Genomic DNA, 133,059 nt, shown 5'->3' with positions numbered 1-133,059 from the left:
TATTCTTTATCCCATATTTTCCTGGCCCCCTTATTGACCACGAACCGAGACCATTGCAGTCATTTTATGTACAAGAAATCCAAGAAACTTTCAATCGGCGGATGAATATTAAAGCATTTTTAACAAAATATGAACTTTATTTATCTATCCGTCTGTTGTCCTGTCGATTGTCCGAATGTTCCTCAACTTGAATCGAAGTAAAATTTGTTTCATTTTCTGTATATATGAATTCCCGATATATTCATTTTTATGCTAATGCACTGTACTGGGATCATGTAAATAACACATTTTTAAAACATGAAACAACTAACAAATTTGCATATTTAATTCATTTTTCCCTATTTTAGTTTATATTAAAAGCTACACGTTCCAAAACTTTTAGTAAATTGTTCAAAACAGTTTTAAGATTTTCCGTAAACTTTTCTCAAATATTGCGTTATTAATAAACGGAAACTAGTTCATTTTCTGTATATATTTACTACGGATAAATTGATTATAATGCTAATGGACTGTACTGGGATCATGTAAATACCCGACATATAAGTCATAACCATAACGAATATACATGTTTATACAACACCTAATTATATTCCGGCCATTTGATTGGTCAATTGCTCGTCGATTGCATGCAAAATCCGCTCTACTGCACGCTATGATGATAGAACCATGCGTTATACTTTTTTGATAGCACTTTTTTCAATGGTAAGAGAGCAGAGAAACCTGTCTGTTCAAAACAATCTGTTGCATGAGTGCATTTTACATCCAATTATATCCAAATTTTAAGGTGTTGTATAAAACAAATAATGAATGGTTTCCATTCGTGCAAAGTGCAAATATTTCATTCGTTGAAAGATGTAATTTGTTCCATTCAACTCGGCTGCGCCTCGTTGAATGGAACGTTCCATCTTTCAACTCATGAAATATTTGCACTATTGCACTCATAACCATTCATTATTTGTATAATATATCACATTTACGGGCTCTCAGGGCGCAGGAGGGCCCGAGAACGTAACCCGCCGGCCCTCTTTTTGAAGCCTGCATATTTTCTCATGTATATTATGTAACGCTAGGCATTATTCTTTATCCCAACATTTCTTGGCCTCCTTATTGACCACGGGCCCGAAACCTCCTTTTTCTATTTTCATTTTATGTACAATAAGTCAAAGAAAGTTTAAATCGACGGATGAATATTAAAGTATTCTTAACAAAATATCCATTATATCTATCTGTCAGTCTGTTGTTCTGTTATAATGTTAGCTGTTTGGATTCTAGATTGTCCGACAGCTCTCTTATGCTACTGTGTTTTAAGCTTTTTCGTCATTTTGTCTCAAATATTGCATTTGACTAAACGGCAATAACTTCAATTTTCTGTATATATCTTACTATTGATAATTAATTATTATGCTATGTATTGTACTGGGATCATGTAATCATATTTTCATGAAATGAAACAACAAACAAATGTAAATTTCTTAATTCAATTTTTATTAAAAGTTACAAGTTCCAAAACTTTTAACATGACGTTCAAAAAAGCTAAGTTGTAATCCACAGTTTTAATTTTCGTATCATGATCATAATGTTAAGAAGTACGTTGTGTGTAATACGTGACTTCTTTTCGTGCATGTAACAGAACCACCAGAACCGCCACGATACTTGGTACGTGTTGTACATTATGTTGCTTTGTAGAAAGCTGATATTAGGAGAAATATAGTAAAGGCCTACTATCTTTTCCCTGTATTACTTACTACGCTTTCCATATTTGGGAATGATCACATACCCAAACTGTTTGACATTTGGTCGCAAATGGGCAGGGATTGTACCGGGGTTACAGGGGGATGTGTGTTCACCATCCCCTTCACTCTTGTGACAAACTGAAAAGTCACATTTTTACTTTTTGGTAAATTACATATGCTAGTTTTTACTCGGAATAAATACGTGGTTTGCTGAGAGGGCCGTTTCGGTAAGGTTTGAGATGGAGTTTGGAGATTTGACAATCAACTTTACAATTCTTCAAATTTGGTAGAATTCAATTGAGTCATATAATCCTCAGCAAAGCATTACATTGTCTATTAGAACAATATATTTTGAGATGTTTTACTTATGTTTGTGTTCCTTTTGATATTCATGTAGTAAGCTATGATAGTTTCAATGCACTTGTTAAAACAAATAACTTTAAGTTCCGTTCGACTTCAGATATACTTTTTCGGTTAAACTGTGCTTCACTACTGTTTATTATATTTCATTCATAATTCTGAAGTTACATGGTAATAAAAGAGTGAATCACAAAAACTTGAGTTATCTTGTGTTTATTTCTCTGTGTGCCCGTTTCATTGTGTAAAGCAAAGGAGGACCCAGGCCGACAATATCATGGTACCTATAATATTATCGTGGAAGATATGAAAACAGTTGGAGCGTTCAAATATAGGGTCAATTCCTGAACCTCTGGCTGAAAGGGAAAGAAGCAAGTGGGGGGGGGGGGAGGGGTCCAATGGTAAAGGGATGAGTGAAAAGCTCTTGTAATTATAAAATGGGCGTTGTATAGGGTTGTCACAAAACCGGAAGAGTGGTAGAAATTTATAATAAGCTATTTCTTGGAAGAGTAAATTTCGTAACAACCTGTGTTACAATCAAGGGACTGCATTAACTACTCATTAGCATATAGACAACAACATAACCCGGTAAAATAATCTTATGTTTTATTAGGTGTTATCACGGTGATAGATCATTTCTTTAATGTCATTTCATTTATTCAAAGAGCGCCACCGCTTAAAATTCTATTCCAGTAGAGGACATTGTGACAATCACATGAAAAAACACATGACTTGACCCTCCCTCCCCAACCTCCGCCCCACTCATCCCCTACATCAAATTCTTGATAATGTTTCCATCTCTGGATATGGTTCTTTTAATGTACGTCTTTTTTAACACAAACGGCGTCCCTTATTCCCAGAAGCGATTGCATGTGGTCTGTGAACATAAGTTATTTAATATTGTTACTGAAGTTTGTATTATATAATGTTTGCTTGGTTCTCATTGCTCTCGCCATAATAATTTCTTTCGGTGCGCAAACATATATGCTGTGTGATGTCTTCATTAAATTTGGAAACTTTGTGTCCCCAATTATTTTTTTTAAATATAGGTATAATGAGTCAATATTACTTCAGGAGTAAATGAAATGGATCATTACCAAATATGGCGATAATTTAAAGGATTCGTATAACCTGAGTGATGAGGCGATAATTTGAACACTTCGTATGACCTGAGTAATGAGGCGATAATTTAAAGGCTTCGTATAACCTGAGTGATGCGGCGATAATTTCTAGGCTTCTTATAACCTTAGTGATTAGGCGATACTTTAAAAGCTTCGTATAACCTGAGTGATGAGGCGATAATTTAAAGACTTCGTATGACCTAAGTGATGAGGTGATAATTTTATAGGCTTCGTAAACCCAAGTGATGAGGTGATAATTTCTGCATTTCGCATAACCTAAGTGAAGGCGATACATTAAAGGCTTCGTATAACCTGAGTGATGAGGCGATAATTTCTAGGCTGCGTATAACCTAAGTGATGATGCCATAATTTTCTAGCTGCGTATTACCTGAGTGATGAGGCGATACATATAGGCTTCGTATAACCTAAGTGAGGAGGCGATAATTTTTAGGCTTCGTATAACCTGAGTGATGAGGCGATCATTTAAAGGCTTCGTATTTCTCTACAGTTATTTGTTTCTTCAAATCCAGAGGAATAAAATACCGGTGGCCGATTACCAAGAAGACGAAGACCTTTTTTTTTGGAAAGGGAATTAGAAAGCCCTGAAGCTAGCGCTTTGTGAAAGTTGCACTATTTACTCTGATAATACCATTAAATTTTAACAACTTAAGTGATTTAAAATGTGCACTGGCGTCTTAACGTGGAGCAGAATTTGTAATGTGTCTGATAGCTCTTTTTCTGGAAAACAAATAACTTTCTTAAAGCGGTATTACTAGTGCCACATAACCTCAGTGATGAGGCGATAATTTAAAGGCCTAACAATAATAATAATAACCAATTATTAGTATTATCTAAAGACCTATAACCTAACTTTTAATCAGCAGGGATAGATTTGTATCGCTACACCTGACCTACCGGGGTATTTATCCCATTTTCTAGCAACTCACCAACCTAGTTTATCCCACGCCTACGGCCTTACCTCCATCACCCCCATCCCATCCGCCCCTCAAGCATTTCGTCTCTGACTCGGCGGCTGACTCATCAGTGGTACATTTGTGTATATACGGCTGTACAATATGAGCATCCCTTCTAGAATTACATATTAATCTCCGATTCCTCACACCTCTTCTTGGAAGTATCCGAACAGAATTATACCCTGCAGGGCCCCGTCAAAAGTGTGTAATCATTGTTCGTTTTTTTCCGTCCCTCTCTTCTCTGCCCTTCGCCATAAATACAAAATTGTGGTTTGACATTGCGATACTGCAATTACTAGCAATGTAGTGTGACATTCGTATTCAGCGGTGGGATATCCCTTTGTTAAAGATTACACTGTATAGTTTATGTCACCAACTATCAACTAGTTTTCCATGAACATAATAATAATAGATGAGACCGTCCCAATATAGGGTGCATTCCTTTACCCAGGGACTGGAAGCAGATAGAAGGGCACGATCGTAAATAGGCAATTGAAAGAGTGCGAAAGGGGCTCTTGCGATTTGTGAAAAGGGCGTTATACAGGGTTTCCACAAAGTTTGAGTTTAATTTATTTCAATATAATATAAATAAATTGTGAATACCTAAATTTCAAGGTGGTGGAGGAGGACTGAAGAAGCAGAGCTTTTACGAGCAGTCCCTATTTACGAAAACAATAAACGAAAGAATACAAAGGATAGGTAAGAGGAAGAAGAAAAGAGAAAAGAACCAAAAACAAAGAGCAAAGATCAAAGAAAAAGCAAGAAAGAAAGCATCACTGCTTAATGATAATAATCGTTCAGTATTAGCCTTGAACACCTTTGGATGTGTTTATTTTGTTGTCTAAACTTTTCCAGATTGTAACTCCAGAATTGATAAAAGTCGATTAGTCCTCTTGGAAGTTATCAAGTTGTAAGGAAGTTTTGACAAAAGCGTGTCGAGAAAGGGAGTGGCTGAAATATAGCCAGAATTTCAAGTTGTTTGTGAGGACAATAGTTTTGTAAAACTTCATTTTCTCTTTTAAAGAAATACCTTTCTCATGCTCAGTTGCCATAATGACGTTACCAACCCTGCTGCTGTGCTATTAATTCACAATATTTTAACAATATGTGTCTCCACAATGCAAAGAAATATAAGTGACCCGAGTCATGACTTGTTACAACACTTCGTAAGTAAACAAAGATAGTGTAAACACATTGGAAATCAAGTAAGCGATGCACTTGACCATTTCTGAAAAATGCATGTGATCAATTAATAATCATATACGCATATTTGGCTACTTCATGACAATTTTGATGACAAAGTTAAAACACTGAACACTTAAGTGGAAATACGTTGCATAGTGTACTGAATATTTTGCTATGTTACTGCAATGCTGAATATGCTAATCAGTTTACAAATACTGCCACCACAACATTCAGGGAGAGTCGGACTATTTCATTCAGATAAAGAAAGCAAAGACAATGCATTAAAGTCTAGAGGGAGAGTCAAACAATGTCATTCAGATAACGAACCCAAAGACAGGTCCGATGACGGAGCCACTCAAACCCGTTTGGAGTTGGTGCATGTATCTACAACAGCACCGGGGATGAAACAAAACATAACATACCAAACCAAAACAATTTTTAATATAAAATAAAGAACATTTCATCAATCCATTTTATTTACTTTCCTGATATAACGAGGTATTAAATAAATATAAAAATGTAAAAACAAAACACAGTAGTATCGTGTGAACACATAAACATTTTCACCTGCAACATTCGTGCTTCACAAGAAAAAATAAAAATTTCCTTATTTATTGTGAGATATTAATACTGATAAAACTAGCTAACATCTTATAGGTGTATTATTTTATCATTTTACAGTTTCCACAATGTATTATGAGACCTGTATGCTTTAACATAACACAAAAGAGCATTCAGTTTGTGTTTCATTAAATTTGAGTGATTATTTTGGCAGAAACATACAAATTTGGACTCGTATTTACAAATCATTGAAATTGTAATTAATTTGTTTTTGAAGTTCCTTGTACCGTGGGTTTCTTTAATATTTGTAGATTATATTCGTACACAACTCATTGTAGTTGTGAGCAGCTAGGGAACACTTTTCTTGAAATATTTATTATGAAGAAAATAAAATTTTCAATAATGTATTTATAACGTATTGCTCTATTTTATTTTATTTAATATGATGTTTTATTGTACATATTATTAGTCAGAGCTATTTGAGATATTGTAATTATAAAAAACTCAAATTATTACCATTAGACAGACATATAACCATAAACCTATAAACAGTAAGGTAGAAAAGGTTGCTTTCACGTCCATCATTGGACGTTCTAAAAGACATCTGAGCTGGGTTTGAAATTTCACGCCTACCATGTTTACTTACCAGGAACTCATACTGTAATATAGGCTGGGGAAAATTCGTTGCTATACCTTTTGCGTAATATTTTGTTAAGTCATGCGATTCCATTCTTTTATTACCATATCTTTTACATTTCGTTTTGATGCATCGTTGCACATTAGTGAAGCTCCATTGTGATACTGCTATTAAGCCTTTGCGCTGTATGTATACACAGTGGTTACACACGTATAGGCTTTACATAAACCGTTTGTCATATCCAAAAGAGATGTGAATCAGCAATACACGGTTAAAGAAATCCTAAAGTGCGTCTCACGGGAATCATATTTTTAATGCGAAAACACACCAATAATGTCATCAGTCAAAGCAGTTTATCCGAAAAACTGCTGAATATTTCTGTGTGGTATATATTACTTTTAAAGTGGCAGTAAAATGCTTGCTAAAGTTTGAGTATGGGTGACAGTTTCTTTGGTATACTAAGAAGACAATATACGAAACAAAGCTATTATCTGAGTCTTGCGCATCTATACCATAGTATCACAATATGCCACTTGACAAGGATAAAGCCTCAAATCTCGTAACTCATGAATCTTTGATAAGGTGAAAATCAGGATATGTGGTTACAAACAGATATGTTCATATCAGCTAAGTTAGAACGATAAATTTACAGTTGAGGAAATACTGACAAACTTCTCACATTGAAACTGAAGCACACGTTGTTGTAAAATATTTACGTGGCCTTTTCTAACAACGGTTTAAAAATGTTTGGCAGAATTTAATAGAAATTACTCATTTCTGTAAGTCTCTATCAGTTGTGTCATATCAGGAATACTAATATTAATGGAAGTCTATATTTTGATATTTCGAGATTTCCTTTATTCACTTTCGCCTTTCATTCTAAACTATGCGTCTTAAGTTTTACTTGCTACTATTGAATCTCCAAATTTCGGAATATTTGGAATCAGTTATGCTCATGAGGATTCCATTCTCTGCGAGTTACATTCCAATTAGTATACTGTTTAAACTTCTTGAGACAAATTGGTCTTCAAAAATAATTGACAATTTATATATTTGTAATCAATATCAATATGTTCACAATTTGCTAGTTATGAACAAAGAAATTAATCAATTAAAAGCACTTTCTGTCTGTGACGTATTGATCCGACCTCAAATTTTGTTAAAATAAACCAAGCATCATCCGCTTAAGGAGAAATTATGATAAAATTGTTAGCTACATTTATTTAACATCATTTCAATATCATGTAACAATATCATACGTTTCGTGGGGTTGATTAATTTGAAATATCCAACAAGCTCCTTGGAGTTTATATTGACAAATATCTCTCTTGGAAAGATCACAATATGTATATCTCCATTAAAATTTCAAATTGTGTTGGAATTATAAATCGCCTTTTTTACCTGCTACCTAGGAATATTCTTATTGTCCTTTACAGAACTTTTATTCTACCTTGCCTATCGTATTTAAATATTATTTGGGGCAGTACATATGCTTCTAAAATCCAACATATTTTTATCCTCCAAAAAGGGCCATTCGTTCTGTTTTAAGTAAAAAATATGTTAATCATCCAACTATGGTTTGTTTTTGTTTAAATGAACACCCTTTCAGTATGTGATATTAATCGTTACCACACTGGTGTTTTTATTTAAAACTGTTACAAGCTACTCTTCTATCCATGTTAATAGTTTCTTTAATGTATGTAATGACAGACACGTATTCGTATCCTACCCGTATACATGTAATTTTATATCGATTCCACGTTTTAGACTCACTTCCTTGCAACACAGTGTTCGTGTCCAAGGACTTATATCTGGAATTCACTCCACGATAATGTTATTAAATGTCTCCCAAATATTACTTTCAAAAGTGCCCTTAGTACCAAAAAGCTGTGTTTAACAATTTCTTGGTTCTGTGTTATAACATTTTACCGCTTAAATAGCTGTGATCCTTTCCTTTGTGTTTTTTTTCACTCGCTCTTGTTTTATTGTTTCATATTGAGACGTATTTTATTTTGTAAAGGGGTGTTCACGTTTATAAGCTTCTCCAAGCTTAAATAGCTGTGATCCTTTCCTTTGTGTTTTTTTTCACTCGCTCTTGTTTTATTGTTTCATATTGAGACGTATTTTATTTTGTAAAGGGGTGTTCACGTTTATAAGCTTCTCCAAGCTTCTTGTGGGTACATGTCAGTCTCTTTCTCTTTAAAATCGCTATGTTCTATGCATTCTTATGTTGTTTATTTCAAAAGGGACAGAAATAAAGTTTTATGAATAAAGATGAATGAACAGGTACTTGCTACTAATTCATAAAATCTCCATATCATTGTTAAAGTTTGAAAAATATGAGTTTTGCTTGTCCCCGTCTTCAACGCCTTCTGAGTTCTCTACTGGAAAGCTGTTGCTTGAACATTCGATCTTTGCCATACTAATTGCGAAATAATCTTATAAAGCCATAGAAAAGATTTTGAACTAATTACGGCATCAACAAGCATTTGTTGGTTCACAAACGAGGCATCGAACTAAACATTTCACAATTTTCTAACATTTCCAACATAAAGCATCACTCATGCTTGATCATTTAAGTATATCCTTTTAAGACTCATTCATCATGTTTGCATGATACAGTTTTACCGAGATAAACGTTCGAAAACATTAAATGACCTGTGACGCCACACGTTATCATGAATGACATTCAAGACCGATTGGTTCTCAGAATTTGAATATCCTGTTTACTGTTACAATATCGATCTATATGATCTTAAAATTTATACCAGTAAATCTCATAATACTGTTGTCTCTTCTGTTCATGAACCAATACCAGTTATATTCATGTTGTGACCATTATACTTAAGTCTATCCAAATATGGTAACATGGTTTTAGCTCTCTATAACAAATTGTAAACAGAAATATCTCTTCATGTTGTTAAAAAAAACTTTACAGTAACAAACCCGTAGTGACAAAGTAGCATCCAAATACAATCCCAAAGTGAAAATTACCGGTGCCGTCATCTAAATTAGCCACACTTTATTTAAATTTGTGGATATTTCCTAATAAAAAACTACAAATATACGATACATAAGATTTAAAGTAGTCAAAGCAAAATGGAAAAATATGTCAATCGATCATATAAATTAAACTAATATAAACAAGTTAAAGACAAAAAACAAGATCAGTCATGATAAAAAATGAGTCTTTAGTTGGGACGTAAAAATATCAGAAGTTATTAAAATAAGTACCGGCAGCAGGGCGTTCCTATATAACGCCAAAACCGACAAATATGCCGAAACATTATGCAAACCTAAGTCATTATGTGAATCATTTTAATTTACAAATAGGCATGTTAGCCATGTATAAAGGAAGAGAATATATTATTATTATAACAGATTTAAATGTCACAAATTTCTGCCTTTTTTGCCAAATTTTAACCAAATTTAAGACACAACATTGTCATGGTAGATATCTTTAGGTTTCATTTAGTGTAGATGGATAGTGGCAACACAATAATAACATTAAATTTGACATGAGGATCACAGTAGCGTGACAAATGCCCTATGAATTATCATAAGTACAAAGTTATTTCCACTTAATGACCAAGAACAATTTAAGTCCTTATGTGGCACTATAATAGCTCCTCCACATACTGTCCAAGAACATTTTATTTATCATAACGACTAACGAACTGCGTAAGTCCTTATGTGGATACTCGCAAATTGCTACATAAGGACTAACGAACTGCGTTAGTCCTTAATGGGGATTTGCATATCGCCACATAAAGAATAACACAGTTCGTTAGTCCTTGTGTGGCGATAAACATAGGGAATTGTGAATATTGTCGGTATTGACGGTCATATGTGGCAGTGTAATGATCGCATGATAAATAAAATGTTCCTGGTCGCTATGTGGAGGAGCTATTAAGGTGCCACATAAGGACTTAAATTGTTCTTGGTCATTATGTGGCGATAACTTTGTATTCACATAGTGACTTAGGTTTACATATTTTTTTTCGGTTTTGGCGTTCCATATTGTACAGACGTGGTGCACAAATATGAAACGCCCCATCATGATAAACCTCTGATTTACACATGGCTAGTGCAGTGCTGGGGTTTTCGAGCGAAAAATGCGCCCGCTTTAACGGCAAGTTAACAGTTCATCAAGTGTGGGTCGGCGCATTGCCATATATAGTTTCAAAACAGAGCATAACATTCTTTAAATGATTCGCTGCCTCGGATTGGCAGCCAAGCAAGAATGATCAGTGCTGCAGCTTTTATTGTGCAGGCAAGATTTTCACTGTTTTGTGGAGATGGCAATAATGCATAGAGCACAATTTGGACGATAGTAGACACATTGTTACAGACTTTTTCATCCATTAAATTATTTAACAGCCGGTTCGTTACATTGTGACAAATAAGATTTGATGAATCGTGTCGATTGTTTACTCTTGCGTTTTGAACTTTTGTTGTATACGTATAACAAATATGTTGAACTTGTATAACTGCACACACATATATAGGCTACACCGTGGACTGTTCGGTGTACTTTGCAATAAGGTGTTGTTTAACTTAGCATGCTTAATGACTATTGAACCAATGGTGGTATTATAAGGTAGTGCTTACAAATCTGACAGAAGAAATATCACTATCCATCGAATATGTCTAAAAAATCGTGGTGAGTTTAGCTGGATTTTCTTTTCTGGGCGTTCCTACATAGCAACGATTGTTTAATTTGAATAACTCTGATCTTATGATAGTGATCCGTTGATATTACTGTAAGGAAGATATGGCTTGTAATCAAACCGAGAAACGATCCATTAATATGTAGAAGTTTCCATAAACGTGGACGCAGGTTGCGAATATTGCAACTTGGAAAAGAAATTTTGAAGCCTTTAAAATACGTTATGGTAGTTAAACTTCGGGACATAGATTTGTTTGTATCACGTCATGAGACCTCAGATCGCCATTTTGTTTTCGTAATACTGTGTCACGGAGGATTGCTTTGCGGGGTATGATGTTTAGCTGCTATACATTGCGTATTAGCAACGTCCAATTGAAAAAGGGAAACATGTAATGGGATTTTGTTTTGTTGACAATTTGAGCGCCACTGAATAGTGCGACCTCATTATTTTTCGGTTGTTTTAGTTGTACATCACCGGACTAATGGAGTCACATTTGTAAACAAAGAATTGTGCAATGATTGTTTCGTCGATTTGCCAGTTCGTCATAACGTCTTCATGTAATACATAAGCTAATAGGAACTGCGGATTCGATTAACATAAATATTGAACATATAATCTGGTTTACTATAGAGTCTAATTAATGAAATGGTGACCATATTCTCTTCCAACTCTTATTGTTCAATCTGTGACAGTTTGGTATAGTTTAATGCTCGTTTATGACTTTTACAAAATGTCTACGAATAAATGCATAGTTTAAGAAAAAATTAAACGCTAATGATTATTTTGGCACCGAATGCGTTCATGGGTACAAACACTATGTAGTTTTGATAGTCGGGTTTGGTACTGTAATAGCACGTCCTAACATGAAACAATCTTCCCTCTGCAGTTGACGCTACACTGGAGTAATCTACACAATCCGTGAAAGGAAGATGGATGCAGAAGAACCGAGTGGAAGTCAACCTGCGAAGCGTCGAAAGACGTTTCACGAAGAGAACAGTATGTTATATAAACATATTTATAATCGGATGCATATAACATTGTGGTTTACCGCTAAGGTTTCAATCACTGTTGTGTTTATATTTCTTTTCTTTATTCCTTTATTAAGGTCCCGTACAAACAAATGTCATGAATCTCCTTTCACTTGTTGTTCTCACTGCTTGTTGACGTCAGTTTGCTTTACTAAATACACTATAAAGTATTCGATCTTGCCTTTTCTAACGTTATCGGATATTTTACTACTAGAATGTTTCCTAAACTCTGTGATTATCTCTTTCTATGAAGATATGATGTTGAGTAATTTACAATTGGTTTCTGCTCACAAATTAATATAGCTTAATCCACTACCCATTAAATATTTTTTTAAGTCAACCAGGTAAAGTGACGATATTTCTTTTGAAAGTAATAGTCTCGAGTTATCAACCATTAAGAACTTAATTTTTTAGATCACGAATATTTCCCTGATAGTATAGACTTTACACATACGCAACCAGTCGCTTTTAGTTGCCGGACCTTGCCAAAATTGAGTAATTATCAACTCTTCGATCAACATACTATAAAAAATTAATATCTATCGCAGATGAAAATTGAAAATTATATAACGGGGTTGGTAAATCATATTTGATCCCTATTTTGAGCTATTTGGCGATTGATAGAACGTTTTTCTTATTTACAGGCTCTCGATATTTGAATATGCTAACTGAAGTTGAAGCTGAACTTGGCACAGAAGATCTGGAGAAATTAGTTGATATAGCAAAACATGAGGATAAGAATTTTTGGTTCGAAGACAAGGGTGTACAACCAAAAGTTTTGGCAAACATTGGAAACAACGGGTTATTTACAGAGAATGATCTGTCATGGCTGGAAGCTGCTCTGATGAAGGTCCACAATCGTGATGCAGCTAACATTGTATGCAATTTTGCATACGGGAAAGGTAACGAATACATGTTCAGCACATTATCTTTTTGCCTCGAATTGCCTCGAATCACTAACTTCAAAAGTGACTAGAATAAGCTATTATCCTCATAGAAATTAACCGACTCGATTACCACCTAAAATATCGCTTCGAAAGCCATAAAACCCCGTGTCATGGTTCAATATGGTATTGTAATGCGGGGTGGGGAAGGGTATACTCGATACAATTTTAGAATCCCAAACGTTTCAATTATTGGATATCACTCTCCGCCATAACGCGAAACAAAAAACAGATTTTAAAGTAAATGCCTTCAGAAATAAACTTTGCATATACTGACTATTTGAAGAGAACTATCAGTTTACGTGACATTTTAATTTTACGGATACTTAGCTGCAGGGGCGTAGCTTTTCTTTGTGGTGTAAGGGGAAAAGCCAAAGTTTGTTCTCAGTTTAAAAGTCAGGGAATTAAAGATTTTACTAATACACATGTCATGACATTGCGACTGTTATGAATTGGAATAGGTGGGGGTGGCTGTCCGACGTCTTTTCTCTGGAGGTTTGTAACAGCAGGTCATCAAGAGGTCCTTAAGAGGGTGTACATGCGAAATGGTACTACCATCTTCGTAAGTTTACCAATATTCTTAATAAGACTTTGCGTGCGTGAGTTGTAAAATGTAAGAAATTTGGCAGAAGTTTGGGAGATGGGAGTATAGGCACGTGTCCCAATGCTCTTAGAAGCTACGTCCTTTCACATATTAACGATATAAACAATTACAACTACCTAATATTACGTGTGGGTATAGGTGTACGCAGCTAACTCACATCCGACTGTCTTGTATTTATTAATAGCAACAGTCAAGTTGAATCACCTCCACCTTCCTCTGACCTCTCCCCATCTCTGGTTTCGCTTCTGCTCAAATTAACAGCTCTAAATCCGTAAAATTGAACTGAATTTGAGCCTAGCCAATATCTATGTATACCTGCATGATTAAAATATAAATTATTGTATCATAACTTTTTCGTTCTTTTCAATTGACTATATAGCTGACAGCGACCATGATTTTCCAAGTGAACCAGAATCTTCGAATGATGGAGAGGAAGACGACCTACCAAAAACATTCGAAGATTTACTAGAATGCATCGGTTTAGTTGGTAAACATTATAACAAACTTACTCTGCAAGAGTTTCTTATTGTACGTGATTGTAGTACTAACACCAGTTTAATGCACACATTCTGGCAGAAAATCACTTCACTAGACCACAGGATTGTTTTATCTCAGAATCTTCTTCCAGAAAATATCAGTATGCGCGATTTCATTTTTAGTCTTCTCCATTGTTCTGATGACTTTCTCAGACAAGATATTTTAGAGAAACTATCAGCCTGCCAGTTGGCAGTTCCTTTCCTCCTCCAGGGGGTAAGAGAAAAGAAACCTGAAATACTTCGTTGGACTTGCCGTAGAATCGTCAAAAAATGGCAAGGACAAGATGATCTATTCTCCCTGGAAAAATCCATTATAACGCACCCAACATTTACTGTGGCCATTTTGCGAATTGGCGATGTGTATATCTCTAAGTCACAAATACTTAATCGCATGTTGTCTTTGTGTCAAGGATATGATTTACATCATTTTTTCTTAAATAGCGAAAGTGACAAAGTGAAGCCAAAATATTCACTAGGAACTGTTGAGAGCATTTGGTTTCTTCCTCGGAAAGGCACAGAGAAAGAAACAATCAAGAATGTAACAACATTTCTAAATTTAAGAGGAGATTGTATAGCTTTCCCGATCCAAACGGAGTTTTGTTGCAAAACAGCAGACTTGACCATAACATTTGTTTCAGAAGTAAACAAGGCAGATTCTGAAGAGTACGTTAGAAATATTAAAAGCGCGTCAACCAAATCTCTGTTCATCGAGGTAGCTAGAAAGGAGACGAATATCCCGGATATGAGACCCCTGTTAAATAGTCAATCGATACTTGTGGGGGAAATCCAAATAAACTGCCTTGAACAAAAATTATGTGAATTTGTAAGTCAATGCTACCAGCGAGGTAAAGCTTGCGGTTCACTGGAAAATGTAACTAAAAGTTCAGACAGCGATATAGATTTTGATGACGAGATAAATGAGAACCAAAATGCAAGGAAGCTCATCAAAGATATATTCCAGAGTATTCCGTTCAAAGGCTGTCTAGAATTCAAGAAGAAATGTTTCCCGCTACAAGAATCATGGCAGGAGTGTGTGCAATTAGATAGAACTCGATTTGATTCAGATAATATTAGGGAAGATTGGTCTTTTGAAAAACACAGAGAAAAGACCAATACAGGAAAGAAAAACAAAAGAGAATCACAACTTCAAAATCACTTTTCACAGACGATGAAAATATTTTACAATGGTATAAAGGACACAGAAAAAACTTCGCTCGTTCTCAGTAGATATTTTGTTTTCGTCATGACAAGATACAAGAACTAGTAAGTGAAGATACAATCAAAACTATGAGATTAATCTCTGCTGCAGAAGACAATGACTCTGAAGAAGTAAATAGGTCAGACCTACAAGAAGCAGTTACAAGTTGTGAGAATAAAGATGCGTCTCATTCGACAAACCAGAACATTGGCGATAAAACTAACGATGTTTTTTTGAAGAAAGTCAGATGTGAAAATTTAGGAAGTGAACATTTTCTAAGAGAGATGGGTCAACTGTACGAGGCATACATGGATATTTATGACAAACATGCCCTTTCTAAGGAAACGGCTAATATACCTTTGTTTCCGTCGATAGCTATGAGTTTAGCTTTACAGATGCATCCATTTGAATTGATGGATGGTGACACTGGGTTTGTACCAATAACGTGGATTACCGCGGTTCTTGACAAAATGACAGAACATTTACACGACCCAAGGGTTCTTGTAATTAGTGTCGTTGGTGTCCAGAGTAGTGGTAAATCTACCCTCCTTAACAGTATGTTTGGTTTACGGTTTCCTGTTCGGGCAGGACGCTGTACACGTGGTCTATTCGCTCGATTTATGAAAATTGAAGAAAACCTCGCAAAAGAGTTGGGTTTCAAGTATTTCATTATCGTTGACACTGAAGGAATAAAGTCTATTGACCACGATGACCATAGGTATGATAATGAACTGGTCACGTTCGCACTGAGTATTGCTAACGTAACGATTTTTAACATAAGTGGTGAAAACATCGGTCCGGATGTGGCCGGTATTTTACAAATAGCTGCGCATGCGCTGATGCGGATGAAGGAGGTTGATATAGAATGCAGATGTAAAATAGTTCAACAACGAGTATCCGATCTAACAGCAGCAGACAGAAATAAAGGAAGTGCGGACAAGATTAAAGAAACACTCAATGAGGCGACAAAGTTTGCTGCAGAAGATGAAGGCTTGGAGGGTCGTTATAAGGAGTTTTCCGACGTTGTAGATTTAAAATTTGACGAAGATTTGCAATACGTGCCAAGGAATGGCGCCCCCAAATCATATGTATGGGGAGAAAGTTATCAAAATAAAACGAGGACTCTTACGGGATATCAGAAATAAAATAATAACTCCAGATTTAAGCTTATCTACATTCATAGATCGCGTGAAAGATGTATGGAGCGCCGTTAAAGAGGAAAACTTTGTCTTTAATTTTAAGGACAGTGTCAGAGCTGTAGATTTCAATCAGTTTTGCCTCTATTATAATGAACGGATAGTGAAAATGAGACAAGCAATAATGGATAAATCTAATGGCTGCCTTGGCCGCGTCAAATTTGCAGTAGAAATAGGTAACAGTGTTGAGTTACTGATAACATCTTTAGAAGATGAAGTGGAAAAGCAAAGCGAACTACTGAGAGATTTGGTAGAAAAGTACGTTTTAGACCATCCTCGAAGGAGCATGATTTCTAGACATAAACGAGGATTCCTGGAGGATGTTCATATTGCAGTGAAAGATGCAAGACAACAGGCACAACAAAGGATAACGGAAGAATACGAGATTAAGAAACTTGAACATAATTTGCCAAATCTGGGACCAAAATGGTTGGTGAGGATGATTACTGACGTCAAAGAAGTAGCAAGTACAACAGCAGTTACAAAAGAAATACCGCATGCAAATACATTTCATGGATACCTACTTTATACAGATAGTGACTATTTACATGGAAGATATAAACATGAACTAGATGATTTGTGGAAAAAATGGACGAGAGAAATCAAACAAGAGAGTGGTATCACACAAATCCAAATATCGCCGTCTGATATAAAAACGTTATGTGATAAGTTATTGTTAAGAATGACACGGGATATGGCTATAGGGAGCGACATACATAATATATTATCAAAGGAAGGAGGAATAGAGAAACACATTGAGTTATCAGATTGTTCAAAGTACATCAACGATAAGCAGGTCAAGGCTTGGATTAAAAATAAAGCTACTACTCTCAAAGAGAAAGACCCCAGTGAAAGAGAAAGCGAAACGCCGGAAAATGAAATAATTCAATATGAAAAACAGAAAGCTATCAATACCATGATACAATCTATTGAATCATCGATAGATGAGCTCAAGGGTCAAAACAGAATGCATTTTGATAGAAATATTTTTCAATTGCTAGTGCGAAAAACACTAAAAAATCTTTCGAAAAAGACAGAAGGTGCCATAAAACTACCAACTAGTTTAATTGCAAAAGGACTTATACACTTATGTGGTAGGGCATTTAATGAGGTTTTTTAGTATACAGAGGTTAGTGATGATAACTACAGTGGTTATTTCCACCAGGAAAATGGTATAGTGAGAAACACCTTTCGTAAATTTATAGAGCAAAGAAACTTGGAAAACAACCTATCAGAGGTCCTTTATTACTACATAGAAGGAGAGTTACGGAACAAATTTGAACATGTTTTAAAGAATTTTGATTACAGTGAACTTACTAAACGATTGAGTTTACCTTGGGACGTCTTTGAATACGAAAGTCGAGACGTGATTGAGCATGATTGGGTAGGTAGTTTATATTATCCATCTATGTGCGACATCATGGCATGGTCTCGAGACTACTGCGATTACTTACTTACAACAGATACAGAAAAAAGGGAAATTGATCAATTACGTTTAACTGTCTTCGACGATCTGACCAAATTGGAGAATAGTTTAGATCGCAATGACTCATATCAAGACTGGATTGGTCGTCTGTTAGAGACATTTGATATAGACTCGTCAGTGCGACGTACATACGACATCTATGATAATCCTTGTCCTCTGGAAGTCTCTCGTCTTTTAAAAGAGCGTATAAATGAATGGAATCCACGGGAGGAAGACGACTGTCCTGCATTAGACCACTCATCCTTGAAAATAGCAGCAGGACTATCGAATGTTTGTAAGAAAACCTGTCCAATGTGTGGTATGTTCTGTGATAATATTATGAAGAGTCATACAATACATTCTTCTCATTTACATCGTCCTAGAGGCATGGCATGTGAAACATACCCTGATACTAAAGGACTGGTATTAGAGGATTGCTCTTCATCCATCCTACTTCCTGATGCAATGTGTACGAGACGTGGAAAAGTATTCCATTGTAAAGATTACAAACAGTATTACCCAGACTGGGATATTCTTCCTTCTACAAATGATCCTGGTAAACTATTCTGGCAATGGATATTTGTACATGATATGGAGGGATACTATGATGACTATGATTTAAAGTTCCCTGAGAGCTGGTTAAATATTACAGAAGAAGAAGCTGTACAAAGCTTAATCGATGATAAAATATTAACGACGGAGATGAGAACGAATCAAAACCAACACAGTAAGGACGATAATGACGAACAGAAGCTTGTTGCAGATGAAGAGGATGATTCAGATTCTGAGGAGAGCACAGAGGCAGATTCTGCGAGTTCTAATAGTCCCTCGGATGATGAACCTGAAAGTTTGTCAGATGATGAATCCGAAGTAGTTCAGTCATAAATTACACATAGTAGAAACGAAGACATAGCTGTAAAATATAATATTAAAAGCTGGGAACGCGATTAATTTACTTCAGCCATAAAGTGTTCATATTATAAATGAAATCACAGCTGGAAATTACATATTCTACGGCTCACACAATTTCAGCTTTGATAAACTTGTTGAGGTTTATGATATATGAAGCAAACATCATCATGAATTCCGTTAACTTCCAGCACAACACAGTACCTTCTTTGCGTACGAATATTCTTTTCAAGATACCTGCTGATTTTTTTCGATACATTTCGATTTCGATACATTTATCACGACAAGAAAAATCACTGAATGACAAAAGGTATTTCAAAACTTTGTTAACTACATTATAAATAGTTACCCTATGTCAACAGTGAGACGAATCACAAATACACTGCTTCAAGTAAAACGATAAATTAATTCATACAATATACTCAAACAATAATTTATCTGGTTTGGGAGTGAAACATACAGGGAGGGGATGAAGTAAGTTTATAGCTAAAATTATGAATCTATCGCTACAAAACTTCATTTCATTCAATGTTCAGAGTTAATTTCAAATTTTCATTTATAAGTCATAATCATAGAAAATTGTCATGTGTAGATCACGTTTACGGGCTTCTAGGGCGCGGACGGGCTCGGGAACGTGACCTGCCGGCCCTCTTTATGAAGTCTTCATATTTCCACATCTATATTCTGTAACGCAAATCGTTATTCGTTATCCCATATTTTCCTGGCCCCCTTATTGACCACGAACCGAGACCATTGCTGTCATTTTATGTACAAATCCAAGAAAATATCAATCGCCTGATGACTATTAAAGCATTCTTGAAAAAAATATGAACTATATCTATCTATCCGTCTGTTGTTCTGTCGATTGTCCGACACAGTTCTCTTATGCTAATGAGTTTTAAGGTCTTCCGTAAATGTTCCTCAATTTGAATCAACGTAAAATTAGTTTCATTTTCTGTATATATTAATTACGGATAAATTCATTATTATGCTAATGCACTGTACTGGGATCATGTAAATAACCAAATTTTAACTCATGAAACAACTAACAAATTAACATATTTCTTTCAATTTTCCCTTTTTAGTTTATATTAAAAGTTACACGTTCCAAAACCTATAGCATATTGTTCAAAACAGTTTTAAGGTTTGTTGTAGATTTTTCTCAAATATTGCGTTTAAATAAACGGAAAATAGTTCATTTTCTGTATATATTTACTACCGATCAATTGATTATTATGCTAATAGACTGTACTGGGATCATGTAAAATACCCGACATATTATGTCGTAATCATAAAGAATATTCATGTATAGATCACGTGCTTCCAGGGCGCGGGAGAGCCCGAGAACGTAACCTTATTCCTCTTTTTGAAGCCTTCATATTTCCTCATGTATATTATGTAACGCAAAACATTATTCTTAACCCCAAAAACTTTCCTGGCCTCCTTATTGACCACGGCCTAAACCCCTTTTTCTATTTTCATTTTATGTACAAGAAGACAAAGAAAGTTTAAATCGGCGGATGATGTTAAAGCATCCTTAACAAACTATCCATTATTTATATATATATATATATATATATATATATATATATATATATATATATGTATATATATATATATATATATATATATATATATCTGTCGGTCTGTTGTTCTGTTGTGATGTTAGCTGTTTGGATTCTCGATTGTCCGACAGCTCTCTTATGCTACTGAGTTTTAAGCTTTTCCGTCATTTTTTCTCAAATATTGCATTTGACTAAACGGCAATAACTTTCATTTCTATATATATTTACTATCGATAATTAATTATTATGTTATGTATTGTATTGGGATGATGTAATCATATTTTCATGAAATGAAACAACAAACAAATGTACATTTCTTAATTCAATTTATATTAAACGTTACAAGTTCCAAACCTTTTAACATAACGTTCAAAACAGCTAAGTGGTTATCCATTTCTTAATTTTCGTTTAATGAACATAATGTTAAGAAGTACGTTGTGTGTAATACGTGACATTTTTTCGTGCATGTAACAGAACGACCACAGCCGCCACGATACTTGGTACGTGTTGTACATATGTTGCTTTGTAGAAAGCTAATATTAGGAGAAATATAATGAAGGCCTACAATCCTTTCCATGTATTACTTACTACGCTTTCATTACCTTGAATTGAGATAAGGTAAATTGACTTGTTTTAATGCTCTTTATCTAATGATTTTGAGATCGAAGAAATGTCATTTGCGATTGATCACAAACCCAAACTATTTGACATTTGGTCACAAAGGGGCAGGGATTGTACCGGGGTTACAGGGGGATGTGTGTTCACCATTCCCTTCACTCTTGTGACAAACTGAAAAGTCATATTTTAACCTTTTGGTAAATTACATGTGCCAGTTTTTATATCGCAAATGAATACGTGTTATGCAGAGAGGGCCGTTTTTTGAAAGTTTCAGATGGGGTTTGGGGATTTGGCAAATCAAATTTACAATTCTTCAAATTTGGTTGCCCTCCAGAAAATCTTCTTTCGCCGCTATTGAATGTCAGAGAAAGTCGAATGTGTTTGAGCAGTAGACTTGATAGCCCTCGTGTTGGCTTTTTCGTGTAGAATTTAACTATATAATCCTCAGCAAAGCATTACATTGTCTATTAGAAAAATATATTTAGAGAAGTTTTTCTTATGTATGTGTTCCTTTGATATTCATGTAGTAAGGATATATAGTTAAAGTGCACCTTTAAAAACAAATAACAATATTATGTTTTTTAGGTGTTCCAAATAAATATTTGTTCATCTCTTATTGTTTTTTCATTACAATATTACACTATGTACTTGATCTTTTACGAAGTACTGTTATGCGTGTTATAGTATAATAATGACTCAGATCGTGTCTCGAAAAGTTGGTGGTTCGTGGACAACTCTGACATCCACAGGGGGTTCGTGGGGGGATAAAGTAAAAGAAACCCTGATTTATAGGCTTCGTATAACCTGAGTGATGAAAGACTTCGTATCACCTGAGCGATGAGGCGATCATTTAAAGGCTTCGTATAACCTGAGTGATGAGGCGATAATTTAATGGCTTCGTATGACTTAAGTGATGAGGCGATAAGTTAAAGGCTTCGTATAACCTGAGTGGTGAGGCGATAATTTCTAGGCATTTCATAACCTGAGGGATAAGGCGATATGTTGTATGGCTTTGTATAACCAGAGTGATGAGGCGATAATTTAAAGGCTTCGTATAATCTGAGTGATGAGGCGATACTTTAAAGGCTTCGTATAACCTGAGTGATGAGGTGATAATTTCCAGGCTTCGTATAACCTGAATCATGACGCGATACTTTTTAGGCTTCGTATAACCTGAGTAATGAGGCGAAAATTTAAAGGCTTCGTAATTCACTTCAGTTATTTGTTTCTTCACAATTTAAATACAGAGGAGTAAAATAAGTGGCAAAATACATAAACAACAAGGAAAATTGTGAAAGGAAGCATTCCATATAAACCCAAGGGACTTATCTAGTAGGGCGCTTCCAAAAATAGTCAGAGAGAACAAGACAAGAAAAAAGTAACATTTAGATCCACACTCAAAGCAGCACGTCGTACCCACCCCCCTCCCCACACCCAATATATATATATATATATATATATATATATATATATATATATATATATATATATATATATATATATGTATATATATATATATATATATATATATATATATATATATATATATAGCAACTCACCTACCTAGTTAATCCCACCCCTACCTCCCCCATCCCATCCCATCCCGCCCCTCAAGCCTTTCGTCTCTGACTCGGTGGCTGACTCATCAGTTGGTACATTTTTGTATATAAGGCTGTAAAATATGAGCATCCCTTCTAGAATTACATATTAATGTATCTTCGATTAACACCACTTCTTGGAAGTATCCGAAAAGGATTATACCCTGCAGGGCCCCGTCAAAAGTGTGTATTAATTGTTCGCTCTTTTCTGTCCCTCTCTTCTCTGCCCTTCGCCCATGAATACAAAATTGTGGTTTGACCTCACGATACAGAAATTACTAGCAATGTAGTGTGGTAATCGTATTCAGCCGTGGGTTATCCCTTTATTAAAGATACCACTGTTTATGTCAGCAACTATCAACTAGTTTTCCACGAACATAATAATAATAGATGAGAGTTCCCAATATAGGGTGCATTTCTTTACCCAGGGGCTGGAAGCAGATAGAAGGGCACGATCGTAAATGAGCAATTGAAAGGGGCTCTTGCGATTTATGAAAAGGACGTTATACAGGGTTTCCACAAAGTTTGAGTTTAGTTTATTTCCACATAATATAAATAAAATGGTCAATACTTCAAGCACAAAGAAGTGGAGAAGGACTGAAGAAGCAGAGCTTTTACGAGCAGTCCCCTTTACATAAAACAATAAACGAAAGAATACAAAGGATAGGTAAGAGGAAGAAGAAAAAAGAAAAGAACCAAGCACAAAGAACAAAGAAAAATGCAAGAAAGAAAGAATCACTGCTTAATGATAATAATCGTTAAGTAAAAGCATTGAACACTTTTGGATGTTTTTATTGTGTTGTCTAAACTATTCCAGATTGTAACTCCAGAATTGATAAAAAGTCGATGAGTCCTCTCGGAAGTGATCAAATTTGTAAGGAAGTTTTGACAAAAGCGTGTCGACAAAAAGAGTGGCTCAGATATAGAATTTCATATATAAATATTGTCAATGTTCTCTTCGTTAGAATTTCTTCACCATGCAAATTGTTTCCAAGGAAAATAGTTTTGTTAAACTTCATTTTCCCTTTAAAAAAAAAACTTTTCTCATGCTCAGTTGCAATAATGACATCACCAACCCTGCTGCTGTGCTATTAATTCACACAATATTTTAACAATATGTGTCTCCACAATGCAAAGTAATATAAGTGACGCAAGTCATGACTTGTTACAACACTGTTCGTAAGTAAAAAAGATAGTGTAAATACCTTGGAAATCGAGTAAGCGATGCACTTGACAGTTTCTAAAAAAAATGCATGTGGTCAATTAGTAATCATATTCGCATCTCTGGCTACTCCATGATAATTCTGATGACAAAGTTAAAACACGGAACACTTAAGTGGAAAGACGTTGCATGGTGTACTGAATATGTTGCTATGTTACTGCAATGCTCAAAATGCTAATCAGTTTACAAATACCGCCATCACAACATTCAGGGAGCGTCAGACTATATCATTCAGATAAAGAAAGCAAAGACAATGCATTAAAGTCTAGACGGAGAGTCACACACTATCATTCAGATAACGAACCCAAAGACAGGTCCGATGACGGAGCCACTCAAACCCGTTTGGAGTTGATGCATGTATCTACAACAGGAATGGGGATGAAACAAAACATAACATACTAAACCAAAACAATTTTTAATATAAAATAAAGAAAATTTCATCAATCCATTTTATTTACTTCCTGATATAAGAAGGTATTAAATAAATATAAAATGTAAAAACAAAAAACAGTAGTATCGTGTGAAAACATAAACATTTTCACCTGCATCATTGGTGCTTTACAAGGAAAAATAATAATTTCCTTATTTATTGAGATATTGATACTGATAAAACTAGATTACATCTTATGGATGTATTATTTTATCATTTTACAGTTTCCACAATGTATAATGAGACCTGTATGCTTTAACATACACAAAAAGCATTCAGTTTCAGTGATAATTTTGGCAGAAACATACAAAATTGGATTCGTATTTTTAAATCATTGAAATTGTAATTAATTTGTTTTTGTAAATTCCTTGTACCGTGGGTTTCTTTAATATTTGTAGATTATATTCGTACACAACTCATTGTAGCTGTGAGCAACTAGGGAATACTTTTCTTGAAATATATTTATGAAGAAAATTTTCACTTATGTATTTAAAACATATCGCTCTATTTTATTTATTTTTTTTTATTATGTTTTTTGTACATATTGTAAGTCAAAGCTATTAAGATATTGGAATGATAAAAAGCGCAATTATTACCATTATACAGACATATAACCAGGCGCGTATCCAGGGGGGGCGTTGGGGGCGCGCGCCCCCCGGGTAAGAAAAAAAGAGAGAGAAAAAAAGAGAAGAAAAAAGGAAAAAAGAGGGGAAAAGAGGGGAAAAAAGAGGAGGAGGAGGAGAGGAAGGAATGGAAAAGAAAAACAAGGAGAGGAAAAAAAAGAAAAGGAGGGAGTAGAAGATAAACGCCAAGACACCGGGAAGAGAAAGAGGAACAGTGACATCATTACAGCGTTGAACCCTATTATATACACATGGCCGGGTAGCCAGTGACGGATTTCGGATTTCGGAAGGGGCGTGCGCCTCACCCTACCCCTTACACCGACAACTCCATTTTTGACGTTTCCATTTTTCCTCTCTCACTAACGTATCTATATACTATATATGGTCTATCATAACGCGCGTGTGTGTGTATGGACGCCTTAAACAATTGTGCTATGGAACCAACTGTGGTTGGTCTCGAACTCGACCAAGTCGTCGGGGAACATGACGCATTTCGGGAATGGGGCGACCGCCGCCCCCCCCCCCTCCCGAGCATATTTTTTTTATGATATCGCTAGTAAATTCGAAATAGAAAATGCTTAGATGTAACTTACAAGGCATGGGAAGTGTCATTTCCAGCGATCTGGGAGGCATTTTCGGCCAAAATTTTCTTGTACGCTTCGCGCCAACTCGTGGTGGCGCTACGCTTAGATGGTTTGCCTACAGGCTTCGCCCCTCCCTTGGCAAATTATTCGCTACGCGCCTGTTGGAATTTGTAAAGCAAACAGCAGATATCACATCATATCAGTGAGCATGAAAATGGCGTGGAGGTCCAATTATGTCAAAACTCTCTTTTACATTGGTAATGGTGAATTAGTCGGCCAAGCTTAGAACTTTATTTTAATTACCAAGAAGATAATTTTTAAATTATTCATTTCCTTTAGCTACATCATTGCAATGTATTTTTCTTTCAGTATAGGTGCCCGAAAAATTCTCAGCATATTGCCCGAATTTTCAGAAAGAAATATTTCGTTAGCCCCCCCCCCCCGCCTCCTTGACCTATGAGTGTAGTGTTCGTTTTTCATTTCCTTCAACGAAGTTTTATAATAGCCGTTATAGGAGGTTTCATTATTTGTACACCAATAAATTAACTGTGTCGGAATTTTCGAAAATTTCCTGACCAACATTCTTCATCATACTTCCCTCTACTCGTGCAATTTTGACCAGTCTGTTAGGGGTTCAAGGAGGTTTTTCTATATTGGTTGTCCATAGATGAAATTTTTTGCAACATTATGGGTATGTTTTGAAGTGAGTTTAATCACGGGAAATGTGAATTTTGAAAATCTGAACAAAAAATGGGCTTAACACCTTCAAAAGTGGGGCTGTCGGATATTGACGATGACGATGACGATGACGATGACGACGACGATGACGACGACGATGACGATGACGATGATTTTTAAATTTATGAAAAGGGCATTACACAGGGTTTCCAACAAGTTAAGAAAGGGAGAGGCTCAAATAAAAAAATCAAATATAAATTTTGTCAATGTTCTATTCATTAGTCATAACTTGTTACAACTCTGTTCATAAGTAAACAAAGATAATGTAAATACATTGAACATCGACAACTTCTTCGATTTTTTCGCCTATTTGCTTATTTCATGACATTTCTGATGACAAAGTTAAAACACTGAATACTAAAGTGGACAGACGTTGCATGGTGTACTGAATATTTTGCTATGTTACTGCAATGCTCAAGATACTATTCAGGTCACAAATACCCTACCATTCTTTTTAATCTAGTTAGAAATAAGTCCCAACAAGTCTGTCCAGCACAAACTTCCTACCCCCCTTCCCCACTTATCCATGATAAGTGCATCAGGAAATCTTCACAAGTCTCGAATTCGGTTTTCCGCGTTGCACTCGAAAGACGACAAATGTCGCAGGAATTTTGCTTCCCCTCAATACTGTGACTTATTTTAAAATCCAATTGACAAAGAAATGAATTCAGATGCCTCAATACATCTTAGCAAGATTGGGAGATGAAACATTCTTCATTCTTCCTTCAGATAAAGAACGCAAAGACAAATTATTCAAGTCTAGAGTGAGAGTCAGACAACGTCATCCAGATAACGAAGGCAAATACAAAGTATTAAAGTCTACAATGAGAGTCGTATAATTTCATTCAGATTACGAACACAAAGACAAAGTATTAAAGTCTAGAGGGAGAGTCAGACAATGTCATTCAGATTACGAACCCAAAGACAGGTCCGATGATGGAGCAACTCAAAAAGAAACATAACATAGTAAACCAAATCAACTTGTAATATGATATAAAGAAACTATACTCAATTTACTGAGGCGCAAATAATTTACCCACCAATTTATCTTGTTTTGTACTTGCCTGATATACCGAGGTATTAAATAAATATAAAAACACTAGTATCTTGTTTAAACATAATAATTTTTACAATGAGTGTATTTTGAAGGGTGTTTTCGTCTGCATCAAACTTTGGTACTTTACAAAAAAACAAAATCCTTATTAATTGGGAGATATTGAACTGACAAAACTAGATTGCCACTTTACATTTGGTGTATTATTCCTGTTACAATTACCACAGTGTACATTGAATTCCTTAGTATTTAACATAAAAAACATTCAGTTTGGCTTTCACTAAATTTGATTGATAATTTTAGCAGAAACATACAACATTTTCTCTTATTTTTAAATAATTGAAATTGTATTCCAGACATATATATTGTTGATATCTTTATGGTTTCAATTTGTTCTTGTGAACTCTTTACATATGTACACGTACCATGGGCTTATTTAATATGTTTCGGTTGTCTCCGTAAACAACTCTTAGTAGGTGTGATAAACAAGGGAATACATTACTTGAAGTATATTTATGAAAAAAGAAACTTTTCACTTATGTATTTATTTCTTACAAAAAGTCTGTGCATTGCTCTATTGTTTTTTATTATGATTATTTTAACATTTATCAGAGCTATTGAGATACAAAAGACATTATTCCTTATACAAGCATATAAACATAAGTTTAAGTCAGTAAGGTAGTACACGTTGCCCTCAGTTTCATCCTTGGACGTTACAAAAGACCTTTGATATGGGTTTGAAATTTCACGCAAAGTTTACTTAACAGGAACTCATACTGTAATACATAAGACTGGGGGAAAATCGGTGATTTACCTTTTGCGTAATATTTGATTAGTCATACAATTCCATTCGTTTACACTTGATCCTTTTCATGCATCGTTGCACAGTGATGAAGCTCCATTGTGATAATGCTATTAAGCCTTTACGCTGTATGGATATACAGCGGTTACACACGTAGGTCGATACATGTTCCTCACAAGTCGTTTACCATCCCTCCAAGGGAGATGTATTAACAATGTACTCAACATACGTTCCTACACAGACGAAGAAAACACCACGGTGATAACCAGCAATAAATGAATTCTTGTAAGGTTTAAAAGTGCGTCTCAAGTGAAACTTCAATTCCGTCCCTATGGAAAACATGCTAAAACATCACCTGTGCCTAAAAATCTCTATTCCAACATCTGTAAACGCTTTTAGACCAATTGACATGTCCAGTATTGGTTTTAACTGTATGCAAAACTTAGTATTTTCATACTTGACGTAGGCCATCGTATCATACGGTGATTAAAATCAGTTTGCCCACAAAAAGGCGTATCTTGCACAGATGCTATACTCAAACTCGTACATTGTGTTGTTTCTGGTTTAAATAAGAGAGTTATTTTTAGATTTCCAGGTGCTTTTAATACCGTTTAACAAATCGCTTAATCCAAAGTTTGTGTAGTTTTATCGATGAGCCATGGCTTATTCATTTGTTGGCTATTTTTTTACAAGGATGGTCCCGACAAGTCAAGCTACAGAAAGGTTTTTCAGAGGAATCAAAGATTACAGTGGGAGTCCCCCAGTGAGGTCCTCTATCTGCGTTACTCTTTACAATATACACAGATGATATACGTTCTTCCCCGGGGTGTAATGTAAGTAAGTACGCTGATGATACAGAGCTTATCCCGTAACATTTCAAAGCGGACACACCTTGAAAGTCAAAATGACTATAAATCATGTAAAGGATTAAAAAGATTCAGAAGTTTCTTGATATACTGTTCAAATATATTTTATCTCGAGTTCTAGACTATGAAAGCCTGGTTGGTACAGTAAACACTGCTGCTAGAAATGAATTCATAAGACTAGCTAAAAATATACATAGTTACATGCAATAGAAACAACAAGTACAATTTACGAATTCATACTATCTCGACAACTTTTAGAATTATACTTTTTAAGAACTCATTTATCTACAGAGCAGCCATTTATATTAAAAATGGGTTCTTAGAATCTCTGTTATAATCCTTTTCATCTTTCAAACTTCTAATCCTCCAATTTGTTTTGTTTTTTTAATGAGAAAACCACCAATAAGTTATCCGAAAGCAATTGATGTTTTCCTTTTTACATACAATTTTTCTTTTATTAGCACAACCTTGCTGTTATACCTAATTATATACATTATTGATAGTTTAATATGACTCAGAATGCACAATTCTCATCTAAATGTCTTTTTTTCTGAAGGAGGACTCCAAGCAACGGTCTCACCAATTCCAGGACCTCAAATTCCTCCATTATATAACAATTGTCCATCCTGACATTCCATGAAGGTTGAGTCCCTGTGATATCATGTACGCCGCATTGGTGTAAACCTTCCTAATTTCGTATAAGGAATTGAGCTCACTACAAACAATAGTCTAACCTTGATATGTTGGAGTTTTTATTAATAGCCTACGTCTTTCGATCTCGATGAAAGAAAACCCTTTTGGCGCAGAAATTTGTTTTTTTTTCTATCAAATTTGTCCGTGATATTCGATAATAGTCTACACATGCTGGGGTTGGTTTATGGACTATTTGATGTCCAAATCAACAATACTGGACAACACCTACTATAGCTCATAGACCATTATAGGTCTGAAGCCACCTTTGAATCATCAGAGTATAATCAACACTACTGGACTATACCTAGAAGGCCTATAGCTCACAGACCATTAAGTCGTAAGCCACTATTTAATCATCAGATGGTAATCAACGACACTAGCCTATACCAAGTATATCTCAAAGACCATTAGGTCTAACGCCACTCTTTAAAACATCAGATTATATCAACACTACTGAACAATACTTACTATAACTCACAGACAATTAGGTCTGAAGCCACTCTTGAATTATCAGAGTATAATCAACACTTATTGGACTATACCTAGAAGACCTATAGCTCACAGACCATTAAGTCGTAAGCCACTATTTAATAATATGATGGTAATCAATTACACTGGTCTATACCAAGTTTATCTCACAGACCATAATGTCTAAAGCCACTCTTAATCATCAGAGGATAATCAACACTACTGGACTATACTAACTATAGCTCACAATCCGTTAGGTCTAAAGCCACTCTTTAACCATCAGAGGATAATCAACAACACTGGACTATACCAAGTATAGCTCACATACCAGTAGGTCTAAAGCCACTCTTTAATCATCAGAGGATATATCAACACTACTGGGCTATACCAAGTATAGCTCACACACCATTAGGTCTTAAGCCACTCTTTAACCATCATTAGGTCTTAAGCCACTCTTTAATCAGAGGATTATCAACACACTGGATTATACCACGCCCATATACCAATATGTGTAAAGTCAATCTTTAATAAACAGAGGAGATAATCAACACCACTGGACTATATCAAGTTTAGCTCACAGACCATAAGGTCTAAAGCCACTATTTAACCATCATAGGATATATCAGCACTACTACCTGGTTTAGCTCACACACCATCAAGTCTGATCTTCCGAAGCAAAAGAAAGATCAATATAGTTATACTTATAGACCAAAAATGAAGGTGTGCAATTATTCATTACAAGTGACCGATGGCCATGGTGGATGTCATGCAAGGGTACGTTATTGTTTGTATGTAGTTTTCAGTGCAGTGTGACCTATTTAGTAGAACAGTGATTACATAATTCCATTCCTACTTTTATTTCGAGTAGTTGTTTAGAAGCCTGAAGCTGGCAAACACTGAATAGGGTATTAAAGGTCATACAATTACACAGGTAATGCATATCACTGTAGTCGCAGAGATTCATTATTGGGTAAAAGGCTAAGCAAAGCTAGCTTATCATGTGAAATATGCGGAAAACTTTAGCAGCGCAAACTTTACCATGTCAAGTGAGATGTTTCTATTATCGAAGGGATAGTAGGAAAATATTCATATCAGGTTTTATAAAATTTTATAAATTAGTATTTTTTTCGGGAAGATGATTGGAAACATCCTAGCTTGAGCAACATATGTATGGGACATTATTCCGGCCTTCCTTTTAATACACTTTAGAATAATCAAATGATTCTAGATGTCGACAGGCAGGTGTTTTCCCGCAGCGCCCCCATCTATTCAAAGCAAAAGTATTAAACTAAACTAGAACAACTGTATTTGTAAACAAACACTCGTCATTGTAGTGCGTCGTAGAGGTCAAACTTAGTTAGTTGTTCATATTCAATGGAGGGGTCTTTGTCACTGTAACCCTTTTGAAGTTATTTCGGTCACAAAGAAGGAAATTCGGCGTTTTGGGCCTTTAACGTAGACCGAAGCTAGGCTATATTGTGTAATGTTTATAAACAGTACTCTATCTAGCGTGTGCCTGCATTATAAATGAAGAAATGATCACTAAGACGATCAGAACTAAGCTGTCAATTACGAGTCGCGTCTGTTTCGGACGTGACAGAGAATACACAGAATCCTGGACACTAATTGGTCAAATTGAAGAACATCTAACTTTCCTGATATTTGACGAGCATACGGAACACCCGAAGGCCTAAAGGACGATCAATCTAACGGTAGGTCAATAGTCTATCATTGCAAATGTAACACCCTCCGGTCTACAAAGAAACTGCTTGGTCGATTTCCTGGCCCTGGTTTATCATCCAAAACTCGTAATAAATGCCATACAAGGCCATAGTATATACTGCCATGACAATAATAACGTTCCAAGTACCTAATATGTTACAAGAGCTGAATTAGTACAGATAACGCCGAGTCGTTGCGGCTAAATAAGATTAAAGACCAACAATGGAGACTTTTCGATGAACATAAAATCCCACCATTTTGCATGTATGTAATCCTTAACTCACTCCAATTACATTGCTGTAATTAACTTTACCAATTTCGGACGTTAAATACGTAAACATTGGAAGAAAAGTCAGCTTTTTATGAAACCTATTTCAGACATTCCTGAAACATTCCGAAGACATCAGGTGACCATGTGACGTCACTGTTTGTATACCTCACTCACAACAATACTTTTAGTGTGTAAAGTTGTATACTTGAGCTGCCAAAAACATCAACGATATTACTCCTTTTCCCCCGAAATTACACAATTCTGTGTTGTTGGAGGTTGCAGTTAAACCTAATCCAACAAAAGCATCAGCTTTTTGAGATTTCCGAGTAAAAGAACCGACGTAAAACGCCGCAGATTTTGGATAATTTTTTGAGATCCAAGCAGAAAGATTTTCCAGCACCCGGAGTTTCTCATGCCCATGAGTCCACATGCATGACCCTGCCTCTGTGTATGCTGCGAATGTCTCAGTCTGCGAACATTATATACTGTCGATAGCTGTGTCGGACCATGGAGCTATTTATAGCTCCATGGTCGGACATAGCTAATGTGAAATTGACCCTTTCAAGTCTCCTCGTAAACAAGCTCTGGACGTCCTTACATGTAACTTTATATCACGCAATTGACAGTATAATATTTACTGTAAGAGATGACCATGTATATACCGTGCCTATGGGGTAGCATTGTTAGTACATGTAGTGAGTTGGCTCACAGCATGTGTAAATAGTCATGTTAGGATTTCATCGCATTTATCTATTTCCTTTGTTGTATTCCAGTATCGTGAGTTCGTGATACATTGTGTTATATTGTCCGTTATGTTTATTTCGGCATCTGCATGGTCCAAGGAGTTGAATGAAAACGGTTCTATGTAGCGATCGGACGTTTCATTTCGTTAGTGACTGTCTTGTGATTGTGGGATGTAACTGGTCAAGGCCTGTTTCAACTAGACCTAATTCTATGGAATTACACGAGTCACGGTAGTATTTCGCCCAGGATTGAACAAGAAACGTGGATTTGGATATTCACTGCTAAATTTTGTTTATAGAAAGGATACTTTTTCTGTGTTTGTACTTTTGGATATTAAAACCAGTAAGTACTATGTTCAGCTGAAGCTTAGTCATGTATATGCTACCCTGGTCGATTCGGGTCAGCGTCTTCTCGTAGTTGTTCGATTATGTTTACTGTCTTTTTGGTAATTCGTTCATTTCGTTGACAGTAACTTTAGCCATTTTCCCGTCACATATCACGCATGAGGCTTCTTTTAGGTCTTTTCTTCTGTTCAGTTTACGGTATCTTGCGATCAAATTGTATTACTGAATCGCCAAGCTGCTTGCATGTTCTTCAGTATATTGTACCGTACTGACCTATTGACGCTCCGCTATGTAAAAGATGCTTCCATTTGAGTGGAAATTTTGCTAATAAAATAACCAATGTAACTAAATTTTCTTCTTAAAATTGTATTAAAACTATTTTTTAACCTTCATGTGTTCTTGTTTTAAGCTAACAGCTTTGCAAACGCTCGAAATTGGGAGTCAAATACAGTACAATTGGTCGCTATCTGTGTATAAACAGTGCCTATATCAGCGTTTGATTTTCGCGATATACAAACAATGACGTCACACGGTGACCAGAGGCTCCTTTGGGTCAATCTCTGTTTTCAGACATTCCAGAGGTTCATGTCACGTGACTACCCAAAATGTCCATTTTCGTGGTCTTTTCTAGATGGGTTATAGTAGGTTTTCGAAGATTATTTTTCACACATGTTGATTATGGGTATGTAAACTCCCAAATTAAAGGAAAATCCCCCCCCCCCCCCAAAAAAAAAAATTGTCTCCAAAGTTGGTCTTTAACATTTGTTGCTTGCAGCTTTCTTGCAGGATGTTGTTAACTCTAATGTAACCTGTCTTGTTCAATTCGAGAATAACGAACCAAATTAGAGAATTTTACGTATTGTTTTGAAGAAGTATGCTACGCAAGGAGATCTAGTTTATTTACCTGTGCAGAAGTAATTGTTCGCCGCCACAATTCTATGCAAATCTGAGGCTGGATTATTTCCTGCGTAGCCATCCTGTGGATTACAGATTGCTATGAAAAGTGTATGTTCAGCTGGCATTCACCAGCAAGCCATGTAGATGATGAAGCGGGCTAGTAATCCCAGTATTGTAGCGCGCATACGCACTACAATAACAAGGGAAACGGGTTAAGGGGGGGGGGGGGGATTAACTGCTCTATTAAAACCCCGTGAACAATCATCGAATGTTAGAGAGATTATGTGTTTGGTTTAATTACACTTGAATCGAAGTGGGTCTAGATGCAAGTGGCACTGAGGCGTTTCCACAAAAGGACCACGTCGAATTAATGCGAAAATACTAGAAAAACTAGAAAAAAAAGGTGACAACCGCCAACTTGCTTAATTTAGCATGTTAAACAATTGTGTGCCATAAAATACAATTACACGAATTACACAAATGTAAGAGATTATACTCTGTCTTTATAATTTCTTAATTTAATTATCGAAGTGGTTCTAGAGGCCAGCAAGCAGACGTTACCCACACCGAATCGTCGGATAATTTATATTTTCCCCTTGTTTAGTGTAATATTTTTGCATTGATTGTATGAGGATTTTGCAGGAAAACGCCGGTCTGATAGATGGTAAAACCATCTCAACTACCACAAAACAGCTTATATTTATGAACCATTATACCAACTTGCAATTGATCATTGCATGATTCATGCCGATCTCTACTTAAATTAATCGAGGAAATATTTAAGTTTGTTCATTTATTAGCACATTGTTCCGTCAAGAGCTACCCAAATGGACCTAAGTTATAACCTAAGTATCCCTCAGAGGTAAATTCTTAATGCTCTTTTTTTTTTGGTGAAGGGGTGGGCACATACGATTCAACTTAATTGACCCCACGATACTACTTTTCCCAAGTTTACGACATCCTTCATTCGCCTCTGGCCCTTCCACACTCTTCAGCCGCTAACCTAAATCAGTCGGGGAATTTTGATTCCCCGAGGCGCGGCGGAACGGGAAAATTATTTGGGGGGCTAATGTGTGGAGACTATCTAAGCGGAGCGCCACCATAGGTCGGCGCGGAGCGTACGGGAACATTTTTGGGGTTTTCAAACCCCCAGATGGCCGGAAACGGCACTTCCCGAGTGTTTTATGCTGCGAATACCTAGCCCTAAAATATGGGTCTCAAACCTGCAATTTCTCAGATTGCACGTAAAAATCTGTAAAAACATTGTAATTTGTATATTCGATGGTGTTTTAAGAGAGTAGCTATTACTCGTAGTGTACTCGCAAAGACGTTTTTGAGTGTAGTAAATTACTACTTGCAATTAAATGCAATAATTCAATAAATGTCATAAGAAAAAACAGAAAGCATTTCTTGATGTCAACAAATGGGTAATTCCAAAAAAATGTGCAGTTGCCAACAAATTTCTATGAACCAAGTACTGTCACGAATGCATGTACCCTATACGGTACAGGTGAAATGCTAATATTGTGTTTTTGTTCGTTTATTGATTGCGTTTAAACATAGAGCCATGTTCCACGCCTTGCGTGTACTCGTAGTGTAAACACAAATTTTGATGAGTGTAGCGTTTAGCTTATTACACTCTTATTTAAAACACTAATATTCGATGAGGCATGATACAGACAATCAATTATCATATCGTTTAAATGCTCTGGCTGCAATGCTCCGCACCTACCCCCCCCCCCATGTTCGCCCTCCTCCCCACCACTCCCACCCCACCACTTGAAGACGCGGTTGGGGTGAAAATGTGGTCTATAGCCAGGGGACGGGCCGAGTGTCCCCCCCAGCATTTACTAAAATTATTACACCTATATATATATATATAGTATACGTGTGCATCGGACAGATCGACAAGTATATGCTTTGAAAAATGGGCAGATGCACGTTTCGGAGCCTTGGTAAATATTGGGGGGGGGGGCTTATCATGCATTTGCCCCATCACCTTTTTCATTGGGGGGCTGAGCCCCCCCCCCCAATCCCCCGGTTCCGCCGCCACTGATTCCCCCCCCCCCCCCCCCACTGTTATATATGGTATTTTCAATCGTTTCCGCAAGCAATGCGTTAGCTGTTAACGCGGAGGCTCTTGTCAGTCTCGATGTAATGCACTCTGAATTTGCCTCACTCACACAGTTTGTCATGTTACTGTCAAGGTGACACCCTTTATACCCAGTCTTAGTATAAATTGCCTGCCACCACTGTAAAGTTGTTTGGATAACCCGGTAATGATACTAAAGGTCAACTTCAACCCACCAAAATATGTTGTGCATTATATCTGAGTGAAGTATAACAGGATTGTAAGAAATATTTTACCCCATGCATATAATGGTCTAAATTATTGTTCCCATTAAATATTTTGTAAACTTACTGTCAGTTTTAACTCTTAAGCATTGTATTAGAGCGTTTGCTATTCTGGACATGCATTAACTATAGGACACCAGGTACAAAACATATCTCACGAGGAACATTAACTGAATCTCAGCTCGTACCATTCCAAAGTAGGAATGTTTCCGTTCTTGGCCATTTGATATCATGATGATTATGACTCACATGATCTTCAACGCAGCAGTGAGTAATGTCACTGTCATTGTCGCCATTTTGTAGACGTTACATTTTCGTAATTTAGTAACCAGATCAAGATGTTACTGGGAATTAAGTGGTTATATTTCGCATATCAGAATATCGCTGGAGATTAAATCAATAATAATTCATTGAGAAGGCAATAATAAGGCTACGGTAAGTTCGAATGTTATGACGCAGTTAACAATAAACAGACACTGCAATATGGCGCTATCAATATGTGTCTTTTACAGTGTGTTATGAGATTCATTCATTGTATTGTAAGTATCACAACCATCGACATGTCCCTCAACCTGAGCTTCCATACATATATTTACGTGATCCTATAGTATGTCATGTCTAAGAATCTACGACTTTTGAGGGGAGGCAAATGCAATGTTCCTCAGTTTTTCATGAACACCTACAGAACTCATGCACTCACTCTGTACGCAATGCAGTTTAATATAAGGCATATATTAGTGTGCAACCGTGCGTAGGATATACACATACTGTACGCGACTGGATTGATTTTATCATAGTTGTAAATGAATATTGTTTAATTAAGTTTTAATAACAGTATTCTGTTGACAATCGTCTAGTGCTTGTATATGCAGTCTTGGCATCTAGTTACATTGTCATGAATGCTACTACAGTAAGCCTTCTTTAGTCTTTAGTTTTAGGACGAGACAAGGAAATGGCTTAAGCTGTGAAATTGATTTTCTCCAGGCAACTTCAAAAAGTGTGTGAATTTCTTCCCACCACATTCCTTGTTAATTATCATTGAAGTGACAAGACATTTGTAAGAACCCATAAGAAAATAGCAAGTAGTGTTGAGAATCCGTAGGCACTTTTGTTGATGAGGCTGCTTGGGTGCATGGAATGTTTTGGATATTAGAAGCTAATATTTCCCACACAAAACATGAACGCTGAATTTTCATGTATAGAATATATGCCACTCGAGACACACGCAATCATGTTTTGTGCACGTACATTGATATATACCGTGATATTTTGGTTAGGTTTCTCATAAATACCATAACAAGACATTTACAGCTAGAGTAAAGTACGATTTTCCGCAATATTTTCGAATGCATCGTTCATTCCCAATATTACTCAATTAGGATATGTAACATAGATATAATCATTAACTTATTTCTCAAATTCATCATTCAATCATCATTCAATCAAGTTATTGTTCAGAACATGAGTTTAATGTATAGGCCTCGTTAGGCTGTACGCAGTCTGACTATCCAGCATATTCAGTACTAGTATTGTATGTCTCAATCAAGATATAGTAGTATAATTGGTTTTATCAGCACATTTAAAATTTCACAGATTTGAAGTCAATAGTCAAATTAAACAAAAGTCTAAAATTATGAACAGAGAAACATTAGATTGACTAGCTAGGTCTAGCTAGTTAGATACGTCCAGTATTATAAAAATGTGGGTGTACCACATAATATGTGCATGCGGTTGCTATAACGACAAGCAAATAGCAAGATTAACATGTGTAATTGATATGTCAGCTTCTGTGAAAAATATTTGGTAACCATGATAACTGACGTCAAATGTCAACTATATACTTAACTGTATGTTTGGTAATGGAGCGGTTTAGACAGTTGTACAATACCATGAAATAAAAAGGTGAGAGGTCAAAGGAGGTCGATGGGTTGGATGGTGCAAGACATGAAGGAGGAATGTCTCTCATCATAAATAAAAAGTGTTTATGATTTTTATTTAAACTGCTTTTCGAAGTTTGTATCCTTCATATTTAAAAACAATTCTTCCACCTCCTGTTTAACTTTTTACATATCACATTGTTTAACGCTACATGCCCAGCCCCCCCCCCCCCCGCCCCTTCCCCTATGTTTTCCTTTGCAAATGGAGAACAGTCTCTTTCCATAATGTATCCCTTTTTAATGATGAAGTGTATCGTTTACCATTTTCCTAATCCTGTTTCTTGAAATATTAGAATGTGCCTAAACTTTAACAGCATATGTGTTAATTTGATGAAAACAGGGACGGCAGTGTGTAGGATGAGTGCCCACAATTCCGACAAATGTGTTGTTAAAGTTACTCATGTTCATACAGTTGAAACTGTCTCTTGAAGTTTGTACTCATCGTATTTAACCCACTTTCATCGTCTCTTGTTCATTTGTAATGTAGTGGCGGTACAGCACCAAACAAATGTGAAATATTCAAAACTAAGATAAAGCTTCTTTTCGACAGGTTGTGATTGATGACAAGCAAAATAATATTCTGATGTTTGTTCCTTTTTGCTTTGATACTAGACTATGTTTAATTTTAACCTGATTAGTTCATGTTTATGGGGAAACGAAAACGAATCTTTGTGGTAGCTTATTTCTTTAGATCACAAGCTGTGACGTTGACATATGTTGCTCACCGAGTAGTATTACTAACTTACGGTCAAGTACAGTGTACTGCTAGTCGCCCGGGTCATAAAAGGTGTCCAACAACAGCAGATATTAATATTTACATATAAAGGAACCACCAACGTTATTCTGCTAACTTAAAATAGAGATATAATACCCATGATGAATGTTGTAATGATTGTCTTCAACACGCTCTCTATTTCTCCACAAGTGATGCTAATATTAAAGCGTCAGACCTCGATTCCTGCTAGAACTTATAATACACTTTTTAAATTTTAATCTGGCTAAAATCAGTCATTACTCATAATCAATAGATCGTTGACAGCTGTTTTCGAATTCTTTCAGTGCAGAGGATGGAGTACCTTCAAACCGAAGTTTTGGACGGAATGATGGAAGAACTACTGGAAGAGTTTGAGCCAATGCATGTGTTAGATCTACTGGTTCAGAATAATATCGTTGATACAGAAGGCGAGAATCAGATAAGAGCAAGAAAGTCTCGAAAAGAAAGAGTAATGACTACTAGGTGTACTCTACAATGTAATCATAATGATGATAGGTGGCTTTTGAGATTTGCTGAAGTACTGGAAAGCTCTGCCTGGCATAGAACACTTGGAGAAAAGCTGAAAAAGAAAACGGAACGTATCCTCAAAGAAGTTGAAGATATACAAGGTAATATCTTCGAAAATACGAGGTTACATTCATGTTCTGATATCTTTAATCAAAAGTAAATTCATGCCAGCAATATTTAGTAGCATAATGTATGTCAAAACAAATGAACCAGTTATAATTATTCTTATCTACTGGCTATATGTCTACTACGAAACGCGTCTGCTAATTTAACAACTACTATAAACTACGTATTTATTGAACACATTCTCTTTTATTCATTCCCATATCTTGCAGAATTATACAGTGTCTCAGAAGAATCGTTTCTTTGTCTCTCCCACTTACTACATATTGCTACAGCAATACAAGAGTCCGACGCAAGGAAGATACTTGAATACTTTCAAGTACCAAACACCAACAGCACTGATCTTGGAAAAACATTGGTTAAATGCCTTTTGTGTCATAAAATACCAATTATTCGGTTAAAGGAGGCATGCAGTGAATATAATTTAAAATATCTCCAAGATGTCAACGCCATGCATGACATGATACTGTCCTTTCCAGGTAAGACTTATCACCAGACAAAAGGTCGTTTTGAAACAACTGGAATAACCCCAGAGCATACATTTTGGGATGTGTCATATATTAAATTGTGTAACACATATCCTAGACCTTGGTATATTCTCGTTAACCGGAAGGCATATACAATGATAAAAAAATATCTTCTTACAACTGTTGCAAAATACTTTTCAAACTCCCATTCAATGATAACCTTCAATTAAAAATTAATTCCTTGTATCAAATTAAACTTGATCTCAAATATGTGGTTTTCAACTACTTGATACGACTGTTTTCATATACATGAACCTTTTAACAGTAAAATAAATCTACTGCATTATCAAATCCAGTTTAATTTGTAACACTTGGTTATCAACGTAGTTAACCCATGCTGCATGTGTTATTAAAATCCAGAGAAAGGACAACAGTGTTTATTGATCAGACGGGGCGAATAATTGATAAGATTAATATTACCTCGAAGACACAAACTCAACAATGATGTGATAGAGTTAGTTTAAAAAACTCATCCCAGCTACGAAACGTGTTAATCTATTTTGGAAATATCGCCGGTATTTTGCCTAGTGTTTAGTCTGGTGCCTTTCTGTTTTATTGTCAGCACGTTAACGTTATACCTTCCAAATATGAAAACAAGAATAGCAAAAATACATTAAAGTCATGGTGTCACTATAACGCAGGGATTTGCAGAAGTGACATCTCCTCGGCACTTGTAAACAAAGATATCTCCCAATGCAGCAAGATTTTCCTAACTGTTTGAGGTAGGAAGGTTTTTGCCGCATAAGCTAAACAACCATGATTGGGTTTGTGTCTCCTTTAATAGCGTGGTAAATGTTTCCATGGTAGTATAAATTTAAATCAGGGCTCTTACAGAAAATCAGCTGAGCTTACATTCAACTATAGAAATTTCAAATAACGATTCTTTACTCACATCAGTCACGAAACTCTTTTTTTCATTTTAATCACCAGAATTACAAGGTAACTTCTTGGTAAAGCTTCCAGCTTCAAGATCACATAAAACGGTTTCGTTGCTGGAGAGCGGCACATTGTGGGAGAGTTCACTATTTTCAAAGGAAACAAGTATCAATCTATACGTTTTCTTTCATGGGGAGTATGATATACACTTCGTGAAACTTTGCGATGAAGCCAAGTCCCTCTGTCTAAGAATTAAATCCAAGCCAACCCTTGACAAGTTACTAGAAGAGAATGAAGCTGGTGTGTTTGGAGCAAATGTGGCGAAACTGGTATACAAGCCGATGAACGGTTCCAAATCCACACCACCCATTCGACTTGACTTTAGCAAGTCAAAGCTTGAAAATGTCAGAAAACAGCTGCCAACTTCAGTAGGTAAGACTAATTTGTAACACATCTTTAATGCAAGGTGTTTTTATTTGCTGTAAGGGCGTCTGCTGAGATAAAGGGTGCAGAAGGGTTATGTTGAATGAGCTTAACTAATGTCTTTTTGTCCCTTGTCAGGTGATACATCGTCATTATCAGCGTGCTCAAGTCTTGCCAGTTTTGAAGCAGGTATGTCTGTATTTTAAATGCCATTGATGTCTAGACACGGGGAAGGTTTGGTAGCTGTTGACGGCTTTAGGAAACAAATTCATCAAGCTGGCTTAAACCTAGGTAAATGTGCTTTTTAGCCAGAAGCGTTTTAGACAAACCCTAAAAAGGTTAAAAGAATATTTCCCAAACAAATACGTACCAGTGTATTGTAGGTACAACTCTATGTAATAAAACCATTATAGGTTTTACATTTTTGGTAGCACTTTTTGGTTCCTTGCTTTTTGCAAAGAAAGGAACCTATGCGTTCAACTTGGCGTGTGTGTGCGTGTGCGTGTACACGATATCTCAATAAGGAAATGATGTGTCGTGATCAAACTTGGTGGGTGGGTAGCCCATAGTAAAAGGAATATCCCTATTGTTTTTGGTGTCCGCAAAGGTCACCAAAGGTCAGTTAGATGCCAAAAACCAAGATATTAAAAACAGCAAGTACTCCCATTGACAGGGTCCGACATGGTTGATATTTTAGGAGTAGTTGTGAATGGGGTAAGGGATCGTTTCCAAACATAACGGTAATGCGATCGAAAGTCAACAAGGTCAATTAATGATAAAAAACTAGTATTTTTGCGATAACTTTAGAACGAAATGTCCTTTAGGGTTGGGAGTTGCTTCATTGTTATCCAATTGTCGACCCGCATCTGGGTGACCCTTGACCCCAATTTGACCTCTGGTGACCTTTACGTGTTTTGGGATTTGAACAGTTTTGATGCTGTTTTAAGAAAAAAATGTTTGAATTTTTATAGTTTGATGCTATGTTCACGTCTCACCAATCAAAAGTGTCAACAAGTTGACCCAAGGTGACCTTTGTGTGTTAACTTATAAAGGGTCAAAGTTAATCTTCAGACATTTAGTGCAATAACTCCCAGTGCCAAGGTGTCACATGGTTGATATTATGGGACAAGTTGTGAATGGGGTGGTGGAACATTTTCAAACTTAACAGTCATGTCATCTGAGGTCACCAATGTTATCAAATCTGTTTACTCGCTTGTAGGTTACCTTATATTTCTTATATTTTCGATGCCATATTCAGATCTCAAAAGTGCCTTCTGATCAAAAATCCGATCACAATTTGTGATCACAAAAGTGATGGCTATAGAGTTGGTTACTTTATGTGTACATGTAGGAACACAATTACATGGACTATTTGAGCCCAATCTTGCTTGATAATATTATGTGTATTGTCATATACCCCTACGCAAGGAACCACAGTGCCCTTGGGCTCTTGTTTCAATGGTAAGGGAGCAGAGAAACCTGTCTGTTCAAAACAATCTGTTGCATGAATGCATTTTACCCATCTTAATATAATATGTTGTACAAAACAAATAATGAATGATTTCCATTTGTGCAATAGTGCAAATATTTCATTTGTTGAAAGATGTAATTTGTTCCATTCAACTCGGCTGCGCCTCGTCAATGGAACATTCCATCTTTCAACTCATGAAATATTTGCACTATTGCACTCATAACCATTCATTATTTACATATTGAAGGCTTTCGGAAACAAATTCATCAAGCTGACTTAAACCTTGGTAAATGTACTTTTAAGCCAGAGACATTTTAGACAAATCCTTAAAAGGTTAAAAGAAATTTCCGAAACAAATACTTACTTGTTTGGCAGGACCAACTAACGCAATACTGCATGAATAAACCGTATTTCAGAGATTTACTATATCATTTAGTTTGAAATTTCGTTATTGAATATTTTTTAAATAAAATTTACGTCCATCGTACGTTTATGTTCAGGCTACAATGAAGAGCAGTCTACTTTCGATTATCTTGACATGATGGATAGGCTCATCCAGGCCATTAATATATCAGACATTGAACTATTGTGTGATTACTTGAAACTTGATTCCAACTCTGTGGCAAAAATTCGTGGAAGTAACAATCCTAAACGGAAGTTCATACACGTGTGTCGACAAAATAAAATTTGGACAAGCAAAGACACGTCAAGACTGGTGGAGGCTGTTAGGTCTAATCAACTTAAAAACCTGGAGAACATCGTAGCTGGAAAAACCAATGATAGGTGTTGGTGGCCAGGTGAGTGTAAATGCTTCATAAGTTTCCTTTTTGTTTCTGGCAGTGACAAATCATGTATACTAGAATTGACGACATTCTTCTTGACAACTAGTGGCATGAAATGCACATGGCTTTCAATGGACAGTTTGGCATATTCTTGTACTATCTACTCCGACCAATTATCAAGAAATAATTAACACCTCTGACGTCCACATAATCCATTGCTTCAATTGATGATGATGCTGACTTTCGTCCAAGAACAGCTATTGCAAAAAAACTAAAATCGTCATAAATGTGTCAATTAACGAAATACACTTTGATGATACTTGTTCGAGTACATAATCATAACCACATACGTTCAAAAAGGATTCAAGTAGCTGTGAAGTAACGGTGTTGTTAGAGTGCGTGTTTGTTAAAAGTTTTCTCCCTGGCTTTAAGCTACGTTTTACCATGTTGTTCAATATATCTCCGTACTATAAGCCTACTATCCCATTGTATTAAAATCTGTTGGTTTATTGATTATTCAAGTTTCAGGTAGCACAAAAATAACGATCTTAATGTAATTATTTGGGTTTTATGATTTATTGTATTACTTTTAACAGAAGTAACAGTGAAAATAACTCTAACGAAACCGTATCACGCAACCTTTACCAAATTCAAACAATTCATGTTGGGGAAAAAAAGAGTTTCGAAATTTGAAGAAGAGGAAGAGTTGGGTATGAAATTGCTATTCAAAGTGTCTACAGCAGAATCGCTGGATAAACTCAAGACAAATATTGACAGTGGAAGATTTCTGCAAGAAATATTGACAGTTTTTAAAGACGAGACGGGCGGTAATGCCATTTTACAAGAGGAACGAAAATCCATTGAGCTTATATACGACGAGAATCAGTTTAAAGAACTCTTACAACATGGTTAGTATTTTTAAATTAACAACTTGGGGTAAACAGATAAACTATACTAACCCTTTTGCCATATTTATTGGCCAAAATTTCAGTGGCAAATTATATACATCCGTTTTTATAAACAATTTTTACGTGACGGAAACTAAGACACGTACAGCCGCATCATGCTCAATTAGTTGTGATATAGGTAATTAGGGTTACTCCTTTAACCAGTGGTCCTGGATACAAAGCCCTACATATGCACAGTCATGTGCAGCTTACTAATCTCAGAATGAGAGCTCTACAAATTAAAATAGCAATATTTCTACCAAACAATTTCTATGTTTTCGTATATTAAACTTCAGGAGCCAACGAAGAGAAATCGAGACAACATACATTCGACTATTTGGACATGATGGATAGACTAATCGAAACCATGGATGTCTCAGATATTGACCTACTGTGTAAATACTTCAATATGGATCACAAATCTTTGGAAAGAATTCAAGAAAGTATCTATCCTAAACGGGAGTTTATGCATGTGTGCCGACGTAAGAAGATTTGGACAAGTGGGGATACATTACACCTACTGGATGCTGTTAAATCTACTCAGCTAACACGGCTGCAAAGCATCATTGAAGATTTCAATGATATGTCACTTTGTCCAGGTAAATGTTTAACATATTACAATGATAATCCATCAAAGTGAATTGTCCAAGATTTGGAAAAATGAACAAGCTGCTAGATATCCTTCACCATACTAATCTACGTCTTGCTTAAATCGCTTCAGTTGAGAATAAACGTTTTTCTTGCAATTGCAAATTAACTTTGAAAGATTAACAAGAAAACTTTTTATCAAGCCAGTGAATAAATTGTAACAATACGTGTATTTATTATTTCTGTGGTTTTTATTTTCTTTAGATAACATTACTCTATAAAGTTAATATTGGTATCAACATATTTCACGTTTTTCTTTTCTGTGACAGAGGTGACATTGACGATGAAGTCAAACGCACCAAGTGACGCCTTCGCAGAATTTGAGAAGTTCCTTTTAACAAGTAAAAAGCGAGTGGATACCGAATTTCGAAGGGAATTTAAAGTACATTTTGTGGATTGCGAAAAAGGCAGTATTATATTTCGTTTGAAAGTACCATCTAAAGATTCTCTGGATCAACTGATCGCAGATATCCACAGTGGAAGACTCTTGAAAAAAATCATGACAATGTATAACGAGCGGACACAAAAAGACACAATAACGATCCTCGAAGATGGAAAATTGTCAATAAAGCTGTCTTACGACACCAAAGAGGTGAAGGATGCTAGCAATGTCTTAAAACAGCCCAGTGAGTATGAATCTGGCATCATTAAATATGGCTAAGGAGTTTATTGTATCACACAACGTTGCTATGGTATAAGAAAGCTGCTACATGGCGTCATATAGGAATCTTGGAGGTCTTCGATGTTCTGTCTGAAGGACCATCAAGACGATTATAGCCTCTGACAGAAGTAGTTCTTAGCTGTTATAGTTCAAAGAAGTTTATCACAAGATATTATTTGACACATACCATTATTCAACGTCTGCTTCACCTTCCACTTTGCTTTTCTGCTCATTTTGCCTAAAACGCAAGCCGTTACATAAAAATGGAATAAACTACTTTAAAACATGAAGAACTGAAGAAGTAGTTCAACAGCGATCTGTATTTCGTGAATCACGATTGTTTCCGCTAACATAGCGGATGAAGCTAACTTGATAACAATAATATTTTCACTAATTTCTTCTGTTTTCTATCTTAACACCCATATTCCACAGATTTCACCATAAAAGATCAATGGAAACGAGCTCTGATGAGAGTACAAACACTCATGGAAGAGGATTTTGATCCCTACAGTCTCATGGAGATTCTCACTAGCAATGGTACTTTAACTAGTACTGAAGTAGATGCACTGAAAGCCACTGCCAAACGAAAGCAACGTGTTCGTTTATTCATTTCATTTCTCGAAACCAAAGAGGAGACCGCATTCAATTCGTTCCGTCTTGCGTTGGAAGGGTGTTTTTACTACGAAGAACTAGCAAAGGCGTTGAATTCTGAAGTAAAAGGGAGCCAATTAGGTGATTTTAAGTTTTAAAAAAAGCTGCGAATATCCACATGACTGCACTGTGTTGGTATTTAGAATTAGTTGTTACTGCATTTATCACCATAAGAGTATTAATGCTTAATTATCCAATCCATACACTGAAAAATACAGCCGCTATGTGATACAATTTGAACGCTATTAAACTGTTATGTATTTTTCTTGTCATTTGAAGGTTACCTTTTAAGTGGAGTTACAGAGGATATGACTGAAGGGAGTCAGGTGTCTGGTAATACAGATGAAAATAGTCAACAATTTTTAGCCGAAGAAGTGGATTTTGATATTTTATTAGAAAGTAGTGGGTAAGTATTTACATCACATTAAAATTGAGCATATTAGATTTTTTCCCCCTTTCTGTATCCTACTTTTTTTTCTATTAAAAGAGGGCAAGCAAAATTGAATGTGAGAATCATCTTTTGTAAGTTAAACGACATGCTAATGGCACAATCACCCAACATTTGGCCTGCACCAGGTATTTTAAGAATAAAGTCAAAATTTACTTCTATTATTACTTCTATCGTAAATTTGTGTGTGTACATTGGATTGATTTGTGCTATTTCCTGGGCCTTGAAAGTTCTGATAACTGGTTATTGGTACATTGTTAACCATATATTCCCATTATAATTGTTGTATTTATCATCATAATTAATGCATTATGAGAAAGATAACTATATTTGTTTTTATTTGTGTCCAATACTTTGATAAACATTGTATTATTGTAGTGTTATATTTATTGGACATCACACTGCATTTTGAACTGTAAGCAGATGGTTTACACAGTAATTCATATGTTCATCTAAAGATAATGCAAATCAGTCTGTCGCCTGTTCCAAAATATGTTAGTAACTGGTGAGTATCTTACTTACAAACGGTGGTGTACAACTTTGTATCATTCTTTGTAGGAACTGGAACATTGTACGAGCTCCTACCAAAAGGTTTGTTGAAGAAGAACAAATGGTTGCATCCCTATCAACACATAAACGATTGAAGACTACAAAAGAAGTCGAAGAGTTAGGTAATTCAAAATGATCCACATTTCTCAAATTGTTTACACCTCCTCTTTGAATTCAGTTGTATTGGACTTAACCAATCAACCTTAAACAAAGACTTGGAAATTATCAAGCGAGAACACTATATATTTATATTTAAAAAAATTCAAAACATAACTTTGCAAGAAAAAGTTTTAGGGAATCTCCAGACAGTTTTTCACAGAAAGTAAACTTTTTCCATGCATTATTTCAATCGTGTAAGACCACATGTTTAAATTATTATGAAAATGCAAATAAATAAGACACATCACAAATATTTCTATTTCTTCCAGCCGAAAAAGGTGGCATTTATCCCGGGACAACATCGAATGTAGGAAACGAAAGAACAGATATGAACGATCCTTATGACGATTTTCTTCATAAGATAGGAATAAGTAATTTAAATGATGGTATACTGACTTTAGAAGATTTCCTCAAAGTAAGAAATGGTCATACCTCTCTAGACTATGTTACATCTTTTTGGCAGAAAATTACTTCTTTAGATTATCGAGCTGTGTTACCCCAACATCTTGTACCGAGTGATATTTCTATGCGTGACTTCATTTTTAGCATTTTTCACTGCGCGGACGAGTTTCTCAAACAAGATATTATAGAAAAGCTATCAGCCTGCCAGTTGGCAGTACCTCTAGTTCTCCGAGGGGTCAAAGACAAAAATCCCCAACTATTACTTTGGGCATGCCGAAGAATAGTTAAAAAATGGAAAGGTGAGGGAGATGCATTTGCTCTTGAACAACCAATTGTAGCATATCCAACCTACACTGTATCCGTATTGAGAATCGGTAATGTACGGATGTCAAAATCGAAATTACTAAACTATATGCTAGGTTATAGCCAAGGCTATGGGTTACATCCATTCTTTTTAAATAAAGATAATGACAAGTTAGAACCACGTTTTTCGCATGGATCGATCGAAAGTGCTTGGTTCCTTCCAATGGTAGGTAACGACGGAGAAATATTTAAGAATGTCACTACTTTTTTCAACCTACGTGGTGATTGTAGGGATTTTCCTGTACAACGTAAATTTGCTTGCATGTCTGCCAATTTAACCATTGCAATAATTGCGACAGAAAAGCGTAGCGAATACGTCAACACAATCAGAGAATTGAAAAAGATTTCTTCCAAGACGCTATTTATTGCAGTCAAAGAGAAAAGGAATACCAATGGATCAGAAAGATCTTCTCTACCTACGAAAAAGGATAACTGGATTTTTGTCAAAACTATTCAGGTCGACACCATCAGCCGAATGGTTTGCGAAATCATAGCGGATTCATGCAATAGAAATAGGCAAACTGAAACTCTGTTGAGTATTGAGCAAATAGCAGACAAATGCAGCACGTACTTAGATGTCGACGAGGACAAAAAAGAATGTAATAAGGCTCACACCTTTGTTAAGGACATCTTTGGAAGTGTTGAATACAAGGATGTCTTAGAATTTAAACAAAAGAGTTTTCCGTTGCAAGAATCTTGGCGCGAATGGGTTGAGCTGGATAAAGCCCATTTTGAATCAGAGAACGATGATGATGAGTCTTTCGAACTGCAACGAGAAAAAATAATACAGGCCAAAACAAAGCAAAGGAAAATTCAGCTGGAAGCTCAGCTTTCAAACACTATGAAGCTGTATCACAGTACAATCGAGAGAGAAAAGAATAATCATGATTATTTGCAATATTTCCTTGGCTTCCTAAATGACAAAATATACCAAACAGTAAGTGACACGATATTAGATGGCATGAAAACCATTCTAAAACTTGAAGAAGAATTAAGCCAAAAAGAAAGCCTAAAGGAAGAATCTTCAGCTGTGTCTGTTGATGATGTGGTTGACAAAGACGGTGAAAAAGGTCGCTCTGTTCGAACGTGTGAAAATATGAGGCAAGAACGTAAGTTGCTGTTGAAAAAGTGTCGAGATAACAATCTTGGATTTGAACACTTCATGAGAGAAATTGGGCAATTATTCGAAGCATATGAAGAGCTTTCTGAGAAAAAACACCAATCAAAAAATATTGCTTTGTTCCCTTCAATTGCCGCTAGTTTGGTAATGGAGATGCATTCGTTAGAACTAATGGACGGCGACACTGGCCGTGTGCCACTTACATGGGTCACTGCTGTTTTAGATCAATTGAGTCTCAAACTAAATGATCCGAAGGTGTTAGTAATAAGTGTGGTTGGTGTTCAGAGCAGTGGTAAGTCTACACTTCTCAATAGTATGTTTGGTCTGCGTTTCCCAGTTCGAGCCGGACGATGCACGAGGGGTCTTTTCTTAAGATTTCTCCCAATTGAAGAAAAATTAGCGGAAACGCTAGGGTTCAGTTACTTGATCGTCGTCGATACTGAGGGCATACGATCCATTGATCATGACAATCGAAGATTCGATAATGAACTTGTCACGTTTGCTTTTAGTATTGCTAACGTAACAATTTTCAATATAGAAGGAGAAAACATTGACAGTGAAATGACAGACATACTCCAAATAGCAGCACATGCTCTGATGCGGATGAAGGAAGTTGATTTAGAATGCAAATGCAAAATAGTTCAACAGCGCGTAGCTGATTTGACCGCTGCAGACAGAAATAAAGTGAGTACCTTAAGAATCAAACAGACCCTCGACGCGGCTACGAAAATTGCTGCGGAAGCGGAAGGATTAGAGGGGAGGTATGAGAAATTCTCGGACGTTGTAGAACTGAAGCTCGATGAGGACTTGCAGTATATACCCTGTCTTTGGAAGGGGGGAATGTCGCCACCAAATCACATGTATAGCGAAAAGGTGATCAAAATAAAGAACGGGCTCTTCCAGGATATCCAAAATAAGATCATAACACCTGAATTAACAATGGCAACATTCACGGAGCGCGTACGAGATGTTTGGAAAGCAGTTAAGGCAGAGGATTTCGTTTTCAACTTTCAAGATAGTGTTAGAGCGGTTGACTTTAACAAATTTTGCCTTGAATACAACGGGTGGGTGGTTGACATGAGGAATGCAATAATGGTAAAAACAAAAAGTTGCATTTCAGAAGTTGAATCGAGTTTTGGAAGCGGTGTAGATCCTGATATCGATTATTTGAGAGATTCATTAAGCGAAGAAGTTGAAAATGAGAGACAAACTTTAAACCGGAAGGTGCGGGAATACATTGAAAGCCATCCTCGTAAGAATATCATGATGAAACACAACCAGGGCTTCCGCGACGATATATCGATTGGACTAAAAGAAGCAAAAAACCAAGCGATTATGAGACTTTCAGAAGAATACGAGATCAGAAAACTAAGATTTAACTTACCAAGCCTTCAAAGGAAGTATCTTCCAAAGATGTTAATGGAAGCTAAAGTTATGGCCACTAAAATGCTACAAGCTACAGGTGATCAGGGTAAAGATAAAGACGCTTTAAAACAGCATTTTAAAGACAATTGGAGAATATGGATTGCCAATCTCATGCAAGAAGGCAGTTTAACTCGGAAACAAAAAACAACATCCTGTTTGAAATCATTGTCCGAAAAGTTACTCCTACGGATGACGAGGGATATGGCAGTTGGAAATGAAATCCAAAACCTAATATCCCAAGAAGGGGGCATAGAGAAGCATGTTGAACTATCTGAATTTGCTAAGTACATTCACGTAAAATATGTAAAGGCGTGGATCCGGCATAAACGTATGAGCGAGCCACAAAGAGCCGGTCACATAGATGAGGAAGGAGAAGATGGCATCATTCGAAATGAAACAGAACAGGCCAGTACATACGTAAAGCAGGTGATCGACCTTCAAATAAGTGAACTTCAAAATCAGAGGGGTAAATATTTTGACACAAATATATTTCAGTTGGTGGTTCGGAAAACTCTAATGGAATTATCGTCTCAACGTAACAGATATAAGCTTCCTCATCTCCTCATCGCAAAAGCACTTTTGCATTTATGCGGACGAGCGTTTGAAGAGGTTTATAGGGACAGTGAGGAAAATGAAGATGAATTCAGTGAAATATTTAGTGAAGAATACTATATGATACAGGATCACTTTATTGATTTCTATGGTCAAACTAATGTTAACAACCGTGCTGCAGATTACATCTTCTACTATCTAAGAAAAGATATAGATATGGAAATCGAGCACTTGAAGAAGTATGTGCTGAATAATATTCAATATGCTAATTACACCAGAAAACTGCAACTGCCTTGGGACTTGCTAAAGCAGTCTGTGGTACGTGATCAGGGGTGGTCATCACGCGTGGATAGCTTGTACCACTTCTTGTATGCTGATGATTGGTATCGACAATCAATGAAGCAGCAGGCTGAGAATTACTTACAACGAGAGTGGGAGAAATGCTGCAAGAGGATTGACAAAGATATCCGTACCAGGCAAAAGGAAATATCAGACAGTCGATTACGAAAGATACAAATTGTCGACCAACGAGTATCTTCAGAGACGACGTTTCAAGAGTGGGTCAACGAATTGCAGAATTGTTTTGACGAACTTGGACCGTTTGAGAAAGAAATCGAGTCTATTTATGTTGGAGCAGAATTTTCATTAGTTTCTACCATTTTGAAAAAATGCTTAGAAAAGTACTTTAGAAAAAAGTTTAACGAAGTAGGGGTGTATGATGATTTTCAGTACAGCTTCTCTTCTTTTAAGACCGAAACTGGCTTATCGAATCTGTGTGATGAGGTGTGCCCTATGTGTGGGAGCCCATGCGATAATATTATGGAGAGCCACTCGGTTCATTCTTCCTTCCTTCATCGCCCCAGGGGGATGAAAGGGGAAGCTTATTCAGAGACATCGAAACTTGTATTGGAGGATTGTAACTCTTCATTACTCCTACGAAATGCCACATTTACAGTCGGCAATGAAACACTTCCTTGCGCAATGTACAAACGGCGTTTCCCAAATTGGGACATTCGCCCGACGAACGGTGACTTCGGTAAGCGCTTTTGGCAATGGCTATTTGCTACTCAAAACGACTGGATCGCGCTCACTTTTGACTGCAAACCTGCTGATATACCTCAAAGTTGGTATCATATAAGCGAGCAAGATGCGCTTGATAGCTTAGAGCAAGACAAATATCTGAAGACAAAAGGACGGTCAACATTTCATGGAGGAGCTTCATTTAATTAACCATATTGGGAGTTGATGAACGCACGATCTTTACTATCATTATAATGTAGTGCAATTATTACGTAGAGTTACACATATTCCGGCGTGCGTTTATCAATTTTTTTCATTATCAGCCACTCCTAAAGACCTTCAGTATTCGCCCAAAATGTTTACACGCTAAAATATCGGTAGAAGTTTTGTAAAATAATTTTCTATAGAAGCTCTGATCCTCGAAATTATTCACACCCTCTGAGTAAAATAGACCGCTAAAGATTTCAATGTGGTTAATTACTTTTAATGTGGTAGTAAAATGCTAGTTAAAACTTGAGTATGGGTGACACTTTCTATTGTATACTAAGATAGTATATCGGTACCAAACTGGATTAAAAGGATACAAATTGAAATCTCGTAATTAATGGACCTTTGAGTAGGTGAAATTATGCTATGCGGTTACCTACAGATACGTTCATATGACCTGAGTTAGAAGGATAAATGTAAAGTTGAGGAAGTACTGGCATACGACTTACAATGAAACTGGGGCACACGTTGTTGTATAATAAGTCTACGTGGCCTTTTCTAAACACGGTTTAAAATGTTTTGCAGAATTTAATAGGAAGTACTAAGTTTTGTAAGTCTTTATCAGGTATGTCAAATAAGGAATACAAGGAATATTAAAAGAAGTCTATATTTTGATATTTCGAAGCTTTCCTTTGTTCACTTTCGCCTTTCATTTTAAACTATGCTAAGTTTTACTTGCTACTATTGAAGTAAACCTCCAAATTTTGGAATATTTGGAATCAGCTGTGCCTATGAGGATTCAATTCTCGGTGAGTTACATTCAAATGGGTATACTGTTAAAATTCTTGAGACAAATTTGTCTTAACAAATACTTGAAAATGTATATATGTGTGTTTAATCAGTATCAACATGTTCACACTTTGCTAGTTATGGAAATGAAATTGATCAATTAAATAAATTAAAATCATGGTCTGTTTGTGACGTATTCATACGACCACAAACCTTTTTAAAATTAACCAATCATTATCGGCTTAAGGAGAAATTAAGATAAATTGTTAAGTACATTTATTTAGCATCATTTGAGTATCATGAAATAAATATAATACGTTTCGTAGGGTTGTTCAAATTGAAATCTCTAACAAGTTCCTTGAAGTTTACATTGACACACATCTCTCTTGGAAAGATCGCATTCGGTATATCTCCATTAAAATTTCAAATGGTGTTGGAATTATAAATCGCCTTATTTACCTGATACCTGGGAATATTCTTATTTTTCTTTACAACACTCTTATTTTACCTTGCATATCGTATTTTAATATTATTTAGGGCAGTACATGTGCTTCTAAAATCCAACCTATCTTTTATCCTCCAAAAAGGGGCATTTCGTTCTGTTTTCAGTAAAGAATATATTCATCATCCAACTATGGTTTGTTTTAGTTCAAATGAACACCCTTTCAGTTTTTCATATAAATCGTCACCACACTAGTGTGTTTATTTAAAACTGATACTAGCTACTCTTCTTTTCCATGTTAATAGTTTCTGTAATGTATGTACTGACACGCATTCGTATCCTACCCGTATACATGTAATTGTATATCGATTCCACGTTTTAGACTCACTTTTTTGCAACAAAGTGTTCGTGTCCAAGCACCTTAACTCTGGGATTCACTCCCCAGTAAGGTTATTAAATGTCTTTCAATTAATACTAAAGGGCCTTGAGACATAATCTTAATACCAACCAGCGGTTTCTTGGTTCTGTTTTAGCCTTTTCATCTTAAATAGTTGTGATCCCCTTTTCTCACATTCTCTCTCTCGTTTTATTGTTTCATATTTTGACACATTTTTATTTTGTAAAGGGGTGTTCACGTTTATAAGCTTCTTCAAGCTTCCTGTGGGCACATCTCAGTCTCTTTAAAATCACTATTTTGTATGCATTCTTTTCTTGTTTATTTCAAAAGTGACAAAAATAAAGTTTTTTTTAATGAAAATGAATAAACAGGTACTACTATTTCTTAAAATCAATGTTAAAGTTTGAAAAGTATGACTTTTGCTTGTTACCATCTTCAATGCCTTCTGAGCTCTCTAATGGAAAGCTGTTGCCTGAAAATCGATCATTACGATACGAATTGCGAAATAGTGTAATAAAGCCATAGTAAGGATTTTGAAATAATTACGGCCTCAACAAGCACTTTGTGGTTCCCAAGCGAGGCAAAGAACTAAAAATTTCACAATTTTCTAACATTTCCAACATAAAGCATCACTCATGCTTGACCATTAAAGTACATCCTTTCTAAGACTCATTGATCATGTTTCCATGATACAATTTTACCAAGGATAACCGTTATGAAGTAATATTAATTACATTTTCGAAAACAGCAAATGATGTCACACGTTGTCATTAGTCCTGGTCAAATACCAATAGGTTCTCAGAATTTTTAACATGCTGTTTATTTTTGCAAAATGTATTTATATGATCTTAAAACTGACACCAGTAAATGTATTTCAATCATTCCAAGCTGTCATCTCATAAAACTGTTGTTGCTTCTGTTCATGGACCAATACCAGTTTTATTTCATGGTGTGACCATTATACTTTAGCCTATCCAAATTTGATAACATTAATTTAGCTCTTCAAAACAAATTGTTAACGGAAATATGTCTTCGTGTTCTTAAAGCAATACTTTACAGTAAGAAACCCGTAGTGACAAAATAGCATCCAAATACAATCCCAAAGTGAGATTGCCGGTGCCGTCATCTAAATTACGAACACTTTACTTAAATCTGTGGAGAATTCTTAAATTGTCTGACAACGTGCTACAATACACGAAATAAAGGAACTCGATAAACTCTGATTAAAGAAACGGGAAGGTTTCTATCACAATGAGCCAACCAAGTAAATAAGTAATATGATTGTAACGCCAACGAAGAACAATTATAATTAACAATAGTAAAAATAACTAATAATAAACATATTTATTCATTTAAAAAATAAACGATAAGATACATTAGAGTAAAGTAATCAAAGTCAAGAAAGGAAAGAAATATCAACCAATAAAATTATTTAAAATAATATAAACAAATTAAAGACCAAAAACTACATCAGTCATTAAATGACGTGATCAAAGATGAGTTTTAAGTTGTGAGTTACAACAATCTGACGGTAGTAAAAGAAAAAGTACGGGCAGGCCGTTCCATAGACGTGGTGCACAAATATGAAATGCCCTATCATGATAAACCTCTGATGTATACACATGGTTAGTGCAGTGACGGGGCTTTCGAGCGAAGAATGTGCCCACAGTAGCGTCAAGTCAACAGTTCACCCACGTGTGGGTCGGCGCATTTCCATGTAGAGTTTTAAAAACAAACATACCATTTTGAATAGGTTTGGCTGCCTTTAATTGTCAGCCGAGTAAGAATGATCAGTGCTGCAGCTTTTATTACGCAGGCAAAACAATAATTCAATGTATAGTAGAGATGGCCATAACGCTTTAAGTACAATTTGGACGTTAGTAGACCCATTTTTACAGACTTTTTCGTCCATTAAATTATTCAATAGCTGGTTCGTTGCAATGTGACAAATAATATTTGATGAACCGTGTCTATGTATATGTTTACTCTTGCGTTTTGAACTTGCGAAATTTCGCTGGGTAAATATGAACTTTGAACAATAAATTAAAGCTACATTCTACTCACGTATTACAAACAGCTTACACATGTATAACTGCACACACACATAAGTAAGTTATATCATGGACTGTTCAATATCCCTTGCATTAAGGTGATTTTAAATCAGCATGCTTAATGACTATCGAACCAATGGTGATATTATAAGGTATTGCTTACAAAATCCGACGGAAGAAATATCACTGTCCATCGCATAGGTATAATAATATCGTGGTGAATTTAACTGGATATTCTTTTCTGGAAGTGCCGTGTTTAGTTTTAATATCTTTCGATCATATGAAACTGATCCGTTGATATGACTGTAAGGAAGGTATGACGTGTAATCAAACCGAGAAAAGATCCATTAATATGTGGAAGTTTCCATAAACGTACGTGGACGCAGGTTACGAATATTGAAATATCGAAACTTGGAAAAGAAATATTGAAGCCTTTAAAATTACGTTATGGTAGTTAAACTTCGGGACAAAGAGAAAATTTCATTTTGGTATTAGTCATGAGACCTCAGATGCGCCATTTTGTTTTCGTAATACTGTGTAACGGATGATTGCTTTGCGGGGTATGATGTTTAGCTGCTATACAGTGCGTATTAGCAACGTCCAATTGAAAAAGGAAAACATGTAGGCCTAATTGGATTTTGTTTTGTTCCAAATGTGAGCGCCACTGAATAGTGCGACCTCATTATTTTTCAGTTGTTTTAGTTGTACATCACCGGACGTATGGAGTCACATCTGTGAACAAAAAGTTGTGCAATGATTGTTTTGTCAATTTGCCAGTTCGTCATAACGTCTTTATGTAATACATAAGCTAATAGGAACTGTGGAGTCGACTCAAAGAAATATTGAACACGTAATCTGGTTTACTCAAGAGCTATATAAATAACTATTTAATAAATGAAATGGTGACCATATTCTCTTCCAACTCTTATTGTTCAATCTGTGACAGTTTGGTATAGTTTAATACTCGTTCATGACTTTTACAAAATGTCAACCAATAAATGCATAGTTTACAATTTTAAGACGTTAATGATTATTTTGGCACCCAATGCGTTCATGGGTACTAACACTATGTAGTGTTGATATTCGGGTTTGGCAGTGTAATAGCATGTCCTAACGTGAAACAATCTTCCCTCTGCAGTTGACGCTACACTGGAGTAATCTACACAATCCGTGAAGGGAAGATGGATGCAGAAGAACCGAGTGGAAGTCAACCTGCGAAGCGTCGAAAGACGTTTCACGAAGGGAACAGTATGCTATTGAAACATTTATAATCGGATGCATATAACATTGTGGTTTACGCTAAGGTTCAATCACTGTTGTGTTTTTATTTCTTTTCTTTATTCCTTTATTAAGGTCCCGTACCAACATATGTCATGAATCTCCTCACTTGTTTTTCTCACTGCTTGTTGACGTCGGTTTGCTTAACTAACTACACTATAAAGTATTCGAGCTTGCCTTTGTTAACGTAATTGGATATTTTACTACTAGAATGTTCCCTAAACTCTGTGATTATCTCTTTCTATGTAGATATGATGTTGAGTAATTTACAATTGGTTTCTGCTCACAAATTAATATAGCTTAATCCACTACCCATGATATATTTTTTTTAAGTCAACCAGGTAAAGTGACGATATTTCTTTTGAAGGTAACAGTCTCGAGTTATCAACCATTAAGAACATAATTTTAAGATCACGAATATTTCCCTGATAGTATAGACTTTACATATACGCAACCAGTCGCTTTTAGTTGCCGGACCTTGCCAAAATTGAGTAATTATCAACTCTACGATCAACATACTATAACAAATTAATATCATTCTATGGCAGATGAAAATTAAAAATTATATAACGGGGTTGGTAAATCATATTTGATCCCTATTTTGAGCTATTTGGCGATTGATAGAACGTTTTTCTTATTTACAGGTTCTCGATATTTGAATATGCTAACTGAAGTTGAAGCTGAACTTGGCACAGAAGATCTGGAGAAATTAGTTGATATAGCAAAACATGAGGATGAGAATTTCAGGTTTGAAAACACGGGTGTACAACCAAAAGTTTTGGCAAAAATTGGAAACAACGGGTTATTTACAGAGAATGATCTGTCATGGCTGGAAGCTGCTCTGATGAAGGTCCACAATCGTGATGCAGCTAACATTGTATGCAATTTTGCATACGGGAAAGGTAACGAAAACATGTTCAGCACATTATCTTTTTGCCTCGAATTGCCTCGAATCACTAACTTCAAAAGTGACTAGAATAAGCTATTATCCTCATAGAAATTAACCGACTCGATTACCACTAAAATATCGCTTCGAAAGCAATAAAACCCCGCGTAATGGTTCAATATGGTGTTGTAATGCGGGGTGGGGATTGGTAACTCGATACAATTTTAGAATCCCGAACGTTTCAATTATTGGATATCACTCTCCGCCGTAACACGAAACTAAAAACAGAATTTAAAGTAAATGCCTTCAGAAATAAACTTTGCATATTCTGACTATTTGAAGAGAACTATCAGTTTACGTGACATTTTAATTTTACGGATACTTAGCTGCAGGGGCGTAGCTATTCTTTGTGGTGTAAGGGGGAAAATCCAAAGTTAGTTCTCAATTTAAAAGTCAGGGAATTAAAGGTTGTACTAATACGGCATGTCATGACATGACGACTGTTATGAATTGGGATAGGTGGAGGTGGTTTTCTGATGTCTGTTCTGTGGAGGTTTGTAACAGGAGGTCATCAAGAGGTCCTTAAGAGGGTGTACATGCGAAATGGTACTACCATCTTCGTAAGTTTACCAATATTCTTAATAAGACTTTGCGTGCGTGAGTTGTAAAATGTAAGAAATTTGGCAGAAGTTTGGGAGATGGGAGTAGGCACGTTTCCCAATGCTCTTAGAAGCTACGTCCTTTTACATATTAACGATATAAAACAATTACAACTACCTAATATTACGTGTGGGTATAGGTGTACGCAGCTAACTCATATCCAACTGTCTTGTATTTATTAATAGCAACAGTCAAGTTGAAACACCTTCACCCTCCTCTGACCTCTCCCCATCTCTGGTTTCGCTTCTGCTAAAATTAACAGCTCTAAATCCGTAAAATTGAACTGAATTTGAGCATAGCCAATATCTATGTATACCTGCATGATTAAAATATAAATTATTGTTTCATAACTTTTTCGTTCTTTTCAATTGCCTATATAGCTGACAGCGACCATGATTTTCCAAGTGAACCAGAATCTTCGAATGATGAAGAGGAAGACGACCTACCAAAAACATTCGAAGATTTACTAGAATGCATCGGTTTGGTTGGTAAACATTATAACAAACTTACTCTGCAAGAGTTTCTTATTGTACGTGATTGTAGTACTAACACCAGTTTAATGCACACATTCTGGCAGAAAATCACTTCACTAGACCACAGGATTGTTTTATCTCAGAATCTTCTTCCAGAAAATATCAGTATGCGCGATTTCATTTTTAGTCTTCTCCATTGTTCTGATGATTTTCTCAGACAAGATATTTTGGAGAAACTATCATCCTGCCAGTTGGCAGTGCCTTTCCTCCTCCAAGGGGTAAGAGAAAAGAAACCTGAAATACTTCGTTGGGCTTGCCGTAGAATCGTCAAAAAATGGCAAGGACAAGATGATCCATTCTCCCTAGAAAAATCCATTATTACGCAACCAACATTTACTGTGGCCATTTTGCGAATTGGCGATGTGTATATCTCTAAGTCACAAATATTTAATCGCATGTTGTCCTTGTGTCAAGGATATGATTTACATCATTTTTTCTTAAATAGCGAAAGTGACAAAGTGAAGCCAAAATATTCACTAGGAACTGTTGAGAGCATTTGGTTTCTTCCTCGGAAAGGCACAGAGAAAGACACAATCAAGAATGTAACAACATTTCTAAATTTAAGAGGAGATTGTAGAGCTTTCCCGATCCAAACAGAGTTTTGTTGCAAAACAGCAGACTTGACCATAACATTTGTTTCAGAAGTAAACAAGGCAGATTCTGAAGAGTACGTTAGAAATATTAAAAGCGCGTCAACCAAATCTCTGTTCATCGAAGTAGCTAGAAAGGAGACGAATATCCCGGATATGAGACCCCTGTTAAATAGTCAATCGATACTTGTGGGGGAAATCCAAATAAACTGCCTTGAACAAAAATTATGTGAATTTGTAAGTCAATGCTACCAGCGAGGTAAAGCTTGCGGTACACTAGAAAATGTAACTAAAATTTCAGACAGCGATATAGATTTTGATGACGAGAAAAATGAGAACCAAAATGCAAGGAAGCTCATCAAAGATATATTCCAGAGTATTCCGTTCAAAAGCTGTCTAGAATTCAAGAAGAAATGTTTTCCGCTACAAGAATCATGGCATGAGTGGGTGCAATTAGATAGAACTCGATTTGATTCAGATAATATTAGGGAAGATTGGTCTTTTGAAAAACACAGAGAAAAGACTAATACAGGAAAGAAAAACAAAAGAGAATCACAACTTCAAAATCACTTTTCACAGACGATGAAAATATTTTACAATGGTATAAAGGACACAGAAAACAACTTCGCTCGTTCTCAGTACATATTTTGTTTTCTTTATGACAAGATACAAGAATTAGTAAGTGAAGATACAACTAAAACTATGACAATAATCTCTAATGCAGAATACAAAGACTCTGAAGAAGTAAATTGGTCAGACCTACAAGAAGCAGTTACAAGTTGTGAGAATAAAGATGCGTCTCATTCGACAAACCAGAACATTGACGATAAAACTAACGATGTTGTATTGAAGAAAATCGGATGTGGAAATTTAGGAAGTGAACATTTTCTAAGAGAGATGGGTCAACTGTACGAGGCATACATGGATATTTATGACAAACATGCCCTTTCTAAGGAAACGGCTAATATACCTTTGTTTCCGTCGATAGCTATGAGTTTAGCTTTACAGATGCATCCATTTGAATTGATGGATGGTGACACTGGGTTTGTACCAATAACGTGGATTACCGCGGTTCTTGACAAAATGACAGAACATTTACACGACCCAAGGGTTCTTGTAATTAGTGTCGTTGGTGTCCAGAGTAGTGGTAAATCTACCCTCCTTAACAGTATGTTTGGTTTACGGTTTCCTGTTCGGGCAGGACGTTGTACACGTGGTCTATTCGCTCGATTTCTCAAAATTGAAGAAAACCTCGCAAAAGAGTTGGGTTTCAAGTATTTCATTATCGTTGACACTGAAGGAATAAAGGCTATTGACCACGATGACCATAGGTATGATAATGAACTGGTCACGTTCGCACTGAGTATTGCTAACGTAACGATTTTTAACATAAGTGGTGAAAACATCGGTCCGGACGTGGCCGGTATTTTACAAATAGCTGCGCATGCGCTGATGCGGATGAAGGAGGTTGATATAGAATGCAGATGTAAAATAGTTCAACAACGAGTATCTGATCTAACAGCAGCAGACAGAAATAAAGGAAGTGCGGACAAAATTAAAGAAACACTCAATGAGGCGACAAAGTTTGCTGCAGAAGAGGAAGGCTTGGAGGGTCGTTAAAAGGAGTTTTCCGACGTTGTAGATTTAAAATTTGACGAAGATTTGCAGTACGTGCCCAGCCTATGGACCGGAGGAATGGCGCCCCCAAATCATATGTATGGAGAGAAAGTTATCAATATAAAACGAGGACTCTTACAAGATGTCAGAAGTAAAATGATCACTCCAGATTTAACCTTATCTACATTTACAGATCGCGTGAGAGATGTATGGAGCGCCGTTAAAGAGGAAAACTTTGTCTTTAACTTTAAGGACAGTGTCAGAGCTGTAGATTTCAATCAGTTTTGCCTCTATTATAATGAATCGATAGTGCAAATGAGACAAGCATTAATGGATAAAACTAATGACTGTGTTGGAGGCGTAGAATCTGCAGTGGAAAAGGGTGACAGTGTTGAGTCATTGATAACACCTTTAGAAGATGGAGTGGAAAGGCAAAGCGAACTACTGAGAGACTTAGTAGAAAAGTACGTTTTAGAACATCCTCGCAAGAGCATGATTTCTAGACATAAACAAGGATTCCTGGAGGATGTTCATATTGCAGTGAAAGATGCAAGACAACAGGCACAACAAAGGATAACGGAAGAATACGAGATTAAGAAACTTGAACATAATTTGCCAAATCTGGGAAGAAAATGGTTGATGAGAATGATTACTGACGTCAAAAAAGAAGCAAGTACAACGGTAGTTGCTGAAGAATCACTGCATGCAAATACATCAGATGAAGAACGATGTGCACGTGTGGATGTGCTGGATGAATTGTGGAATCAATGGACGAAAGAAATCAAACAAGAGAGTGGTATCACAAAAATCCAAATATCGTAGTCTGATATTAAAACGTTATGTGATAAGTTATTGTTAAGAATGACATGGGATATGGCTATAGGGAGCGACATTCATAATTTATTATCAAAGGAAGGAGGAATAGAAAAACACATAGAGTTATCAGATTGTTTTAAGTACATCAACGATAAGCAGGTCAAGGCTTGGATTAAAAATAGAGCTACTACTCGCAAAGAAGAGAAAGGCCTTAGCAAAAGAGAAAGCGAAACGCCGGAAAATGAAATAATTCAAAATGAAAAACAGAGAGCTGTCAATATCATGATAACATCTATTAAATCATCGATAGATGAGCTCAAGGGTCAAAAGAGAAAGCATTTTGATAGAAATATTTTTCAATTGCTAGTGCGAAAAACACTACAAAATCTTTCGAAAAAGACAGAAGGTGACATAAAACTACCAAATAGTTTAATTGCAAAAGGACTTATGCACTTTTGTGGTAGGGCATTTAATGAGGTTTTTCAGTATACAGAGGTGAGTGATGATAATAACAGTAATTTTTGTGACCGGGAAGATGATATAGTAAGAAAAACCTTTGGTAGTTTTATTGAGCAAAGTAACGGAAAATACAACATATCAGAGGTCCTTTATTACTACATTAGAAGAGAATTACAGAAAAAGTATGAACATTTTATAAAGAATTTTGATTACAGTGAACTTACTAAACGATTGCGTTTACCTTGGGACGTCTTAGAATACGAACGTCGAGACGTGTTTGAGCATGAATGGGGATGTGATTTAATTTATGATAATATGTGTAACATCATGGCATGGTCTTATGACTACTGCGAGTACTTACAAACAGACAGTGATGATACAGAAAAGAACGAATGTGGTAGATTACGTGTAACGGTCCGCGACGGTCTGAACAAAATGGAGAACAATTTAGATCGCAATGACTCATATCAAGACTGGATCGATCGTCTTTTAGAGACATTTGATATAGACTCGTCAGTGCGACGTACAAACGACATATATGATAATCCTCGTCCTCTGGAAGTCTCTCGTCTTTTAAAAGAGCTTAAAAGAGGAAGACGACTGTCCTGAATTAGACCACTCATCCTTGAAAATAGCAGCAGGACTATCGAATGTTTGTAAGAACACCTGTCCAATGTGTGGTATGTTCTGTGATAATATTATGAAGAGTCATAAAATACATTCTTCTCATTTACATCGTCCTAGAGGCATGGCAGGAGAAAGATACCCTGGTACTAATAGGCTGGTATTAGAGGATTGCTCTTCATCCATCCTACTTCCTGATGCAATGTGTACGATAACTGGAAAAGTATTCCATTGTAAAGATTACAAACAATATTGCCCAGACTGGGATATTCTTCCTTCTACAAATGATCCTGGTAAACTATTTTGGCAATGGATATTTGTAGATTTTAGTAAGATGTACTCTCATGTCTGTGATATAGAGTTTCCTAACAGCTGGTTAAATATTACAAAAGAAGAAGCTTTACAAAGCTTAATCGATGATAAACAATTAAAGACGGAGATGAGAACCAGTCAAAACCAAAACACTAAGGACGATAATGACGAACAGAAGCTTGTTGCAGATGAAGAGGATGATTCAGATTCCAAGGAGAGCACAGAAGCAGATTCTGCAAGTTCTCATAGTCCCTCGGATGATGAATCTGAAAGCTCATCAGATGATGAATCCGAAGTAGATCAGTCATAAATTATACATAGTAGACACGAAGTCATAGCTGTAAAATATAATATCAAAAGATGGGAACGCGATTAATTTACTTCAGCCATAAAGTGTACATAGTATAAATACAATCACAGCTGGAAATTACATATTTTAGGGCTCACACAATTTCAGTTTTGATTAACATGTTGAGGTACAATATAAAGCAAACATCAGCATAAATTCCGTTAGTTTCCAGCACGAAACAGTACATTCTTTGCTTACGAACATTCTTTTCAAAATACCTGTTAATTTTATTGAAGTTTTCTTGTTCGATTTCCATAAAATTATCACGACAAGGAAGAATCACGAAAGATATATCTAAACTTTGTTAACCCCAATATAAATATTTACCCTATGTCAACAGTGAGACGAAACACAAATACACTGCTTTAAGAAATGCGATAATAAATACATAAAATATACTGAAATAATAACGTATCTGGATTGTAAAACATACATATGCACTCGGATACTTTAAGAAACAATTAAAGTTTGACATTTAATGAACAACAAACACTGAGGGGATGGTGTAAGTTTATAACTACCAGTTTTAAATCTATCGCTCCAAAATTTTCAATTTTAGTCCATTCAATATTCCGAGTTAATTTCAAATTTCAAATTTTTATTCATAGTCATAGAGAATATTCATGTACAGATCACGTTTACTGGCTTCCAGGGCGCGGACGGGCCCGGGACCGTAACCCGTTGGCCTCTTTTTGAAGTTTTCATATTTCCATATGTATATTATGTAACGGAAATCATTATTCTTTTTACCATACTTTCCTGGCCCCCTTATTGACCACGGGCCCGGCAACAACCCTCTGTTTCTATTTTCATTTTATGTACAAGAATTACCAAGAAAGTTTCAATCGGCGGATGAATATTAAAGCATTCTTAACAACATATGAATTATATCCATCCGTCTGTTGTTCTGTCGATTGTCCGAAACAGTTCTCTTATGACACTGAGTTTTAAGGTCTTCCGTTCCTCCATTTGAATCAAAGGAAAATTAGTCTCATTTTCTGTATATATTAATTAGCTGTTTGGATTCTCGATTGTCCGACAGCTCTCTTATGCTATACTGTGTTTTAAGCTTTTCCGTCATTTTTTTCTCAAATATTGCATTTGACTTAACGGCAATAACTTCCATTTTCTGTATATATTTACTTTTGATAATTAATTATTATGTTATATATTGTACTGGGATCATGTAATCATATTTTCATCAAATGAAACAACAGACATTTGTCATTTGGGTATGATCACAAACCCAAACTGTTTGACATTTGGTCACAAAGGGGCAGGGATTGTATCGGGGTTACAGGGGGGATGTGTGTTCACTATCCCCTTCATTCTTGTGACAAACTGAAAAGTCATATTTTAACCTTTTGGTAAATTACATGTGCCAGTTTTTATATCACAAATGAATACGTGTTATGCAGAGAAGGCCGTTTTTTGAAAGTTTCAGATGGGGTTTAGGGATTTGGCAAATCAAATTTACAATTCTTCAAATTTGGTAGCCCTCCAGAAAAAAAAATTTTTTTCGCCGCTATTGAGTGTCAAAGAAAGTCGACTGTGTTTGAGCAGTAAACTTGATAGCCCTCGTGTTGTTTTTTTCGTGTAGAATTCAACTGATTCATATAATCCTCAGCAAAGCATTACATTGTCTATTAGAACAATATATTTAGAGATGTGTTACTTATGTTTGTGTCTCTTTTGATATTCATGTAGTAAGCTATTATAGTTTCAATGCACTTGTTAAAAACAAATAACTTTAAGTTCTGTTCGACTTCAGATATACTTTTCCGGTTAAACTGTGCATCAATACTGTTTATTATATTTCATTCATAATTCTGAAGTTACACGGTAATTAGGGAGTGAATCACAAAAACTTGAGTTATCTTGTGTTTATTTCTCTGTGTGCCCGTTTCATTGTGTAAAGCAAAGGAGGACCCAGACCGACAATATCATGGTACCTATAATATTATCGTGGAAGATATGAACACAATTTTCATCTTGCTACTGGATATGTTATTACAACATATTTGGTGCTCCCATGTTCCCCAACGTGTGCTTATTTCCATGCACTACTATTATCCGCACTACCCGATCCTTCCGTCGCCGCCCCTGAGAAACTCTTCAATAATGATAGATGGGGGCGTTCTAATATACGGTGAATCAGAACCGTCTCTATATACGGCTCTGGGGTGAACTCCTGAACCCTCTGGCTGAAAGGGAAAGAAGCAAGTGGGGGGGGGGGGTCCAATGGTATAGGGATGAGTGAAATGCTCTTATAATTATAAAATGGGCGTTGTATAGGATTGTCACAAAACCGGAAGAGGGGCACGGGTCACTTGAAATCTGCTATTTCTTGGGAGCGTGTTACTATTAAGGGACTGTATTAACTGCTCATTAGCATATAGACAACAACATAACCCGGTAAAATAATCCATTATTTGTTTAGGTGTTATCACGGTGATACATCATTTCTTTAACGTCATCTCATTTATTCAAAGAGCGCCACCGCTTAAAATAGTATTCCAGTAGAGGACATTATGACAATCACATGAAAACACACATAACTTGCCCCCCCCCCCCCAACCCCGCCCATCCATCAAATTCAAGATAATGTTTCCATCTCTGGATATGGTTGTTTTAATGTACCTGTTTTTAACACAAACGGCGTCCCTTATTCCCAGAAGCGATTGCAGATGGTCTGTGAACATAAGTTATTTAATATTGTTACTGAAATTTGTATCATATAATGTGTTCTCAGTGCTCTCGCCATAATAATTTCTTTCGGTGCGCATACATACTGCTGCCCGAGTGATGTCTTCATCAAATTTGAAAAATTTGTGTCCCCAATTATTGTTTCAAATGTTGACATAATGATTCGATATTACTTAAGGCTTCGTATAGCCTGGTTGGGGTGGCGATAATTTCTAAGCTTTGTATAACCTGAGTGATGAAGCGTTAATTTCTAGACTTCGAAAAACCTGAATGATGAGGCGATAATTTAAAGGCATTCGTATTTCATATCAGTTATTTGTTTCATCACAATTTAAATACAGAGGAGTAAAATAAGTGGCAAAATACATAAACAACAAGGAAAATTGTGAAAGGAAGCACTCCAAATTAACCCAAGGGGCTTATCTAGTAGAGCCCTACCAAAAATAGACAGAGAGAACAAGACAAAAAAAATATATTTAGATCCACAGAAAAGAGAGACAAAATGTCCCTCCGTTACCATGGGCAGGGTCAAGCGGTAACGGAGGGACATTTGACTGTATTCCTTACATATTTTGTCTCTCTTTGCAGTGGTTTGAGGGAGAATTTTCAATTTCTTGTGTGGTTATCTAGACAGGTAGTTACTTGCTACATACCCATAATCTTAATTCTTGTGGCTGTTACTGTAGGAAAAATATGGCATGAAAAACATCATGGTAACGGAGGGACACCAAATGAACACGTGTTTTCACACCTTTTTTTTTTTGAAGATGTCAAATTCACTGTTCTTAAGTTGCACTGACCATGTAACTTATATCAGGTGTTGGCTGGTACATTGCTTCACATACACCAAGGAAAAATTAGATGAACAGGCATCAATTGTCAAATCTACAGTTGATCTTGTACAGTAACGGAGGGACAATTCCAATGGTAACGGAGGGACACAAAATGTTCAGTGTTGTTTAGTGTAGCCATTTGCCTGTTTTTGCTGCTTAAGATTCAATATCTTTATTGCTATTGGACTAAACGTTATATTACTTAGGGAAACAAGGATAAGAACATTAAACCAACAGCTATGTTCACCGAAACATTAGCAATTTCAGTGGTTAATAAAAATGTAAGAAAAATAAGTTAAAAAAAGGGTAAGAAATTGATTAAAAGAACAAGTTTAAACAGAACACTCTTCATCATTTAGCACTCTCTTACTGCATTGTTAGCAACTGTTTGGGGGGGGGGGGGGTGGTGGCTAGTGCAGTTCGAAAAAAGTAAGTATATCACATATTTACAGCAGACAGTTTTCAGGTACTGTACTGTACCATGTACAGAAAGGAAATTTCATTACAGTAGTATGCCAGTCACATTTTGTCTTCCAAATACTATACTAGTACTTTGCAGAAACCAATTGGTGCAGTAATTGATACTGGCTTAAAAGTCAAATGCTGAGGTAACTTCTAACTTTAATGATAAAACCATACTGTAATAATGTGGTATTATAACAATTTAACAACTATCAACAATCATAATGCAAAAACATTTTAAGACATAACATGATAAAGTTACAGTAGCTACTGTACTGCAGAAAGGTTCAGTATGCCTGAATGTAATATTTGTGATAGTTGAATTAACTTCCTGCGATATTTATAAACTCAAAACTAGCTCGAAACAAACAATATCATAAAAATAAAAATAAAAACAATATTCCAATCACAACTATGCTTTGAACATGTCTGCAAACTACTCTAGTATTTTCTTATATAATCCTGATCAATAAATTTTGATTTTCCTCTTGCTGAAGGAAAGTGGCTTTGGAAGCTGAAATAATGTTCACAGTTTTGAACTTTTGGTTGGCATCAGCAGTGTATGAATGAAAACTTCCATTACGTAGCTTCCAGTCGGTGTTGGGGTGTGGTTTTTTTTTCGAAATCAAAATTAGCTTTTCTTGACTTCCATGACTTCACATTCTGAGGAATTAATTAACGCTAGTCAAGCTGTTGTTCTCTTCACATAAACAGGAAGTCAAGAATTCCATTCTTAGAACACAACAAGTAGCAAGTAAACTCCCACTGGCAGGAATCTGTGCACAATCAAAAGTTAAACAATGAATACTAAAGTGGACAGACGTGCATGGTGTATTGAATGGTTTGCTATGTTACTACAATGCTCAAAATGCTAATCAGTTCACAAATACCGCCACCACAACATTACTTCTAATCTAGTGACAAATGCGTCTCAACCAGTATGTTCAGCGCAAACTTTCTACCCCCCCCTCCCACCCGACCCATCCATGATATTTGCTAAAGTGTGTCTCGAAATCTCGAATTCGGTTTCCCTCTTTGCACTCGAAAGACGGCAAATGTCGCAGGAAGTTTGCTTCCCCTCAATAATGTGACTATTATTTTAAAATCCAATTGACAGAGAAATGCATTCAGATGCATCAATAAATCTAAAGAGTATTGGGACATGAAACATTCTCTGATTAGGATGAGCTTGTATTAGAGGATAGCTCGTTATCCATCCTACTTCAGGGAAACTGATCTTCAAACAGCAGAATCCAAGATTGGATATTCGTCCCTCTAGAACATATACCGGTAAACTATCATAGACAATGGATGTTAAATAATCACGAAAAGTGTTCGACCGTACTTTTATAAAAACTCCACGAAGGCGTCCCAAAAGCCGGTTAAATATTATTTAAGAAAAAATTGACAAGGCTGCGTGGAAGACAAAGTATTAAAGTCTAGAGGGAGAGTCAGACAATGTCATCCAGATAACGACGCTAAAGACAGGAACCACTCAAACCAGTTTGGAGTTTATGCATGTATCTACAATAGGAATGTGGATGAAACAAAACATAACATACCAAACCAAAACAACTTGTAATAGAAAATAAAGAAACTATATATTCACTTTACTGAAGCGCAAAATAATTTACCCACTGAGTTATCTTGTTTTTTTCTTTCCTGATATACCGAGGTACTAAATAAATATAAAAAACACTAGTATCTTGTGTAAACATAATACTTTTCACAATATGTGTATTTTGAAGGGTGTTTTCGTCTGCATCAAAATTTGGTACTTTACAAGAAAACAAAATCCTTATTCATTGTGAGATATTGAAACTGACAAAACTATAGATTGCCACTTTACGTTAGGTGTAATATTCCTGTTACAGTTTCCACAGTATACAAGGAATTCCGTAAATTTTACATAAAACAAAAAGCATTCAATTTAGCTTTCATTAAATTTGATTGATGATTTTAGAAGAAACATACAACATTTTCTCTTATTTTCAAATCATTGAAATTGTATTCCAGACATATATATTGTTGATATCTTTATGGTTTTAATTTGTTTTTGTGAACTCCTTGTGTATGTAAACCTACCCGTGGGCTTATTTAATATGTTTAGGTTGTCTCCGTAAACAACTCATGGTAGGTGTGATAAACAAGGGAATGCATTTCTTGAAGTATATTTATGAAAATAGAAACTTTTCACTAATGTCTTTATTTCTTACAAAAAGACTGTGCATTGCTCTTTTGTTTTTTATTACGATTGTTTTACATTTTATAAGAGCTATTGAGATCTTGCAATGATACAAAAAACATTATTATATCATTAGACAAGCATATAACCATAAGTCTAAGTCAGTAAGGTAGTACATGTCGACCTCAGGTTCATCTTTGGACGTTACAAACGACCTCTAAGCTGGGTTTGAAATTTCACGCCTACCATGTTTACTTAACAGGAACTCATATTCTAATATAGGCTGGAGAAAAATCGGTGATTTACCTTTTGCGTAATATTTTATTAGTCATAGAATTACATTCGTTTACACTTCATCCTTTTTATGCTCCGTTGAACATTGGTGAAGCTCCATTGTGATACTGCTGTTAAGCCTTTGCGCGGTATACAGTGGTTATACACCTAGGCCTCCATATAAACCGTATACCATACACAAGGGATATGTATTAGCAATACACTCAACATAACGTTCCGACACAGAAAACACAGCACCATATTGATAATTCAGCAATGTGAATTATTGTAAGGTTTAAAAGTGCATATCAAGTGAATCATATTTTTAATCAAAAGACCACCAATAAGTTATCCGAAAGCAATTGATGTTTTTCTTTTTTATATATATATATTTTTCATTTATTAGTACAACCTTGCTGTTATACCTCATTATATACATAATTGATAGTTTAATATGACTCAGAACGCACAATTCCCCGCTAAATGTCTTTTCTCTGAAGGAAGACTCCAAACAACGGTTTCACCAATCCCAGGACCTCAAATTCATCCATTTAACAATTGTCCATACTGACATTCCATAAAGGTTGAGACTTAATTTAGACTGGGAACATTTGTACTGCCACCCCCCCCCTCCCCATCCGGGTCCCTTTGATATCCTGTTCACCGCATTGGTGTAAACCTTCCTAATTTCCTTGAAGGAATTTAGCTCACTACAAACAATGGTCTAACCTTGAAATGTTGGAGTATCTATCAATAGCCTACGTCTTTCGATCTCGATGAAAGAAAACCCTTTTGGCGCAGAATCCTAATACGTTACATTCCTTCTCTTGAATCGTTATGGTAAAATGAAATTGGACTTAGCAAAGTGAAATTTGATTTCTATACCATTAAGTTTGTCTGTGTAATACGAGAGTAGTCTACACATGCTGGGGTTGGTTTATAAACTATTTGATGTCCAAATCAAGGATACTGGACTATACCTAGTATAGCTCACAGACCATTAGGTCTAAAGCCACTATTTAATCATCAGAGGATAATCAACGCTACTAAAAATACCTAGTATAGCTCATACATCATTAGGTCTGAAACCACTCTTTTATCATCACAGGATATCGCAACACTACTGGACTTTACCAAGTATAGCTCACATACCATTAGGTCTAAAACCACTATTTAATCATCAGATGGTAATCAACGACACTGGACTATACCAAGTATAGCTCACAGACCATAAGGTCTAAAGCCACTCTTTAATCATCAGAGGATAAATCAACACTACTGGACAATACCTGGTTAAGCTCACAGACCATCAAGTCTGATCTTTCGAAGCAAAAGAAGATCAATATAGTTATATTTATGGACCCAAATGAAAAGGTGTGCAATTATTTATCACAAATGACCGATGGCCATGGTGGATGTCATGCAGGGGTACGTTATTGTTTGTATGCAGTTTTCAGTGCAGTGTAGGCCTATTTAGTAGATCAGTGATTACATACTTTGACTTAGAGTAGTACTTTGACTTAGAGTAGTTGTTTCGAAGGCTGAAGATGGTAAACACTTAAGGTAGCATACGCCCATTAAAAGCCCCATTGACTTACACACTAAATCACAAAAGTAATGTGGTCTCTAAGTCTAGATAGAAGTTTTCACTAGCTAAACGCTACCCATCACCGGATAGCTGACAAGTTGGCCTTTCATGGCACCATCAATTTTCCGTACCATGACCATGTAGATTTTTGCTATCCGAGCCGGAAGTTTTCGTCACTTGTAAACAAACCTCTTCACTCAGTGGTAAACAAATTTCCTACGCTGCTCCCGGGAGGCCTAAAGGGGTCTAAAATTGCCTCAATTGACCCAATTTTCTCACCACATGTACTTCCATTCATGCTCTTCAACATGCAAGCCACAAAAAACTAGATTATGATTGATAACAGGTCACCAAAGATGTTCTCCCGCTGCTTTTTGGCACTTTTCCTGAAGGAGAACAATCGAGCGGATTGATATAGACTCTAATAGGAGTATGCCACCTGAATAGGATATGAAAGGTCATACAAAATACATATGTAATGCATGTCAATGAAGCAAAGGAAGGTATCTCGGAAAAAATACTTTCGTAGCTAAAGTTCAACACTGTAATCGCAGAGGTTCGTTATCGGGTTAAAGGCTAAACACAGCTCACCATGTGAAATGTGGAAACGTTAGCACCGCAAACTTTACCATGTCAAGTGAGATGTTTCTGTTATCCAAGGGATAGTAGGAAATAGCCATATCAGGTTTCATAAATTTTATAAATTAGTATTTTTCGGCAAGATGATTGGAAACATCCTAAGTTGAGCAACATATGTAAGTGACATTATTCCGGCCTTCCTTTTAATACACTTTAAAATAATCGAATGATTCTAGATGCCAACAGGCAGGTGCTTTCCCGCAGCGCCCCATCTCTTCAAAGCGAAAGTACCTAACTAGACTAGAACAACTGTATTTGTAAACAAACACTTGTCATTGTAGTGCGTCGTGAAGGTCAAACTTAGTTAGTTGTTCATATTCAATCGAGGGGTCTTTGTTACTGCAACCCTTTTGAAGTTATTACGGTCACAAAGAAGGAAGTTCGGCGTTTGGGCCTTTAACGTATACCAAAGCTAGGCTATATTGTGTAATGTTTATAGACAGTACTCTATCTAGCATTTGCCTGCAATATAAATGAAGAAATGATGACTAAAACGATCAGAACTAAGCTGTCAATCACGAATCACGCCTTTTTTTCGGACGTGACAGAGAATACACAGAGTCCTGGACACTAATATGGTCAAATTGAACAACATCAACTTCAAACTTTCCTGATATTCTCGCCAAGTTAGTGATATTTGACGAGAATAACGAACCAAAGTAGAGAATTTCACGTATTGTTTTGAAGAAGTATGCTACTCAAGGAGATCTATTTTATTAACGTGTGCAGAATTAATTGTTGGCCGCCACAATTCTTTGCAAATCTGAGTCTGGATTATTTTCTGCGTAGCCAACCTGTGAATTTGATTTTGATATGAAAAGTGTATGTTTAGCTGGCATTCACCAGCAAGCCATGTAGATGATGGAGCGGGCTAGTAATCATAATATTGTAGCGCGCATGCGCACTACAATGACAAGGGAACGTGGGGGGGGGGGGATTAAACTGCTTAATTTAACCCCGTGAACAATCAACGAATGTTAGAGAGATTATGTTTTTGGTTTTAATTACATTTGGGATAATCGAAGTGGGTGTAGATGCCAGTGGCACTGAGGCGTTTCCACACAAGGAACACATCGATTCAATGCAAAAATACAACACTAGACAAGGAAAACAAGAAAAAAAGTAACAAACCCCAAGTTGCTTAATTTGGCCTGTTAAACAATAGTGTGCCATTAAATACCATCATACAATTACACGAATTACACCTACGTAAGAGATTATATTCTATCTTTATAATTTCTTTATTAAATACGAAGTTGTTCTAGAGATGCAAGCGAGCGACGCATCCACACCGAATCGTCGTTTAGTGTATTATTTTTGCATTGAATTAATGAAGATTTTGCAGGTCTGATAGCTGGTAAAAAAAAAACAATTTATATTTATGAACCATTATACCAACTTGCAATTGATCATTACAGGATTAAGGCCGATCTCTACTTAAATTAATCGAGGGAATTTTTTAGTTAATTGACCCCACGGCAGTACCTCTCCCAAGTTTACGACATCCTTCATTCGCCTCTGGCCCTTCCACACTCTTCGGCCCCTTACCTAAATCAGTCGGGAAATATTGATCCCCCCCCCCCCCCCGACTGTTATGAATTGTATTTTCAATCGTTTGCACAAGCAGTGCGTATGCTGTTTACGTCGAGGCTCTTGTAAGTCTCAATGTAATACACTCTGATTTTACCCAATTGCCTCACTCACTCAATCACTCACACAGTTTGTCATGTTACTGTCAAGGTGACACCCTTTATACCTAGTTTGTTTTAGTATAAACTTGGCTTTTACCGCTGTAAAGTTGTTTGGATAACGCGATAATGATACTAAAGGTCAACTTCAATCCCCCAAAATATGTTGTGCATTATATCTGAGTGAAGTATAACAGGATTGTAAGGAATCTTTTACCCCATGCATATAATGGTAAATATCGTTGTTTCCATTAAATATCTTGTAAACTTACTGTCAGTTTTAAATCTAAAGCATTGTATTAGAGTGTTTGCTATTCTGCTTTAACTTTATGACACCAGGTACAAGACATATCTCACGTCTCACGAGAAACTTTAGCTGAACTTCAGCTCGTACCATTCCAAAGTAGGGAATGTTTCCGTTCTTGGCCATTTGATATCATTATGCTGTTTACACATGACTCACATGATCTCCGCGGCGATAAACGCGGCAGTGAGTAATGTCACTGTCATTGTCGCCATGTTTTAGACGTTACATTTTCATAAATTAGTAACCAGATCAAGATGTTACTGGGAATGGAGTGGTTATATTTCGCATATCAGCATATCGCTGGAGATTAAATCTATAATAATTCATTGAGAAGGCAATATACAGGATATGGTAAGTTCGAATGTTATGACGCAGTTAACAATAAAACAAACGCTGCAATATGGCTAACAATATGGCGCTATCAATACGTGTCTTTTACAGTGTGTTATGAGGTTCATTCATTGTATTGTGAGTATCACAACCATCGACATGTCCATTAACCTGAGCTTCCATACACATATTAACGTGATCCTATAGTATGTAATGTCTTAGAATCGACGACTTTAGAGGGGAGGCAAATGCAATGTTCCTCAGTTTTTCATGAACACCCCCAGAACTCCTGCACTCACTCTGTACGCAATGTAGTTTAACGTAAGGCATATATTAGTGTGCAACAGTGCGTATGATACACACATACGTGACTGGATTGATTTTATCATAGTTGTATATGAATATTGTCTTAATAACAGTATTCGGTTGACAATCGTCTAGTGCTTGTATATGCTGTCTTAGCATCTAGTTACCTTTGTCATGAATACTACTAAGGTAAGCCTTCTTTAGTTAAAGGATGAGATAAGGAAATGGCTTAAGCTGTGAACTTTATTTTCTCCAAGCAACTTCCAAAGGTGTGTGAATTTCTCCGGACCACAATCCTTGTTAATTATCATTGAAGTGTCCAGACATTTGTAAGAACCCATCCGGAAAATTATCGAGCCCTCTAATATGATAAAATAGTGCTGAAATCCGAATGCACTTTTGTTGATGAGGCTGCCTGGGTGCATGAAATAATACACAAAACAAGAACGATAGCTGAAATTTCATGTATGGAATATATGCCACTCGAGACACACGCGATCGTGTTTTGTGCACGTTAATTGATATATACCATAATATTTTGGTGAGGTTTCTCATAAATACCATAATAAGACATTACAGTTAGAGTAAAGTACGATATTCCGCAATCCTTTTCGTATGCATCGCCCATTCCCAATATTACTCAATTAGGATTGTAACATATAGAATCATTAAATCATTTCTCAAAATCATCACTCAATCACCAAAGTTATGTTCATAACAATAATTTCATGTATAGGCCTCGTTAGGCTGTACGCAGTCTGACTATCCAGATGATTCAGTACTAGCATCGTACGTCTCAATCACGATATAGTTACTAATTAAGTATAACTGTTTTTATCAGCACATTCAAAATTTCAAAAATTTGAAGTCAACAGTCAAATTAAACAAAAGTCTAAAACTATGAACGGGAAACATTAGATTGACTAGCTAGCTAGCTAGTTGGATACGGGCAGTTTTATAAAAATGTGGGTGTACCACATAATATATCCATGTGGTTGCTATAACGACAAGCAAATAGCAACATTAACATGTGTAATTGGTATGTCAACTTCTGTGAAAAATATTTGGTAACCATGATAACTGACGTCAAATGTCCACTATATACTTAACTGTATGTTTGGTAATGGAGCGGCTTAGACAGTTGTACAGTACCATGAAAACATTCAAAACAAAAAGGTGAGAGGTCAAAGGAGGTCGAAGGTTGGATGGTGCAAGACATTAAGGAGGAATGTCTCTCATCATAATTGATAAGTGTTCATGATCATTATTTAAACTGCTTTTCCAAGTTTGTACCCTTCATATTTGAAAACACTTCCTCTGCCTCCTGTAGTTTAACGCCACGTGCCCAGCCCCCCTCCCCAAGTTGCCCCTTTTGTTTCCTTTTATAAATGGAGAAAAGTCTAAAATGTATCCCTTTTTTAATAATGAAATGTATCGTTTGCCCTTTTCCTAATCCTGTTTTTTCAAATATTAAAATGTACGTGCCTTAACTTTAACAACATATATGTTAATTTGATGAAAACAGGGACGGTAGTGTGTAGGGTGAGTGCCCAAAATTCCGACAAATATGTTGTTAAAGCTACTCATGTTCATACAGTTAAAACTGTCCCTTGAAGTTTGTACACATCGTATTTAACCCACTTTCATCGTCTCTTGTTCATTTGTAGTGTAGTGGCGGTACAGCACCAACAATTGTGACATATTCAAAACTAAAATAAAGCTTCTTTTTGACAGGTTATTATTGATGACAAGCAAAATAATATTCTGATGTGTGTTCCTTTTTGCTTTGATACCAGACTATGTTTAATTTAACCTGTAATTTCTGCTTACGAATAAACAATTATGTAATGTTATGATTTAACAGATTTATTCGATGTAAGGGATCTGTCAAGCAGGAATCAGGCAAATATGGCTGAATGCGAGAGAAATAAAATGACCGTTACTCGTTGTTAAACACAAGCAACATTTACGCGAGATCTTAATATCAGACACTGCACTACGCAAAACGCAATGTAAATCTCCTTCAAGTTTTACAGAACAGCTTTAACATGCAACCATCAAGGACCAGTGATATCAATCAGAACATGCATAAATTAAAGTGTAAGTAATAGAAGCCTTAGACTTAATGCATCGGAGTCAACACTGGTAGTTGTGATCTACCTTACTGGGCGCTATATAAGTAACTGTGGCATTAGCTGTCTTACAAACATGTATCTCCTTGATGTACGTTAGGCTTCTACCGTATATCTTATACCCTAGGCCTACTAGAGTAGTTTAGCAAAGGGTCATCTTCATCTATTCTTTTATATATATATATATATATATATATATATATATATATATATATATATCTATATATATGTATATATATATATATATATATATATATATATATATATATATATATATATATATATATATAAATCTATATGTATATATTTATATTCCACTTTTTCATAGCCATCAGTGACACTACTTTAGCGTGTACCTACTACGGTTTCGTAGACTATTTATATTGGCTGATTAACGTTGCGACTGCAGTTTAATTTCCCCCTACACAGATCTTTTAATAGGTCAAAGTTTGCATACTCAAAAACAGTGATGTGCTTAGCTCACGATTACGTCATCAAGGCGTTGCTACAACTTAAATTATTGTGTACGTTGAAGTTGAGATTCCAGTATAGTATAGGTTGTAAAATTATGACACCAGTATGATTAGTTGATGTTTAGGGGGAAACGATTCCACACAGCACACACCACTCTTTGTGGTAGCTTATTTCTTTAGATCACAAGCTGTGACGGTGACATTCGTCGCTCACCGAATAGTAGTACTTAGTTACGGTCAAGTTCATTGTACTGCTAGTCGCCCGGTTCATAAAGGTGACCACTAACAGCAGAGATTAATATCAATATATAACGTAACCACGAACGTTATTCTGCTAACTTAAAATAGAGATAAAATACCCATGATGAATGTTGTAATGGTTGTAATGTAACGCTCTCTATTTCTCCACAAGTGATGCTAAAATAAAATAGTCCAAAAGAAATTAAGCATCAGACGCTGATTCCTGCTTGAACTAATAATACACTTTTAAATTTCAATCTGGCTAAAATCAGTCATTACTCATAATCAATAGATCGTTGAAAGCTGTTTTCGAATTCTTTCTGTGCAGAGGATGGAGTACCTTCAAACCAAAGTTTTGGACGGAATGATGGAAGAACTACTGGAAGAGTTTGAGCCAATGCATATGTTAGATCTACTGGTTCAGAATAATATCGTTGATACAGAAGGCGAGAATCAGATAAGAGCAAAAAAGTCTCGAAAGGAAAGAGTAATGACTACTAGGTCTACTCTACAATATAAACATTATGATGATAGATGGCTTTTGAGATTTGCTGAAGTACTGGAAAGCTCTGCCTGGCATAGAACACTTGGAGAAAAGCTGAAAAAGAAAACGGAACGTATCATCAAAGAAGTTGAAGATATACAAGGTAATATGTTCGCAAATATTAGGTCACATTCATGTTCTGATATCTTTTATCAAAAGTAAATTCATACCAGCAATGTTTAGTAGCATAATGTATGTCAAAAGAAATGAAAAAAATGAGCCAGTTATAATTATTCTTATCTACTAGGCTATATGTATACTACGAAACGCGTTTGCTAATTAAACAATTACTATAAACTACGTATTTATTGAACACATTCTCTTTTATTCATTCCCATGTCTTGCAGAATTATACAGTGTCTCAGAAGAAACGTTTCTTTGTCTCTCCCACGTATTACAAATTGCTACAGCAATACAAGAGTCCGACGCAAGGAAGTTACTTGAATACTTTCAAGTACCACATACCAACAGCAGTGATCTTCGAAAAGCCTTGGTTAAATTTATTTTGTGTAATAAAATACCAATTCTTCGCTTCAAGGAGGCATGCAATGAATACAAGTTAAAATATCTTCAAGATATCAACGCCGAGCATGACATGATACTGTCCTTTCCAGGTAAGACATATTACTAGACAAAAGTTCGTTTTGAAACAACTGGAATAACCACAGAGCATATATTTTGGGATGTGCCATATATTCAATTTCGTATCACATATCCTAGACCTTGGTATATTCTCGTTCACAGGAAGGCATAAAACAATGATAAAAAATATTCTTCTTACAGCTGTTACAAAATACTTTTCAAACACCCATTCAATGCTAACCTTCAATTAAAAAATAATTCCTTGTATGAAATCAAAGTTGATCTCAAATATGTATATCACAGGTGTTTTGCCTCTTGATACGTCCATCTCTATAGTGTTATTTGTTTTATTGTTAGCACGTTAACGTTTTCCCTTCCAAATATGATGGTGTTACTATAACGCCCAGATTTGCAAAAGTGACATCTCCTCGACACGACTTGTAGACAAAGATATCTCCCAACGTATTAAGAGTTTCATAGCTGTTTGAAGTAGGAAGATTTATGTCATATAAGCTAAACAACCATTATTGGGTTTGTGTCACCTTTAATAGCGTGGTAAAAATGTCCATGGTAGTGTCAATATAAATCAGAGCTCTTACAGAAAATCAGCTGAGCTTACATTCAACTATAGAAATTTCAAATAACGATTCTATACTCACATTAGTCACCAAACTATATATGTCATTTTAATCACCAGAATTACAAGGTAACTTCTTGGTAAAGCTTCCAGCTTCAAGATCACATAAAAAGGTTTCGCTACTGGAGAGCGGCACATTGTGGGAGAGTTCACTATTTCCAAAGGAAACAAGTATTAAACTATACGTTTTCTTTCGTGGGGAGTATGATATACAATTCGTGAAACTTTGCGATGAAGCCAAGTCCCTCTGTCTGAGAATTAAATCCAAGCGAACCCTTGACAAGTTACTAGAAGAGAATGAAGCTGGTGTGTTTGGAGCAAATGTGGCAAAACTGGTATACAAGCCGATCAACGATTCCAAATCCACACCACACATTCGACTTGACTTTAGCAAGTCAAAACTTGAAAATGTCAGGAAACAGCTGTCAACTTCAGTAGGTAAGACAAATGTGTAACACATCTTTAATGCAAGGTGTTTTTTGAAACTTGTTGTATGGGCGTCTGCTAAGATAAAGGGTACAGAAGGGTTCTGTTGAATGAGCTTAACTAATGTGATGTTTTTTGTCCCTTGTCAGGTGATACATCGTCATTATCATCATGCTCAAGTCTTGCCAGTTTTGAAGCAGGTATGTCTGTATTTTTAATGCCATTGATGTCGCACGGGGAAGGTTTATTAGCTATTGAAGGCTTTCGGAAACAAATTCATCTAGCTAGCTTAAACCTTGGTAAATGTACTTTTAAGACATAATCATTTTAGACAAACCCTTTAAAGGTTAAAATAATATTTCCCAAACAAATACTTACCTGTTTTTCAGGCATAACTAATGCAATACTGCATGAATAAACCGTATTTCAGAAATCTACTATACCATTTAGTTTGACATTTCGTTATTGAATACTTTTTTTCAAACCATTTACGTCCATCTTTACGTTTATGTTCAGGTTACAATGAAGAGCAATCTACTTTTGATTATCTTGACATGATGGATAGGCTGACCCAGGCCATTAATATATCAGACATTGAACTATTGTGTGATTACTTCAAAATTGACTCCAACTCTGTGGCAAAAATTCGTGGAAGTAGCAATCCTAAACGGAAGTTCATACACGTGTGTCGACAAAATAAAATTTGGACAAGCAAGGACAGGTCAAGACTGGTGGAAGCTGTTAGGTCGAATAAGCTTACAAACATGGAGAACATCATATCTGCAAGACACAATGATATGTCTCTATGGCCAGGTGAGTGTAATGCTTCATAAGGTTCCTTTTTGTTACTGGCAGTGACAAATCATGTATACTAGAATTGACGACATTCTTCTTGACAACTAGTGGCATGAAATGCACATGGCTTTTAATGAACAGTTTTGGCATATTCTTGTACAATCTACTCCAATTATCAAGAAATAATTAACACATATGTCGTTGACATAATTCATTGCTTCAATTGATGATGATGGCATGTTTGTTAAAAGTGTTGTCCCTGGCTTTAAGCTACATTTCACCTTGTGGTTCAATATATCTCCGTACTACAAGCCTACTATCCCATTGTATTAAAATCTGTTGATTTATTTATTATTCAAGTTTCAGGTAACACAAAAATAATGAACTCAATGTTTAATTTTGGTTTATTATTTACTGTATTAACTTTAACAGAAGTAACAGTGAAAATAACTCCAACGAAACCATATCACTCAACCTTTACCAAATTCAAACAATTCATGCTGGGGAAAAAAAGAGCTTTGAAATCTGAAGAAGAGGAAGAGTTGGGTATGAAGTTGCTATTCAAAGTGTCTACAGCAGAATCGCTGGATAAATTCAAGACAGATATTGACAGTGGAAGATTTCTGCAAGAAATATTGACAATTTATAAAGACGAGACGGGCGATAATTCCTTGATGATTTCACAAGAGGAACGAAAATCCATTGAGCTTATATACGACGAGAATCAGTTTAAAGAAGTCTTACAACATGGTTAGTATTTTTTGATTAACACCTTGGGGTAAACAGAAAAACTACATTAACATTTTGCCATATTTATTGGCCAAACTTTCAGTGGCAAATGTTATACAACCGTTTTTGTTTCCTTGCTTTAGCAAAGGAACCTATGTAGTCAGGTTGGCGTATGTAAGTGTATGTATGCGTGTGAGTGTGTGTGTGTATGTGACACTTGCTTGGGTACATTGTAACTCAACAAGGGGAAATTAGACTAAAATCAAACTTGGTATATAGATCCGCCATAGTGAGAAGGTGTGCCATATTGTTTTTGGTGCCTGTGAAGGTCACCGAAGGTGAATTAAAGGCCAAAAACCAAAATATTAAAAACAGCAATAACTCCCATTGACAGGGTTTGACATGGTTGATATGTTGGGAGTAGTTGTGAATGGGGTAAGGGATCGTTTCCAAACATAACGGTCATGTGATTGTAGGTCGAAAAAGGTCAATTAGAGGTGGTAAAAAAGTAGAATTTTTGCAATAATTTGAGAACAAAATGTCCGTCAAGGTTGGGAGTTACGCTATTTTAATCCAATAGTCGACCCGCATCTGTTTGACATTTGACCTCAGGTTGACCTCCAGTGACCTGTATTAGTTTCTTTCCATTTGATTATTTAAATTTTCGTGTCCATATTCCGATCTAAATTGTCCATAAGTTGACTCCTCTGCAATCTTTTTGCGCAAAGTTATTAGAGACCAAGGTTTCGTTTGGTTTTGTTAAAATTCTTAATAAGTACAGTTAGGATGATTCTGTGAGTTCTGTAATAAAAGCCAAATCTTGCTCATATCAGACACATGGTCCTCAACAGGTTCTCAACAGGACCAACGGTTGATTTGTGATATTTTTGGCAATAATACTATGTGTGTACATCGGACCACGTAGCAATTTTAGGACAGTGCTGCTCCCTTGAAAATATTCCTTACAAGCAAGGAACCATATTGCCCTTGAATTTAAAATGTTAAAAACAATTTCTAGGTGACGGAAACTAAGAGAAGTACAGCTGCATCATGTTCAAGTCTTGTTGGTTGTGATATGGGTAATTCGGGTTATTCCTTTAACCAGTGATCCTGGATACAAAGCCTTACAGATACACAGTCATGTGCAACTAACTAATCTTTGAATGAGAGATGCGCAAAATTAAAATAGAAAGCACTATTGCTACCAAACATTTACTATGTTCTCGTATATTAAACTTCAGGTGACAACGAAGAGAAATCGAGACAACATACATTCGACTATCTCGACATGATGGATAGACTAATCGAAACCATGGATGTCTCAGATATTGACCTACTGTGTAACTACTTCAATATGGATCACAAATCCTTGGAAAAAATTCAAGGAAGTATCAATCCTAAACGGGAGTTTATACATGTGTGCCGCCGTAAGAAGATTTGGACAAGTGGGGATACATTACACCTCCTGGAGGCTGTTAGATCTACTCAGCTTACACGGCTGCAAGGCATCATTGAAGATTTCAATGATATGTCTCTTTGTCCAGGTAAATATTTAACATATTACAATTCTGCGGAAAATTGAATAATAACGATTATCCATCGAGATAAAATTGTCCAAAGTTTGGGGAAAATAAGCAAGCTGCTAGATATCATTGACCATTCTAATATACGTCTTATTTAAATCGTTTCAGTTACGTATTTCTTGCAATTGCAAAACAACTTTGAAAGATTAACAAGAAAAGTTTTTATCAAGCCAATGAATAAAATGTGACCTTAAGTGTATTTACCATTTCTTCAGGTTTTATTTTCTTTAAATAACATTCTATAAAATTAATATTGGTATCAACATTTTATACAACCACGACTTCTTTTTCTGTGACAGAGGTGACATTGACGATGAAGTCAAACGTACCAAGTGGTGCCATGGCAGAGTTTGAGGAGTTCCTTTTATCAAGTAAAAAGCGGCTAGATACCAAGTTTCGAAGAGAATTTAAAGTACATCTTGTTGATTGCGAAAAGGGAAGCATTGTATTTCGATTGAAAGTACCATCTAAAGATTCCCTGGATCAACTGATCGGAGACATCCACAGTGGAAGACTCTTGAAAAAACTCATGACAATGTTTAACGAGAGGACACAAAAAGAAACAATAACGATACTCGAAGATGGAAAATTGTCAATAAAACTGTCTTACGACACCAAGCAGGTGAAGGATGCTAGCAATGTCTTAAAACAGCCCAGTGAGTATGAATCTGGCAACATTAAATATGGCTTAGGAGTTTATAGTATCACACAACGTTGCTACGGTGTAAGGAAAGTTTCTAAATGGCGTCATATCGGGCTCTTGGAGGTCTTCGATCTTCTGTCTGAAGGACCATCATGACGATAATAACTTCTGAAAGAAGTTGTTCTTAGCTGTTATGGGGCATACAGGTGTATTATAAGATATTATTTGACAAAAAATGACACATACCATTATTCAACGTCTGCTTCACCTTCCACTTTGCTTTTCTGCTAATTTTGCCCAAAATGCAAGCCCGTTTCATAGAAATGGAATAAACTACTTTAAAACATGAAGAACTGAAGTAGTTCAACAACGATCTGTATGTCGTGAATCACGATTATTTCCGCTAACATAGCGGATGAAGCTAACTTGATAACAATAATATTTCACTAATTTGTTCTGTTTTCTCTCTTAACACCCATATTTCACAGTTTTCACCATAAAAGATCAATGGAAACGAGCTCTGATGAGAGTACAATCACTCATGGAAGAAGATTTTGATCCCTTCAGTCTCATGGAGATTCTCACTAGCAATGGTACATTAACTAGTACTGAAGTAGATGCACTGAAAGCCACTGCCAAACGAAAGCAACGTGTCCGTTTATTCATGTCATTTCTCGAAACCAAAGAGGAGACCGCATTCAATTCGTTCCTTCTTGCGTTGGAAGGGTGTTTTTACTACGAAGAACTAGCAAAGGCGTTGAATTCTGAAGTAAAAGGGAGTCAATCAGGTGATTTTAAGTTTTAAAAGAAGCTGCGCATATCCAATTGACTGCACTGTGTTGGTATGTAGAATTAGATGTTACTGCTTTTATCACCATAAGAGTCTTACTACTTAACTATTCAATCCAAACACTGAAAAATACAGCCGCTATGTCATAGAATTGAACGCTCTTCAACTGTAATGTATTTCTCTTGTCATTTGAAGGTTACCTTTTAAGTGGCGTTACAGAGGATATGACTGAAGGGAGTCAGGTGTCTGGTAAAACAGATGAAATTAGTCAACAATGTTCAACCGAAGAAATGGATTTTGATATTTTCTTAGAAAGTAGTGGGTAAGTTTAACATCACATTCAAATTGAGCATAGATTTTTTTCCCTTTCTGTATCCGACTTTTTTTCTATTAAAAGAGGGCAAGCAAAATTGAATGTGAGAATCATCTCTGTAAGTGTAACAACATGTTAATGGCATAAATACCTTACATTCGGCCTGCACCAGGTATCAATACTTTTAAGAATAAAGTCAAAATTTACTTGATTGCTGTGGATTTAAAAAAACCCATCTATTATTACCTCTATCGTCAATTTTTGTGTTTACATTGGATTGATTTGTGCTATTTCCTTTGCCTTGAAAGTTCTGATAACTGGTCATGGGTACATTTAAACCATTCATTCGTATAATTATTATTGCTGTATTTATCATCATAATTAATGCATTATGAGAAAGCTAAATATATATATTTTTGATTTGTTCGAAATACTTTGTCAAACATTTTATTGTTGTAATGTTATATTTCATGGACAACACACTACATATTAACTGTAATCAGATGGTTTACCCACTAATCCATTTGTTCATCTACATATAATGCAAATCAGTTTATCGCCCTTTCCAAAATATGTTAGTAACTGGTGAGTATCTTACTTACAAACGGTGGTGTACAACTTTGTATCATTCTTTGTAGGAACTGGAACATTGTACGAGCTCCTCCCAAAAGGTTTGTTGAAGATGAACAAATGGTTGCATCCCTATCAACACATAAACGATTGAAGACTACAAAAGAAGTCGAAGAGTTAGGTAATTCGAAGTGATTCACATTTCTCAAATTGTTTACACCTCCTCTTTGAATTCAATTGTATTGAACTTAACCAATCAACCATAAACAAAGACTTGGAAATTATCAAACGAGAACATCATAATTTATATTTAAAATATTGCAAAACATAACTTTGCAAGAAAAAGTTTTAGGGGAATCTCTAGACAATTTTTCACAGAAAGTAATATTTTTCCATGCATTATTTCAATCGTGAAAGACCACATGTTTAAATTATTATGGAAATACAAATAAATAATATAATGAAATGAGGCATTACGCCATAAGAAAGCAAGATAATGTGGCTTTTGACCGGTGAGTTAACTAATTTCACTTGACACATCACAAATACTTCTATTTCTTCCAGCCGAAAAAGGTGGCATTTATCCCGGGACATCATCGAATGTAGGAAACGAAAGAACAGATATGAACGATCCTTTTGACGATTTTCTTCATAAGATAGGAATAAGTATTTTAAATGCTGGTAAACTGACTTTGGAAGATTTCCTCAAAGTAAGAAATGGACATACCTCTATAGACTATGTTACATCTTTTTGGCAGAAAATTACTTCTTTAGATTATCGAGCTGTGTTACCCCAACATCTTGTACCGAGTGATATTTCTATGCGTGACTTTATTTTTTGCATTTTTCACTGCGCGGACGAGTTTCTCAAACAAGATATTATAGAAAAGCTATCAGCTTGCCAGTTGGCAGTACCTCTAGTTCTCGGAGGTGTCAAAGACAAAAATCCCCAACTATTACTTTGGGCATGCCGAAGAATAGTTAAAAAATGGAAAGGTGAGGGAGATGCATTTGCTCTTGAACAACCAATTGTAGCATATCCAACCTACACTGTATCAGTTTTGAGAATCGGTAATGTACGGATGTCAAAATCGAAATTACTAAACTATATGCTAGGTTATAGCCAAGGCTATGGGTTACATCCATTCTTTTTAAATAAAGATAATGACAAGTTAGATCCACGTTTTTCGCATGGATCGATCGAAAGTGCTTGGTTCCTTCCAATGGTAGGTAACGACGGAGAAATATTTAAGAATGTCACTACTTTTTTCAACCTACGTGGTGATTGTAGGGATTATCCTGTACAACGTAAGTTTGCTTGCATGTCTGCCAATTTAACCATTGCAATAATTGCGACAGAAAAGCGTAGCGAATACGTCAACACAATCAGAGAATTGAAAAAGATTTCTTCCAAGACGCTATTTATTGCAGTCAAAGAGAAAAGGAATACCAATGGATCAGAAAGATCTTCTCTACCTACGAAAAAGGATAACTGGATTTTTGTCAAAACTATTCAGGTCGACACCATCAGCCGAATGGTTTGCGAAATCATAGCGGATTCATGCAATAGAAATAGACAAACTGAAACTCTGTTGAGTATTGAGCAAATAGCAGAGAAATGCAGACCGTACTTAGATGTCGACGAGGACAAAAAAGAATGTAGTAAGGCTCACACCTTTGTTAAGGACATCTTTGGAAGTGTTGAATACAAGGATGTCTTAGAATTTAAACAAAAGAGTTTTCCGTTGCAAGAATCTTGGCGGGAATGGGTTGAGCTGGATAAAGCCCATTTTGAATCAGAAAACGATGATGATGAGTCTTTCGAACTGCAACGAGAAAAAATAATACAGGCCAAAACAAAGCAAAGGAAAATTCAGCTGGAAGCTCAGCTTTCAAACACTATGAAGCTGTATCACAGTACAATCGAGAGAGAAAAGAATAATCATGATTATTTGCAATATTTCCTTGGCTTCCTAAATGACAAAATATACCAAACAGTAAGTGACACGATATTAGATGGCATGAAAACCATTCTAAAACTTGAAGAAGAATTAAGCCAAAAAGAAAGCCTAAAGGAAGAATGTTCAGCTGTGTCTGTTGATGATGTGGTTGACAAAGACGGTGAAAAAGGTCGCTCTGTTCGAACGTGTGAAAATATGAGGCAAGAACGTAAGTTGCTGTTGAAAAAGTGTCGAGATAACAATCTTGGATTTGAACACTTTATGAGAGAAATTGGGCAATTATTCGAAGCATATGAAGAGCTTTCTGAGAAGAAACACCAATCAAAAAATATTGCTTTGTTCCCATCAATTGCCGCTAGTTTGGTAATGGAGATGCATTCGTTAGAACTAATGGACGGCGACACTGGCCGTGTGCCTCTTACATGGGTCACTGCTGTTTTAGATCAATTGAGTCTCAAACTAAATGATCCGAAGGTTTTGGTAATAAGTGTGGTTGGTGTTCAGAGCAGTGGTAAGTCTACACTTCTCAATAGTATGTTTGGTCTGCGTTTCCCAGTTCGAGCCGGACGATGCACGAGGGGTCTTTTCATAAGATTTCTCCCAATTGAAGAAAAATTAGCGGAAACGCTAGGGTTCAGTTACTTGATCGTCGTTGATACTGAGGGCATACGATCCATTGATCATGACGATCGAAGATTCGATAATGAACTTGTCACGTTTGCTTTTAGTATTGCTAACGTAACGATTTTCAATATAGAAGGAGAAAACATTGACAGTGATATGACAGGCATACTCCAAATAGCAGCACATGCTCTGATGCGGATGAAGGAAGTTGATTTAGAATGCAAATGCAAAATAGTTCAACAGCGCGTAGCTGATTTGACCGCTGCAGACAGAAACAAAGTGAGTACCTTTAGAATCAAACAAACCCTCGACGCGGCTACGAAAATTGCTGCGGAAGCAGAAGGATTAGAGGGGAGGTATGAAAAATTCTCGGATGTCGTAGAACTGAAGCTAGATGAGGACTTGCAGTATATACCCTGTCTTTGGAAGGGAGGAATGTCGCCACCAAATCACATGTATAGCGAAAAGGTGGTCAAAATAAAGAACGGGCTCTTCCAGGATATCAAAAATAAGATCATAACACCTGAATTAACAATGACAACATTCACGGAGCGCGTACGAGATGTTTGGAAAGCAGTTAAGGAAGAAGATTTCGTTTTCAACTTTCAAGATAGTGTTAGGGCGGTTGACTTTAACAAATTTTGCCTTGAATACAACGGGTGGGTAGTTGACATGAGGAATGCAATAATGGTAAAAACAAAAAGTTGCATTTCAGAAGTTGAATCGAGTTTTGGAAGTGGTGTAGATCCTGATATCGATTCTTTGAAAGATTCCTTAAGCGAAGAAGTTGAAAATGAAAGACAAACTTTAAACCGGAAGGTACGGGAATACATTGAAAACCATCCTCGTAAGAATATCATGATGAAACACAACCAGGGCTTCCGCGACGATATATCGATTGGACTAAAAGATGCAAAAAACCAAGCGGTTATGAGACTTTCAGAAGAATTCGAGATCAGAAAACTAAGATTTAACTTACCAAGCCTTCAAAGGAAGTATCTTCCAAAGATGTTAATGGAAGCTAAAGTTACGGCCACTAAAATGCTACAAGCTACAAGTGATCAGGGTAAAGATAAAGACGCTTTAGAACAGCATTTTAAAGACAATTGGAGATTATGGATTGGCAATCTCATGCAAGAAGGCAGTTTAACTCGGAAACAAAAAACAACATCCTGTTTGAAATCATTGTCCGAAAAGTTACTCCTACGGATGACCAGGGATATGGCAGTTGGAAATGAAATTCAAAACCTAATATCCCAAGAAGGGGGAATAGAGAAGCATGTTGAACTACCTGAATTTGCTGAGTACATTCACGTGAAATATGTAAAGGCGTGGATCCGGCATAAACGTATGAGCGAGCAACATGGAGCCGGTCACAAAGATGAGGAAGGAGAAGATGGCATCATTCGAAATGAAACAGAACAGGCCAGTACATACGTAAAGCAGGTAATCGACCTTCAAATAAGTGAACTTCAAAATCAGAAGGGTAAATATTTTGACACAAATATATTTCAGTTGGTGGTTCGGAAAACTCTAATGGAATTATCGTCTCAACGTGACAGATTTAAACTTCCTCATCTCCTCATCGCAAAAGCACTTTTGCATTTATGCGGACGAGCGTTTGAAGAGGTTTATAGGGACATTGAGGAAAACGAAGATGAATTGAGTGAAATATTCAGTGAAGAATACTATATGATACAGGATCACTTCATTGATTTCTATGGTCAAACTAATATAAACAACCGTGCTGCAGATTACATCTTCTACTATCTAAGAAAAGACATAGATATGGAAATCGAGCACTTGAAGAAGTATGTGCTGAATAATATTCAGTATGCTAATTACACCAGAAGGCTGCAATTACCTTGGGATTTACTGAAGCAGTCTGTGGTACGTGATCAGGATTGGTCATCACGCGTGGAAAGCCTGTACCATTTCTTGTATGCTGATGATTGGTATCGACATTCTATGAAGCAGCAGGCTGAGAATTACTTACAACGAGAGTGGGAGAAATGCTGCAAGAGGATAGACAAAGATATCCGTACCAGGCAAAAGGAAATATCAGACACTCGATTACGAAAGATAAAAATTGTCGACCAAAGAGTATCTTCAGAGACAACGTTTCAAGAGTGGGTCAACGAATTGCAGAATTGTTTTGACGAACTTGGACCATTTGTAAAAGAAATCGAGTCTATTTATGTTGGAGCAGAATTTTCATTAGTTTCTACCATTTTGAAGAAATGCTTAGAAAAGTACTTTAGAAAAAAGTTTAACGAAGTAGGGGTGTATGATGATTTTCAGTACAGCTTCTCTTCTTTTAAGACCGAAACTGGCTTATCGAATCTGTGTGATGAGGTGTGCCCTATGTGTGGGAGCCCATGCGATAACATCATGGAGAGCCACTCGGTTCATTCTTCCTTCCTTCATCGCCCCAGGGGGATGAAAGGGGAAGCTTATTCAGAGACATCGAAACTTATATTGGAGGATTGTAACTCTTCATTACTCCTACGAAATGCCACATTTACATTCGGCAATGAAACACTTCCTTGCGCAATGTACAAACGGCGTTTCCCAAATTGGGACATTCGCCCGACGAACGGTGACTTCGGTAAGCGCTTTTGGCAATGGCTATTTGCTACTCAAAACGACTGGATCGCGCTCACTTTTGACTGCAAACCTGCTGATATACCTCAAAGTTGGTTTCACATAAGCGAGCAAGAAGCGCTTGATAGCTTAGAACAAGACAAAAATCTGAAGACAAAAGGACGGTCAACATTTCATGGAGGAGCTTCATTTAATTAACCATATGTTGGGAGTTGATGAACGCAAGATCTTTACAATCATTATAATGTAGAGCCATTATTACGTAGAGTAACACATATTCTGGCGTGCGTTTTTCAATTTGTTCCATTATCAGGCACTCCTAAAGACCTTCAGTATTCTCCCGAAATGTTTACACGTAAAAGATCGGTAGAATTTTTCTAAAATAATTTTCTATAGAAGCTCTGATCCTCGAAATAATTCACACCCTCTGAGTAAAATAGACCGCTAAATATTTCAATGTGGTTAATTACTTTTAATGTGGTAATAAAATGCTAGTTAAAATTTGAGTATGGGTGACACTTTCTATTGTAAACTAAGTGTAAACTATTGTATATCGGTACCAAACTGGATTAAAAGTATAAAATCTGAAATCTCGTTATTAATGGACCTTTGAGTAGGTGTAATTATGATATGCGGTTACCTACAGATATGTTCATATGACCGGAGTTAGAAAGATAACTGTAAAGTTGGGGAAATACTGGCATACGACTTACAATGAAACTGAAGCACACGTTGTTGTACAATATGTCTACGTGGCCTTTTCTAAACACGGTTAAAAATGTTTGGCAGAATTTAATAGGAAGTACTAACTTTTGTAAGTCTTTATCAGGTATGTCAAATAAGGAATGTATGAATGTATAAGGTATGAATATAAGGAATATTAAAAGAAGTTTATATTTTGATATTTTGAAGCTTTCCTTTGTTCACTTTCGCCTTTCATTTTAAGCTATGCTAAGTTTTACCTGCTACTATTGAAGTAAAGATTCCAAATTTTGGAATGTTTTTGAATCAGCTATGCCTATGAGGGTTCAATTCTATGTGAGTTACATTCAAATGGTTATACTGTTAAACTTCTTGAGATAAATTTGTCTTAACAAAATAATATGACAATTGATATATGTGTGTATAATCTGTGTTAACATTTGCTAGTTATGGACAATAAATTAATCATTTAAAATCAGTTAATTAAAATTATTGTCTGTGTATGACGTATTCATACGACCTCAAACCTTTTTAACATTAACCAATAATTATCGGCTTAAGGTGATAGTATGATAAAATTGTTAAATACATTTATTTAGCATCAATACAGTATCATGAAAAATATATTATACGTTTCGTAGGGTTGATAAACTACAAATATCTAACAAGTTCCATGAAGTTTTTATTGACACACATCTCTCTTGGAAAGATCACATCCGGTATATCTCCATTAAAATGGTATCGGAATTAAAAATCGCCTTATTTACCTGCTACCTGGGAATATTCTTATTCTTCGTTACAACACTCTTATTCTACCTTGCATATCGTATTTTAGTATTTTTTAGGGCAGTACATATGCTTCTTAAATCTTTATCCTCCAAAAAGGCCATTTCGTTCTGTTTTCAGTAAAGAATATATTCATCATCCAACTATGGTTTGTTTTCGTTTATATGAACACCCTTTCAGTTTGTGACATAAATCGTTACCACACTGGTGTTTTTATTTAAAACTGATACTATCTACTCTTCTTTTCCATGTTAATAGTTTCTGTAATGTATGTAATGACACGCATTCGTATCCTACCCGTATACATGTAATTGTATATCGATTCCACGTTTGACTCACTTCCTTACAACACAGTGTTCGTTCCCAAGCTTTTAAACTCTGGGATTCACTCCCCGATAATGTTATTAAATGTCTCTCAATTAATGTCTCTCACTTATTACTATTAAAGGGAGTTGAGACATAATCTTATTACCAACCATCTGTGACCAACAGTTTCTTGGTTCTGTTTTAGCCTTTTTCATCTTAAATAGTTGTGATCCCCTTTTTTTCACCCTCTCTCTCTCGTTTTATTGTTTCATATTTTGACTCATTTTTATTTGTAAAGGGGTGTTCACGTTTATAAGCTTCTCCAAGCTTCTTGTGGGCACATCTCAGTCTCTTTCTCTTTAAAATTACTATGTTCAATGCATTCTTATGTTGCTTACTTCAAAAGTGACAGAAATAAAAAAAATTATGAAAATGAATGAACAGGTACTTGCTACTATTTCATTAAATCAATGTTAAAGTTTAAAAAGTATTACATTTGCTTGTAAACATCTTCAATGCCTTCTTAGCTCTCTAATGGAAAGCTGTTGTCTGAAAATCGATCACTACGATACGAATTGCGAAATAATGTAATATAGCCATAGTAAGGATTTTGAAATAATTACGGCCTCAACAAGCATTTTTTGGTATCCAAGCGAGGCAACGAACTAAACATTTCACAATTTTCTAACATTTCCAATATAAAGAATCAATCATGCTTGACCATTACAGTATATCCCTTTTAAGACTCATTTATCATGTTTCCATGATACAATTTTACCAAGAATAATCGTTATGAAGTAATATTTATTAAATTTTCGAAAACAGCAAATGATGTCACACGTTGTCATTAGTGCTGGTCAAGTACCGATAGGTTCTCAGAATTTCTAACATGCTGTTTATTTCTTCAAAATGTATTTATATGATCTTAAAACTGATACCAGTAAATGTATTCCAATCATTTCAAGGTGTCTTCTCATAATACTGTTGTTGCTTCTGTTCATGGACCAATACCAGTTGTTGTGACCATTAAACTTAAGTCTATCCAAATATGGTAACATGGTTTTAGCTCTCTATAAAAAATTGTAAACAGAAATATCTCTTCATGTTCTTAAAAAAAAATACTTTACAGTGACAAACCCGTGGTAACAAAGTAGCATCCAAATACAATCCCAAAGTGAGATTGCCTGTGCCGTCATATAAAATTACGAACACTTTACTTAAATCTGTGGAGAATTCCTAACTTGTCTGACAACGTGCTACAATACACGAAATAAAGGAACTTGATTAACTCTGATTAAAGAAACGGGGAGGTTTCTATGACAATGAGCCAACCAAGCAAACAGGTAATTTGATTGTAACGACAACCAAAAACAGTTATAATTAACAATAATAACAATAACTAATAATAAACATATTTATTTATTTAAAAAGTATAAGATACATTAGAGTAAAGTCATCAACGTCAAGAAAGGAAAAAAATATCAATCAATAAAATTATTGAAAATAATATAACAAGCTAAAGACCAAAAACTAGATCAGTCATTAAATTACGTGGTAAAAGATGAGTTTTAAGTTGTGACTTACAACAATCTGACGGTAGTAAAACATAAAGTACCGGCAGGGCGTTCCATAGACCTGGTGCACAAATATGAAAAGCCCTATCATGATAAACCTCTGATTTACACATGGTTAGTGCAGTGATGGGGCTTACGAGCGAAGAATGTGCCCACAATAGCATCAAGTCAACAGTTCACACAAGTGTGGGTCGGCGCATTGCCATGTAGAGTTTAAAAAAAACAAAGCATACCATTTTGAATAGGATTCGCTGCCTTTAATTGTCAGCCTAGTAAGAATGATCAGTGCTGCAGCTTTGATTACGCAGGTCAAAAAAAAAATTCACTGTTTTGTAGAGATGGCCATAATGTACAGATTGGAAGATAGTAGACCCATATTTACAGACTTTTTCATCCATTAAATTATTAAATAGCCGATTCGTTGCAATGTGACATATAAGATTTGATGAACCTTGTCGATGTTTTTGTTTACTCTTGCGTTTTGAAATTTCGCTGGGTAAATATGAACTTTGAACGATAAATTCAAGCTACATTCTACTCACGTATGACAAACAGCTTACACATGTATAACTGCACACACACAAGTAGGTTAACTCATGGACTGTTCAATATCCCTTGCAATAAGGTGATTTTAAAATCAGCACGCTTAATGACTATCGAACCAATGGTGGTATTATCAGGTATTGCTTACCAAATCCGACGGAAGAAATATCACTATCCATCGCATAGGTCTAATAATATCGTGGTGAGTTTAGCTCGATTTTCTTTTCTGGAAGTACCGTGTTTAGTTTTAATATCTTTAGATCATATAGAAAGTAATTCGTTGATATTAATAGTTCCATTAAAATGTATGTAGAAGTTTCTTTAAATGTGGACTCAGGTAACGGATATATCGCAACATAGAAAACGAAACATGGAAGCCTTTGAAAGAATTCAAATTGCCTTATCGTAATTAAACTTCAGGACAAAGGGAAATATTGTACTTTGATCCCACGTCATGAGACCTCAGATCGCCATTTTGGTTTTGTAATACTGTGCAACGGAGGGCTGCATTGCGGAGTATGATGTTGAACTGCTACACAGTGCGTATTAGCAACGTCCCATTGAAAAGGGAAAAAAATAATAGTATTTTTGTTTGTTCCTTATGTGAGGGCCACCGAATAATGCGACCTTTTTATTTTTCAGTTGTTTAAGATGTACATTAACAGCTTTATAGAGTCACATCCTTGAGCTTTATAGAGTCACATCAGATGTACATTAACAGCTTTATAGAGTCACATCATTAACAGCTTTATAGAGTCACATCCTGGAGTGTTAGCTCAGTGGTTAACGCCGGTGCCTTCCCATCATAAGGTCCCCGGTTCGAGTCACTCCAAGATTAATGTATGTCGTCCAGTTACAGAGTTGTTGACAATTAACAATTCATAATCATGGACGTTAAATTTGAATGTAAGAGACTGACTTTGGTCAGCTTGCGGCTTTGATAAGCCAATGATGGCTTCTTCGCGAGTTCCTGCTTGCAGGAGGATCTAATATACATACATACATACATCTGTAAACAAAAAGGTGTGCAATGATTCAGTGGCAGATTTCCTGTTTTGTCAATTTTCCAGTTTTTCACAACGCCTTTATGTAGGATATAAATAAATATAAACTGTGGAGTCGATTAGAAGACATTTTGAACATGTAATCTGCTTTACTAAAGAGCTACATAAATAACAGTAATAAATGAAATGGTGACCTCATTTTCTTCCAACTCTCACTGTTTAATCTATGACAGTTTGGTACAGTTTAAAGCTCGTTTATGTCTTTTACAAAATGTCAACCACTAAATGCATGTTTTACAATGTTATAAACATTAATGATTATTTTGACACCCTGTGTTCATAGGTACTAACATGGGCGGCGATCATGGGGGGACATGTCCCCCAAATATTTTAGGTGGGGGGACATAGTATCAAATATCCCCCCCAATATTTTGTGGCATAGTTTTTTTTTAAGCATGTTTTGTATTTTTTTTTTTATGATATCGCTAGTAATTTCAAACTAGAAAATGCTTAGATGCAACTTACAAGGCCTGGGAAGTGCCATTTCCAGCAATCTGGGAGGCATTCCGGCCCCCAATTTTTTTTTTGCGCTTCGCGAGAACTAATGGTGGCGCTACGCTTAGAAAGTCTGGGTACAAGCTTTGCCCGGCCCAAATTCCTCGCAAGGCGCCTGTCTCACCGTGTCACAATTTGTTACTATATATGACCGAAAGTAGTTTTTACTTTTTTTTCGAAATGAATAGCTAGACGGACCGCATCCGTAATGAAATTTGGTTTGCATCTTGTGTAAGTACGTACAATCATACATATGATTCACGTCGATATGGGTTCACTGGGCTTCCATTTGGCCTGTTTCCTACAAGATTTCTAACCGCAGGTGCGTAGCCAAGGGAGGGGGATGAAGGGTGGAGACCGCCCTCCCCCTCGAGCATATTAGTTTGGTATTTTCTATGATATCGAAATTTATAGTAGCCGTTATAAGAGGTTTTAATATTTGTACACCAATAATTTAACTGTGTCTGAATTTTCGAAAATTCCGTGACCAACATTCTTCATCATACTTCCCTCTACTCGATCAATTTTGACCGGTCTGTTAGGGGTTGAGGGTTTTTTTCTGTATTGGTTGTCCATAGATGAAATATTATGCAACATTATGGGTATGTTTTGAAGTGAATTTATTATTCAAATTTTGAACAAATAATGGGCATAAAACCTTGAAAAGTGGGGCTGACGGGTATTGTGGGGCGTTACGTAGAATTACCTACAAAAGCAATGATCCACAGGAGATGCAATGAGGTAGAACATGATGTGTGACTGGTGACAATCTTGAGAAAAGGTTATGAATGAAAAAAAAACTATTAGGAAAAACTTGGTTCTCAGGCAAAAGTGTACATCTGGTTGGTCAGTTTCAAGCCCGAGAAGTGCCATTTCCGGTGATCTGGGGGCTATCAAAACCAGAAATGTTCTTGTACGCTGCGCGCCAACCAGCGGTGGCGATCCGCTTTGATAGTAATTCGCCTGCATGTCCCCCCCCCCCCAATATTTGAAACAGATCGTCGCCCCTGGGTACTAACACTATGAAGTGTTGATAGTTAGGTTTGGTGGTGTAACAGCATGTCCTAACGTGAAGCAATCTTCCCTCTGCAGTTGACGCTACACTTGAGTAATCTACACAATCCGTAAAGAGAAGATGGATGCAGAAGAACCGAGTGGAAGTCAACCTGCGAAGCGTCGAAAGACGTTTCACGGAGAGAACAGTATGTTATTGAAACATATTTATAATCGTATGCCTAATACATTGTGGTTTACCGCTAAGGTTTCAACCACTGATTTGCATTCATTTCTTTTCTTTATTCCCTTATTAAGGTCCCGTACCAACACACGTCATGAATCTCCTTTCACTTGTTGTTCTCTCTGCTTGTTGACGTCGGTTTGCTTTACTAACTACACTAAAAAGTATTCGATTTTGCCTTCTAACGTTATTGGATATTTTACTACTAGAATGTTTCCTAAACCCAGTGAATCATCTCTTTCTATGAAAATTGGTTTCTGCTTAAAAATGTATATAGCTTAATCCACTACTCATGATATATGTTTTTAGTCAACCAAGTTAAATGACGATATTTCTTTTGTAAGTAACAGTCTCGAGTTATCAACCATGAAGAACATAATTTTTTGATCACGAATATTTCCCTGATATTATATACTTTACACATACACAACCAGTCGCTTTTAGTTACCGGACCTAGCCAAAATTGAGTAATTATCAACTCTACGATCAACATACTAACAAATTAATATATATATATATATATATATTGTTACAGGCCCCTAAGTAGTCTCAATAATTTGTATGATTTTTGCAACAATTAGTTGTAGTATAAATCAATATCATAGAATATTATAAATTAATCTAAGAATCATAGTATAGAACTGCCTGGTGTGTGTGCATATCTGGTGTGTGCAGAATATTTGGAAAAGTTGAGAAGCTTCTAGAAGAGTTAGAACATTTGAGAACAATGTAGAACATCCCAATACAGTACACATTGGAACAAGCTAGAACATTGGAGTGCCGCCAAGGGGACATCCCCTGTGCTATTTTTAGAACACTAGGTGAAGATTTCCTGGAAAGGTGAAGTGACCTTTTGGATTGGTTGAACTGAGCTGGAGCTACTGTAAGATGCTTCTAGAATGGATGGACATTTCAAGATCTTTCTGGACTTGTGAAAAGGCTATATAAGCACCTGATAATTTGAGATCGAGAGTTTTTAACCATCTTGGCTCCAGGAGTTTAATAACCTCTCGCTCAAGTGAATCCTACAATTCCAGTGTGAGTAAATACTCACTTAGTTTGACAGTAAAGTTATAGCTGTCTTTTTATTAGTGGATTTGCTACAAGTTTACCGGCTTCGAAGTCGCCCATCGTTGTGTAGCCGTCTTCGGTTCTGTGCCAGTCAGCACTAATTATTGTGGCCTCTGAGTTACCCAAGGACAGGAATCCAAGGATAAACAAGCTGCAAGCACAACTTGGACATTCATTAGTAGTCGACCTCCGAAGTGGAAGTCATCAAGTTGGGAGCTGGATTTCTTCAATATTGGACCTTCGTCCGTCTACAAGTTTCGCTGGAATATTCGCCAGGACTTTTTGTCACTGCGCTCGCGTCGCAGCACACACCAGGTAGTGAGTAAATTATAGTATAACTTATTAAATCTGTTTTAGTGTAAACTGCTTAGATATTGATAAATGATCTTTGTTTGATTTTAACTACCTTGAACACACAATTAAATAAATACTTATTGTTATATTTAAAGTTAAATTGTAAGTGTGCTGTTTAGTCATTTGAGTTGTGAACCCAAGGGGAGGTGTATTCTGGCCTTGATCGAGTTGATCGTAACAGAATTGGGGGCCTATCCGGGAAGGTACACTGTAAAAAATTGAAGTTAATTGTTTTTCAACATTATCTGATTGTGTGTTTACATTGATATTTGTGCTGCATATTGTTGTTTGTAATTTAACTAGTTGCCCACTATGGCATTTGTTGCAGAAGATTTTGTTCAAGATGTATCTTGGGAGGTTTTTGATGAGCTCAAGAAGCCAGATTTAATGGCATTGGCCGTGTATTTGGAAATTGAAGTAAAGCATGCTATGCGTAAACAAGTCATCAAAAATACACTCATTGACCGTTTGGTTGCAGACGATTTGTTAGATGAGAAATGTCTGGAAAACAAAGTAGAAATTCTGGATAGTTCAGATTCTGCAGTAAAATTAAAACAATTAGAGATTCAGAAAGAAATTGAAATGACCAGATTAGAAATGGAGGAACGAATTAAATTGAAAGAAATAGAAGCCAAAGTACAAATGGAAAAAGATAAATTAGAAAAACAAGGCTCATCAAACTTCTCAGACAAATTTGATGCCACAAAGAATATAAGGTTAGTGCCAAAATTTCAAGAAACTGAAGTGGATAAATATTTCTTACACTTTGAGAAGATTGCCGAAAGTTTGAAATGGCCTAAAGAATCTTGGACATTGTTGCTCCAGTCAGTGTTCATTGGGAAAGCTAGAGAAATTTATTCTTCCCTATCAATTGAACAATGTCATAATTATGATGTGGTTAAGAAAGCAGTTCTTAAGGCCTATGAGTTGGTGCCCGAAGCTTACCGGCAAAAGTTCCGAAGTGCAAAGAAAGAAACCAACCAAACTCATGTTGAGTTTGCAAGAGTACAAGAACAAATGTTAGATAGGTGGCTTAGCTCTAAAAATGTGAACAATGAATTCAAACAACTTAGGCAATTGGTTTTGGTTGAGCAATTCAAGAGTTGTATCCATGCTGACATCAGGACTCACTTAGATGAGCGCGACATAAATAATTTAGAAGATGCAGCAATAACGGCAGATGATTACGCCCTCACGCATAAGTTGAGTACCAATAATACAGGTGGGCATAATAAGTTTAGTCAGTATCACAAGAATAATTATAATAAGCCTAACCAAAATAAATTGTCCCAAAATCAAAATAGCACTAAAGAAGGAAATAAACAGTCAGGTCCCTCAAATCAGGGAAGTAAAGGTCCTTCTAGTGAAAAACCAACCAAGTCATGGGATGGTTTTAAGAAGTCAGTGACTTGTGACTACTGCAAAGAACCAGGCCACACTAAGTCCAAGTGTTGGAAGTTAATGGGAAAGCAGTTGGCTCTACAACAGCAATCTGCACCCACAGGTTGTGCTGTGGCCATGAGATCTCAAGTTAGTTTTCAGGCTGTTAAACAGAAAGATCTTGAGTCTGAGAAAATTAGGGAAGACTTTGAACCATTTGTTTTGGAGGGTTCTGTATCACTTGAGAGTGATAAAGTTGATCCAAAGCCTATAAAGATCATGCGTGACACTTGTTGTGCACAGTCAATGATTTTGGAAGGGTCATTGCCCTTTAGTGAAGTAAGTGCAACAGGTGAAAATGTCTTGATTCAGGGCATTGGTATGGATATTATTAGTGTCCCTCTTCACAAGATGAATTTAAAGTCTGATTTGGTCTCAGGTACAGTCATAGTTGGAGTGAGGCCTGAACTCCCAGTCAAAGGTGTTTCTATGTTGTTAGGTAATGATTTGGCTGGTGGAAAAGTACTTCCTCAACCAATTGTTACCCGTGAACCCTGCACGGAGGCTGGTAATGATGACGAAAGTAGTGTCGTCTTTCCAGCTTGTGCAGTAACAAGAAGTATGACTCAGAAAACAATGCTTGAAGCAAATAGTAAGGATAAAGGGGATGACTTGGTCCCTAATCTAGATTTAGAGGGGACATTCATGACAGAGTTGGATGAACCAGGTCATCTTCTCTCTTCAGGAGAGAAAAGCTCTCCAAAACATAGCCAAGACTTCAAGCCCATGTTAATGGGGACAGTGATACTGATCCCTTGAGTCACAATAATTTAGTCATAGAACAGGAAAATGACCCTGAACTTAAGGACCTCGGTCAAAGGGCATTGACCCTACAGGAAGCTGAAGAAGTTCCTGTCTGTTTTTACAAACGGAATGGTGTTCTGATGAGGAAATGGAGACCACCTGATGCTCCAGCAACTGATGAATGGCAAGTCATTCATCAGATTGTAGTTTCCAAAGTATATCACAGGGAGGTCATCAGCATTGCCCATGATAGTCCCATGGCAGGACATCTAGGAATTAGAAAGACACATGATAGGATCTTGAATCATTTTTGGTGGCCTACACTTAGGAAGGATGTTTCTGAGTATTGTAGATCTTGTCACACTTGTCAAGTAGTGGGCAAGCCTAATCAGAAAGTCCCTGCGGCTCCTTTAAAGCCTATACCGGCGTTTGATGAACCATTTAGTCGGGTTATAGTTGATTGTGTAGGACCTCTCCCTAAGACTAAGTCAGGTAATCAGTATCTGTTGACTATCATGTGTGCCTCTACCAGGTTCCCAGAAGCTATACCCTTGAGAAACATTAAGGCTAAGACAATTGTGAAGGCTCTAACCAAGTTTTTCACTCTTGTAGGACTTCCAAAGTCGATACAGTCAGATCAAGGGTCAAATTTCACGTCAGGCTTATTTCAGGAAGTCATGTATGAGTTAGGAATAGAACAATACACCTCTAGTGCATACCATCCGGAGTCCCAAGGAGCTTTAGAGAGATTCCATCAGACTCTAAAGAATATGATTAGGACTTACTGTTTCGATTTTGAAAAGGATTGGGATGACGGTGTTCACCTATTATTGTTTTCTGCAAGAGAAGCAGTTCAGGAAACATTAGGTTTCAGTCCCTTTGAGTTAGTATTTGGGCGTACAGTTCGAGGTCCCTTAAAGCTTCTGAAGGAAAAATGGCTGAATGATGAAATTGATACAAACCTTTTGGATTATGTTTCCAAATTCAAGTATAGGCTTAATAGAGCAAATGAAATTGCTAGGGATAATCTAAAAGAGGCCCAAAGCAAAATGAAAAGGTGGTATGATAAGGATGCCAAAAGTAGAGTATTTAGTCCAGGAGACAAAGTACTGGTCTTGTTTCCAATACCTGGACACCCACTGCGGGCAAGATACCATGGGCCTTATACAGTAGAGTCAAAAGTGGGTGAAGTTGACTACATTGTCAAGACGCCAGATAGGCGCAAAAGTAGGCAATTGTGCCATATAAACATGCTCAAAGAGTATGTTGATAGAAATGATGATGGCAGTGTAAAACCAGTGTGCTCTGTAGGCCCTAGTAATGATAGTAGTCATGACGACACTCCAGAAATGGAAGTTGATCAAAGTGACAATAGTGATGATAGGCAGCATGAATACCCTATGAAGTTGCAAAACTCTGACGTGCTTGCAAAGTTGAACGAAAAATTAGGCCATCTTTCAGAAAATGTGCAGTGTGAATTGAAGCAATTAATTCACGAGAGGGAAGATATTTTCCCCGATGTTCCTAGTAGGACTAATGCTGCTGATCATGACGTTGATGTGGGTGACCATGAACCAATCAAACAGCACCCCTACAGAGTAAACCCACTGAAGAGAGCACATCTCAATAAAGAAATTGAGTATATGTTAAAAAATAACATAATAGAACCTAGCAAAAGTGAATGGAGTTCCCCATGTATTCTGGTTCCAAAACCAGATGGTTCCTTTAGATTTGTGACAGACTATAGAAAAGTCAATCAGTGCTCGAAAACGGATTCGTATCCGATTCCGCGTATAGACGATTGCATTGATAAAATTGGCAATGCAAAATTTGTTAGCAAGTTTGACCTTTTGAAGGGGTATTGGCAAGTCCCCCTCACTGATCGAGCCAAAGAAATTTCGGCCTTTTGCACCCCAGACGCCCTTTATCAGTATCGGGTTATGCCGTTTGGTATGAAAAATGCACCGGCAACGTTTCAGAGAATGGTCAATTGTATTGTGGCTGACACTGAAGGCTGTGAAGCCTATGTAGATGATTTGATTGTCTACAGCCAAACTTGGGAACAACACATAGGGCAACTCCGTCACTTGTTTAAGAAATTGTCACAAGCCAAACTAACAGTTAATTTGGTTAAAAGTGAATTTTGTCAAGCCAATATTGTTTATTTGGGTCATGTAGTAGGCCAAGGCAAGGTCAAGCCTATCAAGACTAAGGTTGAAGCAATTGAGAAATTCCCCACACCAAAGACTAGGAAAGAGCTTCAGCGATTTCTAGGTATGGCTGGATATTACAGGAGGTTCTGTCAGAATTTTTCTGATGTGGCCAGTCCATTGACAAATTTGTTGGCAAAGAATGTCAAATATGTTTGGTCAGAGGAAACCGAAAATGGTTTCAACAAAATCAAAGCCATACTGATTAGTGAACCAGTTCTGATAGCACCAGACTTTCAGAAACAATTCAAGTTGGCCATAGATGCCAGTGACATAGGGTGTGGTGGAGTTCTAATGCAAGTTGGTGAAGATGGAATAGATCACCCTATTTCATACTTCTCCAAAAAGTTTGACAAGCACCAAAGAAATTACTCCACTATTGAAAAGGAGTGCCTTGCTCTCATTTTGGCATTGGAGCATTTTGATGTATATGTGGGTACCACTGTGCACCCAGTGCTTGTCTTCACAGATCATAACCCCCTGACCTTCATCCACAGGATGAAAAACAAAAATCAGAGACTAGTAAGGTGGAGTTTGACCTTGCAGGAATACAACCTGGACATCAGGCATATCAAAGGCAAAGATAATGTGATGGCTGATGCCTTGTCCAGAGTTGGATAGTTTATCATTAACAAGCAAAGAGTTTTAAAAGAAAAGGTGTCATTGTAAATAAATTCTGTATGTAAACCTTTAAGGTTATGAGTGCCTTAAATAGGCTTAAATGTTCATATGAGATTAAAAGTTAAGAAAGTTTCCTTTTCAATCAAACTTTCTTTCTTTAAGGGGGAGGGTGTTACAGGCCCCTAAGTAGTCTCAATAATTTGTATGATTTTTGCAACAATTAGTTGTAGTATAAATCAATATCATAGAATATTATAAATTAATCTAAGAATCATAGTATAGAACTGCCTGGTGTGTGTGCATATCTGGTGTGTGCAGAATATTTGGAAAAGTTGAGAAGCTTCTAGAAGAGTTAGAACATTTGAGAACAATGTAGAACATCCCAATACAGTACACATTGGAACAAGCTAGAACATTGGAGTGCCGCCAAGGGGACATCCCCTGTGCTATTTTTAGAACACTAGGTGAGGATTTCCTGGAAAGGTGAAGTGACCTTTTGGATTGGTTGAACTGAGCTGGAGCTACTGTAAGATGCTTCTAGAATGGATGGACATTTCAAGATCTTTCTGGACTTGTGAAAAGGCTATATAAGCACCTGATAATTTGAGATCGAGAGTTTTTAACCATCTTGGCTCCAGGAGTTTAATAACCTCTCGCTCAAGTGAATCCTACAATTCCAGTGTGAGTAAATACTCACTTAGTTTGACAGTAAAGTTATAGCTGTCTTTTTATTAGTGGATTTGCTACAAGTTTACCGGCTTCGAAGTCGCCCATCGTTGTGTAGCCGTCTTCGGTTCTGTGCCAGTCAGCACTAATTATTGTGGCCTCTGAGTTACCCAAGGACAGGAATCCAAGGATAAACAAGCTGCAAGCACAACTTGGACATTCATTAGTAGTCGACCTCCGAAGTGGAAGTCATCAAGTTGGGAGCTGGATTTCTTCAATATTGGACCTTCGTCCGTCTACAAGTTTCGCTGGAATATTCGCCAGGACTTTTTGTCACTGCGCTCGCGTCGCAGCACACACCAGGTAGTGAGTAAATTATAGTATAACTTATTAAATCTGTTTTAGTGTAAACTGCTTAGATATTGATAAATGATCTTTGTTTGATTTTAACTACCTTGAACACACAATTAAATAAATACTTATTGTTATATTTAAAGTTAAATTTTACAGTGTGCTGTTTAGTCATTTGAGTTGTGAACCCAAGGGGAGGTGTATTCTGGCCTTGATCGAGTTGATCGTAACAATATATATATATATATATCGAAGATGAAAATTGAAAATTAAAAAACGGGATTTGGATCTCTCTTTTGAGCTATTTGGCGATTGATAGAACTTTTTTTTTTAAATAATGTTTACAGGTTCTCGATATTTCAATATGTTAACTGAAGTTGAAGCTGAACTTAGCACAGAAGATCTGGAGAAATTAGTGGATATAGCAAAAGATGAGGATAAGAATTTTAGGTTCGAAGACACGGGTGTACAACCAAAAGTGTTGGCAAACATTGGAAACAACGGGTTATTTACAGAGAATGATCTGTCATGGCTGGAAGCTGCTCTGATGAAGGTCCACACTCGTGATGCAGCTAACATTGTATGCAATTTTGCATACGGGAAAGGTAACGAAAACATGTTCAGCACATTATTTTTTGGTCGGACAAATTGCCTCGAATCACTAACTTCAAAAGTGACTAGAATAAGCTATTTTCCTCATAGAAATTAACCATTACCGTATTAAACTATCGCTTCGAAATCCATAAAACCCCGTTAAATAGTTCAATGTAATGCGGAGTGGGGGGTGTAACTCGATACATTCAAAGAAACCCAAACGTTTCAATTATTGGATATCACTCTCCGCCGTTAAACAAAATTAAAACAAACGTTAAGTAAACGCCGTTACAAATAAACTTTGCAAATACTGAATATTTGAAGAGAACTATCAGTTTACATGACACTTTAGGTTTGGAAATACTAAGCTGCAGGGTCGTAGCTATTCTTTGTGGTGTTAGGGGAAAAGCCAAAGTTTGTTCCAATTTAAAAGTCAGGGAATTAAAGATTTTACTAATACACATGTCATGTCATGACATTACGACTGATACGAATTGGAATAGGTGGAGGTGGTTTTCTGACGTCCGTTCTGGGGAAGTTGTAACGGGAGGGATATCTCCTTCCGTTTTAGAAAATTTTATTTCATGAAGAGGGCGTACATTGCGAAATTGCACTAGTATTTTCGTAAGTTTACAAATATTTTTTAAACGACTTTGCGTGCGTGTCCTGAAAATTGAAAGCAATTTTAAAGCAAAGGTTTAGAAGAGAGGAGTAGGCACGTGTCATTTTACATATTAAAGATATGAAAAAAATACAACTACCTAATACTACGTGTGGGTGAAGGTGTATGCAGGTAACCCCTTACCAAGTGACCCAAAAGGAGATCTGTAGACGGTTTTCCTTTATTAATTACAACAATCAAGTTCGACACAGGTTGCAACCCTACCCCCACCCCCCTCTCTCCGCCTCTCTCTCTCTCGCTCTCATTGGTTTCGCTTCTGCTTAAATTTACAGCTTTAAATCCGTGATAATGAACTGGATTTGAGCCTAGCCAATATCTATGTAAACCAGCATGATTTGAATATAAACTATTGGTTCATAACCTTGCGTTCTTTTCAATTACCTATATAGATGACAGCGACCATGATTTTCCAAGTGAACCAGAATCTTCGAATAATGAAGAGGAAGACGACCTACCAAAAACCTTCGAAGATTTACTAGAATGCATCGGTTTAGTTGGTAAACATTATAACAAACTTACTCTGCAAGAGTTTCTTATTGTACGAGATTGTAGTACTAACACCAGTTTAATGCACACATTCTGGCAGAAAATCACTTCACTAGACCACAGGGTTGTTTTATCTCAGAATCTTCTTCCAGAAAATATCAGTATGCGCGATTTCATTTTTAGTCTTCTACATTGTTCTGATGACTTTCTCAGACAAGATATTTTGGAGAAACTATCAGCCTGCCAGTTAGCAGTACCTTTCCTCCTCCAAGGGGTAAGAGAAAAGAAACCTGAAATACTTCGTTGGGCTTGCCGTAGAATCGTCAAAAAATGGCAAGGACAAGATGATCCATTCTCCCTAGAAAAATCCATTATAACGCACCCAACATATACTGTGGCCATTTTGCGAATTGGCGATGTATATATCTCTACACTGTAAAAACACCTGGGTCATTTTGTGTGACCCATCTGCTGAGTCAGCCATACTGTACCCAGAAATGGGTCGTATTGGTTGAGTTATTACGCAAGATTGTTTGAAATTGTGAAATAGCTCGATGAAAGTTTGACTTTTTGCACTGGGTCACTCTCAAAGACTTTTCTCATTGGATAAGTTATGTCATGTGACCACTATCAGCGTTTTTGCATGACGCCTTTCGTAGACGACAGCTGAACACCGTCACACAAATCTACAAACCATACGTAAATTCAGGACCAAGAAGGCAGTCTAAGTTGAATCAAAAACTTTGATGGGCTCTGAAAATGGACACGTTTGTTAGTTCCATCCTTGATGACTGGGGTTTGCCAATGTAAATACCAATATTCAAAGGTAAATATACGCCAAAGTATGCTGACTAGTTCAGGCCACAGGCGCTCGCAACGTTAATTAGTTAAATACTATATTATAGTATGCCATTGTAGATATGATGATAGGCTAGGCCTAAGTAACATATTAGTGTTGCGAGCGCCGTGGTTCAGACAAGCCCATAATTACCCTGATACAGTGATAGTGATACTGATAGTGATACATAGATAGCTGTAATGTTAGACCTAACGTTTGGTCTTTGATAAAGCATAGGCCTAACCTCACTACGTAAGTTTAACTAAATATAACGTTAGAGGCTAAGACTAGTATAATGTTACTTGTTAATAGCTATCTTGCTGAACAGAGAGTTAACAGTGTGCTATTAAATGTAGTAAAACAGTAGCATAATCAGACTTTTTAGTGGGGGTGGGGAGAGCTGAAGGGTCTGTGCAATGGGAGGGGGACAAGATATGGGGAAGGGGTGTAAGGGGAGGGATAAAATTCTTGTATTTAAGGGGTGGACAAGATGTAAAATGGTTCATCATTTCTATCTTACTAATTTACTTGTATGTCAATTTGGGGCGGATGGGGGTGACCAATTGGGGGCTTTCCCCCTACTGGTTATGCCACTGCAGTAAAATATGATATACTCCAACAAACAGTCTTTGCCAAGACTATAGTCGGTGTAATTGAACAATTGAAGTTAACTATATATGTCCTATTTTTATCTGTGGACTATAGGTAGCATGGTACACAAAAGCCCATGGGAAACATCCTGCTACAGGCTATGCTGCAGACTGTCTTGAGGAAAGATTGCCCGAAAACGATCCCATGCCTTTAAGAAACAAGAAGCAACACAGAAAGAAGTAAAGAAGCCTACGCCTGTAAAGTTCAACATAAAAACAGATCCAAAAGGTACTAATACCATTATCTTGAACAGTCTACATACAATATACTCAGTAAGGGATATGGGTCAATTTCTTTTAACTGTGTAGGCTAAGTAACTGATATTCCTACATCCTCAGTCATTCCTACTGGTATGTACAGTAATTAAATCGCATGAAATGTCATGATGATTTTTCACTTATAACAGTCAGGTACCAAGTTAAGTTGCTTGAACCTTAAACTTAGTATGTAGGTAGCCCTTTGTGAGTAGATGATCCCTCTATTTTTTCATGGAGGTCCAAGGTCATTTGAGGTCAACAGAATCTTAAATCTGCTATGGTAATGATTCAAGTGAAAAGATTTTCTAATTGTTTAAATTAGTGACAACAGAATTAAGTGTGCATTGAAAGCATGCTTTTCTTTCTTCCAAAGGTTGGGACCAATCTTCCTCAATTCATGGAAGATGAGCTTAAGCGAGATAGAACTCGAAAGCAGCCATTCGTCCTTACATTTGGTGATAGAAGGTATCCGACTCAGTCATTTGTGATCATCGAAGGGGTTGCTCTGCCAGAAACAGATTTGATTGCAGCTTTTGATATTTGTTTCAAATCATTGTACTTGTTTGACATAGCCTACCCCTGCCAGTGTCAAACAACCTGGGAATTTATACACAAATTCCTCTTTAAGCTTAGTGAAGGGAAAGGAAAGGTTTCGACATCCCCTTCAGTAAGAAGCCTACCTGCTTTTTTAAGTAGTCAGTAAGAGAAAAAAAGGTATGTAAACAATTTTGTCAAAAGTAGTGTTTAATATGATTTATTTGGTTTTTTATACATTGTAACCTTTTATCGTATAATTTTCTCAAAACACATAAGGGATATGAACATATCTCCTGTAAACCTTGGGCAGTGCAACATTAGGTTAACACTTAGCTGATGGTCATTAACATGATGGGATGATTACATGAGGTTTTTTTAATTTACATAATGTGACAAAGTTGTTTGCTATTTATGTTTGCATGTTATATTACCTTGAACAAGGGTTTAAGTTTCATTTGGTATTTGTTATTGTTAAGTTTAGATGGACTAAAGAAGCAGAACTGCCTCACAAACAGTGGTGCAAAACTAGTGTTCTTCCATACATCATACATGCACAGTAGCCAAAAGCATGACTGATGTACATTTTTTGCCTGAGCAACTGAAAATTTAATACATATTGTAACATATTGGTGGTGCAAAAATATTCATTCACAGTGTTTCCATTTATTGATGACTTTTCAGTGATTATAAGTCTTGTACTGTATGTTATAAACAGCTGTTCCTCATTCAAATCTAATGCTGTTTTGGTACAAGGACTACTGAGGAAATTATCACCTTTGGGATATGCTTGCAAGATTTTATTAATTGGCAGCTGGCCATAGGGTTTGTCTTGCCCCACCAACCCACTGCAAAATATGTTTGATATTGTCTTTGACTTTTGACCATGACAAAGCCCCCACCAAACATTGAGCTTTCCAAAATATTTGATTTCTTACAGCCACCATTGATGTACTACATGTCTTCTTTGTATACCTAACATTTTATACAATTGATAACTATGGAATGTTGTTTATTTATGTTCTTTAAAAACAATTAGAAATGCTAGCTAATAATCAAATTACTACAGTGACTAAGGATACAAGTAGAGAGTGAGTGCATGCTCCAATCTCGATTACAAACACTGCAGCAAACCTAGCTGTGAGATCAACAATTAAAGTCCTTCAAGTAGTACAGAACATATTCCTCAGTGAACTAAAGTTTGCGCACATGAATAAATGATCAGTTTTTTTCAGTTAAGTATGTCAGGATTTTTAGGAACATTGCTTAATTTCCAATGATTCTCAATTGGTACATTAGCCTTAGCCTATGTTCTTGTGTTCATTGTTTGTTTAGTTTTATGAGTATCACATTACTCTGATTTTTACTGTTACTATGATGTTCTAGTTGGAATAAAACAAAACGAATATCGATAATTATATGTGAAATAGAAGAAATTGCATGCTTTATTGTAACACCACTTTGTGATTTGAATAAATTAATTTATCTTTAGGAATCGAAGTCTTATGTCATTTCTTTTATAGACTTCCTGCAACTGCAAATGTAAATTCAGCTTTGACCCATTTACGTGGTCAATTTATTTGACCCAATCTGCTGGGCTGGTGGAGATTGCACTAACCACTGGGTCAAAAGCTGGGTTAAAGTAACATATGGGTCAAAGTAGCGTATGGGTCAAAATAACCCAGTTTTAGGTCAGATGTCAAATGACACAGATCCTTGGTCAAATTGACCCAAACCTGGGCTGGTGGAGATTCCACTAAGTTGCTGGGTCAAATTTGGGTCAAAAAATGACCCAAGTGTTTTTACAGTGTAAGTCACAAATACTTAATCGCATGTTGTCTTTGTGTCAAGGATATGATTTACATCATTTTTTCTTAAATAGCGAAAGTGACAAAGTGAAGCCAAAATATTCATTAGGAACTGTTGAGAGCATTTGGTTTCTCCCTCGGAAGGGCACAGATAAAGAAACAATCAAGAATGTAACAACATTTCTAAATTTAAGAGGAGATTGTAGAGCTTTCCCGATCCAAACAGAGTTTTGTTGCAAAACAGCAGACTTAACCATAACATTTGTTTCAGAAGTAAACAAGGTAGATTCTGAAAAGTACGTTGAAAATGTTAAAAGCGCGTCAGCCAAATCTCTCTTCATCGAAGTAACTGGAAAGGAGACGAATATCCCGGATATGAGACCCCTGTTAAATAGCCAGTCGATACTTGTGGGGGAAACTCAAATAAACTGCCTTGAACAAAAGTTATGTCAATTTGTAAGTCAATGCTACCAGCGAGGTAAAGCTTGCGGTACACTGGAAAATGTGACTAAAATTTCAGACAGCGATATAGATTTTGATGACGCGAAAAATGAGAACCAAAATGCAAGGAAATTCATCAAAGATATATTCCAGAGTATTCCGTTCAAAAGCTGTCTAGAATTCAAGAAGAAATGTTTCCCGCTACAAGAATCATGGCAGGAGTGGGTTCAATTAGATAGAACTCGGTTTGATTCAGATAATATTAGGGAAGATTGTTCTTTTGAAAAACACAGAGAAAAGACCAATACAGGAAAGAAACACAAAAGAGAAACACAACTTCAAAATCACTTTTCACAGACGATGAAAATATTTTACAATGGTATAAAGGACACAGAAAAAAACTTCGCTCGTTCTCAGTACATATTCTGTTTTCTTCATGACAAGATACAAGAATTAGTAAGCGAAGATACAACCAAAACTATGAGATTAATCTCTACAGCAGAAAACAAAGACTCTGAAGAAGTAAATAGGTCAGAGCTACAAGAAGTAATTACAAGCTGTGAGAATATAGATGCGTCTCATTCGACAAACCAGAACATTGACGATAAAACTAACGATGTTGTATTGAAGAGAGTCAGATGTGAACATTTAGGAAGTGAACATTTTCTAAGAGAGATGGGTCAACTTTACGAGGCATACATGGATATTTATGACAAATATGCTCTATCAAAGGAAACGGCTGATATACCTTTGTTTCCGTCGATAGCTATGAGTTTAGCATTACAGATGCATCCATTTGAATTAATGGATGGTGACACTGGGTTTGTACCAATAACGTGGATTACCGCAGTTCTTGACAAAATGACAGAACATTTACACGACCCAAGGGTTCTTGTAATTAGTGTCGTTGGTGTTCAGAGTAGTGGTAAATCCACCCTCCTTAACAGTATGTTTGGTTTACGGTTTCCCGTTCGCGCAGGACGTTGTACACGTGGTCTCTTCGCTCGATTTCTGAAAATTGAAAAAAACCTCGCAAAAGAGTTGGGTTTCAAGTATTTCATTATCGTTGACACTGAAGGAATAAAGTCTATTGACCATGATGACCATAGGTTTGATAATGAACTGGAAGTATTGCTAACGTAACAATATTTAACATAAGTGGTGAAAACATTGGTCCGGATGTGGCCGGTATTTTACAAATAGCTGCGCATGCGCTGATGCGGATGAAGGAAGTTGATTTAGAATGCAGATGTAAAATAATTCAACAACGAGTATCCGATCTAACAGCAGCAGACAGAAATAAAGGCAATATGGACAAGATTAAAGAAACACTCGATGAGGCAACAAAGTTTGCTGCAGAAGAGGAAGGCTTGGAAGGTCGTTATAAAGAGTTTTCCGACGTTGTAGATTTAAAATTTGACGAAGATTTGCAGTACGTACCAAGCCTATGGACCGGAGGAATGGCGCCCCCAAATCATATGTATGGAGAGAAAGTTATCAAAATAAAACGAGGACTTTTACGAGATATCAGAAATAAAATAATCACTCCAGATTTAACCTTATCTACATTCACAGGTCGCGTGAGAGATGTATGGAGCGCCGTTAAAGAGGAAAACTTTGTCTTTAATTTTAAGGACAGTATCAAAGCTGTAGATTGCAATCAGTTTTGCCTCCATTATAATGAATGGATAGTGCAAATGAGACAAGCAATAATGGATAAATCTAATGTCTGCCTAAGCAATGTCAAAAATGCAGTATATAACGGTGGCAGTGTTGAGTATTTGATAGCACATTTAGAAGACGAAGTGGAAAGGCAAAGCAAACTACTGAGAGATTTAGTAGAAAAGTACGTTCTAGACCATCCTCGCAAGAGCATGATTTCTAGACATAAACAAGGATTCCTGGAGGATATTCATATTGCAGTGAAAGATGCAAGACAACAGGCACAGCAAAGGATAACGGAAGAATACGAGATTATGAAACTTGAACGTAATTTGCCAAATCTGGGACCAAAATGGTTGATGAGAATGATTACTGACGTCAAAGAAGTAGCAAGTACAAGGGCAGTTACTGAGGAATTACCGCACTTAAATACATTCGATGAAGACCGATATGAATATGAACTGGATGAATTGTGGATAAAATGGACGAAAGAAATCAAACAAGAGAGTGGTATCACACAAATCCAAATATCGCCGTCTGATATTAAAACGTTATGTGATAAGTTATTGTTAAGAATGACACGGGATATGGCTATAGGGAGCGATATACATAATTTATTATCAAAGGAAGGAGGAATAGAGAAACACATCGAGTTATCAGATTGTTCAAAGTACATCAACGATAAGCAGGTCAAGGCTTGGATGAAAAATAGAGTTACTACTCACAAAGAAGGTAAAGGCCCTAGTGAAAGAGAAAGCGAAATGCCGGAAAATGAAATAATTCAAAATGAAAAACAGAAAGCTATCAATATCATGATACTATCTATTGAATCATCGATAGATGAGCTCAAGAGTCAAAAGAGAAAGCATTTTGATAGAAATGTTTTTCAATTGCTAGTGCGAAAAACACTAAAAAATCTTTCGAAAAAGACAGAAGGTGACATAAAACTACCAAATAGTTTAATTGCAAAAGGACTTATGCACTTATGTGGTAGGGCATTTAATGAGGTTTTTAAGTATACAGAGGTTAGTGATGATAATTACAATAGTTATTTCTACCAGGAAATTGATATAGTGAGAAAAACGTTTTTTAGTTTCATAACGCAAAGTGACTTGGAATACAACCTATCAGAGGTCTTTTATTACTACATTAGAAGAGAATTACAGAAAAAGTATGAACATTTTATAAAGAATTTTGATTACAGTAAACTTACTGAACGATTGAGTTTACCTTGGGACGTCTTAGAATACGAAAGTCGAGACGTGTTTGAGCATGAATGGGGATGTGATTTAATTTATGATAATATGTGTAACATCATGGAATGGTCTTTTGACTACTGCGAGCACTTACAAACAGACAGTTATGATACAGAAATGAAAAAATTTGATAGATTTCTTGTAACTATCTGCGACGATCTGACCACAATGGAGAACAATTTAAATCATACTGACTCATATCAAGACTGGATCGGTCGTCTGTTGGAGACATTTAATATAGACTCGTCAGTGCGACGTACAAACGACATCTATGATAATCCTCGTCCTCTGGAAGTCTCTCGTCATTTAAAAGAGCTTATAAATGAATGGGAACCACGGGAGGAAGACGACTGTCCTGAATTAGACCGCTCATCCTTGAAAATAGCAGCAGGATTATCGAATGTTTGTAAGGAAACCTGTCCAATGTGTGGTTTGTTCTGTGATAATATCATGAAGAGTCATAAAATACATTCTTCTCATTTACATCGTCCTAGAGGCATGGCAAGAGAAACATACCCTGGTACTAATAGGCTGGTATTAGAGGATTGCTCTTCATCCATCCTACTTCCTGATGCAATGTGTACGATAACTGGTGAAGTATTCCATTGTAAAGATTACAAACAGTGTTACCCAGACTGGGATATTCTTCCTTCTACAAATGATCCTGGTAAACTATTTTGGCAATGGATATTTGTAGATTTTAGTAAGATGTACTCTGATGTCTGTGATATAGAGTTTCCTAACAGCTGGTTAAATATTACAAGAGAAGAAGCTTTACAAAGCTTAATCGATGATAAACAATTAAAGACGGAGATGAGAACCAATCAAAACCAACACACTAAGGACGATAATGACGAACAGAAGCTTGTTGCAGATGAGGAGGATGATTCAGATTCTGAGGAGAGCAAAGAAGCAGATTCTGCGAGTTCTAATAGTCCCTCAGATGATGAATCTGAAAGCTCGTCAGATGATGAATCTGAGAGCTCGTCAGATGCTGAATCCGAAGTAGTTCAGTCATAAATTATACACAGTAGAAACGGAGTCATAGCTGTAAACTATAATATCAAAATATGGGATCGCGATTATACTTCCGCCATCAAGTGTACATAGTAAAAAAACGATCACAGCTGAAAATTACATATTTTACGGCTCACAAAATTTCAGTTTTGATTAACTTGTTGAGTTACAATATAAAGCAAACATCAGCGTAAATTCCGTTAATTTTCAGCACAACACAGTAACTTCATTGCTTACGAAAATTATTTTCAAAATACATGTTAATTTTATTGATGTTTTCTTGTTCGATTTCAATACAATTATCACCACAAGAACGAACCACAAAAGATATATCTAAACTTTGTTAACCCCAATATAAATATTTACCCTATGTCAACAGTGAGACGAAACACAAATACACTGCTTTAAGAAATGCGATCATAAATACATAAAATGTACTGAAATAATAAGGTATCTTAATTGTGAGTAAACATACTTATGCACTCGGATACTTCAAAAAACAATTAAAGTTTGCCATTTAATTTACAACACACAGGGAGGGGATGGTATAAGTTTATAACTACAAGTTATGAACCAATCGCTACAAAATTCTCAAAATCATTCATTCAATTTTCAGAGTAAAATTTTCATTTTTAAGTCATAATCATAGAGAATATTCGTGTATAAATCACGTTTAGGGGCTTCCATTGCGCGGACGGGCCCGGGAACTTGACCCACCGGCCCTCTTTTTGAAGCCTTTATATTTCTTCAAGAATATTATGAAATGCGAATAAATTATTCTTTATCCCATAATTCCCTGGCCTCCTTATTGACCACGGGCCCGGCACTAACCCTCTGTTTCTATTTTCATTTTATGCACAAGAATACCAAGAAAGTTTCGATCGACGGTTGAATAGTAACGCATTCTTAAAAAAATATGAATTATATCTATCCGTATGTTGTTCTGTCGATTGTCCGAAGCAGTTCTCTTATATGCTACTGAGTTTTAAGGTCTTCCGTAAATGTTCCTCAATTTGAATCAACGGAAAATTAGTTTCATTTTCTGTATATATTAATTACCGATAAATTCATATGTATGCTAATGCACTGTACTGGGATCATTCAAATAACAATTTTTTTATCAAATAAAACAACCAACAAATGTACATATTCAATTCAAATTATCCTTTTTATTTTATATTAAAAGTTACACGTTCCAAAACTGTAAGCATATTGTTTAAAACAGTTTTAAAGTTTCCGTAAATTTTTCTCAAATATTGCGTTTGTAATAAATGGAAACTAGTTCATTTTCTGTATATATTTACTACCGATAAATTGATTATTATGCTAATGGACTGTACTGAGATCATGTAAATACCCGACATATAAGTCATAACCATAAAGAATATTCATGTATAGATTACGTTTACGGGCCTCCAGGGCGCGGGAGAGCCCGAGAACGTAACCCGCCGGCCCTCTTTTGAAGCCTGCATATTTCCTCATGTATATAATGTAACGCAAATCATTATTCTTTATCCCAAACTTTCCTGGCCTACTTATTGACCACGTGCCCTTGCCCTCCTTTTTCTATTTTCATTTTATGTACAACAAGTCAAAGAAAGCTTACATTGTCGGATGATGTTGAAGCATTCTTAACAAAATATCCATTATATCTATTTGACGGTCTGTTGTTCTGTTGTAATGTTAGCTGTTTGGATTCTCGATTGTCCAACAGCTCTCTTATGCTACTGTGTTTTAAGCTTCTCCGTCATTTTTTCTTTAATATTGCATTTGACTAAACGGCAATAACTTCCATTTTCTGTATTTATTTACTATTGATAATTAATTATTATGTTATTTATTGTACTGGGATCATGTAATCATATTTTCATCAAATGAAACTTCAAACAAATGTACATTTCTTAATTCAATTTTTATTAAAAGTTACAAGTTCCAAAACTTTTGACATAACGGTCAAAACAGCTAAGAAGTAATCCATATTTTTAATTTTCGTATAATGATAATTTTGTTAAGAGGTACGTTGTGTAATACGTGACATTTTTTCGTGCACGTAACAGAACGACCACAACTGCCACGATACTTGGTAAGTGTTGTACATACGTTGCTTCGTAGAAAGCTAATATTAGGAGAAATATTATAAAAACATACAATCTTTTCCATGTATTAATTACTACGCTTTCATTACCTTGAATTGAGATAAGGTAAATTGACTTGTTTTAATATTCTTCGTGAATGAATTTGAGATCGAAGAAATGTCATCTGGGAATGATCATGAACCCAAACTGGTTGACATTTTGTCACAAAGGGGATGGGATTGTACAGGAGTTACAGGGGTGTGTTTCTACCATCCCCTTCACTCTTGTGACAAACTGAAAAGTCAAATTTTTACCTTTTGGTAAATTACATTTGCCTGTATTTAATCTCAAATGAATACGTGTTATGCAGAGAAGGCCGTTTGTGAAAGTTTTAGATGCAGTTTCGGGATTTGGCAATCCTTCAAATTGTGTAGCCCTCCAGAAAATATTCTATCGCCACTATTGAGTGTCAAAGAACGAGTTCGAGCAGTAAAATTGATAGCCTCTCGTTGGCTTTTTCGTGTAGAATTCAACTTAGTTATATAATCTTCAGCAAAGCATTACATCGTCTATCAGAACAATATATTTTGAGATGTTTTTCTTATGTTTGTGTTCCTTTGATATTCATGTAGTAAGCTATTATAGTTTCAATGCACTTGTTAAAACAAATAACAAGAGACTAGGAAACATTTGGGTAATTAAGGAAATATGACTTTTCACTTTTTCTCCAAGTAAAAGCTGAAAAATGAAAGATGTACGAGTGAATTCAACCCTTTTACGTTGAAATGTGGTCTGTTAACCAAGGCCTGGTTTTTGCATTGTATAAGTACATGAAAAATATGACATTTGAAATATGTTGCGTATTTTCTCATTTATTTGCATGTAACATTTCTTATTTGTAAAATTCTGTAAATATACATTTATTCAGAAATGCAGGATACATAGCCATTTACATGGAATAATTTAACACAACAGTGTTACCTTGTTAATTCATAGTAAAACGAGCAGACATAAACATTTTATCTCTATTCTGGTGGATTAGATGTCTTAAAAGAGTTTGCTGTTACAGATACTAACAAATTAAGCAATTTAGCCATAACATTCACTGAATTTTGAATAAACCATCACTTACTAACAAAAGCAAAGATTTTTATCAATCAAGTTGACAAAACATAGCAAAAATTTAATATATGATTATTTTTGGTATGATTTTCCCAAAGCGAACATAAATACAAGTATTTTTTGATAAATAGTCATTTTGGGGCAAAATGGATATATTGTACAATTTTTTTTGTATCTTTGGGGCGTTCCAATACACCCCAACCAGTTAAGTGTAGCAATACACCTCTACTTGTAATGAGTTCTATCTTTGGGGCGTACCAATACGCCCCAACCAGTTAAGTGTAGCAATACACCACTATGATAAATTGTATATATCTTTGGGGCGTACCAGTACGCCCCAACCAGTTAAGTGTAGAAATGCACCTCTATGATAAATTGTATTTATCTTTGGGGCGTACCAGTACGCCCCAACCAGTTAAGGGTAGCAATAGACCACTATGATAAATTGTATATATCTTTGGGGCGTACCAGTACGCCCCAACCAGTTAAGTGTAGCAATACACCACTATGATTAATTATATACATATCTTTGGGGCGTACCAGTACGCCCCAACCAGTTAAGTGTTGAAATATACCACTATGATAAATTGTATATATCTTTGGGGCGTACCAGTACGCCCCAACCAGTTAAGTGTAGCAATAGACCACTATGATAAATTGTATATATCTTTGGGGCGTACCAGTACGCCCCAACCAGTTAAGTGTTGAAATATACCACTATGATAAATTGTATATATCTTTGGGGCATACCAGTACGCCCCAACCAGTTTAGAGTAGAAATACACCCCTATGATAAATTGTATATATCTTTGGGGCGTACCAGTACGCCCCAACCAGTTAAGTGTAGCAATAGACCACTATGATAAATTGTATATATCTTTGGGGCGTACCAGTACGCCCCAACCAGTTAAGTGTAGCAATAGACCACTATGATAAATTGTATATATCTTTGGGGCGTACCAGTACGCCCCAACCAGTTAAGTGTTGAAATATACCACTATGATAAATTGTATATATCTTTGGGGCGTACCAGTACGCCCCAACCAGTTTAGAGTAGAAATACACCCCTATGATAAATTGTATATATCTTTGGGGCGTACCAGTACGCCCCAACCAGTTAAGTGTAGCAATACACCAACAAAATTGTGTGTGTTTCTCAAAACTACATATCTTCTTTTACACAAGTTGTTGCAAGAAAATAAGAGTACACACTGCCCAATCAATAGTATGTGTAAAACATAAGGTTTCCTAGTTATTCAGCTCAAATTCTTTATCTATAGCTGCATATCTTTCTTTCAAGTCACAGACTTCCCTCTTTGGAAGGCGATTTTTATGGGTTAAATTAAAGTCCCAGAACATTAAGGAATGGAAAGAAACTGATGGTGTGTATGGCTGCTTATTTCTTCCTTGGCCACAGTCTAGCAGTTTCCAGTCTCCAGTCCAGGATCCCTTCATCCAATGTAAAATAACCTCATCCTTTTAAATTTTAGTGACTTCTCCAAAGTATGGTCGTGTGCTTGAATCAATGAGGTTTACGGCTGCTATATTCCCAACTTGAATATAGTCAGATACTTCAATAACTTCTTTAGCAAAGTTATAACATTTATATATATCACCACTCTGAAGATCTTCAACTCTAAAAGCAAGGAGCAGAAGGGCAGAAGGACAGAAGATAGCGGTTCTTATTCTCCCTGTAACAATTATCCATTTGCAAAAACAGATCCTTCCCAAGAGTATCCTTGTGCTTCACTAGTGTCCACAAATTGCATGTAATGGTCATGTTTGAATTATGTTGGATATGCTTCAGATCAGTCATAACATATATGCAAACTTGTCACATGGACCTTTAGTGTGAATTAGGACACCTGAAAAGAAAGAGAAGAATGAATATATACTACTTCATTGACATGTATGATAAAGAGGTTGTTATTACTTGTTTTCTGCTATTAAATAAAGTTTGATAATTAACCTACTATGTGCTTTAACAAACAAAACAAAACAGTCACATAATATTTGATGGATACTAAGGCCATAATCTTTATCAGAACAACAAAATAAAGAACAGAATTGATTTGACCTCAACCAAAACAATAGGAACACTAGACTTCTTGTAACCTTAGGTGTCCATCCTTATACTATTTATGAAGATAATCAAGCTTCCCCTCTTGAGACATTGTGTTGTAAAACAAGGCATCATACAAACAAATACCCTGTATAAACACCCACACACACATACTGCTCACGCACATACATACTGTACTATACACCAACATGACATTACAATTTCATACTGTAGGATTACAATTTCTCGGAAACCAGAAAACGTGATGTTTACACTTATAATGACATAAACACTTTCCGTCTTGTGCACTCTTAGGTCACTTCACAATACCATGGAGGTAAAACAGACCTCCATGATAATACAGTACTGACCTGTTATGTGGATGTGGATGTTTTACATCCTTTTCACTCTGGACAAAATGTGGCAGATCAGTCTTTGATTGGTCCATTCCATCGACTATAAGGGTATTCAGTTCCAAAGAAACCTGGCACGCCTTAGTGCGGGCAAGATGTTACTGCTCTCCTTTTGACCTAGTAAAAATAGAACATATTATGATACAAAATAAACTCTTAACTGATACAGGGTTTACGATATCAGAGAAGAAATATTGATTTGAGTTTTGATCCAATATCATTTGAGAAATAATGTAAATGATATATGGGTCAATCCATGCCAAATCAACAGATTTTTGGGTCGATTCCACGTCGACCCTCTTAGAATCGCCTGGAACTGATATGGTGTCCTGCCATATGTCTCAAAGGATGAAATTGGGCAAAAAAAAAATTTGAAACTTTTTCGTTGCTAGGTTACGACCCCGCCTAGCAACCAACTTAAAGTGGCTCATGAGAGTTACATCAGCCCTACAGAAACATGCTTGCGAGGGCAAACAGTGGTAACATTGTATCTTCATTCAAGGAGACCATGTAAAACAACATTAGAAACTATTGAAATGTTATTTATTAAAAGGGTTCTGTCTAGTACTCTTTGACTCCCTCTCACCCCCCCCCCCCAGCACCCTCCCCATAGTGCACTATGCAGATTTGTATGCATATGTGACTGAATTTTAATACTGCAAAGAGACTGCATAAACATGCATTCAAGGTATACTGAATTATTTGGTAAGGTAATCTTCTGCTTCAAATTGTCTGTATGCATGTAACTCACCCCCTCCCACCCACATCCTCTACCCAACCCTATATCAGATTAGAATATGAATGTGAACCAGTGCATACATACAGTGTGCACTATATATGTGTGTAAATGTTCAGTACAGTGTTATTTTTACACCAAGCACTAAATAAATACACACTGTCCACAATCATGTACAGTACACACTGTGTACTGGTCATTCCATTCAATACTGTGCATATTTCAATATCATTTTAAATATTTGCAATTTAGTGTATGCTTTTGCTAATTCAATAATTAAAAGACTTTCAATAATTTAAAAAGAATGTTTAACCAGTACATAAATGTGCAGTGTGTACTGTACATGTTTTTGGACAGTGTTTATTTAATAGTAATTGGTGTAGAACAACACTGTACTGAACATGTACACACATATACAGTATAGTGCATAGTGCATATTTCAATGTCTTTTTAAATATTTGCAATGTAGTGTATAATTCTTTTGCTAATTCAATAAATTAAAAGACTTTCAATAATTTAAAAGGAATGTTTAACCAGTAAATACATACATGTACAGTGTGTATACTGTTCATTATTTTGGACAGTGTGTATTTAATAGTACTTGGTGTAAAATAACACTGTACTGAACATGTACACACATATATAGTGCACAATGTGGACCATACCAATAATCAGTATACCTTGAATGCATGTTTATGCAGTCTCTTTGCAGTAGAAGTCAGTCACATACTGTATGCATGTATACAAATATGCATAGTGCACTATGGGGAGGGTGTTGGGGGGGGGGGTGGGAGCCAAAGAGTATTAGACAGAACCCTTTTAATACATTTCAATAGTTTTTAATGTTGTTAGCATGATCTCCTTGAATGAAGATATAATGTTACCACTGTTTGCCCTCGCAAGCATGTTTCTGTAGGGCTGATATAACTCTCATATATGCCACTTTAAGCTGCCCTCCAGAGCATTAATAACTTATATAAAATATGTTTTAGCACATTCTTTGCATCATAACTATACATATCTTACTAGTTTGTATTGAAAACCAAAAATAAAACTTTTAATTATGACCAAATTTGACCTTGAAATGCCCAAAATAGCCCAAAATATTTGTAAAATGTGATGTTTGAGGGTGCTGTTCACAGACATCGTTCGGCATATGACCCTGGAAATGCAGTTTATTGGTAGCCCTTATGCTAGTGGACCACCCTCTTAATTGTTAAGCACCTGTATGCTAATGCTAAGAAGTTGTTGTCATTTGAATTACTCAAATCGGCTTGTGCAAGCATTTTCATACATATGAACGAGGTGATTTTCGCAATTTTCGAGTCATAAATTTGAGTAGATAACACAAAATACACAACGTTTTTACTTGAGTTTCTAAAAATAGGAACAATACGCTCCTGAAAAAATGGTATTAAAAAAATTGAAATATACCCACAGGCCCAAAATGGACCCCCAATTAGGGCCAGAAGTGAGATTTCTTAAGTTTGAGGGCGCTGTTCATAAAACGTACCACCCGCTTGACTTTTTTTTTGCACTTTTCCCGTACAACTACTACTGGGCAAGGATCCTATGGAAAGTAAAACTCAAACATGCCTTTGCTTGTGAATATAGAGCACACTCAAAGTAGGGCCAGAAAAGACCCAGGCTATTTCATTTTCTGCCATTTTAGTTACTTGTTACGAAAAATTGAGACCGATCCAATGACCTTTCTCTGAACTTTAGGGTTTATCATCTTAGTTAGGGCTACTATATCCAATTTGTAGTTCAAGAAAGTTTTTGAAAGAGATAAGTGTTAACTAGGAGCATCACTGACACACCCACACATATAGAGGACTTGAAGGAATAGATAGTCTTTCTATTGCTTTTGACTTCTGCAAGGATTCAAAAAGGAAAGCAGACATCAACTTTTAACTCTAAATTAGTAAAATATTTTGACTCACTTAAGATGATTAAGATGAACTTCTTGCAATTGTCGGCATTCTTCATTTTTCTTTCCACTCCTCGTTCTTTCCGCTACCTCTTTCAAGTACCACCCACAGTAAACTCAGTCGTCTAGAAAAATATAATGTTGAAATACTTTAATTAAGCATTTAAAGTATAAGTTTTACTTCACACAATGGTGTAAAATTGAACTGCTTAACCTAATCAAGAAAAAGTTATGTAGTGATTAGTGATAGAGTTTTATTGTGTCAATTTGAACCATGTTGTTTTTATGAATACCCATAGAATAATGCAATGAGCATGTTGAATTTTGTTACTAATTATAACTGAAGTTAAGCATTCTTTTAGGTACTTTAGAGAATTCCTTTAAAGAAGTATAGGGTGTTTAGAGTTGCTATTGAGAAAAGAACAAGTAAAGCTGTACAACATCTTCTCATGTTATTTATTAGACCAATTGATAGGGATGTTTGGAAATAAGACCCTAATCATTTTCCCGGACAGTTGAGGTAAATGTCCTCAAAGGTGGAAATTAAAACAATTAAAGAAGTTTGACCAAAGGTAAGCATATTTTAATTTCTGGCATATTTGGGGGAACTTTCTGAAAATGTCACTATCTAAGGGAGTTGTTCATTGACATTTCAGCAGAAAGCACTTTTACTCCTGATTTGAGTGGAGGTTGCAATCAAACTTATGTAACATGTTCTTTAGAACTTCTTTAAATCAAAATTTTTGACAATAATTCTAATGTTTTTTAAGGAATGATAATGCAGCTTTAGTGGCACACTAGCTGTGAGGTGTATTCTCTCCAGTATGTACAGTACAGTCTTTGTGCTTGCTGAAGCTGAAGCTAACAATAGAGACACATGAATTTTTCTGAAGAAATGTTTAATGGACTGCACATGTAGTTAACTAAACAGATTAAATGTCACTGGATTGTATGAAGTTAAAGCCTCCATAGTCAGCAAAGATAAAAGGATGCAATGCCTGTGGTTTTGACACCCCAGGCTAAAACCCACCAATTGTGATTGATCAGCAGACCATGTACAGTACTTGAAAGTTATCATTTGTAATGTACACAGCTATTGCTTGTGTGAAATTGAATTTTGGCAAAACAGTCTTACAACAGCCCTTTCGACCTCACAAGTTTCAGTATACTTTATCAATGTCTTCATGCTAGTTAATCAATTTAAAGCTACTAGCTATGAGGAATTCGAAATTTTATTCCCCTTTTCCCATGCAATGTATGCAACAATAACTGTCATAAATCCATGCACATTCACAAGATAAAATAATTAGGAATCTTGAACTCTTCTAAAGATTTCTATAAAGTATTCCTTGGAAATGATGCTTTGTTCAACAATGCCAATTTCTATCATTTCCTTATTCATGCGTGCATGGAGAGAAGTCTTTGTGTATGACACTGGAAGGTGCACTTCTGTTTTGTGGGGCATGTAATCTCCAATATGTTCAAATAAACACCTCATCCAAGCTAGTGCAAATGGAGTTTTTGTTCTCATCCTTTTCTTGCCTTTATTGCCATGAATTGCATTTTTCTTGCCAACTTGAAATTATTTCAGACAATCTTTGAATAACTTGCTACTAATACCAAAGAACATACAAAATGCTTTCTCACATACAATCTTCCCACAAATTACATAAATAGAACAAGATTTGTCTCAGGTGTGACATGATCTTTCCTGATGAATCCAAATCTTGTCCAGAGTGAATTGCTTTAGCTCAGTTTCCCTCACTTCACTAACCTCTAGAAAAGACTGTTCTAGGTCATCGTAAGAAAGCGATTTGATACAGCTACCATCACAGCAATCAGATTGGAACATAGGCAGTGGATCAAATGCTTGATTGCGTCTCCTTCGTTTTTTCTCACTCCTGGTGAATAAAAAAGGTTTTGATCACATGAAGAAATTGATGCAGAAAAATCTCTGGCAATACCAAAGCTACTGCTACTACTTCCATTTGAACTTATGTCAAGGTACAACTGCAGCGAATCATTTGTTGTATCTGGAGAAATAGTACTGATGTTGTGACTCACAGTGACTGCCCCATTCAAACGACAGTGAAAGTTTTGTTTTAGTATGATTATTTAAAGTTGGTTCCTCTTCCAAATTTTCCATTTCATTATCCATGCTCACGTTTCTTTTAAGTGTATTAGGTAGGGATGTATTTCCCTTGCTTTTGTGTGGAGATGAGAACAGAGTTGGCTCAATGTCCAATTTGTCAGGATCATCCTCTTTACATTCTGACAGAAAACTGGTAATTTGTTAAAATTTGTTAGGTTTCCTTCACACATTTTGTTTCCCATTAAAGTGGAGCACAATGACAAATGAGCACAACTAAATCTTCATTTACTCAGCTGCACACCACAATAACATGAGCCAGGGAGGTACTAGCAGCTCCCTGGTGAAACAGTATCCAAAGGCATGCATTGAAAGAGTAAGTCCTCAGAGCATGACCACTGCTCAACAGTTTTACTCCCTTTCTGTGGTTAACCCTGCTTTTGAAGACTGTATATATTCACTGTTGGTTGCTGCAGTATAGACTGCCTTACACTGTGATATGAACTGGCTAGGTGTCATATGATCCTTTATTGACACACTGTTTGACCACAACCAAAGGGACAAAGTTTTCAGGTTTTATTTCCACAATGGAGTTGCAATCAGGAAAGACAATATTGTTGTGATTGATTGCTTCTGAGGTTAGTACTTTATGCAGACTGTGTAGCCCTGTTAAGAAATCTTGCACATCTGAGAGGTACTGTATGTGGATGTATGGAGGGAAAGGACTTCTCCAATGTCAGTATCAATGCTGCAATGTTGAAAAGTGAATTTTTAGTTGACAATATTTTGTCAAAATGGTACTGTTCTACCAAACTTCAGTACAACTTGTAAAAAAGGACAAAACTCATTAACTTCAATAAAATAGCCTGACCTTCAATAATTTTCCTAGCCATTGGGACACAGTCCCTAGTTCCCACAATCACACATAGTGAGAGCAACAAATGTGAGTAAAAATCTGCACACTGGACCATGCAGGGACATATGCCAAAACTGTTATTTGTTTTGTTATTTTTTCTTGGGGGGGGGGGGGAGGGGGATGTTTGTAACTGGAAAAGCCTGAAATAAATTATAGCAATATGCACCATGTACAGTATGCAATAATGAAGTATATAAGCATATTTGCTGCTATAAAGATTAAATTTGAAAATTAGCACTTACCTAAGTTCTTAAATCTGTTATTGGACTTGTGCTTTTATACAAGATCCAGATCAGGTCCTCTGATTTTATCAGACGATCATCTCTCCACGGGGTAAACTGATGCATTGATCCAGTCGCATTTGCACTCGAGCCGTACTATGGATCTGATCCTTGCCCGGGCCGGTAAAAAATTCGGATTGGAAATGTGTCATTCGCAGCCGGAAATCGCGTACTAGTAGTACATTTGGTCCAAAACTTTCGTTTTCAAAGTTCATAGCCTAGAGTGACAATGCTACGTTAGATTCATAGGTCAGTTATGATTATTATATAGTATTGTATCGACGATGGTCAGGAATTCAGGATGCATACTTTTTACGAAAAACACCCGATTTCGAAGAAGAGTTGACGATAAAAATCGTGTCAGTATGGACGCTAGCAACAAGTGTAGAATTTAAAACGATGGGCTCAATATTCGGAGTTGCCCTGGGACAGGGAGTACAACGTATGTGACATGTGTCATAACACACGATGTTTTTGTGCGATTACACTACAGTATCTACTGTACTACCAGGGAGTTGTAATGGGTTGCGGCACAGCTGATCTGTCAATCACTAAAAACTAGTACGGGGTGGCCAAAGGTCATTTACGGTTAGCATAATAATAATCAGGGTTACCAGCGACAAGTAACAATAAAACGTTAGATTTGCCAAAATAAAACCCCAGAAAACGCTAGATAATCAGTTTCACTCACTTGTTATGTGTTGTTTTCAATAATTCGTTGACTGCTCGTTGCACTGATTCATATCATAGGCAGTCTAGTGATTATTTTAACAAGTTAAAACGGTTAATAACAATCAGGAAATAATACAAGAAAATTAACTGTGGATTTTACAAAAATGCTGATTCAGTCCTAATGAAAAATCCAAGTATGAAAAACCCATTAATATTAAAACAGTTCACGCGGTATTATAGTGTAAAAGCCACGGAAGCCTATAAATATATTTTATTGGGTTGCCAAGTGGTAATTTGGTCTCAAAGTTTCAGAAAACAAAGTAATTATTTTGTGAATTACCGATTTGGTGCGATTTTTGATAAAACGTATGCTGGAATCCTAGAAAGGTGAAAAAATACGCTAGATCTATTGTGTGAAAAGGCTAACGCTGGTAACTTTTATAATAGTACTGTAGTAGACTTGTTTAGTTGTACTGTGTAAAAATATGCACTATGCGGAATTCTCATCAGTATTACTTGTCAAACACAAATGCATGCCTATAGTCTTATTTGTGTTAGGTTAGCCTTTCTGTAGAAGTATTCATTTGTGGTTTACATGGATACATTTGGAAAATTTCGCTTTCACTTGTTTGTAAACAGTAGCACGGTGGGATATGGGGGCAGGGGCATGGAGATCTGCCCCACATCGATGCTAACCCCAGCTCCCAACGACTTTGCTGATCCTATATAAACAACGGTCGACCTGACCACCCCCCCCCCCCAACCAAAAAAAATAGCTGCATGCTTGTAAGATATATTATGGTATATTTTTTCAGCCAGCTTGTGATCATAACATTAAATCACTTGCTATAAAGAATATCATTATATCCCCACCCCCCCCCCGCCTCACCCATACACAAACACATACACATTTCTGTTGCGACAAGTCCATTACAATATAGTCCTATAGCCTACGGCGCTCAACCCTCCGATTTTCTACAGCCATAGCTATTTTCACTTAATTAATCGCACTAACATTGACAATGCATTTAAAGCCTCCTAATGTGGCAAAATACATCAAACTTCCATGATAATTTTGGAAAACAGTAAAATGCTTGTGTCTAATTGATAGGGTTATTTCAATTTTGTTTGGAATATAATTATACAAATTTACCAATTTACTCTGTGCAATGTGATCAACTCCTAGCTGAATCATGTTACAATATAAAGGAAAATACCTAGTCTCCAACAAAAGAGGGAAAAAACACATTTTAGCAACAAGATGGAATAGAGGGCGTACTTTTTGCGACGTGGAAAACACACATATCTCTGGATCTAAAGGTGTTACAAAATCCTCCTTTACATATGTCATTGTCATTAACACAATTAAAAAGATGGGTAAAATTCAAGGTCATATGTATCAATTTGAAAAAAATATCATGTATACATTTTACAACCAAAATTGTTTATTCGCCGACTCTAGGCATATACTCTCATTTAGGATTTGTTCACATTCAGCACTTCTTATTGATTAAAATTTTCGGAAATAAGATTGGAAACTGATATGCAGAAGTTATACACAAAATCTATCACATTTAGGGTTGAGGATCTCGCCACCACCTATAGTTAGTGATGTATTGAATTCGTATAGATTATGCCCGCACGTCATTGGGGTTTAAATTTTGTAATTTTTGTGAAATAATATGTGATACGGAAAAACAGATGTACTTCGGGTTCTTCATCCATCATTACTGTCCAATTTCATGTAGTACAGGGGGGGGGGGGAGGGACATCACTTACTTATGGAGGCACAATGTGTATTGTTAAATGCCGTCCTGTGGGATGGGTGATAGGGGAAAGTTCTCCCTTCCACTTTGTGAATTTTGGATCAATTTTAAGGGTCCTCAGATGCAATCTGGTGCTATATTTAGCAACTTGAAGTAATTTTCGGGCTTGCATCTGTCCAATATTGATGTTTTTAATTTATTTAGGCAAATAAAGTTTTTTGTCTGAGTATTTTTTTTAACACTACAACCGCATCTGAAGGGGAAGGGCACCTGGGGGCACGATTTTTTTCAGGCCCCAAACCCCCCCCCCCCTTGGCGACGCCACTGATGGGTACGTCAATGGTACTTAATGGTAACGGGTTTCTTACTATCATAGGAGGCACCCCATACTATAGCCCATCTATCAACACGGGAAAAAGACATTACGATTAACATATATACATAGACAAAATATGTACTGCACGCAGCCGCGTACACTACACATACATATTGGTTAACATGCATGTGTGACAGTAACTTTATTGTGCCCACGCTTAGGCATTGTGCCCACGCTTGAGAAAGTATGACTGAAATATAGTAGTCTTCACAGAAACTGTTTGAAAATTAAGCGATTCAGAAGGCATTAAAACCCAATACAAACGAGTAGACCCTTTAGGAACTGCGCTATTTAAGAAGCCTATATATTACAAACTTTCTTGAATCCTCTTTCCGACCCCCCCCCCCCCGCCCCTCTTTATTTTTCAAAGGTGTTGCATACGGGGAAGTTTTGGTCTCCAGTTAGGTTCAAACCTTGTTATATGCTACTACAATAGGTTATTTCGAAGGCTTAAAGTTATGATGTATTGGCCCCATATATGCTCCATATTAAAATATGGTCACCTTTGGGTAAAATTCTTAAACCGTTTGATTACCATCTAGGAGGAATTTTACCTCACTGGGAAATTCAGTCATCTAGGTGCCTATGACATACCGATCTTGAGAGACATTTACATATTGGTATACGTTGTCGTATGTATCCGTGTCGGTTTCTTGAAAAATATACGAACTCAGAAGTTCAATGGTAATGCAGGACACTGCGAGTTTCGCCCGTGTATTATTCGACGTGCCGTGTGTATACGTACACTCAGGGACGTCGCTAGAGGGGTGGGGGTGTCTCACACCCCACCCCTAATCTTTGTAAAACTGATGATAGTTGGAAAATTTGAGTGCGACAGTCCGAATTTCCGACTGTCTCACTCTAATTTTTCCGACTGTCGCACTCTAATTTCATATATTCTTGTAATTTGTGAGTGACCTACAATTTTCGGTCAAAATTGACCTTTAATCTGTCATATTTACCACGTTTTCCTTGTCAAATTTAGAAATTGCATCTCGCGATCTTTATACTCCACCATACAAAACTTCGTGTGATTTTGAATACTGTAACAAAAAACACCTAATAAAACTACTGTACAACGTATACGATAAAAACGCTCAATGCTTATCTACGGAAGCTTTAAAGTGCCATCAACATGAGAAAAACTTTGCCCCATAGGGTGAAATTTTTCAGTAAATTGTTTAGATAACAAGATAAAATCTTACAAAAAATAAAAAAAAATTTGGATTGCTTAGTTGCTTTAACTGAGCAATTGAACAATTTTCTACAAAATGTTTAATTGACAACTTATCATATCTCGTGAATTGGACATTTTGCTGCAAAATGTTCAGTTGTTCACTTCATTCCATCTGAGCAATTGAAAAATTTTCTGCAAAATGTTTAATTGACAACATATCTTATCTCGTCAATTGGACATTTTTTGGCAAAATGTTCAATTGTTCACTTCATTCCAATGGAGCAATTGAAAAATTTCTGCAAAATGTTTAATTGATAACTTATCGTATCAGTCGTCAACTCAACATTTTTCTGCAAAATGTTTAAGTATTCATTTCATTCCCAATGCTCAGTTGGAATGAAGTGAACAATTTAAAAAAAAATCATGTGAGTGATAAATAGCCCCCCCCCCCCCAAGAAAATAATATTAAGCGCGCTAGGAAAAAGCACTGTATTTTGGGGTAATTCACTATGTCGTCGAATATAATTTGTTGAAAAAAAGGTTTTCCCCTTTGTTACATTAACATAGCTTTTGTAGTTAGTAGTCTATGTAGCCTATCAAGCAGATAACTCAACTCAGTTGCTTACCCGCTTTACCAGAGTGAATAATAAGTTTGTGAAGTGAGGGCCAGTGCTACAAATGTACCGCAAAAAAATCGGAACAAACTTGCAGTCGCGAAAGATGGGATGTTCGACTAACACTGACCGTATCGTTCACGAGTAGTGCGGGTGGGGGGTACAAGGCAGCAGTCGGAATTTTCTGGCTCCAAAACCCATCAAGTTGGAATTTCAGCCACTGCATTCCCCCTCCCCCCCAACTTCAGGCTCGCTACTGAACGTAAACGTAAAGAAATCGATTGGATCTTTCGTATTAAGTCACCGGCCTCGACAAAGACTTGGGACCCCTTAAGTGCCTTAACAACTATCAGTTCTACAAACATGTTATCCGTTCTTTGCTCATTCAT

General features: G+C 36.3%; 2 protein-coding genes and 1 long non-coding RNA gene across 7 annotated transcripts; 2 read left to right on the top strand and 1 right to left on the bottom strand.

Moving 5' to 3' along the window:
• Window positions 1-36,964: 36,964 nt before the first annotated feature.
• On the top strand, window positions 36,965-92,898 carry LOC139981473 (interferon-induced very large GTPase 1-like). 2 transcript variants are annotated; one of them, XM_071993997.1, is made up of 13 exons: window positions 36,965-37,147; window positions 39,714-40,032; window positions 80,142-80,408; window positions 81,074-81,451; window positions 81,589-81,639; window positions 81,956-82,252; window positions 82,667-82,984; window positions 84,205-84,507; window positions 84,846-85,202; window positions 85,678-85,977; window positions 86,175-86,301; window positions 86,931-87,043; window positions 87,427-92,898. In XM_071993997.1, exons 2-13 carry the CDS (start codon window positions 39,717-39,719, stop codon window positions 92,247-92,249), a joined length of 7,650 nt encoding a protein of 2,549 aa, XP_071850098.1. In that variant the 5' UTR covers window positions 36,965-37,147; window positions 39,714-39,716; the 3' UTR covers window positions 92,250-92,898. The 2 variants fall into 2 exon arrangements, with proteins under 2 accessions (XP_071850098.1, XP_071850019.1); XM_071993918.1 differs by having other exon boundaries at window positions 39,709-40,032.
• LOC139982288 (interferon-induced very large GTPase 1-like) lies at window positions 75,904-117,405 on the top strand. Of its 3 annotated transcripts, XM_071995083.1 has the most exons (6): window positions 75,904-76,120; window positions 98,614-98,723; window positions 106,563-106,820; window positions 107,881-108,803; window positions 109,521-109,694; window positions 110,097-117,405. In XM_071995083.1, exon 6 carries the CDS (start codon window positions 113,724-113,726, stop codon window positions 116,442-116,444), a length of 2,721 nt encoding a protein of 906 aa, XP_071851184.1. In that variant the 5' UTR covers window positions 75,904-76,120; window positions 98,614-98,723; window positions 106,563-106,820; window positions 107,881-108,803; window positions 109,521-109,694; window positions 110,097-113,723; the 3' UTR covers window positions 116,445-117,405. The 3 variants fall into 3 exon arrangements, with proteins under 3 accessions (XP_071851184.1, XP_071851115.1, XP_071851262.1); XM_071995014.1 differs by having other exon boundaries at window positions 107,881-109,694; XM_071995161.1 differs by lacking the exon at window positions 75,904-76,120 and adding an exon at window positions 95,998-96,164 and having other exon boundaries at window positions 107,881-109,694.
• Window positions 117,406-119,372: 1,967 nt separating this feature from the next.
• LOC139983008 (uncharacterized) lies at window positions 119,373-126,962 on the bottom strand. Of its 2 annotated transcripts, XR_011798488.1 has the most exons (5): window positions 126,554-126,962; window positions 124,793-124,904; window positions 122,072-122,230; window positions 119,932-121,503; window positions 119,373-119,861 (listed from the first exon to the last, which is right to left on the bottom strand). It is a non-coding gene; the product is annotated as an uncharacterized lncRNA (long non-coding RNA). The 2 variants fall into 2 exon arrangements; XR_011798482.1 differs by having other exon boundaries at window positions 119,373-121,503; window positions 126,554-126,961.
• Window positions 126,963-133,059: the final 6,097 nt, after the last annotated feature.

Source organism: Apostichopus japonicus, chromosome 1 (assembly GCF_037975245.1).
Source record: "Apostichopus japonicus isolate 1M-3 chromosome 1, ASM3797524v1, whole genome shotgun sequence".
Lineage (NCBI taxonomy): Eukaryota > Metazoa > Echinodermata > Holothuroidea > Aspidochirotida > Stichopodidae > Apostichopus > Apostichopus japonicus.
This window is presented reverse-complemented; position numbering and strand designations above follow the sequence as displayed.

Coding starts and splice junctions, on each gene's coding strand:
- LOC139981473 (XM_071993997.1), top strand. CDS start 39,717: ATGGAGTACCTTCAAACCGAAGTTTTGGACGGAATGATGGAAGAACTA. Junction 85,203..85,677: donor CAATGTCTTAAAACAGCCCA/GTGAGTATGAAT, acceptor CATATTTCACAG/TTTTCACCATAAAAGATCAA. Junction 86,302..86,930: donor ATTTTCTTAGAAAGTAGTGG/GTAAGTTTAACA, acceptor CATTCTTTGTAG/GAACTGGAACATTGTACGAG.
- LOC139982288 (XM_071995083.1), top strand. CDS start 113,724: ATGCGGATGAAGGAAGTTGATTTAGAATGCAGATGTAAAATAATTCAA.